Here is a 144,179-nt window from a genome sequence, read left to right as displayed (position 1 = left end):
GTCGCCGAGAGGAACTATGATGTGGGAGATAGAGAGTTGCTGGCTATAAAGTTGGCTTTTGAGGAATGGCGTCACTGGTTGGTGGGGGCTTCTCACCCCGTTACTGTTTATACAGATCATAAGAATTTGGCTTACCTGCAATCTGCCAAGCGTCTGAACCCTAGACAGGCCAGATGGTCACTGTTTTTTACCAGGTTCAATTTTGTTGTTACTTTTTGTCCGGGGGTCAAAAACATCAAGGCAGATGCGTTGTCTCGCAGTTTTCCTGGGGGAGGTGATTCAGAGGATCCTGCTCCGATTTTGGCTGACGGGGTTGTGGTTTCCGCTCTGTATCCCGAATTGGAGATGGAGGTGTTGGGAGTCCAGGAGGGGGCTCCTGGTTCCTGTCCCCCAGGGAGGTTGTTTGTTTCCGAAGAACTGCAATACAAGGTTTTCAAGGAACATCACGATACTGCCCTTGCCGGACATCCTGGTGGTAAATCCACCTGTGACCTTGTGTCCTGGAGGTTCTGGTGGCCCGGGTTACGTAGGAGCATTGAGGATTACGTGGCAGCTTGTGAAACCTGTGCACGATCTAAAGTTGCTCATACTCGACTGCCTGGTTCACTCCTTCCTTTATCTATTCGGTCTCGTCCTTGGACGCACTTGTCCATGGACTTTATTACGGATCTGCCGAGTTCCTCGGGGAAAACAGTAATTTTGGTGGTAGTTGATCGTTTTAGCAAGATGACTCATTTTATATTGTTAACTAGTCTGCCTAATGCCAAGACTCTTGCGCAAATTTTTGTTGACAATATCGTGAGATTGCATGGTATTCCTTCGGATGCGGTTTCTGATAGGGGCACGCAGTTTGTCTCCATGTTCTGGAGGGTGTTCTGCTCTCGGCTTGGCATTCAACTTTCGTTCTCTTCGGATTTCCATCCGCAGTCGAATGGACAGATGGAGCGTACTAATCAGAACCTGGAGACCTACATGAGGTGCTTTGTGGAGGAGAATCAGGAGGACTGGTCCTCATTCCTGCCCTTAGCGGAGTTTGCTTTGAATAACCGTAGGCAGGAATCCACGGGTAAGTCGCCATTTTTTGGCGCATATGGTTTTCATCCTCAGTTTGGTACCTTTTCTGGGACTAGTTCCTCTGGGATGCCAGAGGAGGAAAGGTTTTCTTCTACCTTATCCTCTATCTGGCGGAGGATACAAGTGAATTTGGAGACGATGGGTGAGAGATATAAGCGAATGGCTGACAGGAGACGTGTGACTGGTCCGGACCTGTGTGTGGGTGATCTGGTGTGGTTGTCCACTAAAAATATTAAATTGAGAGTGCCATCTTGGAAACTGGGTCCAAGATTTATCTGCCCGTACAAAATATCTGCGCTGATCAATCCAGTAGCGTTTCGGCTGGATCTTCCGCAGACTTGGAGGATCCATGATGTGTTGCATAGATCTTTATTGAAAAAATATGTGAGACCAGTGGAACCATCGCCATTGCCCCCTCCTCCTGTTCTGGTCGATGGAAATTTAGAGTTCGAGATCTCCAGCATTCTTGACTCTAGAGTTCTTCGGGGTTCCCTTCAGTACCTGGTACACTGGAGGGGATACGGCCCCGAGGAGAGGATGTAAGTTCCGGCACTGGAGGTCAACGCCAGCCGACTGGTTAGGGCTTTTCACAGAGCCCACCCGGATAAGGTTGGTCCGGGGTGCCCGGAGGTCACCCGTAGAAGGGGGGTACTGTCATGCCCTGCTCGGACGGTGTGCGGAGGTCTGTCAGATTGGCAGCACGTGTCTAACCTTTTGTTTGTTTTGGAATCATGCTGGATCCGCCTTCCTTCAGGTGCTCTGGGTGGGGTCATTGACTTAAATTGCCTCCACTCCCAGAGGGCCGTGCGGGTTATAGAATTCAGTCTGGCCTTGGATTCAAGGAAGGAAGGATTGTCTGTTCCAGCTCAGATAAGTTGGGTTTTTGTTTGTGTTGTTTGCGGTCTAGGCTATTTGTGTGTCTTCTGCCCCTTCTCCCCTTTCACCATCTCAGGGATTCTAGGGTGTTTGCAGTCCAGGCACGAGGACACATCATTCCTACCATCAAGGTCTGAATGTGGGCTTAGCAGCATAGGGAGAGAAGTCAGGGATGTGCTAGGAGGTGACCTTTCCCCAGCATCTAGCCTAGACACTTGTGTATTTGGTTGTCTGTGTATCTGAGATCCTGTCCGCCGTGACATGATGCAAGTGCGGTATCGGCTGCTCATTGAGCCAGATACTTTTGGGAGAACCTGCCTCGCATGAACAGGCCTCTAGTAGCTACAGACAATGAGAAGACAAAGCTTCAATATTGCTTGGAGCCAGGAAGAGTCGCGAAGTTCATCAAGATTTAAACCATAACTACCAGCCCCTGGTCTCTTCGTCAGGGAAAAAATCACAAGTTCCCAGTCATCATGTGGTGCATGGAGAGGGTATTCGGATTCCCCCCGCACTATACGGATGTCTCAGAAATGAGCCGCTGCTCCCAATAGAAGCTCCTGGAAAGGTCATGGAGTGTCTCGGTCATTTGGCATCTATTCGCCCCACTGAAGGACACTGCAGATTTATCATGAAGAAACCGGATTTTATAATATTACATTATTATATAAAGAGAAAAAAAAATGAAGCCCCTTCGTCACCCGGCTCCCAAGTGCGATCAGCTACATCATCATCATCGAGTACTGTCTGCACGTCACTGATGTCCTCCTCAACCGTCTCTGGGTCAGAAACCTGACTACTCACAACAGCAGCTCCCACGCCTCTCTCCTCATCACTACTTGCCCGCCTAGTGGAGGAAGCGGCGGATGTCTCCTCTACATCTTGACTGGCCAGTAGCTGCTAACTGTCGTCTAGTAGCTCGTGCTCACTGTATAGTGGAGCTGAGCCCACAGCGTGCAATACTTCTCTGACTCTAGGAACAGAAAAGGACAGAGGCAGGTTGAGGACAGGTGAGGGCACAGGGCCTGCTCCCGGGCCATGCCAACTAAGGGTTGTGTCTGATGAACCCACTGACTCTTGGCTGGGGGTGTCTGATGTCACTTGCGACGAAGTCGAAGATCGAGTCAACCACTCGAGAACCGCTGAGTTGCTGGTCACGACACAACCACTAGCTGACACTGGGAGCTCAGGCCTCTCGAAGTGACCCCTGCTGCCACGGCCCCTTACTCTGCTGCGACCTCTGCCTCCACCAGAAACATTTACGCCTCTGCCATTCCCCTGCGCAGGGCCTGACACTTCTCTGTCTGACATACTGTTAGATCAAATAAAAATAAAAAAAGGAAATTAAAACACCCCAAAAAAGTATGTAGTTTTCTCACTTCACCACACAATGGCTAATAAGCCTTTTTTTCCCACTAATACACGCCACAAAAGGCTTTACAACAGATAACTGTACCGCTGAGCGGCAAATATATTTTTTCTTTTTGCGCTAATACACGCCACAAAAGGCTTTACAACAGCTAACTGCACCGCTGAAGGGCAAATATATATTTTCTTTTTCCGCTAATACACGCCAGAAAAGGCTTTAGAACAGATAACTTCACCGCTGAGCGGCAAATATATTTAACTTTTGCCACTAATACACGACAAAAAGGGCTGTAATTTTCTCACTTCACCACACATAATAAGCCCTTTTTTCCCACTAATACAACCAAAAAAATGCTTTAGAACATATAACTGCACCGCACAAGGGCAAATAAAACGTAGAAATATTTTTGTGTAATAAACCCTCTTAATGCCTGTATCATTCAGCAATTGCACCCCAATAACCAGAACGGTTTGTTGGAATTACAGAGCTGTATAATGGCAATTTAGATCCCCAGTCAGTGCAGCAAGGTGTAATGGGATTGTTCCTATTTCCCAGGCTGTATTCTCCCCACTAAACCCTTTTCAACATAAATACTGTGGAATGTTTCCTCCCTATCCTTTCCCTACACAATTTAGTTTTTTCTAACACTGTCCCTAGCGCCTGCAGACATCTCTCCCTGCACTAAGTACACTGGTAAATGGCAGAATCCAAGATGGCTGCCACTATTTATAGGGCAGTGACATCACAGGGCTGGCTGGCTGCTGATTGGCTGCATGCAAGGCATTTTGGGTGATCCCGCCTTCCCAGAGTTCCTTGCTCCATGTCCTTACACGTGCAGCAGCTATTTTAGGAAAAAATATGATTCGTTACCACGAAGCGTGAGGAAATTCGGCTTCGGTGCGAATTTTTCCTGAAATTTGGATCGAATTCCACTTTGTCAACTTCGATTCGCTCATCTCTAGTACCTATAAAACTGGCTGATCTGTTACATGTGCACTTGGCAGCTGAAGGCATCTGTTTTGTTCCTATGGTCATATGTACCCACATTGCTGATAAAAATGGTTTAAATAGGTGCAAATGAACCTCTAGGAGTATACTTCCTGCCACGGCAGAATGCCACATATACAAAATATAGATATACAATTAATATAGCAATGAATTAATGAATACTAGAACGTTTCCTATTGTATCTATGCTGGTCTGTAATTCATTTTATTGTGCACATGTGTTTCATTGGATAAATTATACTCATATATCATATGTTATGAATTGATTGCAGAAATTGATTATTTAATTTAAGAAAATTATTATTGTTATGTACTCTGAATGTACTTTCAGTTTAAATGTATTACTATGCACATGGACAAATGTTTATGTATATGTCACAGGCAATGCGTGAAATAAGCATATTATGTCGAGTACCTAGGCATTTCATACAATACCTTCAGTTCACACATTGCCTACAACATACAGTTGCAAGAAAAAGTATGTGAACCCTTTGGAATGATATGGATTTCTGCACAAATTGGTCATAAAATGTGAACTGATCTTCATCTAAGTCACAACAATAGACAATCACAGTCTGCTTAAACTAATAACACACAAAGAATTAAATGTTACCATGTTTTTATTGAACACACCATGTAAACATTCACAGTGCAGGTGGAAAAGGTATGTGAACCCTTGGATTTAAAAACTGGTTGAACCTCCTTTGGCAGCAATAACTTCAACCAAATGTTTCCTGTAGTTGCAGATCAGACGTGAACAACGGTCAGGAGTAATTCTTGACCTTCCTCTTTACAGAACTGTTTCAGTTCAGCAATATTCTTGGGATGTCTGTTGTGAATCGCTTTCTTGAGGTCATGCCACAGCATCTCAATCGGGTTGAGGTCAGGACGCTGACTGGGCCACTCCAGAAGGCGTATTTTCTTCTGTTTAAGCCATTCTGTTGTTGATTTATTTCTATGCTTTGGGTCGTTGTCCTGTTGCAACACCCATCTTCTGTTGAGCTTCAGCTGGTGGACAGATGGCCTTAAGTTCTCCTGCAAAATGTCTTGATAAACTTGGGAATTAATTTTTCCTTCGATTATAGCAATCCGTCCAGGCCCTAACTCAGCAAAGCAGCCCCAAACCATAATGCCCCCACCACCATACTTCACAGTTGGGATGAGGTTTTGATGTTGGTGTGCTGTGCCTCTTTTTCTCCACACATAGTGTTGTGTGTTTCTTCCAAACAACTCAACTTTGGTTTCATCTGTCCACAGAATATTTTTTCAGTACTGCTGTGGAACATCCAGCTGCTCTTGTGCAAACTGTTTTTTTTGGACAGCAGTGGCTTCCTCTGTGGTATCCTCCCATGAAATCCATTCTTGTTTAGTGTTTTACGTATCGTAGATTCGCTAACAGGGATGTTAGCATATGCCAGAGACTTTTGTAAGTCTTTAGCTGACACTCTAGGCTTCTTCTTCACCTCATTGAGCAGTCTGCGCTGTGCTCTTGCAGTCATCTTTACAGGACGGCCACTCCTAGGGAGAGTAGCAGCAGTGCTGAACTTTCTCCATTTATAGACAATTTTTCTTACCGTGGACTGATGAACAGCAAGACTTTTGGAGATACTTTTATAACCCTTTCCAGCTTTATGCAAGTCAACAATTCATAATCGTAGGTCTTCTGAGAGCTCTTTTGTGCGAGGCATCATTCACATCAGACAATGCTTCTTGTGAAAAGCAAACCCAGAACTGGTGTGTTCTTTTTATAGGGCAGGGCAGCTGTTACCAACACCTCCAATCTCATCTCATTGATTGGACTCCAGTTGGCTGACACCTCACTCCAATTAGCTCTTGGAGATGTCATTAGTCTAGGGCTTCACATACTTTTTCCACCTGCACTGTGAATTTTTACATGGTGTGTTCAATAACAACATGGTAACATTTAATTCTTTGTGTGTTATTAGTTTAAGCAGACTGTGATTGTCTATTGTTGTGACTTAGATGAAGATCAGATCACATTTTATGACCAATTTGTGCAGAAATCCACATCATTCCAAAGGGTTCACATATTTTTTCTTGCAACTGTACAATTCCTTCCTTTCACATATTGCCTGTAACAGAAATTAATGTACACTTTCTGTAATATTTTCACTAATCAGAAGTAATTCAAGCAAATGGGCACTAGATGCTTTATATAACCACTTAAGCACACAATACTTTAGAAAGGCATCATGGAGTACAGCTAAAAGTTGCACATATGAGTGATCCATAATTACTGCATCAAGTATCAGGAGTGTTGCTGTTTTATAGATATTAGTGATGATCGAGCACCTTAGTGCTTGGGTGATCAGGTGCTCTGGCCGAACACATCGGGATGCTCAATGGAAGTCAATGGGAGGACCCGAGCATTAAACCAGGCACCCCCTGCTCTGAAAAGAGATGGGTGCCTGGTTCATATGAAAAGTTCAGAAATTGATGGAAACACCACTGAAACAGTTCGGGAACAGCATGGGGAGGATGTCTGCATGCATCTTGGACTCCCATGTCACTGCTGGGAGCGATGTTGTCCAAGTAGTACGCCACTTTTACAGACTGACAATAATACGCACAAAAGCAAAGATAAAATCAATTATAGAGTAAAAATTGTTAGGAAACATTCTTTCCTGTATATTTACTTGCATATAAAGTGCAAGTTCAGCCAAAAATTTTGTTGATTTTTGGAACTGGGACCATGATTAAGAGGGACGGCCGGTGGTATCCGTATTGTACCGCTAGAGGTGAAATTCTTGGACCGGCGCAAGACGAACCACAGCCAAAGCATTTGTTGCCAAGAATGTTTTCATTGATCAACAATGAAAGTCGGAGGTTCGAAGACGATCCCACAGGCGATCCGGCGGCGTTAATCCCATTACCTGCCGGGCATTTTCCGAGAAAACAAACTCTTTGGGTTCCGGGGGGAGTATGGTTGTAAAGCTGAAATTTTAACTAATTAACAGAAGGGCACCACCAGAAGTGGAGCTTGCGGCTTAATTTTACTATGCACGGGAAATCTCACCCGACTCGGACACGGAAAATATTGACAGATTGATACCTCTTTCTCAATTCTGTGGGTGGTGGTGCATGGCCGTTGTGAGCGGGATCGATACGATTTGTGTGGTTCATTCTGATAACCAACGATACTCCTCCGTGCTAAGTAGTTACGTGACCCCCGGTGGTGAGGATTGTGTTGACCAGACTCTTGGATAGTGAGGCTGGACTTGTAGGTGAGGGCCTGCTGGTGAGCTGACCCTGTAAAAGATTGTAGGTGAGGGCCTGCTGGTGAGCTGACCCTCTCAAGCATTATGTGCAAGGCCCTGCTGCTGCTTTGTTGACTCTAGATAACTTCTGGGTGATCGCACGTCCCTGTGAAGTCTACGATCCATTTTAATGTCTGCCCTATCAACTTTCAATGTTCTTTTATGCGCCTACCATGGTGACCACGGGTAACGGGGAATCAGGGTTCGCTTTCGGAGAGGGAGCCTGAGTAACGGCTACGGCTACCACTTCCAGGAAAGGCAGGCGGGGCACGCAAATTACCCACTCCCGACTGCCATATGTATTTAGGATGAGGAAACGTTATACAGGAGAGGTGCCACAGGTAATGACACTGTTCGCAGCGTCTATGGCAAAAGTACACTGTATCTCACAGATATATGAGGGCCTGCTGGTGAGCTGACCCTCAAAAAGATTTCAGCTGAGGGCCTGCTGGTGAGCTGACCCTCGAAAAGATTTCTGCTGAGGGCCTGCTGGTGAGCTGACCTTCTAAAAGATTTTAATTTTTATATCCGCACACTTTACACAGCAGATGTGGCGTGGATGATTAAACTGTCCGCAGCGGACGCCGTCTATGGAAAAAGTATGATTGATGGCCTGCTGGTGACCCTCAAAAACATTAGGGGTGAGGGCATGCTGGTGAGCTGACCCTCTAAAAGATTTTTGCTGAGGACCTGCGGGTGAGTTGACCCTGTAAAGATTTTTATGAGAGGGCATGCGGGTGAGCTGACCCTGTAAAAAATTATATGAGAGGGCCTGCGGGTGAGCTGACCCTGTAAAAAATGATATGAGAGGGCCTGCGGGTGAGCTGAACCTTTAAAGAATTATACGAGGGCATTATATGCGATGAATAAGCATGTTGATATGATGGAAGAGGAGGAGGAGGAGGAGGAGAAATGGAAGATTCAACCATATACCCGTTTTTGTGGTGGAAGGGGTGCATGGGAATACAGAATATTCAGTACATTATAAACAACACATTTAAAGTGCCTTTATGTTCATCCACTTTCCTCTGGTGAAGCCGAGAAGTCAGGGGCAATCCAGGCCTTGTTCATTTTCAACCTATCAGCATTTTCAGTTGACAGGCGGATACGCTTATCTGTTATAATGCCACCAGCAGCACTAAATACCCGCTCAGACAAAACGCTGGCAGCAGGGCATGAGGTTCTTTTCTTTTGTTTGGTCGAAGATGTTTTTTAGATCTTGTTTGAACTTCTCTGTTGGATTGTCTTTGAGTAGTTTATAGGTCTTAACATCCTTCAACAGGGCCATCACCATTTCTAGATAGTAATCTTTGTTGAGAATTACTATATTACCACCCTTGTCTGAGGGCTTAATTTCTACATTTTTTTCCATGGTCCAGAGCTTCTTTGTCTGGTTTAGTTAGGTTGGATCCAAGGGCTGTTTTCCTGGTTTTAATTTTTTGAAGGTCTCTTGTTACAAGATCTACAAATGACTCTATTTTCCCATACTTAGTGAATGGTGGGGTGAATTTTGATTGTGGAGTCAATGTACTATGAGGTGCACTAGGTGGTATTATTTCCCCTCTGTGTTCTCTTTGTAGCTCTTCTAGGATTTGTATTGCTAGATCTTCTTTTGCACTCTGTTTTCTTGGATCTCTTTCCAGATTTTTATGTTCTTTATGTAAAGCCAGTTTCCTTGCGAATAAATTTATATCCTTGACCCAACTAAAACAGTCAAAGTATGGTACCGGTGTGAATGATAGACCCTTACATAGTAAGGTTTCATATTCTGGTGTTAATGTGAGGTTAGTTAGATTAATGATCTGCGTCCCTATTTTGTGATACAGCAGCTATGTCCCCTGACGATATCCCCACTTGTCCCTGTCCCTGAGCTGTACCCCAGGCACCAAAAAATGTGGCATAAAGGTTTGAGTTGTTGTCCCTATTTGTCCCCCACTTGAAGTTTGTGGCAACTGCGAGCAGGAGGATGGCAGCACTGAAGGTGGCTGTCCATCTCCTCCACTTGGTCCTCCACTTGGAGTTGTTGGTACTGGGTTTGGACATTTGGTATTGTCAAATACCCTGTATCTGTTTTTCTCCTGTGTGGGATTGTATCTACCCTTCCCTCTGCGTTTATAGCCTGGTTTATATCCTGATTTATTTGTAGGGATGTTGCTCTCAGATTCTAATACTTCTGACTCTGATATGTCAGTGTATTCACTTCGATTTCTTGTATAGTTGTTCCGCTGGTTTGTTTGAGTGTTCTTTATGTAAACCTTTCCTGTCTCAAAGTCTTTTTTATCCCTATTATATTTTCGATGTTTTCTCTCTTTGACTTCACTTTGCAAGTATTTGATATTTCTCTGGAGCTTTCCTTCCAGGCTGGTAAATTCAGTATGGGAGCGAAAGGTCTGAATGTGATTAATTTCTTTTTCCAGCTGTACTGCAATCTTATCGAGTACCCTCTTCTCGTATTCCAGCAGATAAGCCTGCATGCGAAGAGAATTCTCGGTAAGTAGTGTCTTCCACCCCTTCAGGAACTCAGGGTCATCCTGATGGGAGTTGGGTGTAATGTGTATCCTTATACCTCTATAGACGATATTCTGTTGCAGATATGTCTCAAGACTTGTCACTTCCCATATAGATCTGATGTATTGCTTATAGGTCTTATTGATCTCTTTAAACGCAAAGTTAATGTCCAGCGTATTTACTGGAAGATTTTCAGTTGAAAACACCTTGCTCGCCTCTAACAGAAATGCTTGTGTAGTAGGTTGATTCGATAGAAAACTTGCCATCCTATCTATTTTACTGCTCCTATATTCGAGATTTCTATTACTCAAGGGTCACTCAATTGGGGTTTGCCCCCCCTATTACCACTTAACCTTTTTACCAATGGACTCATTAACATATGTTGGGACACAATACTACGATTATTTACAATAGGTCACTAGGACCATAGATTGTCCTTGGGTTTACATATGTTACTAATATATTTGTATAAAATGTAACGTTTATTACTTGTCTCTAAAATTTACTACCTATAACTGACACTTTAAAATTATCAGCTCTGTCTGCAATGCTGTTTGTACATGGCTATATTCAGCTGTGGTGCTGGTTGCGGGGCGCCCGCTTGTTCCTGTCTAGTATGCTCTTCATTAGTCACGCACTCCACTCGTGCTATATTGTATCCGCACTGTTAGTCTCACAGTACGCTACTGCTTGAGTGAGTAAGTGAGTTCCCTGCTCGCACCTAATCACTCAGTGCTGTTCTATAATCATTGCCCATGCCGACAAAAGCTGGTTAAAACACATCTAGTTCACACTCTGACCCCCGACATGTTTCGCCATGTCTTCAGGGGTTTGGGCAGTTTGCTCGTGAGAGGGGCGGGACCAGACCATTTAAAACCTCCCTCCCAGCGTCATAATGGTAGTGACTAATATGTATCGCTTTTATTGCTGAGTGAATTCCTTAGCCTATCGGTGATCGCTTTTTAGTGGTTAGTGCCTGATAGTACCTCCTACAGTACCTTTGTCCAATCACCATTAGGCTAGGCTTTGCGCATGTATCAGGACTTAGTTCCCGCCTGGCCTTTCAGATTCCGGTGCGCATGTCTGGGTACGTATATCTGCAGCCCGATCTTGCGCTAGGTATTAGAGTTCAAAATGATCATCCGCTCATACGAGCGTGCACCCTATCGGTACTCCTGCACGCGGCAGGATGACCTGACATGGTTTGCTGTTTCACGGTGCGCATGTCAGGGCTCTTATAAATTGATAGATGTTACATACTATTTTGCGCATGCGTGCAGTCTTCGGCATAATACCAGCCATCTCCTACTGCGCATGCGCCAGGACTTTGCAATTCTCGGGGCTTGCGACTTGATCTGCACATGTCCGGGGCCCTCATATGCGATGTAACTGTCCTGCGCTTGCGTGCTGTCTTAGAATTCAAAGCGGTCTCCCAGTACCGCCTCGCGCCTGCTAAGCATTGCTTGCGCCTGCGTCTAACTGTAGGATTCAGCCACATGCCTAGAACTAAGGCTCCATCAGGATTTCTACTGCTTTGCGCATGCGTGCAGTCTTACAACTATTTTCCAACTACCCACTGCGCATGCGCTGGGACTTAGACACCTTAGAGTCTACGGTTTGATATGCGCATGCCTTGGGCCTGTTTACATGATACTGTCTTGCCACTTTTCTACGCATGCGTGCCGTCTTAGGATTAGATCGGTCTCCTACTCCTGCGTTACGCGTGTTAAGCATTGATAGTGCTCCTGCTAAGTGATAGAATTTTAACCAGATGTCTGGATCTCCAGTACACATGCGCATAGGCTTGTGTGTCAGATACGACTCTGCTGTTGTTACTCGATATTAAGACAGGTTTAACCCTTTATCTTTCCTACCTAACATATCTGTGGAACTAGCCAATTTATTGGCTTTAGTCCTTATTGCGCATATATATGTAGTATTAGTACTTTATACCTTATTTTTCTGTTTAGCTCTCTAAGGGTTTTAAATTACACTGCCATTTGATAGCTGGACTAATTTACTTCCCAGCATTAACCCTATATGCTTTTATCTATTTTTCAGATTATCCTAGTGTCATCTATTCAGAATGCCCATCATCTCCCTATATTTCATGGGTAAGTATTCGTAGGGTGTCCAATTATTAAATTTTTTTGATTTCTTCTAACATTTATATTATTCATATATATTATTTTATTTTATTTATTCTCTTGTACTTTCCTCTACCCATTTTTTATGTACAGTCGTGGCCAAAAGTTTTGAGAATGACACAAATATTAGTTTTCACAAAGTTTGCTGCTAAACTGCTTTTAGATCTTTGTTTCAGTTGTTTCTGTGATGTAGTGAAATATAATTACACGCACTTCATACGTTTCAAAGGCTTTTATCGACAATTACATGACATTTATGCAAAGAGTCAGTATTTGCAGTGTTGGCCCTTCTTTTTCAGGACCTCTGCAATTCGACTGGGCATGCTCTCAATCAACTTCTGGGCCAATTCCTGACTGATAGCAACCCATTCTTTCAAAATCACTTCTTGGAGTTTGTCAGAATTAGTGGGTTTTTGTTTGTCCACCCGCCTCTTGAGGATTGACCACAAGTTCTCAATGGGATTAAGATCTGGGGAGTTTCCAGGCCATGGACCCAAAATGTCAACGTTTTGGTCCCCGAGCCACTTAGTTATCACTTTTGCATTATGGCACGGTGCTCCATTGTGCTGGAAAATGCATTGTTCTTCACCAAACTGCTGTTGGATTGTTGGAAGAAGTTGCTGTTGGAGGATGTTTTGGTACCATTCTTTATTCATGGCTATGTTTTTGGTCAAAATTGTGAGTGAGCCCACTCCCTTGGATGAGAAGCAACCCCACACATGAATGGTCTCAGGATGCTTTACTGTTGGCATGACACAGGACTGATGGTAGCGCTCACCTTTTCTTCTCCGGACAAGCCTTTTTCCAGATGCCCCAAACAATCGGAAAGAGGCTTCATCGGAGAATATGACTTTGCCCCAGTCCTCAGCAGTCCATTCACCATACTTTCTGCAGAAGATCAATCTGTCCCTGATGTTTTTTTTGGAGAGAAGTGGCTTCTTTGCTGCCCTTCTTGACACCAGGCCATCTTCCAAAAGTCTTCGCCTCACTGTGTGTGCAGATGCGCTCACACCTGCCTGCTGCCATTTCTGAGCAAGCTCTGCACTGGTGGCTTTCCGATCCCGCAGCTGAATCCTCTTTAGGAGACGATCCTGGCGCTTGCTGGACTTTCTTGGACGCACTGAAGCCTTCTTAAAAAGAATTGAACCTCTTTCCTTGAAGTTCTTGATGATCCTATAAATTGTTGATTGAGGTGCAATCTTAGTAGCCACAATATCCTTGCCTGTGAAGCCATTTTTATGCAACGCAATGATGGCTGCACGTGTTTCTTTGCAGGTTCACCATGGTTAACAATGGAAGAACAATGATTTCAAGCATCACCCTCCATTTAACATGTCAAGTCTGCCATTTTAACCCAATCAGCCTGACATAATGATCTCCAGCCTTGTGCTCGTCAACATTCTCACCTGAGTTAACAAGACTATTACTGAAATAATCTCAGCAGGTCCTTTAATGACAGCAATGAAATGCAGTGGAAAGTTTTTTTTGGGGATTAAGTTAATTTTCATGGCAAAGGAGGACTATGCAATTCATCTGATCACTCTTCATAACATTCTGGAGTATATGCAAATTGCTATTATAAAAACTTAAGCAGCAACTTTTCCAATTTCCAATATTTATTTCATTCTCAAAACTTTTGGCCACGACTGTATAAGCCTTGTATTTTTAGGGGTTACATCTTCCTTTAGATGTTGGCTCAGAATATTATAACAAGATTTGCCTCTAGGGATGTTACTGGGTTTGTAGCTGTTTTTCTAATTTAGCTGGTTTTAAAACTGGTATACCGCCCAATTGTTACTTAGTTTTATTATTCAGTATGATAGAATATTTCTCAAGAATCTATTATAACTTATTGTTTTATTTCAGAAATCTCTTTCAGAGGAACGATGCAAATCTGAAGCCTTCGTTTAGCCCATGTGGAGCCAGGCTGCCGAGACGGTATATCCATCTGGTTTCCTCTTGTTGTAGTCTTTTATCTAGATTGCCCATTCTCGGGCCAAGCTTCAATTTTTGAATGCCCCATACTTTTAGGGTCTGGGTATTCCCTTTGTATATGGTTTGTATATGTCGAGAGAGAGGTGTGTCACCTATTGTGTTTATAGTGCTAAGATGTTTAGAAATACGCCTCCTCAGTTCCTGTGTCGTTTTGCCCACGTATATTTTAGGGCAGTCACACTGAATGGCATATACTACTCCCATGGATTTGCAGTTTATATATTCTTTAATCTGATATTTTTTATTATCTACAGGATTCACAAATTCCTTTTTTGGTGTCATCTTTTCGCAGAATATACAGTCGCCACATGGATAGGACCCCTGAGTACTCAGCCAGGTGGGTTTGGATTGTTTATCAGCATATGTAAAGTGACTGTGCACTAACTTATCTTTTATGTTCTGTCCCCTCCTATATGTAATGGCAGGGTTCGGGGAAATGATCTCTTTCAACTCCGCATCCGCGAGTAGTATATGCCAGTGGCGTCTCAGTATTTTGCGTATCTTGTCGTGTTGCCCGTCAAAGTTTCCTATGCAACGTACTACTTTCTCATTTTCTGTTTGTTGTATATTGCTTGAGAGTAGGGTAATTCTATTGCTCTTTTTAGCCCGATTGTACGCTAGGTGCAACGTTTTTTTAGGGTACCCTCTAGAGAGGAACCTGTCGTATAGTAACTTGCACTCTTTTTCAAACCCTTCAATCGTGGAGGCGGAGCAATTCCTTTTTGCTCAGAGGTACTGTCCAATTGGGATACCCTTCTTCAGGGTAGTTGAATGATGACTTCCCCAATGGAGTAGGCTGTTTGTAGAAGTGGGTTTTCTGTAGATGGTTGTTTTAACACTGCCATCATCTTCCAGGACAATAGTGAGGTCTAAAAAGTTTATTACTCTTTTGTCTATTTCTGCAGTAGATTTGAGGCCTAGTAGATTATTATTAAGTTTCTTGACAAAATCAAGAAAATGTGTTGCTGTGCTATCCCATAATATTAGAATGTCGTCTATGAAACGACCCCAGTATAATATGTGCCTAGTGAATTGTTGATGTTCCTCAGTGAAAACTAATCGTTCCTCCCACCACCCTAAAAATAAATTAGCAAAACTTGGTGCACAAATAGTCCCCATTGCTGTCCCAGTGATCTGTAAATAATACTTCCCATCAAAAATAAAATAGTTATGTGTGAGTAAAAATTCCAATAGTGATAAAACAAACTCATTGTGCTCTTGATACTGTGTACCTTTTGTGTTTAAATAATATTTAATCGCTTCTAGGCCCAGATCGTGTCTAATGCTGGTGTAGAATGCTTCTACATCCAGACTCGCAATCATAGTGGTTTTATTGACCTCAATGTCCTGGAGTTTGGTCAATGTGTCTTTTGTATCTTTTAGATAAGACGATAGGCTGGAGACAAATGGGGATATCATCTAGTCCACATAGCTGCTGATCCTCTCACACAAGCTCTGATTCCCTGACACTATGGGTCTCCCAGGTATAGGGTCACGTTTTTTGTGTACCTTTGGGGTGGCATAGAAAGTGGCTATGGTGGGTTTGGGATTGTATAATACTCTGAACTCTTCCTTAGTGATGCGGTTCTTTTCTTTTGCTCGGTCGAAGATGTTTTTTAGATCTTGTTTCAACTTCTCTGTTGGATTGTCTTTGAGTAGTTTATAGGTCTTAACATCCTTCAACAGGGCCATCACCATTTCTAGATAGTAATCTTTGTTGAGAATTACTATATTACCACCCTTGTCTAAGGGCTTAATTTCTACATTTTTTTCCTTCATCAGATGGTCCAGAGCTTCTTTTTCTGGTTTAGTTAGGTTGGATCCAAGGGCTGTTTTCCTGGTTTTAATTTTTTGAAGGTCTCTTGTTACAAGATCTACAAATGACTCTATTTTCCCATACTTCGTGAATGGTGGGGTGAATTTTGATTGTGGAGTCAATGTACTATGAAGTGCACTAGGTGGTATTATTTCCCCTCTGTGTTCTCTTTGTAGCTCTTCTAGGATTTGTATTGCTAGATCTTCTTTTGCACTCTGTTTTCTTGGATCTCTTTCCAGATTTTTATGTTCTTTATGTAAAGCCAGTTTCCTTGCGAATAAATTTATATCCTTGACCCAACTAAAACAGTCAAAGTATGGTACCGGTGTGAATGATAGACCCTTACATAGTAAGGTTTCATATTCTGGTGTTAATGTGAGGTTAGTTAGATTAATGATCTGCGTCCCTCTATTTTCTGATACAGCAGCTATGTCCCCTGACGATATCCCCACTTGTCCCTGTCTCTGAGCTGTACCCCAGGCACCAAAAAATGTGGCATAAAGGTTTGAGTTGTTGTCCCTATTTGTCCCACACTGGAAGTTTGTGGCAACTGCGAGCAGGAGGATGGCAGCACTGAAGGTGGCTGTCCATCTCCTCCACTTGGTCCTCCACTTGGAGTTGTTGTTACTGGGTTTGGACATTTGGTATTGTCAAATACCCTGTATCTGTTTTTCCCTGTGTGGGATTGTATCTACCCTTCCCTCTGCGTTTATAGCCTGGTTTATATCCTGATTTATTTGTAGGGATGTTGCTCTCAGATTCTGATACTTCTGACTCTGTATTGGCTCAAGCGCACTGGGATGAGTGGTTCGTCTTGGGTATTCTAGACTATGTCCATGCGCAGCCGCACTGGGGCGGAGGAGCGCTCTCTAAGTCTAAGTGCTGGCGCATGCGCACTGGGACGATCGGTTCATCTTGGAGTCTAAGTGTTGGCGCATGCACACTGGGACGAGCGGCGCACTGGGACGAGCATGTGTACTGGGACAAGCATGCGTACTGGTACGAGCGGTTCGTCTTTGAGTTTAAGACTAAGTCCGTGCGCAGCTGCACTGGGGCGGAGAAGTGCGCCCTGAGTCCAAGTGTTGGCGCATGTGCACTGGGATGAGCGGCTCATCTTGGAGTCCCTGCACAGCCGCAGGTCAGTACAGCGATGCTGGCAGGAGGTAAGACTCTGTGCAGGTATCGGAGACGCAGCCTTATCATAAAGTCACACCCATCTAGGTGATGGTGGTGCAAGTCACTGTGACCTTTGGCCTCTCTATTGGCAGGAAAATTTAGGGAATGACCCTCCCTCCCTTACCCGATGTGTTTATTGGCTCTCCAGCCTGATGCTAGGGTGGAGACAGCCTTTATAAGGTTTAAGGATGGCGTCTTTATTCAATTCTGTCCGTTACCCCTGATGAAGCCAGGCTAGCTGGGGAAACATGTTGGGGGACAGTAATCAGTGTTTTTATCTTCCTATGTCCGAGTTAGTTCTGGCAACTAGTGCAGCAAATAACTAGTGAAGCTATCCTAGAGCAAACATTGTTTGCCATACAGCATTATCCTTTTCAAAACAAAACATATATAGGACGGTGCTGCACTGGTTTGCTAAAGTAAAGTTCAAGCATGTGTAGGCTTGGGTAGTGCACCCCCGACTGATATTGCAGATGCAGCAAATATGCTTCAGAACTGACAGGGCATAAGATATTTTTAACATAGTCTTTTGCTCACATTCATTTATATTCAGAAAATCTTTTTAAACTTATGCTAGTAAAAGTTAAGTTTAGGACAAGTGAGGTTATTAGCTTAAACAGGTTTTACTTTGGTGATTTATAGAAACCCTTCCCAGATAGGGTCGCGGTTGTTTATTGTGAGTTACACAGAAGGTATTGCACAGATGTCAGAAGTCACTGCAGACACCCTTCTATAGGAAAAGTAAGTAAAAGTATGTAAAAAATACTAGATTTCACTTATATTTTTTCTATCTATGGCCCTGACAGACAGAAGGTATTGCACATGTGTCAGAAGTCACTCCAAACACCCTTCTATAGGAAAAGTACAAGTATGGAAAAAAAGATACTAGTTTTCACTTATATTTTTTGTATCTCTGGCCCTGACACACAGAAATTTTTGCACAGATGTCAGAAGTCACTGCAGACACCCTTCTATAGGAAAAGTACGTAAAAGTATGGAAAAAATATACTAGATTTCACTTGTATTTTTTCTATCTCTGGTCCTGACACACAAAAGGTATTGCACAGATGGCACAAGTCACTTCAGACACCCTTCTATAGGAAAAGTACGTAAAAGTATGGAAAAAATATACTAGATTTCACTTATATTTTTTCTATCTCTGGCCTTGATACTCAGAAGGTATTGCACAGATGTCACAAGTCACTGCAGACACCCTCTATAGAAAAAGTATGGAAAAAAAATTTGATGGCTATATTATATTGCTGCAAAATAACTTTGGAGCCCCAGTTATGGGTCTTTAACACAGTGAAAGCCAGATATCCCTCAAAGGAAGGAAAACCGAGCAAAGGGGTATCCCCATTGCAGAGATCACCAAATCCACCATATTAAGTGGCCCCTATGTCAAGATCCCGCTCTTTTACAAGCTTTAAGGATGTGACGGGGAAGCCCTCAGCTGGCTATCCATCCACAGACAGCTGTTTCGGGGTGTTGCCCCTCATCAGTGTGGAGTAGGATTTTGGCCAACAGGGAGCAATGCCTTGGAGACTACTCAAACAAAACAAAAGCTGATCTTAGGGAGACCAGCTACAGAAAACACTGTGGAGCCTCATTTAAGAGTCTCAACACAACAATCCAAAGTGCAAAGCTCCCTGGGAAACAGTAATATGCAAAATAACTGTGGAGCCCCAGTTATGGGTCTTCAACACAGTGAAAGCCAGATATCCCTCAAAGCAAGGAAAACCGATCAAAGAGGTGTCCTCATTACAGAGATCACCAAATCCACCATATTAAGTGGCCCCTATGTCAAGATCCCGCTCTATATTATATTGCTGCCACCACACACTATAGTCCTTAAAAGGACTTTTGGGTCTTTGAAATGTTTTTCAACTAAATAGATCGCGATCGCACTCCCTACACTATCTGTCCCTTCCTAAGCGCAGCTCTCCCTGACTACTAATGAGCCAAACACGCGCCATCGGGTGCTATATAGCACCCGATCACGTGTTCCGGCCAGCCAATCACTGTAATGCCAGTAACCAACAAGGCTACGGCATCCGAGCATAGCGATGCTCGAGCCGAACAGCAGTTTGGCCGAGCATGCTCGCTCAACACTAATAGATAAACAGTACACTCATTGACAACAAAAAAAATGCACCATGAAGGAATTGTTGGAATGGAATAAAACTTTCTTTATGTGAATGTAGTGATGATATATGTAAGTGCTTACCATATTCTAGCAAAAGGATGACTTTATTAGTGAAAACTGCAATTGAAAGGAGACTCTAGTACCCTGTTAGGCCGCCTCTAGCCTAGATACAAGATGAGATACGGATGGGTATGGAAGCATACAGGTCCTGTTGGGAATTCTGCAGCACATTTTCCCACAGATGAGCAGCTGGGCCTGTAGATCCTGCATACTTGTAGGTTTCCTAAGCTGGCATCCCAGCTAGTCCCATAAATTCTTGCTTAGATTAAGTATTGTAATCTGGCGGAGACATATGTTGGGTTGGAATCCCTGCCATGAGAGAAAACACATGTGGCCGCATGATGTCCTGAGCTGTAAGTATCCCTTGTATCACTACTAGGGGTGACTGTCATATGCAACAGCTCCCCAGATCATTACAACAGCAGCTGGTGGTGTGTCTCTACCACAAAGACAGGATTGAAACACTCACCATGAGGCCTCCATACTCTAACCCAACCATCGTCGGATCCCAAACAGGATTCAATGCTAAAGATGATACAGTTCCACTCTGTAGCAGTCACCACTGCAAACAAAAGCAGTGGTGGCTGGCTGTAAATGGCAGGACACATAATGGGCACAAGAACACCAAATTTCCTTCTGCTAAGTGCATGACATGGAATGGTCTGGGTAGAGACAGAGATTTGCAATGAAGGCGCCATCTGTGTCATTGTGCCTGGATTATGGACAAGAAAATTGTTGGGGCTGCTTATGCTTGTTGGCAACTCAAACGATCCTCACTACCGGTGGTTTATCTGGGCCGTCCGAAGCCTGTTCGTCCTGTACCCTCACATAACCACTGCTCCCGACACCTCCTAACTGCTAGGTCAGAATGACCTAGATGGCAGGCAAATTGTCTAAATGACCATCCTGCATCACTAAATCCAATGATGCACCCTCTTTCAAAGTCTGTCAACTGGTCAAAATGTCTTGGCATTGCAGATGCATGTCTAGCATGCAACGATCTCTCACCAAGATGTACACTTCCCAAAAGTAGTCTCTGATAGCCTTTTTATAAGGCAGCAGAAAAAGCACTTTTGCACCCTTTTGTGGCAAGACTCAGTGTCTAATCAGATCACACCTGTAATCATTTACATATCTGCCTGAGACAGCATTTTTATCTGGGTGCATTATTTTTTTGCCAGTGAATGTATGTATCAGGTGCAAAACCTGTTTTATTTAAAGAGCAGGGATCAAAGCCTGATCTTCACAACATGTTTGTGGAAGTGCATCATGCAACAAACAAAGGAGGTTTGAGGAACTCTGGAAAAAGAGTTGTTGATGTTCACCGGGCTAGAAAAGGTTACCAAACCATCTGTAAAGAGTTTGGACTCCACCAATTCAGTCACACAGTTTACAAATGGAGGAAATTCAAGACCAGGATTACCCTCCCCAGCAGTTGTTGACCAAGAGTAAGGGTCTGCAAGGTCACAAACAAACCCAAAATAACCTCTACTTAACTTAGAAAAAGCTTTAGAAAATTCACGGCACTTTGACCGTGACTTTTCTAAAGCTTTTTCTACGTTTGGCGGGTCCCTGAGGCCGGGACCTGACGCCACGAGCACCACCGCCATATAATGAATTTTTTCAAGTAAGTGGTGCTGTCCTATTCCATTTTTCTTGCTCTACTTAACTTAATCATTTGCTCAAATTAGCTAATGTTAATGTTCATGAGTTCACCATCAAGATGACACTGAACAATAATAGTGTTCATGGCAGGATTCCAAGGAGAAAGCCGCTGCTCTCCAAAAAGAACATTGCTGCCTTCTACAGTTTGCTTAACATCACCTAGACAAGCCACAAGGCTATTTGAACAATGTTTTGTGGACGGATGAGGCCAAAATAGAACTTTTGGAAAAAGTAAAATACTACATTCCAGTAATAAACTCTCAACCTATTTGTGAAACACTGTGGTGGTAGTATCTTGGTTTGCGCCTGTTTTGCTGCATCTGGTCTAGGACAGCTTGCCATCATTGATGGCACAATTAATTCTGAATTATACCAGCAAATTATAAAGACAAATGTCAGGAAGTTTGTCCATGGACTGAATCTCAAGAGAACATGGGTCACACAGTAAGACAACGGCCCCGAGCACACAAGTTGTTTTACCAAACAATGGTTATAGAAAAGTAACATTAACATTTTGGAATGGCCAGGTCAAAGTCCTGATCTTAATCCAAAAGAAATGTTGTAGAAGAACTTAAAGCGAGCAGTTCATTGGTTGCAATTATGCACAAGGGAGAAGGAGGGGGGGGGGGGGGGGGTCACACCAGATACTAAAAATAAAGGTTCACATGCTTTTGCTACTCACATCAGAATCAGAATCAGCTTTATTCGCCAAACACGACACAGTCGATCGTGCTCGGAATTGGGTTAGGCACAGGTACAGGCATAGTACTAGGGGTGGGAGGGGGGGGGGGGGGAGGGTTATGCAATGGGCACATCAGGGGCGAGGGATTATGGGCGGGAGATGGGGTGTGGTGAGTTCAGCAGTCTGACGGCCGTTAGGAAGAAAGTGTTCAGCCTCCTCGATGTCCTTGCAGGGATGGCCTGATACCTGCGGCCGGACTTTAGATGTCTGAAGAGATGATGGCCCGGATGGGAGTGGTCATTGGATATTTTCAGAGCCCTGGAGCGCAGTCTGTTGGAGAAGATAGAGTCAAGGGGTAGTAGTGGCAGTCGAGTAGTTCTCTCCGCCGAGCTGATGACCATTTGTAGTTTGCGCTTGTCACTGGCTGATGAGCTGGCGTACCACACCAGAAGGGACGAGCACAGTACCGACTCGATGGTACAGGAGTAGAAGGACTTCAGTAGGTCCTGAGCCATGCCGAACTTCCTCAGTTGTCGAAGAAAATAGAGCCGCTGGTGAGCCTTCTTTATGATAGACGAGATGTTGGGACGCCAGGATAGGTCCTCAGAGATTGTCGTGCCTAGGAGGCGGGCACTGGGTACCCTTGCGACTTCAGATCCATCAATATACGTCGGGGGGGACTACCCTTCCCTTCCTGAAGTTGACGACCAGCTCAACTGTCTTTGTGGCGTTTACGACCAGATTGTGCGCGCCACACCAGTTGCTGACCCTGTCAATTTCCTTACGGTAGGCCTGCTCATCGCTGTCGCTAATCAGGCCCACGAGTGTGGTGTCATCTGCGAACTTGATGACTTTAACTGAGGCCTCCTCCGATCTGCACTCGTTCGTGTACAGAGAGAACAGGAACGGCGATAGTACACATCCCTGAGGGGGGCCAGTGTTGGTGACCCTCGGTTTGGAGGTCAGATTGCCTAATCTGACGACCTAGGACCTGTTAGTGAGAAAGTCCATGATCCAATGTCGTAGTGTTGGGTGGACATCAAGCGCTGTAAGGTTCCTCTGCAGGATGCTGGGGGAGATGGTATTAAAAGCCGAGCTGAAGTCTAGAAGGAGGATTCTCGCGTATGTGTTGGGTTTGTCGAGGTGTTCAGTGACGTATTCTAGGCACATGTTAATCGCATCGTCAGTGGATCTGTTTGCCCTGTAGGCGAATTGCAGAGGGTCCAGCCGGTCCAGAGTGGCGGTCTTCAGGATGGAGAGGACCACCTTCTCTAGGGTCTTCATGACCACCGAAGTCAGAGCCACGGGCCGGAAGTTGTTTAGATCAGAAACGCCCTGTTTCTTCGGCACAGGGATGATAGTTGAGTTCTTAAAGCAGACGGGGACATGTCCCTCCTTAAGGGATCTGTCAAAGATTGGGGTGAGGGCCGGGGCCAGTTGGACTGAGCAATATTTCAGGCACGCAGGAGTGACACCATCGGGACCAGGGGCTTTCCTCGCATTTAGCTTGGACAGCAGGGTGCGAACCATAGTCACATTCACTGTAGGTGGATCAGCGAAGTCAGCGAGCGGGCCAGATAATGTGGCAGCAGGGACTGGGGTGCCCACTCTGGGGGGCATTGTCCGAGTTACATCACCCTCGGTCGAGGTCTCGTATCTGCAGTAGAACCTGCCCAGCTTCTCTGCCAGTGCCTGAAGAGGGGTGGTGAGCGCCGGGGGGGGGTTTGTAGTTGGTCGCGGACCTAAGGCCCTTCCAGACCACCCTCCGGTCGTTTGAGCGTAGAGAATGGTGAATGCGTTCCGTGTATGCCCATTTCGCCGCACGCAGTTCCCGATTAAGGCAGTTTTTGGCCAGTCTGTATTCTAATTGATTACCGGATTTATGTGCGGTTTTCTTGCGCCTGCGTAGTTGTTTGAGCTTGTTCGTGAACCACGGTTTGTCATTTGGGTAAATAGTGTATGATCTTGAGGGGACGCAGGAGTCTTCGCAGAAACTGATGTACGAGGAGACAACATCCGCCCAGGTGTCCAGGTCATTCTCTTCTAGGGCTCCCCAGTCTGTGCAGTCAAAACAGGCCTGTAGTTGTAGCTTGGCCTCCTCGAACCACACTCTGGAAGTTCTACGGATCGGTTTCGATGACTCTAAGCGACGTCTGTAGGAGGGGACCAGATGGACAAGGCAGTGGTCGGATGAGCCTAATGCGGCTCTCGGGACGGCTTTGTACGCTTTCCTTAGAGGCGTGTAACAATGATCCAAGGTGTTCGAGAGTCTCGGGGGACAATCAATGTGCTGGGAGTAGCGTGGTAGGACACGACAGAGGTCCGCTTTATTAAAATCACCCAACATGATGAACAGTGAGCCAGGAAGGGCCGACTCCCAGTGTGCGATGGTATCGCTGAGGGCCTGTATGGCATTACTGGTGTCAGCGTCGGGGGGGATGTAAACACCCACCAGCACGTACGAAGAGAACTCCCTTGGCGAGTAGGCCGGCCTGCAGTTGATGAGGAGCGCCTCAAGGTTCGCAGTGCACATCCGTTCTAAGAGGGAGACATTAGGGCACCAGGTAGCACTGATGTAGAAGCAGATGCCGCCGCCTTTGGACTTCCCCGAAAGGGATGGTACACGGTCCGCACGAACAAAGTTAAATCCATGGAGATGGAGAGCGTTGTCCGGGATGTCATCATGCAGCCATGTTTCCGTGAGGCAGATGATCGGGGTGTGCTCGCCGTGACCATACTTGCGGACTATCAGACAGAGTTCGTCCAGCTTGTTGGGGAGGGATCGGACGTTCGCAAGGAGAATCGAGGGTACCGCTGACCTCAGACCTTTACTCCTTAGTCTGACGAGAACACCGGCGCGGCGACCTCTAGGCCGTCTGTAAGCATGGGCTGTCTGCGTGGCTTTGGAGATCATTGCTGCATGGCTCCACACCTCGTCGAACAGCAGCTTGCCTTCCAGGAGGGAGGTGCCGCCCGACTCCCAGCGGGTGGGATCCCACGAGGTGCCGCACGACTCCCAGCGGGTAAGATCCGATCTGGAGAGGGTGGGGGCCTTTAGGGCAAAGCAGGGAGCATCCATTGCAATTCTTCCCGGAGACACCGTTGTACCCTGATGAGGAGCTTGGCCGGAGGTGGGGGTTAACTTTTATGCAGGCACGGAGGAGCCGCAGCAGCTTGGAAGTCAGGGAGACGCAGGAGATCGGCGCAAACGCTGGTCTGAGAGAGGGGGGCCTAGCACAGGGGCCCGAGTAGGTGACTGTAGGACCGGAGCAGCAGGAGGGCGAGGAAAGTCAGGGAGACACAGGAGCAGCTTGGGAGTCAGGGGGCTTGAAAGTCAGGGGAGCCGGAAGTCAGGGGAGCTTGGAAGTCAGGGGAGCTTGGAAGTTAGGGGAGCTTGGAAGTCAGGGGAGCTTGGAAGTCAGGGGAGCGGGGAAGCCAGGGGGGGGGGGGGGAGACACAGGAGACCGGCGTAAAGCTAGCCTGAGTGGGGGGGCAGAGGTAGGTGACTGTAAAGCAGCAGGAGAGTGTGGGCCACCTGGGGGGGGGGGGGGGGCCGGGGGGACAGGCCTAGCCCGCTCCTACGGGCAAATAACGGCTGACAGGGTCCAGAGCTCTATCCCGTCTCGCATGAGTTTGAATTTCCTGCCTATGTTGAGCTGCTGGAGGAGCCGGTCATGTGACCTGTACCTGCGCCAGCGCTTCTGGTCTCTGCAGCTCCGGGACGGATTGACCCCTCAGCGGCCTTCACGTAGGACCGGAGCAGCAGGAGAGCGTGGGCCAGTCGGAGAGGGGCCGGGGAGGATGGGTGGACCTAGCCCGCGGTCGAGCGACCACCACGTCCCAGCCTAGAAAGTCGCGCTGGGTCCCCCTGGGAGTTCGCGACTTTCACCAGATGGCTGCGTCTCGGTTCCTGGTGTGAGACGGGGAGCGAGGGAGGAGAGGGTCGGCTCCGGTGGTGATGAAGAAAATCCGGACCGGGTGGAGTCCAGCGGTCACACACACACAGCATCCCGGTCCAGCGTCCCGGTCAGCGGACAATCTGCTGGAGAGGTGAGCAGAGAGACAAGAGGGGCAGTGGGGGGAGAAGGGGAATTCAGCTGTAGTGGCTGGAGGCAGAGGGGGGCAGAATTGGGGAGAATTAGAGAGAATTAGGGAGAGCGCTGTGCCGAGGCAGCCATCATAGTGATATTGGATAATTTTCCTCAATAAATAAATGGCCAAATCTAATATTTTTGACTCATTTGTTTGATTTGGTTATCTTTATCTACTTTTAAGACTCTATTTAGGATATATATATATATATATATATATATATATATATATATATACAGGGAGTGCAGAATTATTAGGCAAGTTGTATTTTTGAGGATTAATTTTATTATTGAACAACAACCATGTTCTCAATGAACCCAAAAAACTCATTAATATCAAAGCTGAATATTTTTGGAAGTAGTTTTTAGTTTGTTTTTAGTTTTAGCTATTTTAGGGGGATATCTGTGTGTGCAGGTGACTATTACTGTGCATAATTATTAGGCAACTTAACAAAAAACATATATATAACCATTTCAATTATTTATTTTTACCAGTGAAACCAATATAACATCTCAACATTCACAAATATACATTTCTGACATTCAAAAACAAAACAAAAACAAATCAGTGACCAATATAGCCACCTTTCTTTGCAAGGACACTCAAAAGCCTGCCATCCATGGATTCTGTCAGTGTTTTGATCTGTTCACCATCAACATTGCGTGCAGCAGCAACCACAGCCTCCCAGACACTGTTCAGAGAGGTGTACTGTTTTCCCTCCTTGTAAATCTCACATTTGATGATGGACCACAGGTTCTCAATGGGGTTCAGATCAGGTGAACAAGGAGGCCATGTCATTAGATTTTCTTCTTTTATACCCTTTCTTGCCAGCCACGCTGTGGAGTACTTGGACGCGTGTGATGGAGCATTGTTCTGCATGAAAATCATGTTTTTCTTGAAGGATGCAGACTTTTTCCTGTACCACTGCTTGAAGAAGGTGTCTTCCAGAAACTGGCAGTAGGACTGGGAGTTGAGCTTGACTCCATCCTCAACCCGAAAAGGCCCCACAAGCTCATCTTTGATGATACCAGCCCAAACCAGTACTCCACCTCCACCTTGCTGGCGTCTGAGTCGGACTGGAGCTCTCTGCCCTTTACCAATCCAGCCACGGGCCCATCCATCTGGCCCATAAAGACTCACTCTCATTTCATCAGTCCATAAAACCTTAGAAAAATCAGTCTTGAGATATTTCTTGGCCCAGTCTTGACGTTTCAGCTTGTGTGTCTTGTTCAGTGGTGGTCGTCTTTCAGCCTTTCTTACCTTGGCCATGTCTCTGAGTATTGCACACCTTGTGCTTTTGGGCACTCCAGTGATGTTGCAGCTCTGAAATATGGCCAAACTGGTGGCAAGTGGCATCTTGGCAGCTGCACGCTTGACTTTTCTCAGTTCATGGGCAGTTATTTTGCGCCTTGGTTTTTCCACACGCTTCTTGCGACCCTGTTGACTATTTTGAATGAAACGCTTGATTGTTCGATGATCACGCTTCAGAAGCTTTGCAATTTTAAGAGTGCTGCATCCCTCTGCAAGATATCTCACTATTTTTGACTTTTCTGAGCCTGTCAAGTCCTTCTTTTGACCCATTTTGCCAAAGGAAAGGAAGTTGCCTAATAATTATGCACACCTAATATAGGGTGTTGATGTCATTAGACCACACCCCTTCTCATTACAGAGATGCACATCACCTAATATGCTTAATTGGTAGTAGGCTTTCGAGCCTATACAGCTTGGAGTAAGACAACATGCATAAAGAGGATGATGTGGTCAAAATACTCATTTGCCTAATAATTCTGCACGCAGTGTATATACTGTATATATGTTACTCAACAACTCAATAACCTCTGCTGAGAGTGTAAAATATTGTTTAATCTTCCAGAGCCATATCAGCCTATTATAAATATCTGTAGTGTTGATTACTCCTGGGATGAACAGACTCAGCACTTCAGCAATTAGCCCAGAGCATTCAGTCTCTTTCCCACCTTAAAATGAAAGAGATGAACTGATAACAGAAATCCTTTAAATATATAGGTTTACTTATTTTATATTCGTCATGTATCATTACAAACATGCAAATAAAACATGGAAATTGGTGCCTGCTTCTCCCAAATGTCACAGTTGAGCATCATGATATGAGGCAGAGTGTTATGGATTCATCATCCTTAGGGCTCATTCACACGACCGTATGTCTTTTTCAGTGTTTTGTGGGCCGTTTTCCCGTATCCGGTTTTGCGGAACCATTGAAATGAATAGTTCCGTATACGGACCGTATACGGAAGGCAAAAACGGCCCGTATACGGAACGCAAAAAACTTTCGTTTGAACGAGCCCTTAGAGGTAATGTAGGATTCTCAGCTAGTAAATAGTAGAGGGATCAGGGTTCACCGAGGATTCTGACAAATCTCCTGGAAATTAACGGCAAGGTCATGAATTCTGTTTATTTAGAAGCAGATTTGATTCTCAAGATATTTACTGCGTATTGTGCTAATAGGCAAGTGGTTGTTCTTGCTGTGATCAGTGAGAGCTTGCAGGCTGATCAAATATTTCTTATTAGCTCTCAATTGGCTCTAACGGTTCATTGCTCAAAAGCAGACTCCAGCAGTTGTAGAAGTATTATAGTCAAGTGATTTAATATCATTGTATACGGTAAGTGATATTAAATTGTCTAATATCTCACAGAACTTTTGATGCTGAATTTCCATACATTTATCATATGTCCAGTGAGCATGCATAGACTGATTTCTTATCAGTGGTGGACAGCCATAGATCCTACAGGGAAATTTCCAGGTGGGCCAATGCCCAGGGGGCCGCCAGTCAGGTGCATAGCGATCTGTTGCTCTTAGCATCAATTAATGGTAGGAGCATCTGGTACTTATCCATCTGGCTGACAGCAGAAAGTGCCCTCCTGCATTCAACGTTATTACCATCCTCAGAACGTTGATAGAGTTGAATGCTGCTGTGGGGCTGGCAGTATTTTGTGCTGAACTGTGTAGTTGGCTCTGCTGGGGCAGTATTTTGCGCTGAACTGTGTAGTTGGCTCTGCTGGGGCAGTATTTTGTGCTGCACTGTGTAGTTGGCTCTGCTGGGGCAGTATTTTGTGCTGCACTGTGTAGTTGGCTCTGCTGGGGCAGTATTTTGTGCTGCACTGTGTAGTTGGCTCTGCTGGGGCAGTATTTTGTGCTGCACTGTGTAGTTGGCTCTGCTGGGGCAGTATTTTGTGCTGCACTGTGTAGTTGGCTCTGCTGGGGCAGTATTTTGTGCTGCAGTGTGTATTTGGCTCTGCTGGGGCAGTATTTTGTGCTGCACTGCAGTATTGCTGGCTCTGTCTACTTATGATGGTCCTGTCTTCTGTTAATTTGGACTCAACTACAAAATGGGGCCACTTTTAGGTTTTATTCTTTTCCAGGGCCAGTCCGCTGGTTTAAAAATTAATTCCGAAAGAGTTATAGCAGATTATCAGTGGTGAGAGCATGTAGTACCTACTAGTGGCTGAGCCTCCAGGATCCACCTTGATTTGCTCTAAGGCTCATTGATCCGGACTCAACCTTTAGGATTTTTAACATGAACATCATATAATGACAGTAAAGTGTGACTGAGAGAACATTGCTCTACTTCTTTATCTTAAAAGGTTAACATTCGCATTGTACCAATGAATCAGCACAATACCAAAGAGAATATTTTCTCAAAGATGGTAGATTTATGGCTCCAATTACAGAGTCTATAAAGCATACACTCTGATCGGCTGCATTGTGTGGAAAGGTGTTTTAAGAATTTCCTTGAACAATTTTCTTATATATAGCTTTCAGACGCTATTCCAAAATCTGAAATAATTTTGCAACTTGAAGGCAGAGCTTCATCACATGCAATTCTTCCTTTGCTCGGTCAAGGCTTTACATTTTACAGACACTTTCTACCCATAATGAGCCATTAGCTGTGCTGTTCCTTCTTGTAAGACATGTCCGGTCATCATATCTTTTAAGTGCAATGAAATTATTTCTAGCTAGAATTGAAAAGACAATATAATAAGACGCTAGACAGCGTTCTTGAAGGCACAATTTTTCTGTGTTCAGTAGCAAAATGTACTGAAGTTAACCATGACAATGAGAATGGAAACAAGTGGAGGCTGGTGGTTATCCCAGGCCTTTTTTCCCTGATCGCTGGATAACCAACATACCAACTCTTCTGAAGAAATATATAGATCCTACGCAAATAAAAAAAAATGTCTGTGTGAATCAGCTGCACTGCCACGAACAGGCAGCTGTTTAACATATAGCAGATCTGTCACTGTACTATACTGCGCTGTAAAACGGGAGCATAGAATAGGGATCAATACTGTATGTGCTACTACTAGACCAAATGGTATAAAAAATATATTGTCCATTGTATTCGTGAGGGACATGGTCTCCATGCCTCTCCTATTAATGATGGCTGCCATGTATACATTAAAGGGGTTTTCCAGGCTTTTAAAATTGATGGCCTATCCTCAGGATAGGTCATCAATATCAGATTGGCGGTGGTCCGACACCTGGCACCCCCGACAATCAACTGTATGATGATGAATGGCTCAAATGGCATAAAAAACGTGGCCACTGTATTCATGAGGGGAGCACTATCCATGCCTGTCTGGGGACTGGCAGCCGCCTTGTGTACATCAAGTCACTGGTGAGATGGATGGGCAGAGCTGCCCTCATCAATACAGAAAAACCAAAAAAGGGGTTCAGTCAGCACATACCAAACCGCAGAAGCACATTGCTATGGCAGGGAACAACATTGAAAGACAGAAACATGCAATGCGACAATTAACTGCAATATAGAGTACAAAATTGCATAATAATAACAAGTGCTACACAATAAGTGTGAGATACTTGGCAAATCGTTTTGTACAAAATTATTTGAGCCTGTCTGCCGAGCGTCAAGGCGATCTCTGTTAGACGGGTTCCTACGCTAAATTCTACCTGTTGGGTGCCATGACGGCTACCATACACTTCAGGGAGTGTAGGTTCCACATTCCTACGCTAAGTTTTACCTGTTAGGTGCCATAACGGCTACCATACACTTCAGGGAGTGTAGGTTACACAGCAGGCCCACTCCACGACATCACCGGCGCCAAATGGCTACCAAGGACTGCAGTGAGAGTCCACAAACTATCCCACTCCTGGTGCCATGGCTTCAGTGAGTGAAGGGGAGCAGGCCTGACTATGTACTAACACTAATTAAAATCAGCCTATAGGACAGACAGGGTGGTCAGGAGTGCATGACTGAGGAGGCAGCCACACCTCCAGTACAAACTGCAAAGAAAAACCAAAAAAGGGGGTCAGTCAGCACATCCCAAACCGCAGAAGCACATTGCTATGGCAGGGAACAACATTGAAAGACAGAAACATGCAATGCGACAATTAACTGCAATATAGAGTACAAAATTGCATAATAATAACAAGTGCTACACTATAAGTGCGAGATACTTGGCAAATCGTTTTGTACAAAATTATTTGAGCCCGTCTGCCGAGCGTCAAGGCGATCTCTGTTAGACGGGTTCCTACGCTAAATTCTACCTGTTAGGTGCCATGACGGCTACCATACACTTCAGGGAGTGTAGGTTCCACATTCCTACGCTAAGTTTTACCTGTTAGGTGCCATAACGGCTACCATACACTTCAGGGAGTGTAGGTTACACAGCAGGCCCACTCCACGACATCACCGGCACCAAATGGCTACCAAGGACTGCAGTGAGAGTCCACAAACTATCCCACTCCTGGTGCCATGGCTTCAGTGAGTGAAGGGGAGCAGGCCTGACTATGTACTAACACTAATTAAAATCAGCCTATAGGACAGACAGGGTGGTCAGGAGTGCATGACTGAGGAGGCAGCCACACCTCCAGTACAAACTGCAAAGAAAAACCAAAAAAGGGGGTCAGTCAGCACATCCCAAACCGCAGAAGCACATTGCTATGGCAGGGAACAACATTGAAAGACAGAAACATGCAATGCGACAATTAACTGCTATATAGAGTACAAAATTGCATAATAATAACAAGTGCTACACTATAAGTGCGAGATACTTGGCAAATCGTTTTGTACAAAATTATTTGAGCCCGTCTGCCGAGCGTCAAGGCGATCTCTGTTAGACGGGTTCCTACGCTAAATTCTACCTGTTAGGTGCCATGACGGCTACCATACACTTCAGGGAGTGTAGGTTCCACATTCCTACGCTAAGTTTTACCTGTTAGGTGCCATAACGGCTACCATACACTTCAGGAAGTGTAGGTTACACAGCAGGCCCACTCCACGAAACCACCGGCGCCAAATGGCTACCAAGGACTGCAGTGAGAGTCCACAAACTATCCCACTCCTGGTGCCATGGCTTCAGTGAGTGATGGGGAGCAGGCCTGACTATGTACTAACACTAATTAAAATCAGCCTATAGGACAGACAGGGTGGTCAGGAGTGCATGACTGAGGAGGCAGCCACACCTCCAGTACAAACTGCAAAGAAAAACCAAAAAAGGGGGTCAGTCAGCACATCCCAAACCGCAGAAGCACATTGCTATGGCAGGGAACAACATTGAAAGACAGAAACATGCAATGCGACAATTAGTTTTCCTTCCCTGGAGGGATATCTGGCTTTCACTGTGTTGAAGACCCATAACTGGGGCTCCGCAGTTATTTTGCATGTTACTGTTTCCCAGGGAGCTTTGCACTTTGGGTTGTTGTGTCGAGACTCTTAACTGAGGCTCCACAGTGTTTTCTGTAGCTGTCCTCCCCAAGATCAGCTATTGTTTTGTTTGATCACTGAAGAAAAGTCTTACTTCCTGTGCACATTGGGACGTTTATCAATTATATCCAAAAATTCTCCAGTACCTGATCCTCAGTTTTTGATAGGTAGACTGGTACAAGAAAATGTTTTATGAAGATGGCATTGTCATATTTGTTTTGTTAATAAGATATTACCACTACCCTAATCTTTCAGACAGCTACTGTAGACAGGAGCCTTTATGCTCTATAGTACCGTGCAATGTGCAATATTTAACAGGGGTATTCCATCATTTGGACAAGAAACCTGAAAGAAGGCTGCAGGAGCATTCCACACTGTAACAGTACAACACTAAAGCTATATTCTAAACCTGCAGAATTACCTTTACTTGTCACACTGTTGCCTTCTGTCTGCTTCTCCTTCAGCAGTTGCCCATGTGGGTAGCAGGCTACAGTTTCCATCATGTCACCCATTGCCTGTCATCTATTCCAGGATGTTCTTATTCCCCTGGTTGCTGAACGGCAAGTCTCCCCCTCTTGCACATTTCATATTGTGCTCCTCACTGCTGAACCCCTCACATTAGTTCCCAGTTAAAGCTTCCTACAACCTCTAGTGCTGGAACTGAGCATGCTTGAACAGCAGCTGAACTACAGGTCCTAACCCTAGACAACGAGCTATAAACATTACATTCTGGGCCAGTAATTTGTGATTGTGTAGGAAATTGCTGAAAGGATTTAAAAGGGTTATCCAAGACTAAACTTTTTTTAACAGACCTCTTCCGAGTGGGGGGTTCATACCTGGTTCCTGCTGCTGGATTCTGGCTGCATCGTTCCACGTCATCTCTGCAGGTCCTGGGACTTTCTAGAATTAACATGCTCTTCACAGGCATCATGCAGCCACTGCAACCAGGTATTGGGAGACTTGTCACCCATGCGTGACGTCACTGGGTCATGTGCCACAGGGGTGACAGGTCACTGCTGCAGCCAGTGATTGGCTTCTGCGGTCACCCAAAGCTCAAGGCGGCTGTGGAACGTTGCAGCCAAAATCCATTAGTGAGGACCAGGTAAGTATGAACCCCATTGCAGGTCCAGCCAGTCTGAAGAGGCCTGATAAAAAAAAAAATGTAGTCTTGGATAACCTTAATCACTATATATTGAGGATTTTTACTTCATACTGCAGACTCTCAATAGGAGTCAATCTTTTATACCAGAATACCCCTTAAATGCCAAGAACACAGTTCTACCTGAATAATGAAATCTCCTTTGCAGATACACTGTATATTGGTTCTGCAGTACAAGTAAAAAAAAACACAATATAAAGGAGAAATACATTAGTTCAAAGAATGATTGTAGAAAGTTCATACAAAGGCTGTCGGGAAAAAAGTATTCATCTTATTGGAAAGGATTATAATAACTCTATAAATGGAAAGTTCACCCTTCCACAGGCTAGTGCATTATACATTGACTGACCCTGAATGTACTTCTAAGCCTGTGTTTTCATATGTTAATAGAGATTTATCAAAATAAAAGCTAAATCCATTATTGTATGCCACTCAACAACTATTTTCAAAATACATAGCACTACAATGGGTTAAATATTTGATTTATTAACACCAATGATGCACAGCAAGACGTCAGACAGCTAAAATAAGGAGCATGCTGCTCTGTTATGGGGTGGGTAATGCACTTGTTTTAGGGGTCATTCAGAAGAGAAAATCACAGCATGCATTATTTTAGACCTTTTTTTGTGCTAGACTCGTCCATTAAAGCTAGTGGTTACATGAAAAAGAAAGCATGCAATGTGTTAATGGGAGGCCTGTGGCAGTCACAAATATGGGTTTACAGTGGAGTCAGCTGAGTTGTCAGAGCAGGCACAGCATGCTGCATCCCTCTTTCTTATACTCAAAGGCATACAATACCATATAGAAAGGAGGTACTATACTAAATATTCTAAACTATTAAGTTTACTGATATTACCCCCCCAAAAAAAAAAAAAAAATATATATATATATATATATACATTGCTCAACATTACATAGCAGTAGAAAGCGCAAATACAGGCCCCTGCACAATATATACAGACATAAATATAAATGACACAAAGATACATGGAGAAAAGAGAACCTGTCTAAAACAAGCATACAGGAGGTGAGGGAGCAAGAAAAAGCCCCCAGTAGATGAGGGGGAAGCGTGTTTACTGGAGGGAGTAGTTGTCGCACAGCAATTGACATAAAAGTCACATTTGTTCAGTGACTGCTTGTAACTTTACTTAGTATAATCTGCAGATGCTACAGCTAGGAAGCCACAGGTGACTTGTAAAGTCCCTTATCTCATATTGGTTTTAGCTAGGGTATTTGGGCAATCTATCCCTAACCATGGCAGTGCTGCATCCTCTCCATTCTCAGGATTGCTGGGGAGTGCACCATTTAAAGGGATATTCCACCACAAAACAAAAACATAGCCATGGCTTGCAAATGGTGAAAGAAATAAACCAGCTTATACTCACTGATCCCCTCTGTGCTCTACTTCATTCTCCTTTCTTGACACAGGAGGAAGTGGCTGGGAATGAGGCTCAGCCAATGAATAGTTGGAGCGATGACCCGCCTCAGCCAGCGATTGGTTGAGCAGCATCCCCAGCAGGGATTCAGTGACTATAAGCTACTTTATTTTGTTTCTTGCCATGTGCAGGCTGTAGGAGAACTTTTGTATTGTGCTGGAATACGCCTTTAAGGTAAAGGTTTTTTTCCCAATAAGATCAATAGTGAATAAGTGTTATTATGACAGCCCTAAGTCAACAAAGGTGATATATGAAGAACTGGTATCTATCACCAACCTAGCAGTTTTGTACACGTGGTAATAGAGGTAATATAGAGGTAATATTTCTTGAGTGTATTTCCAGAGCTTTGTATTATGTTGGGTTGAAAAAGCCTGTAACATCCTGTTCTTCTGTAACATCCTGTTATTGTGTAACATCCTGTTATTGTGTAACATCCTGTTATCCTGTAAAATCCTGTTCTTATGTAACATCCTGTTCTTCTGTAACATCCTGTTCTTCTGTAACATCCTGTTATTGTGTAACATCCTGTTATTGTGTAACATCCTGTTCTTCTGTAACATCTTGTTCTTCTGTTATATCCTGTTCTTCTGTAACATCCTGTTCTTCTGTAACATCTTGTTCTTCTGTTATATCCTGTTCTTCTGTAACATCCTGTTCTTCTGTAACATCTTGTTCTTCTGTTATATCCTGTTCTTCTGTAACATCCTGTTCTTCTGTAACATCTTGTTCTTCTGTTATATCCTGTTCTTCTGTAACATCCTGTTCTTCTGTAACATCCTGTTCTTCGATTGTTTCAGCTTATTATTCAGTTTTATTATTCTTCTCCGCCCCCCCTTTTCTATACGCTACTCCTCCTACACTTTTGGGGTTAGTGACTATAAGCTACTTTATTTTGTTTCTTGCCATGTGCAGGCTGTAGGAGAACTTTTGTATTGTGCTGGAATACGCCTTTAAGTTAAAGTTTCTGTTCTTCTGTAACATCCTGTTCTCCTGTACCATCCTGTTCTCTTGTAACATCCTGTTCTTCTGTAACATCCTGTTCTTCTGTAACATCCTGTTCTTTTGTAACATCCTGTTCTTCTGTAACATACTGTTATTCGATTGTTTCAGCTTATTATTTCGTTTTATTATTCTTCTCCGCCCCCCCCCCCCCTTTTCTATACGCTACTCCTCCTACAGTTTTGGGGTTACAAACACCAAACTTTCCACATATCCTCAAACCACATATTGTTGGTGTCAACCCGAATAAAAGGGTAAATTTTGAGGGGACACCCCAAAGTGGGCGGAGCTAGCAACGGCCAATGAAAATTTAGCTATTTTCTATACACTACTCCTCCCACAGTTTTAGGAGTACAATTACCAAACTTTGCACACTTGTTCGGCACATACCCGAATAGGTTGCTTGTGCTTTGTTAACCGATCCCACCCTCTGGGCCCCTGGGGCGGCCCCCAGAAGACCCCACTTTTTGTCATAGACTTTCATTGGAAAATTGCAAACTTTTGCCACTCGTACAGCTTTGAAGTTAAACTCACCAAGCTTGGGTCACTTAGTCATGGGGTCAACCTAAAAATTTCTGTCACATTTCGGGAACTGTAAAAAGTAGACGGAGCCACAAACAACCAATCAGATTTTCTCTATTGACTTCAATGAGAAAATTTTAATTGCTGTCCTTCTCACAGTATTTTAGCCAGAATACCTAAACTTGGCACCGTGGGTCACTGGGTGACAAGGGTTAAAATGTATTAAAAGTGGGCGGAGCCTACAACGGCCAATCAAATTTTAGCAATTTGTTTAAATGGGAAAATTTTAAACTGCCGCTGTTCTTAGACTGTTAATGGCAGGGTCCTTAAACTTGGCACAGTTGGTCACTGGAGGATTGGGATTAAAATTCAGAAAATTGGGCGGGGCCAAAAACAACCAATCAGATTTATTTGATTGATTTAAAAAAGGGAAAAACTAAAAATGCTGCCATTCTTACATTATTGATGTCATGGACCTCAAATATCACAAATGTGGTCATTGGGTGTTTCCACTTCAAAGTTAGAAAAACTGGGCGGAGCCACCAACAACCAAATTTCACTCATTGATTTTCAATAGAAAACAATAAAACTGCTGCCATTTTTACACGTTAAATGCCATAATTCCCAAACCTTAAAGTGTTAGTCACTGAGTGACTGTGGTTCACAATTAGGAAAAAAAAGGGGCGGGGCAACAACAGCCAATCAGATTTCAGCCTTTGACCTTAATGAAAAGCAGATAAACTGCTGCTATTATCACAGTTTAAATGCCAAATGTCCCAAACTTAGCACAATTACTCACTGGAGACTGCGGTAAAAATTTAGGGAAAGTGGATGGAGCCTAAAACAGCCAATCAGATTTCACCTATTGACTTCAATGTAAAACTTTCAAATACTGTCATTCTCACAGTTTTAAAGCCAAAGGCCCCAATCTTGGCACAGACCATGGCTGGGTGACTGGGCTTAAAATTCTGAAAACTGGGTGGAGCTTAAAACAGCCAATCAAATATTACCTAGTGCTATTCAATGGGAATATTTAAATTGCTGCCATTCTTACACTGTTAATGGCAGGGTCTTCAAACTTGGTACATTCGGTTACTGGGTCACGGGAATTCAAATTAAAAAGTGGGCGGAGCCACAAACAACCAATCAGATTTTCCCTAATGACTTCAATTAAAAAAGCTGTTATTCTTACAATATGAAATCCAGAGTCCCCAAACTGGCACCATCGGTCACTGGGTGAGTGTGGTTATAATTGAGGAAAAGTGGGTGGAGCCTTTAACAGCCAATAACATTTCAGCCATTCGTTTCACATTGGAAAATTTTAATTACTGCCGCTCTTTGACTGTTAATGGCAGGGTCCTCAAATTTGGCAAGGTCAGTCATTGGGTGAATTGAGTTCAAATTTTAAAAAGTGGTGGAGCCACAAACAGCCAATCAGATTTCAAGCCAACATCTTGTGGTTTCTTCAGAAACGACACCATCTAGTCAAATCTGTTTTTGTGAGTTAGGGTTCATGCACACGGCCGTTGCCCAGCCGTGGCCGTATTGCAGCCCGCATACAGTGGGCCCCAATACACGGTCACCGGCAGTGTGCACCTCGCATCACTGATACTGACCCATTCTCTTGAATGGGTCCGCAATCCAGGAGATGCAGTGCAGTGCAGTGCGGAACTACAGAGTGCTTCCGTGGGTTTTCTGTCCGTGCCTCTGCACTACTTTTTTGCGATGCGAATCGTGGACCCCATTCAAGTGAATGGGTCCGAAATCCGCATGCGGCTGCCCCACAGTCGGTGCCCCTGCATTGCGGACTGCAGCACAGAGTCATGTGCATGAGCCCTTAAAGGGAACCTGTCACCAGAATGGGCATATTGATCTATATTCACATCGTCACACTGCCAAGGTTGAGATATTGGTTTTCTTGAACTATCTAATATGTGTTTGTGTTAAAAAAAATAAACTTTGAAAAAATACCCTACGCCATGAACATGGTGCTACTGGAGTCACTGGGGCATGTCGATGCCTGAGCCGAGTGACATAAGTCATGCTGGCAATCCCACCTGCCTCATTGTTACAGAAGCCCCTTCTATCCTGCACATCAGCGCCTGGCCGTGTGAAGGAGTGCTTCTGCGCCCACTCAAGATTTAGCATGGCCAGGTGTAAGGTACTTTTTCAAAGTTTATTTTTTCTAGCACAAAAACACATTAGGTAATTCAAGAAAACCAGTTTCTGAACCTTAGCAATGTGACCAGGTCTGGTGACATGTTCCCTTTAATGCCTCAGGGTACCGGTTGTATGGGTTTCTATTGAATCCTTGAGTAGGGGAAGAAGCTAGTTACCTCTTCCTTCACTGATGTCGCACCAATGTGCACTCCCTTCTTTAATTTCCAGAGCAAACAAAACATTTGCTTGTCCATATGGTGTATTTCCTCATTAATATAATTCTATATCAAATTACTGCACTAGATATCCATTTCCTATGACAGCAGAGCTTGGCTTGTATTCTAGCTAGATTTCTTCTTTCGACTTGCATGGTAGTTTATCAATTGTGAAAGCAGTAAATTACTTCCTAGCCTTAATTACATTGCTTATTACAGTGCAGTGTACAACCAAAATGTTCTCATGACTTCGGACACAACAGGAAAGACTTTATTTCAATACTTTATTTCTTGTTGCTTGTGTAGGGCATTTTCCATAGTGTGCACAGAGGGTACCATCATCCACTGACACCAGTGGGGCTTACTATTTAATTTCCCTATCACACCCACAATAGGGCCAATAGTATAAGAAGTCAATTAACCCATGAGTATATTTCGGAGAAAACTGGAGTACCCGGAGAAAACCCACACAAACATGTGAAGAATATACAAACTCCATGCGGATGTTGACCTTGGTCAGATTTAAAACCGGAACTCCATAGCTACAAAGCAATGGAGTTAAGCATTGAGCCAGCATACTGCTCTTAGTCTTTAAATAATGGGCTTCTCCACTTTAGAGAATACACTGATCACAATGTGCCCCTGGCAATCACATGTTATGAGTGTGGAAACCTGGCAGTAAATGTTTAATTTCCCTGCAACACCAACACATGGGAAATTAAGGTTATGTACACCTTTGGGGGCATTTTTTTTGCATTGTACCCATTTGGAGCTAAAATAATTTTTAAATAGCTTTTTTATTACAAAGGAATCCTTTTTTCTGTACAGGGCTAAGATGCTCTATAAGCAGGATCTTAATTTTTTCTCTACTCCGTCAGTTGAGGAGCTGACAGGCTTCTTATCTCTGGTCTCTGACCTTATAAACAAACACTCATTATAGATCAGTTCTTATCTTACTGATAAAAAACCTCTTAGTAATTAGAGATAAGGTTTATTAGATGACCGGCACAAAGTGAAAGTACCAGTCACACAGCTAGAAAAACAGTTAACCCTTTGTGACAGAATCGCTCAATATTTTTTAATAAAGACCAATTGAAAAAATTATTTTTAGCCCAAAATGATAAAAATCCTATCATTAAAAAAAATTGCCTCCAAAAGGTCTACATAGCCTTTAACCACCTGCCGCCACGCTAACGCCGAAAGGCGTCATTGCGGCGGCTCTCCCAGGTCACACTAACGCCGATTGGCGTCATCTCGCGTGAGCCGAGATTTCCTGTGAACGCGTGCACACAGGCGCGTGAGTTCACAGGATCGGAAGGTAAGCGAGTGGATCTTCAGCCTGCCAGCGGCGATCGTTCGCTGGCAGGCTGGAGATGCGATTTTTTTTAACCCCTAACAGGTATATTAGACGCTGTTTTGATAACAGCATCTAATATACCTGCTACCTGGTCCTCTAGTGGTCCCTTTTGCTTGGATCGACCACCAGAGGACACAGGCAGCTCAGTAATAAGTAGCACCAAACACCACTACACTACACCCCCCCTGTCACTTATTAACCCCTGATCACTTCTGATCACCCCATATAGACTCCCTGATCACCCCCCTGTCATTGATCACCCCCTTGTAAGGCTCCATTCAGACGTCCGTATGATTTTTACGGATCCACTGATACATGGATCGGATCCACAAAACACATACGGACGTCTGAATGGAGCCTTACAGGGGGGTGATCAATGACGGGGGTGATCACCCCATATAGACTCCCTGATCACCCCCCTGTCATTGATCACCCCCCTGTAAGGCTCCATTCAGACGTCCGTATGATTTTTACGGATCCACTGATACATGGATCGGATCCGCAAAACACATACGGACATCTGAATGGAGCCTTACAGGGGGGTGATCAATGACGGGGGTGATCACCCCATATAGACTCCCTGATCACCCCCCTGTCATTGATCACCCCCCTGTCATTGATCACTCCCCTGTCATTGATCACCCCCCTGTAAGGCTCCATTCAGACGTCCGTATGATTTTTACGGATCCACTGATACATGGATCGGATCCGCAAAACACATACGGACATCTGAATGGAGCCTTACAGGGGGGTGATCAATGACAGGGGGGTGATCACCCCATATAGACTCCCTGATCACCCCCCTGTCATTGATAACCCCCCTGTCATTGATCACCCCCCTGTAAGGCTCCATTCAGATGTCCGTATGTGTTTTGCGGATCCGATCCATGTATCCGTGGATCCGTAAAAAACATACGGACGTCTGAATGGAGCCTTACAGGGGGGGTGATCACCCCATATAGACTCCCTGATCACCCCCCTGTCATTGATCACCCCCCTGTAAGGCTCCATTCAGATGTCCGTATGTGTTTTGAGGATCCGATCCATGTATCCGTGGATCCGTAAAAAACATACGGACGTCTGAATGGAGCCTTACAGGGGGATGATCAATGACAGGGGGGTGATCACCCCATATAGACTCCCTGATCAATGACAGGGGGGTGATCAGGGAGTCTATATGGGGTGATCACCCCCCTGTCATTGATCACCCCCCTGTAAGGCTCCATTCAGATGTCCGTATGTTTTTTACTTATCCACGGATACATGGATTGGATCCGCAAAACACATACGACATCTGAATGGAGCCTTACAGGGGGGTGATCAATGACAGGGGGGTGATCAATGACAGGGGGGTGATCAGGGAGTCTATATGGGGTGATCACCCCCCCTGTCATTGATCACCCCCCCTGTAAGGCTTCATTCAGACGTCCGTATGTTTTTTACGGATCCACGGATACATGGATCGGATCCGCAAAACACATACGGACATCTGAATGGAGCCTTACAGGGGGGTGATCACCCCATATAGACTCCCTGATCACCCCCCTGTCATTGATAACCCCCCTGTCATTGATCACCCCCCTGTAAGGCTCCATTCAGATGTCCGTATGTGTTTTGCGGATCCAATCCATGTATCCGTGGATCCGTAAAAAACATACGGACGTCTGAATGGAGCCTTACAGGGGGGGGTGATCAATGACAGGGGGGTGATCACCCTATATAGACTCCCTGATCACCCCCTTGTCATTGATCACCCCCCTGTCATTGATCACCCCCCTGTAAGGCTCCATTCAGATGTCCGTATGTGTTTTGCGGATCCGATCCATGTATCCGTGGATCCGTAAAAAACATACGGACGTCTGAATGGAGCCTTACAGGGGGGTGATCAATGACAGGGGGGTGATCACCCCATATAGACTCCCTGATCACCCCCCTGACATTGATCACCCCCCTGTAAGGCTCCATTCAGACCTTTTTTTGGCCCAAGTTAGTGTAAAAAAAAAAAATTTCTTACAAAGTCTCATATTCCACTAACTTGTGTCAAAAAATAAAATCTCACATGAACTCACCATACCCCTCACGGAATCCAAATGCGTAAAATTTTTTAGACATTTATATTCCAGACTTCTTCTCACGCTTTAGGGCCCCTAAAATGCCAGGGCAGTATAAATACCCCACATGTGACCCCATTTCGGAAAGTAGACACCCCAAGGTATTCGCTGAGGGGCATATTAAGTCCATGAAAGATTGAAATTTTTGTCCCAAGTTAGCGGAAAGGGAGACTTTGTGAGAAAAAACAAAAAAAAATCAATTTCCGCTAACTTGTGGCAAAAAAAATAATAATTCTATGAACTCGCCATGCACCTCATTGAATACCTTGGGGTGTCTTCTTTCCAAAATGGGGTCACATGTGGGGTATTTATACTGCCCTGGCATTTTAGGGGCCTTAAAGCGTGAGAAGAAGTCTGGGATCCAAATGTCTAAAAATGCCCTCCTAAAAGGAATGTGGGCCCCTTTGCGCATCTAGGCTGCAAAAAAGTGTCACACATCTGGTATCGCCGTACTCAGGAGAAGTTGGGGAATGTGTTTTGGGGCGTCATTTTACATATACCCATGCTGGGTGAGAGAAATATCTCGGTCAAATGCCAACTTTGTATAAAAAAATGGGAAAAGTTGTCTTTTGCCGAGATATTTATCTCACCCAGCATGGGTATATGTAAAATGACACCCCAAAACACATTGCCCAACTTCTCCTGAGTACGGCAATACCACGTGTGACACTTTTTTGCAGCCTAGGTGGGCAAAGGGGCCCACATTCCAAAGAGCACCTTTCGGATTTCACCGGCCATTTTTTACAGATTTTGATTTCAAACTACTTCGCACGCATTTTGGCCCCTAAAATGCCAGGGCAGTATAACTAGCCCACAAGTGACCCCATTTTGGAAAGAAGACACCCCAAGGTATTTCGTGATGGGCATAGTGAGTTCATGGAAGTTTTTATTTTTTGTCACAAGTTAGTGGAATATGAGACTTTGTAAGAAAAAAAAAAAATCATCATTTTCCGCTAACTTGTGACAAAAAATAAAAAGTTCTATGAACTCACTATGCCCATCAGCGAATACCTTAGGGTGTCTACTTTCCGAAATGGGTCATTTGTGGGGTTTTTCTACTGTCTGGGCATTGTAGAACCTCAGGAAACATGACAGGTGCTCAGAAAGTCAGAGCTGCTTCAAAAAGCGGAAATTCACATTTTTGTACCATAGTTTGTAAACGCTATAACTTTTACCCAAACCATTTTTTTTTTTTACCCAAACATTTTTTTTTTATCAAAGACATGTAGAACAATAAGTTTAGAGAAAAAATTATATATGGATGTCGGTTTTTTTGCAAAATTTTACAACTGAAAGTGAAAAATGACATTTTTTTGCAAAATAAAATCGGTAAATTTCGATTAATAACAAAAAAAGTAAAAATGTCAGCAGCAATGAAATACCACCAAATGAAAGCTCTATTAGTGAGAAGAAAAGGAGGTAAAATTCATTTGGGTGGTAAGTTGCCAAACAATAAACCGCTAAAGTTGTGAAATGCCGATTTGTAAAAAAGGGCCTGGTCACTAAGGGGGTATAAACCTGTGGTCCTTAAGTGGTTAAACATTAAACAGTGGCCATTCAAAGCAATGGGTTCTCTCTTCAATGCAGGACAGGTCTTCTAGTTTAGGAGATTCCCTTTGCAATGGCTCTCCGCTCTGGCCAAAGCCGGTGGTTCCTGAACAGAGGATTTCATCTTTTAGGCCACATGCACATGGTGCAGGTTACGTGTAGATTTTCATGTAGAAAATCTCCAGAGTAATGCAGTACCACCAAAATTTATGAGATTTTCCAAATCTCATGTTGATTGTGCTTCTGTTTTACACACTGAAATTCATCTGTGGTTTGGATTTTCAAATCTTCAGCATGTGAATTGTTTGTGTGGAATTTCAGGCAGATTAAACCCTTAGCAATGCAGAGGGTGAGATGTCAGGGCAAATCAAAATCTGAAAAAATAATAATAATACAAGTAACACATGCGGATCTTGGTGTGGATTTGGTGCTGAAGCCCAGCTAAATCAGCAAGAAAATCCACATAAAGTACACTGCTGTGTGCCTTACGGCGGATCCTCTACTTAAAAGTGGAAAAATTTGCATTTAGCAAATGCATAGTCAACATACTTGATGCCCATCTCATGAACACTCCTACCATTGTTTGTCCATTGTGGGTCCTGTTTGCATCATCAGAAAATGGTTGCCACAGTCTCAGTCTTGGATATTCAGAATGTTCTTAAGAAGCCTGAGATATACCCCCTAATCCACAGCCCTCTAATCACCACAGTGCAGGCAGTGTGGGAAGGGGAATGTTACACCTTAACCACCTCAGCCCCCAGTGCTTAAACACCCATAATGACCAGGCCACTTTTTACACTTCTGACCTACACTACTTTCACCGTTTATTGCTCGGTCATGCAACTTACCACCCAAATGAATTTTACCTCCTTTTCTTCTCACTAATAGAGCTTTCATTTGGTGGTATTTCATTGCTGCTGACATTTTTACTTTTTTTGTTATTAATCGAAATTTAACGATTTTTTTGCAAGAAAATGACATTTTTCACTTTCAGGTGTAAAATTTTGCAAAAAAAACGACATCCATATATAAATTTTTCTCTAAATTTATTGTTCTACATGTCTTTGATAAAAAAAAAAATGTTTGGGTAAAAAAAAAATGGTTTGGGTAAAAGTTATAGCGTTTCCAAACTATGGTACAAAAATGTGAATTTCCGCTTTTTGAAGCAGCTCTGACTTTCTGAGCACCTGTCATGTTTCCTGAGGTTCTACGATGGCCAGACAGTACAAACACCCCACAAATGACCCCATTTCGGAAAGTAGACACCCTAAGCCAGTGGTCGGCAAGCCGCGGCTCTTTTGATCCTTCACTGCGGCTCTTTGGTTCGGGCTGGCGCAGGGGCGTAGCGTGGGGGGGGGGGCCGTTGCCCCGGGCGCAAAATTGCAGGGGGCGCCAGGCGGCAAACACTTTAATGAGGGTCATGGGAGCCTATGGCTCCAGTCCCCTCCGTTCTTCCTCATAGGTTTCAGCCTGAAGCCTATGAGGCAGTAGAGCGAGCGTAGTGTAAGAGAATGTAGTTGATCCTGGGAGGTATGATGATGTCAAGGGAAGAGGCGGAGTCTCGTCATCCAAGGGGCGTGGCCTAATGATGTGCGGGAGATTCTACAGAGCAGGAGCAGAGTGTGAAGGTCAGTATGTGGAGGAGAATAGTGACTGTCATTTTTACTTGGGGGGCTTTTTGCAGGGGCTGAAGGGAGAAGGAATCGGGGGGGGGGGGATATTATTTACATGGGACTGTATGCTGGAGAGGCTGAAGGCAGGGGGGGGTGATATTTTACATGGGACTGTATGCTGGAGGGGCTAAGGCAGGGAAGGGATGTGTTTTACATGGGACTGTATGCTGGAGGGGCTGAAGGCAGAGGGGGGGTTGTATCTTACATGGGACTGTATGCTGGAGGGGCTAAGGCAGGGAAGTGATGTGTTTTACATGGGACTGTATGCTGGAGAGGCTGAAGGCAGGGGGGGGGTGATATTTTACATGGGACTGTATGCTGGAGGGGCTAAGGCAGGGAAGTGATGTGTTTTACATGGGACTGTATGCTGGAGGGGCTGAAGGCAGAGGGGGGGTTGTATCTTACATGGGACTGTATGCTGGAGGGGCTAAGGCAGGGAAGTGATGTGTTTTACATGGGACTGTATGCTGGAGAGGCTGAAGGCAGGGGGGGTGATATTTTACATGGGACTGTATGCTGGAGGGGCTAAGGCAGGGAAGTGATGTGTTTTACATGGGACTGTATGCTGGAGGGGCTGAAGGCAGAGGTGGGGCTGTATCTTACATGGGACTATATGCTGGAGGGGCTGAAGGCAGGGGGAGTGATGCATTTTATTAGGCTACTTTCACACTTGCGTTCAGAGCGGGTCCGTCTGATGTCTGCCCAGACGGATCCGCTCCTATAATGCAGACTTGGGATCCGTTCAGAACGGATCCGTCTGCATTATATTGTAGAAAAAATTGTAAGTGTGAAAGTAGCTTCAGACGGATCCGTCCAGACTTTACATTGAAAGTCAATGGGGGACGGATCCGTTTGAAAATTGAGCCATATAGTCTCATCTTCAAGCGGATCCGTCCCCATTGACTTACATTGTAAGTCTGGACGGATCCGTTTGCCTCCGCACGGCCAGGCGGACACCCGAACGCTGCAAGCAGCGTTCAGGGGTCCGCCTGCTGAGCGGAGCGGAGGCTGAACGCTGCCAGACTGATGCATTCTCAGCGGATTCGCGTCCACTCAGAATGCATTAGGGCTTGTGAGCCCCTTCAAACGGAATTAACAAGCGGAGCCCCGAACGCAAGTGTGAAAGTAGCTGGGACTGTGCAAGGAGCAGGGCCGGATTAACATAGGGGCTGATGGAGCTGCAGCTCCAGGCCCCTACCATAAAATAGGCCCACCCGCCAGCCAAAAGGCCGCTGGGAGCGGCCCGCGCTAAAAGTCCTCTGTTGTCAGCTGTCACACAGCACACAGACAATGCAGAGACGCTCACCTCACGCTGGCAGCAGGGAGCCTGAGGGAGGGACTCGGGAGGAGCGTAATATGATCCTAGAGTGGAAGCTGCTTCTGCCAGCCCCTCCCCTCGCCGCCCACCAACCAATCAGAGCTGAGGCAAGCACTAGCAGCTCTGAGTCGTCTGAGTAGTACAGGGAGTCTAAGAATAGAAAGGAATCGAATGAGTCACAAGTTAAAAGAATCTAAAAATCCGATTAGTTAGAGACTCATTCGATTCTTTGAGTTAAAAGAGCCGTGAGTCAGACTCTAGAACAGGTTACACTGAGGCTGATGCTTTTGTTGCAGCAGTGATAAGATTAAGGGACAGGAGCAGAGATAAGAGAAGTGACAGATGACACAGAGTTTAGATTACAGGTTGAATTAACCCTTTAGGATCAAATTGGCTTCTCAGGAGATATATATGTTAAAGGCATCTCATTCAGTAGCTATATAACTAAGGGTAAGTTCACATCTCCTTTATGGATTCCGTTAAGTGGGGACTATTTTATTATCAGCCAGTGACTGTGTTACTGTAATACTGTTATCAATTCAGCACATAGTTTTCCCTGTGCGTGCATTCACATTTCACTTCACTTGGTTCGTTGTACTACTGTCAGTGTCAGACTGTTGTCACTGTGGGTAACAATGCACAACAGACAACAATGCACACCACAGTGACTGCTCCTGACTCCTGTCCTGAGTCCTCCTGTCCTGCGTCAGCCTCAGCTTCCCTTCACTATCACTATAATCAATCCCTCTTCCTGATCCTGACTCACTCATTAGAGAGCTGAAGAGCCGACTGAGTCAGCAGCAGCAAGTGAATCGAATGGATAGCATCTGCGCATGCGCACCGGCACCTAGAGTCTTCGGTTCACTTGCGAGTCAGGTCAGCAGTCAGTGACTCAGCAAGTGAACCGAAGATCCGATTCATGAATCGGTTCATTTGAATGAGCTGATTCAAATGAACCGATTCATCTGAAAGATCCGAACTTCCCATCACTATTGTACACGGCGCAGCGTGCAGGAGGGATAACCGCGGGCGCACTGAGGTCATATCCGGTGGGCCGCGGCATTACAGGAACAGCACCAGCTGCTCTGACGTCCTGCCGCCGGATATACGTCACAAGATATCCAGCGGCAGGACGTCAGAGCAGCTGGTGCGGTTCCTGTAATGCCGGCCCGCCGGATATGACCTCAGTGCGCCCGCGGTTATCCCTCCTGCACGCTGCGCTGTGTACAACCTGCTCAGCAGTTTCGACCAGCACACGGCCCACAGCGCTCAGCCACACCAGCCCGCGAGACAGCAGGAGCTTCTGGAGCAGGGCAGGTATCAGATAAACTCATCCAGTTGGAAGGGAGGGCAATCATAGTGCTGTTATGATTTATGGACACAGCTCTCAGCATGCTTAGCCAGCCTTCTATCTGGCTTTGCATCTTGAGAGTCACAGTCCACAGGCTGTTTCTGAGCCTGTGGACTGTGACTCTCAAGAATTGCAGCCAGATAGAAGGCTGGCTAAGCATGCTGAGAGCTGTGTCCATAAATCATAACAGCACTATGAAAATTACTGACTGGCTAAGCATGCTGAGAGCTCAGTCTAAATAACATAACACATAAAGAAATTACTGTTTCCAGCTGCTAGTCCACAGCAGCTAGAAACAGTAATTTCTTTAAAGGGATTCCGTCACCAGGTTTCACCCCTGTCAGCTAAAAATATGCTGATGTTCAGGGCGTCTTCACGATTCCTAATGTGGGCTTATAAATGTCATCTGTGGGCTTATTTAGCTAAAAAACAGCTATTACTAACCTGTCAGTCAAACAAATAAGGTGCCCAAGGGGATGTTAATGGATGCAAGGTGCCGGCCGCACCCACCGCCGTTCGTGCCCAGCGCCGCCTTTCCGGACTTCTGCGCCGCCTCTCGCTCTCCCTCCCTCCCCCCTCCTTCTGCTGTAAGATCTCGCGCTTGCGCACAGGCCTCTGCCTGATGCGCCCGTGCGGACTTCTCTATTTGGCTTCTTACAGCGAAGTGCGCATGCGCCGGCACTTCGCTCAACCCCTGTATGCGCGAGATCTTACAGCAGGAGGAGGGGGGAGGGAGGGAGAGCGAGAGGCGGCACAGAGGATTAGGAGGCGGCGCAGAAGTCTGGAAAGGCGGCGCTGGGCACGAACGGCGGCGGGTGCGGCCGGCACCTTGCATCCATTAACATCCCCTTGGGCACCTTATTTGTTTGACTGACAGGTTAGTAAAAGCTGTTTTTTAGCTAAATAAGCCCACAGATGACATTTATAAGCCCACATTAGGAATCGTGAAGACGCCCTGAATATCAGCATATTTTTAGCTGACAGGGGTGAAACCTGGTGACAGAATCCCTTTAATGTGTTATGTTATTTAGACACAGCTCTCAGCATGCTTAGCCAGCCTTCTATCTGACTGGCTAAGCATGCTGAGTGCTGTGTCCATAAATCATAACACAGCTCTATGAAAATTACTGTTTCTAGCTGCTGTTGTCCACAGTCCACAGCAGCTAGAAAACAGTAATCTTCATAGTCATGTTAAATGATCACTATAGTGTCAGGAAAACAAAGCGGTTTTCCTGACACTATAGTGCCCTGAGGGTGCCCCCACCCTCAGGGTCCCCCTCCCGTGGTCCCCCTCCATGTTGCCAAGATAGACGCCAAATGAAGGGGTAGTTGCAGGAACAAAATACTTTAATGGTATCGATAAAATATATATGTAATTAAGACACTGAGTGCAGTTCCATAAAAAGGCCCAGCAAAATCCTCAGCACCAGGCCCATGATGCTCTTAATCCGGCCCTGGCAAGGAGGGCTGGAAGGCAGGGGTGTGATATTATTTACATAGGACTGTATGTTGGAGGGTCTGAAGGCGGGGAGTGATGTATTTTACATGAGACTGTATGCTGGAGGGGCTGAAGGCAGGAGAGTGATGTGTCTTACATGGGACTGTATGCTGGAGAGGCTGAAGGCAGGGGGAAGGTTGTATCTTACATGGGACTGTATGCTGAAGGGGGGCATAATTATTATTATAATACTACAGAGGGGGCCATTTTAATATTAATAATATTAATACAGAGGAGGAAATAATAATAATAATATAGAGGGGCCAGTATATATTATAATTATACAGAGGGCATTATAGTTATGGGCACTACGGGGGAGGGGAGGTCTGTTATCTGAGGATGATAGTAAAGTGAGAAATCCCCAAAATTTTCTGTGAAACTCTACAGAGATGAGACGCGGCTGAAAGAAGTTATCATGACGGTCCTATCTCCGAATGAAGATGCTGAGGAAAGTCTACATCACAGGAGAGGTCACTGGATGTAAGAGGTATGGTGCGGTCTTCTCCTGTATTTTTCATAGCAATGTATGTTATGTCCATACAAATATCCGTTTGGGAAGGGGGGGGTGGATATAGAATTTGGGCCACACTGCCGACGCCTGGCCCCAGACTTCAGGTCACACTGTGCGTGTCCTGAATTCTGGGGCTCACACCCATCTACTACATCATCTGTACTCAGAGTTATCCCTGTGTTACCTGTGGTGTTACATAAGACTGCAGATGACATCTACTGCATTATTTGTAAAAAGGGGTGTGGTCACAGCTTGGGGGTGCAATACTTGGCTTGCCCCGGGTGCTGGCAACCTACGCTACGCCACTGGGCTGGCGGGTGGGCTACGCCACTGGGCGCCGCTCAAGCTGCTTGTAAATTGTCCATCATGCGCCTGCTGCCCCGTCTGTCTGCTCCTTCCACTTTATGAATGAAGCAGGCAGGCGGGGCAGGAGGCATGACGGAGGGAGAGATGTCACGCTGCCCACAGCAGCAGAAGAGCGGGCAGCGCGGCTCTAGTTCGGCTGCCCACTGTGAGGAGGGGTGTAGTGGTGAAGAGGCCGCCGCTCAGGAGGAACGAAATGTCCTGCAGCAGAAAGGTAGGAGCTGCCCCCGGTGTGTGCACTGCACCGGCCCCGCCGCAAGTGTCCCTGCCCCCTTCCTTCCCCCCACTAATACATTACTTACTGGAAGGCACTTATGGGGGATATCTGTGGATGGCTCTTATGGGGGATATCTGTGGAGGGCACTTGTGGGGGATATCTGTGGAGGGCACTTGTGGGGGATATCTGTGGAGGGCACTTGTGGGGGATATCTGTGGAGGGCACTTGTGGGGGATATCTGTGGAGGGCACTTGTGGGGGATATCTGTGGATGACACATATATAGCATCTTATGCTATATATGTGTCATCCACAGATATCCCCCATAAGTGCGTCATCCACAGATATCCCCCATAAGTGCGTCATCCACAGATATCCCCCATAAGTGCGTCATCCACAGATATCCCCCATAAGTGCGTCATCCACAGATATCCCCCATAAGTGCGTCATCCACAGATATCCCCCATAAGTGCGTCATCCACAGATATCCCCCAGACAAGTTTAAGAAAAGTAAAAAATGATAAAGATAAAATGAAATAATAATCAAGATCCAAATAAAAGAAAGTACATATAAAAGTATTCAAAAACACACTCTGGGCTCATGCCCACGAATGTAAGGGCGCCGTGCCTGTGCTGCGGACCGCAAATAGCGGTCCGTAATGCACGGACACAGACCATGGGGCAGCTGCATGAGGATCGCGGACCCATTCACTTGAATGGGGTTCGCGATCCGCATCCGACTGCCCGCACCGCGAAAAAGTAGCACATGCAGAAGTGAATGGGTCCATGATGCGGGCTGCACACGGCCGTGTGCAGCCCGCATCATGGACCCATTCACTCCAATGGGTCCAGGATCGGGGATATGAGTGCTGCAGTGTGCTTCCGTGGTGCTTCTGGCTGTGCCTCCGCACCGCAAAAAAGTAGTGCATGCGCCCGGATCCTGGACCCATTGAAGTGAATGGGTCCTTGATGCTGGCTGCACACGGCCGTGTGCAGCACTGATCATAGACCCATTCACTTGAGCATGCGCTACTTTTTTGCGAGCACATGGTCGTGTGCATGAGCATAATAGTCCTCACTGGTACTGTTGATGCAATATTTTAGGTTTTAAAAATGTGGCTCTCGAAAGAAATTCCAATCGGGGTTTTGGCGATATTTGGCTCAGTTGACAAAAAAGGTTGCCCACCACTGCCCTAAGGTATTCGCTGATGGGCATAGTGAGTTCATAGAACTTTTTATTTTTTGTCACAAGCTAGTGGAAAATGATGATTTTTTATTTTATTTTTCTTACAAAGTCTCATATTCCACTAACTTGTGACAAAAAATAAAAACTTCCATGAACTCACTATGCCCATCAGCGAATACCTTGGGGTGTCTTCTTTCCAAAATGGGGTCACTTGTGGGGTAGTTATACTGCCCTGGCATTCTAGGGGCCCAAATGTGTGGTAAGTTGTTTGAAATCAAAATCTGTAAAAAATGGCCGGTGAAATCCGAAAGGTGCTCTTTGGAATATGGGCCCCTTTGCCCACCTAGGCTGCAAAAAAGTGTCACACATGTGGTATCTCCGTACTCAGGAGAAGTTGGGGAATGTGTTTTGGGGTGTCATTTTACATATACCCATGCTGGGTGAGATAAATATCTTGGTCGAATGCCAACTTTGTATAAAAAAATGGGAAAAGTTGTCTTTTGCCAACATATTTCTCTCACCCAGCATGGGTATATGTAAAATGACACCCCAAAACACATTCCCCAACTTCTCCTGAGTACGGAGATACCACATGTGTGACACTTTTTTGCAGCCTAGGTGGGCAAAGGGGCCCATATTCCAAAGAGCACCTTTCGGATTTCACCGATCATTTTTTTACACATTTTGATTTCAAACTTCTTACCACACATTTGGGCCCCTAGAATGCCAGGACAGTATAACTACCCCACAAGTGACCCCATTTTGGAAAGAAGACACCCCAAGGTATTTCGTGATGGGCATAGTGAGTTCATGGAAGTTTTTATTTTTTGTCACAAGTTAGTGGAATATGAGACTTTGTAAGAAAAAAAAAAGAAAAAAACATCATTTTCCACTAACTTGTGACAAAAAATAAAAAATTCTAGGAACTCGCCATGCCCCTCACGGAATACCTTAGGGTGTCTTCTTTCCAAAATGGGGTCACTTGTGGGGTAGTTATACTGCCCTGGCATTCAAGGGGCCCAAATGTGTGGTAAGTAGTTTGAAATCAAAATGTGTAAAAAATGACCGGTGAAATCCGAAAGGTGCTCTTTGGAATATGGGCCCCTTTGCCCACCTAGGCTGCAAAAAAGTGTCACACATGTGGTATCTCCGTACTCAGGAGAAGTTGGGGAATGTGTTTTGGGGTGTCATTTTACATATACCCATGCTGGGTGAGAGAAATATCTTGGCAAAAGACAACTTTTCCCATTTTTTTTATACAAAGTTGGCATTTGACCAAGATATTTATCTAACCCAGCATGGGTATATGTAAAATGACACCCCAAAACACATTCCCCAACTTCTCCTGAGTACGGAGATACCACATGTGTGACACTTTTTTGCAGCCTAGATGCGCAAAGGTGCCCAAATTCCTTTTAGGAAGGCATTTTTAGACATTTGGATACCAGACTTCTTCTCACGCTTTGGGGCCCCTAAAATGCCAGGGCAGTATAAATACCCCACATGTGACCCTATTTGGGAAAGAAGACACCCCAAGGTATTCAATTAGGGGCATGGCGAGTTCATAGAAAAAAAAATTTTGGCCACTGTGAGGAGGGGTGTAGTGGTGAAGAGGCCGCCGCTCAGGAGGAACGAAATGTCCTGCAGCAGAAAGGTAGGAGCTGCCCCCGGTGTGTGCACTGCACCGGCCCCGCCGCAAGTGTCCCTGCCCCCTTCCTTCCCCCCACTAATACGAAAAAATCTCTGCCAAAAAAAGAAAAAGGAGGGGAAAGGCGTCTGCCAGGACATAGGAGCTCCGCCCAACATCCATACCCACTTAGCTCGTATGCCCTGGCAAACCAGATTTCTCCATTCACATCAATCGATGTGAATGAATAAATCATTGCCGGGTTTTTTTTTTTATATATACAAAGTGTTTGCCAAAGCATATGAACACCGCCACCTCCTCAGCTCATATGCCTCGGCAAACGTATCTTTTACTGCAGAGGAGAAATCTCGTCTTGCAGCGCCGCATACACCGACTTGCGTGTAATCTGACAGCAGCGCAATGCTTCTGTCAGAATGCACATCAGTGCTGCAGCTAGTCGATCGGTTGGTCCACCTGGAAGGTAAAAAAAACAAAACAAAAAAGAAAAAACCAGGCCGCAACGCAATAAATTTATTAACTTTTGAACAGAACATATAAACTTTTTTTAACTTTTTTAACTGAACAATAACTTTTTTACTTACCGGTAAAAAAAAATTTGTTTCGTTTTTTTTACCTTTATAGAACAAACCTCTCCTTCCCCATGGGACAATGTGCAAAGCGCAAATCGCCCAAAGATGTGGCGAAGTACGTTATGCACTTTATCCCAGGTGAAAGGAGAGGTTTGCAGCAGCTGTGAGTAAAAGGGCCCTAATAGCCCTGTGTGCCTGTCCTGTGAGATGCAATCCCTATGCTAAGTGTACCTGTGTGTGGTACTTCCGGAAACACTCTCCATAGCATTGGGCAGGGTGGTCAGGACAGTCAGGACAGAAATAGCGGGTGTCACGCCTTATTCCACTCCTGCTACAGACACGACATCTTTTTCGGGGTGACGGTTGGGTTGAGGTACCAGGAACGACACTGGGGAAATGTCGCTCGTGTAGACGGCTAACTACACTGGTGGATGGGGCCACGGAACCTTCTGGATACAGGAGGTTCTCGATGATCTCTTCCTGGAATTTGAGGAAGGATCGTGTTCTCCCAGCCTTACTGTAGAGAACAAAACTATTGTACAGAGCCAATTGAATTAAATATACAGACACCTTCTTATACCAGCGTCTGGTGCGTCGGGAAACTAAATACGGAGACAACATCTGGTCATTGAAGTCCACCCCTCCCATGAGCAAATTATAGTCGTGGACTGAGAGGGGCTTTTCAATGACACGGGTTGCTCGCTCAATTTGTATTGTCGTGTCTGCGTAAATGGAGGAGAGCATGTAAACGTCACGCTTGTCTCTCCATTTCACCGCGAGCAGTTCTTCGTTACACAAGGCAGCCCTCTCCCCCCATGCAAGACGGGTGGTAATGAGCCGTTGGGGGAAGCCCACGCGACTAGTTCGCGCGGTGCCACAGGCGCAAATCTGTTCTAGAAACAAATGCCTAAAGAGGGCCACACTTGTGTAGAAATTGTCCACATAAAGATGGTACCCCTTGCCAAATAAGGGTGACACCAAGTCCCAGGCTGTCTTCCCACTGCTCCCCAGGTAGTCAGGGCAACCGACCGGCTCCAGGGTCTGATCTTTTCCCTCATAGATCCGAAATTTGTGGGTATAGCCTGTGGCCCTTTCACAGAGCTTATACAATTTGACCCCATACCGGGCACGCTTGCTTGGGATGTATTGTTTGAAGCCAAGGCGCCCGGTAAAATGTATTAGGGACTCGTCTACGCAGATGTTTTGCTCTGGGGTATACAAATCTGCAAATTTCTGGTTGAAGTGGTCTATGAGGGGCCGAATTTTGTGGAGCCGGTCAAAAGCTGGGTGGCCTCTGGGACGGGAGGTGGTGTTGTCGCTAAAATGCAGGAAACGGAGGATGGCCTCAAATCGTGCCCTGGACATAGCAGCAGAGAACATGGGCATGTGATGAATCGGGTTCGTGGACCAATATGACCGCATTTCATGCTTTTTAGTTAGACCCATGTTGAGGAGAAGGCCCAGAAAAATTTTAATTTCGGAAACTTGGACTGGTTTTCACCGGAAAGGCTGGGCATAAAAGCTTCCCGGGTTGGCGGATATAAATTGTGTGGCATACCGATTTGTTTCTGCCACGACTAAGTCCAAGAGCTCCGCAGTCAAGAACAGCTCAAAAAATCCCAGGGCCAAACCGATCTGAGCCGTCTCAACCCGAACTCCAGACTGGGCAGTGAAAGGGGGAACTAATGGTGAGGCTGAAGTTGGTGACTGCCAATCAGGATTTGCCAGCACCTCAGGGACTCTAAGGGGTCTACGGGCCTGTCTGTGCGGTGGCTGCGATGGGGTAACTACTGCACGTGCCACCGTACCAGCTTCAACTGCCCTTCTGGTGCTCGCCACGTCACCATGCTGTACGGCAGTGCTGGTACTAGGTCCAGGGAGGGCTGCGCTGCTGGTGTATGCCTCACCACGTGATCCGACAGCGCCAGCCCCACTCTGCTGCTCTTGAAGCGGATCCTGCGCAACCTGTGGTCTAGCGACACGGGGCCGGGTACGCCTGGTTCTATCAGGGACCTCCACCTCCTCGTCCGAACTTTGGGTCAGAGAGCCACTGCTTTCTACAGGTTCATATTCTGACCCGCTAGATTCGTCAGATGAGGGTTCCCATTCCTCATCCGACTGGGTCAGAATCCTGTAGGCCTCTTCAGAAGAATACCCCCTGTTTGACATTTGGACTACTAAATTTAGGGGTATTCCCTGAGACTACCCAAGAAAAAAAGCAAGCCTGTCTTACAAAGGGGAGGCTAGCGAAGTACCGGAGGCCGCTGCGGTTGATAAAAAATATCAAAACTGATTTTTTTTATCGCCGCAGTGCGTGTAAAATGAATGTGCAGTGATCAAAAAAATATATATTTTTTGTCACTGCGGCGGGGCGGGCGTGGGTGAACGCACGTGTGGGCGACCGATCAGGCCTGATCGGGCAAACACTGCGTTTTGGGTGAAGGGTGAGCTAAGGTGACACTAATACAATTATAGATCTGACTGTGATCAGTTCTGATCACTTACAGATACTATAAAAGTACCAATGCTGATTAGCGATACGCTAATCAGCGAATCAGTGACTGCGGTGCGGTGGGCTGGGCGCTAACCGATCGCTAACTACCTAACCAAGGGGCCTAAACTATCCTAAAACCTAACAGCCAATACTAGTGAGAAAAAAAAGTGACAGTTTACACTGATCACTTTTTGTCTTTCACTAAGTGATTGACAGGGGGCGATCAAGGGGTTAATTTGGATGATGGGGGTGATGGAAGGTGATCTGGGGCTAAGGGTAGTGTTTGGTGGGTACTCACAGTGATGTCTGCTCCTCTGCTGGAACCAACCGACGAAAAGGACCAGCAGAGGAGCAGAGAAGCCATTTAACACATCATATTTACTAATATGATGTGTTATGTGGCTTCTGATTCGTTTTTTTGAAAATCGCCAGCCTGCCAGCCAATGATCGTTGCTGGCAGGCTGGTGACGAACTTGTCCTCTAACTTTTGCCGGCCCGCGATGCGCGGGCCGGCTGGAGCGAAATCTCGCGTCTCGCGAGATGACGCGTATATGCGTGACTGTGCGCAGCGCTGCCGCCTCCGGAACGCGATCCTGCGTTAGGCGGTCCAGAGGCGGTTAATGGCAACAGCATTGTTCATGAGGAGGGCACTAGGTATGTGATCCATACATCTGCTATGTATAGTCAGTCTGGAAATTGGTATATAACCCCCTCTAAAACACTAATTTTTTTTTCTCATTCCCTAAATTTTTTTACGAATTATTTCATTCTTCCTCACCTGTCCCTTCGGTCTGGTACGTCACGTGTAAGTGTATCTACTTTTGTTGCTGTTGCCGCCGCAAACTGGTTATTGCTTGGCCGCAATTATCTGAAATTACCTCCTGACTAGTGGTGACAGAACACTATTAATTGCTTATGCACGGAGTACCGGAAAAGATTTGGATTCGATTCGGTGCCCAAAAAAACAAAACAAAAAAAAAACTGAGTTTTGGAACGAATCTCCGAAAATCTGTGCCTAGATTCACTCATCTCTAATAGTCATATTTACACATTTGTCTGGAAACTCACTTTGCATTAGAATTGCCTAATAGGACATACTTAGGAAAAAGGGTTTCCTAAGGTCTCTTTCACACTTGCGTTGTTGGGATCCGGCATGCACTTCCGTTGCCGGAGGTGCCCGCCGGATCCGGAAAAACGCAAGTGTACTGAAAGCATTTGAAGACGGAACCGTCTTCCAAATGCTTTCAGTGTTACTATGGCACCCAGGACGCTATTAAAGTCCTGGTTGCCATAGTAGTAGTGGGGAGCGGGGGAGCGGTATACTTACAGTCCGTGCGGCTCCCGGGGCGCTCCAGAATGACGTCAGAGCGCCCCATGCGCATGGATGACGTGATCCATGCGATCACATGATCCATGCGCTTGGGGCGCCCTGACATCACTCTGGAGCGCCCGGGGAGCCGCGCGGACGGTAAGTATGCTGCTCCCCCGCTCCCCGCTCCACTTTACCATGGCTGTCAGGACTTTAGCGTCCCGGCAGCCATGGTAACCACTCTGAAAAAGCTAAATGTCGGCTCCGGCAATGCGCCGAAACGATGTTTAGCTTAAGGCCGGATCCGGATCAATGCCTTCCAATGGGCATTAATTCCGGATCCGGCCTTGCGGCAAGTGTTCCGGATTTTTGGCCGGAGCAAAAAGCGCAGCATGCTGCGGTATTTTCTCCGGCCAACAAACGTTCCGTTCCGGAACTGAAGACATCCTGATGCCTCCTGAACGGATTTCTCTCCATTCAGAATGCATTAGTATAATCCTGATCAGGATTCTTCCGGCATAGAGCCCCGACGACGGAACTCTATGCCGGAAGACAATAACGCAAGTGTGAAAGAGCCCTAAGCTGACAACTCATTTAATGTGCAATGTACATCTGAAATATTAACCCTAATGAAATGACTATCCAGTCATGCACTCACAAATTATATGTAATTCAGCATCTATAGGTGAGGATCAGCTACTCTTTACTTTCCTCTGATCCTACTGCTTTGCTGACTTTAGCTTGGCTTCATTAGAGCAGAGTGATCCATGACTACAGCTATGATACAGTGCCTACAGCAAGCATGTCAAACTCAAAGGCTAACATGGGCCAAAAAAACAAAATGTAAGTTTATGTGGGCCGCATCAAAAAAAAAAAAAAATTGTACATTTTCATAGAACAACATTGTTGTTTCATGACTGCTGACCCCCAACATCCCGTTGCCCAATAACACAAGTGAGACCTATATATATATACAAATATTAAACTTCACTATAAGACGCACCTAGGTTTTTGAGGAGGAAAATAAGAAAAAAATATTTTTAACCAAAAGTTGTGCTTTTGGTGGGCTTTGAATTAATGGTGGTCTGTGCATGACACTATTATGGGGGATCTGTGGATGACGCACTGTCATGTGGGGGATCTGTGGATGGCACTGTTATGGGGGACCTGTGGATGGCACTGTTATGGGGGATCTGTGGATGGCACTGTTATGGGGGATCTGTGGATGGCGCTGTTATGGGGGATCTGTGGATGGCGCTGTTATGGGGGATCTGTGGATGGTGCTGTTATGGGGGATCTGTGGATGGCACTGTTATGGGGGATCTGTGGATGGCACTGTTATGGGGGATCTGTGGATGGCACTGTTATGGGGATCTGTGGATGGTGCTGTTATGGGGGATCTGTGGATGGCACTGTTATGGGGGATCTGTGGATGGCACTGTTATGGGGGATCTGTGGATGGCGCTGTTATGGGGATCTGTGGATGGCACTGTTATGGGGGATCTGTGGATGGCACTGTTATGGGGATCTGTGGATGGCACTGTTATGGGGGATCTGTGGATGGCACTGCTATGGGGTGGGATATCTGTGGATGGCATTGTTATGGGGTGGGGGGATCTGAGGATGGCATTGTTATGGGGTAGGGGATCTGTGGATGGTGCTGTTATGGGGGATCTGTGGATGGCATTGTTATGAGGTGGGGGATCTGTGGATGGAACTGTTATGGGGTGGGATATCTGTGGATGGTACTGCTATGGGGTGGGATATCTGTGGATGGCATTGTTATGAGGTGGGGGGATCTGTGGATGGAACTGTTATGGGGGGGATCTGTGGATGACACTGCTATATGTCATCCACAGATCCCCCTCATAACAGTGTCCCCCAATACACCGGGCCCCGCCGCTCACCGAAGTATTTATAAACGTGAATCCTTATCCTGTTATTAAGTTGAACTAACGCTGCGCTCTCCCATGTTCCCCTGTATCCCCACAGCACTTACTTAAGCTTCCATAGCAGGCAGAGCGGACGGCACCAGTAACGTCACTCACTGACGTTGCGCGTCTGCTCCGCCTGCTTCATTCATAAAGTGGGCGGAGCAGGCGCTCGACGTCAGTGAGTGACGTTACTGCTGCCGTCCGCTCTGCCTGCTATTGAAGCTTAAGTAAGTGCTATGGGGATACAGGGGAACATGGGAGAGGGCAGCGTTAGTTCAACTTAATAACAGGATAAGGATTCACGTTTATAAATACTTTGGTGAGCGGCGGGGCCCGGTGTAAGAGTACAGTGACTGCACCGGGCCCCGCCCCTAGTTACAGACTCCAGCCCCTCCTCTCTCCCGGCTCATACATAGCAGTGCATCTTTGCCGGGCCGCATGTTTGACACCCATGGCCTACAGGGAGTCTGAAGTAGTCTGCGACACACCTCCTGCCTGATCATTGGTTTAGGCTGCAGCTGTGCCTCCTCGGATTGGCTGGTGTGTATAAACAGTAGTTTAGCGCCAGCTCACCAGGAAGTCACTGTATTGAGAACTGATTTCTATTATGACAAGAGCAGAATAATTATGAAGTACAGATTACCAAACCACCAGTAGGGAAAAGCTGATAATTGTCTGGTAATTGCCACACACATACTGATAAGCTTACAGTATGTAATGGGTGTCTGGATGTCACCTTAATGGCATCAGTCGCTTTAGTGAAGGACATTTCAACAACTTCCTTCAGCAGAAACTAGCTATTTCTACAGTTTGCATCTGCCACCACAGGAACAATTTTCAACCAGACTGATTGCAGGACTGGGTGCTGTACACCAGGGTTTTTATGAATATGTTCTAGATCCCCAATCTTATGAGAAGATCATGGGAACACCACACACTAAATAATACTGTATAAACACGTACGAGCTCTAGGCCATAAATGTGCAGGTCATTGGGATAACTTACTGTCCATTTAGATAATCTGTACATCTACGGCAACAAATATTGTTTTCCAATAAATGGCCCTGTGCATTAACCCTCTGCATTGCTCCGCATAACCTCTTTCCTTTTCACAGGTGGCATCCCAGACACTAATCTAAAATAGGACAGACTGTGGTTTCCAGCTCAACTATTCCATATAGCAGATACTGTATAATAGACCTTCATAATTTCCTGGCCTTCTGTACACTCTCTACTACTAGCCACCTCAAAGCCGGCGTAACTGACTTTGGTAACCCTGTCATCAGATTCATTTCTCCTTGTCTACCTCATCTTTATGCTTCTTTTGTGATATACTGACCTGACTATTTTAGCCTGTTAGTACATGCCTCAGTAAACACCCAAAAGACTGAAGCTTTCTGCAGCTCTATTGTACTTTATGGCAATTCAGTTTGCAGGATGTTGAACGAAAGCTGTTAGCACCTCTTGACCTGATTCCATTCCTATTTTTTTTACCGTACTTTGAATTTTTTACCTTTTTTTTACCGTACTTTGAATTTTTTTCTCTAATAAAAGTAAACAGAAAAAAAGCTCTATGTTATTGCTACACAGGGTTTAAGAGATGTTGTAATCTATTGTATGCCTGCATGGCACTGCAGTGCAGAATGAGTATATTAGCCAGGAGACATAGTAAGGCTAGCTGCGGATTCCCATGCGGAAAAACGGCCGCATAATGCAGTACCAGCAAAGAATATGAGATTAGACAAATCTCATGTTTTGCCTCTTTCTTCTGTGCGGATTTAAAAATCTACAGCATGTCAATAAGTTTTGCAATTTTTGGTGCAAATTTTACCCTTTGTATTGAAAGGGTGAGATCTGTGGAAAATGCACACCAAAAACTGCAAATAATACATGCGGTTTTCGGTGCCGTTTGGGTATAGAAATCCATGCTGAACTGAAAGTCGATTTTTCGGGTGAAGCAAAATATTCAATTTTTCTGCTAGAGAACATAAAGCTTGTGAAGTATAGGATGTTGCTACAGAAATATTTGCAGAGTGTTACATGGCACAAAATTTTACCGTGGTCATGTAAGGTCGATTAGCAGGATTAGACACGTTATAGCTGCCCCCTTCCTCAATAAAGTGTTAAGTGACACAACATCTCTGACATTTCTCCCAGTACACTTGTCAGCTCATCTCCCACTCCTAGACAACATTTCACTCACTCCAGACTGCTTTACATCTCACTGCCCTTTAGAATAGGAGGATTCATTCTCGCAGTTTGACGAGTGCTTGTTCCAAACACAGCATCAGAGATGTCAGTGAAGGTTGTGCTCAGCTACATCCAGGCTATTACAGATGCAATTACTTCCTTCCCGCGTCCAAGCTGTCTGATTTCTGTCACCAGGATGGCAACCTGACATCTACGACGCCTTTGCCTATGTGTTTTGCAAAATTAAACATTTCCATCAAATGCTATTTATACATCATTGCAGATCTGAAACAGACAAACAAGCAGAGGAATGTAAGCGCACAGGGCTTTCACACCATTCTCCCAACAGACAACACAACTGTACGTACAAAGAGAAGGTAATAGAAAACACAGATGTCGACTCTTACCTTAAATTAAAAAAGGGAAGATTTAAAAGAATAAATCCAGTTGTAAACATTTTATTGATATAAAAATATATATTTACATAACAGTACACAAACCAATAAGAAAATGCACTGCTTTTCTTTACACCAGAGGTTGAGGAATGCTTCCTGCCTAATAAAACTACATATCCACAAGGAAAGCCTGCCACCTAGTGTTCCACCTAAAATAAGCAAAGAAAAAAAAAATGTCAAATGAAGCGTCTAAATTTTTTTTTTTTTGACAATTTCTATGCCTGGGCAAACACATCTCCTGAATCCTCATGTACAACTAAAGGATTTTACCAATCTACCTAGAAAATAACTGCAGCACTAGGTGAGCTGTACATCTCATCATGGTGGCTGGGAAGAATATTAAAGGCAGTAGAAAGAACACGGATCATTCAGATAGCCCATGGTATGGACGTTCTGCAGAACGAGTGCGGACCCGTTCATTCTCAACGGGGACGGAAAGGATGCGCATCTGCATTTCCGGTCCGCGGATCGCGAAAAAAATAGAATATGTCCGATTCTTGTCCGCAATAGCGGACAAGAATAGGCGTTTCTATAGGTGTGCCGGCCCAGTGTATTGCGGATCTGCAATACACTACGGACGTGTGAATGAACCCTTACCTCTCAAAGTTACAAGTATACTTCAAAATGGCATGCATTCAGATAATAAAAACATATGGAGAGTACATAGTGAATGGCTGAAAATGTCTGACATTTCTAGAAAAACAGCTTACATCATTGAGACGCAACACAAGGTGGGCTCTCCTAAGGCTACTTTCACATCTGCGTTTAGTGCAGATCTGTCTGGTATCTGCACAGACAGATCCGCACCTATAAAGCAAACGCTTGTAACCGTTCAGAACGATTCCGTTTGCATTACCATGAACAAAAAAAAAATATATATATATATATATATATTTTTTTTTTTTTATTTTTTTTTTGTTCATGATAATGGAAACGGATCCGTTTTGACTTACATTGAAAGTCAATGGGAGGCGGATCCGTTTTCAATTGCACCATATTGTGTCAGTGAAAACGGATCCGTCCCCATTGACTTACATTGTAAGTCAGGACGGATCCGTTTGGCTCAGTTTCGTCAGACGGACATCAAAACCCTGCAGGCAGCGTTTTGGTGTCCGCCTCCAGAGAGGAATGGAGGCTGAACGGAGGCAAACTGATGCATTCTGAGCAGATCCTTATCTATTCAGAATGTACTGAGGCTGAACTGATCCGTTTTGGGCCGCTTGTGAGAGCCCTGAAACAGATTTCACAAGCAGCCCCAGAAACGCCAGTGTGATAGTAGATTAAGAGGTCACTAGAATGAAGAGGACAGTAACAATCTTAAAAGGTTTTCCTATTGAATTGTGACCATGGGTCACTTCCTTCTAGTGATCAAAAGCTGTCCAAGCTCACATATCCCTGGCATAATCTCTGTGGGGTAAGTTTTCTAAGGAGAAGCAGTCATTTTAAAGGGGTTGTCCCATGAAAAGTATTAGTTTTCAAAACTAGTACCTGGATCTGAATACTTTCGAAATTGCATGTGATTAAAAATTTAGCATAGCCACTGAGTTATTCAATAAATTGTATCTGTATAGCGCCACTTTTCTTATTTCTTTGACCTGCTCACTGAGATGGCCGCACATGCTCAGTTTCATCCTTAAACTGCCTCCAGCAGCATTAACACTCCCCTTGAGCTGTGATAGGGAGAGGTGAGACACGCCCCCTTAGCTCCAGCAGCATTAACACTCCCCTTGAGCTGTGATAGGGAGAGCTGAGACACGCCCCCTTAGCTGCAGCAGCATTAACACGCCCCTTGAGCTGTCAGCTTGATATAAATCTAGCAGACCAATAATGGGGAGATCTCTGGATCCATGTGAGGTTCAGGGCTGGTTCTAGCTTTGTTAGAAAGAGATGGTCATGTACTGTATGATGTGTGATTTTCATTGTTTACATTTATCATGGGATAACCACTTTCAGTTACCTAATAACTACCCTCTAGAGAACACAAGCAATTACAAAGAATTATTCAGGAATATATTTTAAGTGTTTTTTAAAAAAAAAAATAATAATTTGCTCTATTTTTATTTATTTCCCAGAGAACCCTTTTAAATCTTTGAACTGTGTCCTTGTTATTCCTCCTTAAAAAGTATGAATAAACTGAAAACTGGGTGTTACCAAGGGGTGTATCTCTACACAGTCTGGTACTATCAGGACTGACTGGACAATAGCACAGTGTGTAGGGACCACCCCCCAACTGAAACAACAAGGGTGGCACAATGCAGAACTTTAAGATATAAATAAAAATTCTGCAAAATTGTTATTTCATGTGGCATATGAGCATTATCTAGACTGTCAGGAGAACCACAGGTTCTCTAGATCTTTCTGTGCTTCTGGAAAATAGATGTTAATACATATTTTTGGCATCCATGAGATGCAATGGTTACTCCTCTCTCACGCTAACCCCTGCCTGTAACTTCCCTCTCTATAGTGTCAATCACAGGCAGAAGTGGTGTGAGTGAGGAGTATCTGATACATCTCCTGAGTACACTGGACTCTAGTGATGATTGCCTGCACATAGTACAGAATGAAGAAACCTCGTTCTGACACAGGAAAGACTACAATGAACATCTCTAGAGCTATTAAACAACGACCTAGGCTCAGCACCATTTTCCCGCTGACAGGTTCCATTTAAAAAGTCTAAGGGCTCGTTCACACAACCGTATGGCTTTTTCAGTGTTTTGCGGGCCGTTTTTTAACGGATCAGTTTTTCCGTTTTTTGTTTCAGTAGTGTTTCCGGTTCCATTCCGTTTTTTCCTTATGGCATATACAGAAAAAAATTGGGCTGGGCATAACATTTTCAATAAATGGTTCCGCAAATACAGAACGGATATGGAAGACATATGGAGTACATTCCGTATGTGTTCCGTTTTTTTTGCAGACCCATTGACTTGAATGGAGCCACGGAACGTGATTTGCGGGCAATAATAGGACATGTTCTATCTTGGAACGGAAATACGTTCTATTTTTTTTGCAGAACCATTGAAATGAATTGAGTTCTGTATACAGAACCAAAAACGGCCCGTATACAGAACGCATAAAAACATTCTTGTGAACAAGCCCTAACCCTGACTTTCATCAGATCTCTTTTGCCTACACTATCGAATTGGCAGTCCATAGAGAACACAGGCCACTTCCGGGCTCAATATATTGTAATCAGACCGATTTACAGATGGGCACTACACAAAGCTAAATCATTAACCCAACAGAATATTGTACTGTGCAACTACTACTGCCTGGTATGAAACCCATGTCATTGTGTAGACCAAGTTAATACATAGTTATTATTTTTTTTTATTTACTAAAAGAATGCTGAGGTTCCCTGCAAAAATTGACAGTTTTATCATTGATTAACTGGTTTATACATAACCAAGATATCTGATTGGCCAGCACTCTTCTCCTCACCACATAAACCTCTGTGTTTCTTCGCTATCTGGCCAGTGAAAAGTTTTATTCAAAAACAGATAAAATGTTAATATGTTGACAGAGACATAGAGTGCCAGCTCTAGAAAAAGCTTATTTGTAGAGGGAATGGACGTATTTAGCCTGAAGATGAGATATGGCAGGATAAAGTATCGGAATTCCATTAATTTCTGAGGAACCGTCGCAAATAATATGCAAACAAAAAACATTAGGAGCCACAATGCAGACTTGGTCTTCAGAGCATCCACAAAGCTCCAAGCTGCAAAAACATATCCAGGAACAAGTGCGTATTTGACCAACTCGTGTTTCTGGAATATTTTTTTCCAGACGTAGAAAGGGTAGTGGCGGTTATCGGCAAGCAGATACTGGTGAACATATGTGAACTTCCAGATGAGGAACAGAGATAAGCAAGCCAAGCTTCCATACAGGAGCGGACGTCTCCATACTGATCGAATGAAGTCCTTTATTTTCTGAATGGAGGTGACAATAGGAGATGAAAAGACTAGAGTGAAAGCAAAGAAGTAAAACAACTGGGGGAAATGGAGACATACTTCATGATTACTTCTGTCTCCTACTACAATGCCACTATTAATTATTATAAAACCAAGAAAACACAGCACTAAGACGAGGTACGGCCATGTTAATAGGGTCAAGGTCAGCACGTTCCGGGAGCTCAGCAAATAGTGGATGAGAAATTTTACAGCCTCTACGGTCTCTAAAGAGGCTTTCTTAGCGGAAGGCTTCTGATCGTTCTTCTTCAACTGCGTCGTCCATGCTTCCATCACCTTTTCCGCAATAATGTTTCCAGCACAAAAGACTATCCATATAATGTTTGTTTGACGAAAGCACAAGGCACAAAACCCAAGAAGAGCCGAGCTTTTGTGATTTCCATACAAGCACATGAAATAAGTGAACAGGACAAAAAACGTTGAGCCAGGGTCGGTGTAGTAGAGAAATGTAAAGAAATAGAGAGTGGGGAATAAATACAAAGTGAGGGTGCACAAGATTCTTCTCAACGCTGAAACCTAGGGGATACAAGAACAGGAGTTAGCACTGCTGTCTCACCAGACTAGGTTATACTCCTAAGGCCTCATGCACACGGCAGTGCTGTTTTTTGCGGACCGCAAAAAACTGAAGCCGCCCGTGTTGCCTTCCGCAATTTGCGGAACAGAACGGGCGCCGGCAATATAAATGCCTATTCTTGTCCGCAAAGCGCGGACAAGAATAGGACATGTTATATTTTTTTTAGCGGGGCCGCGGAACGGAGCTACGGATGCGGACAGCACACGGAGTGCTGTCCGCATCTTTTGCGGCCCCATTGAAGTGAATGGGTCCGCATCCGAGCCGCCAAAACGGCGGCTCGGATGCGGACCCAAACAACGGTCGTGTGCATGAGGCCTAACACTCAGGTTCCCTTTAAGAATAATTATTCTTATTTGTTCACTAGATTGGGGTGTGTTTTAAGGCCCATGTCAAGGTAAAAGCAAATGATAGATTCACAGGGTACAAAAAGGACAATTCACAGTGGGGCAGGGCAGAACATTTTACATTCACCTAAAGAAGACTACAGGGTGGGCCATTTATATGGATACACCTTAATAAAATGGGAATGGTTGGTGATATTAACTTCATGTTTGTGGCACATTAGTATATGTGAGGGGGGAAACTTTTCAAGATGGGTGGTGACCATGGCGGACATTTTGAAGTCGGACATTTTGAATCCAACTTTTGTTTTTTTCAATAGGAAGAGGGTCATGTGACACATCAAACTTATTGGGAATTTCACAAGAAAAACAATGGTGTGCTTGGTTTTGATAAAAGTCTAAGGGGGTCAGATCAGGAGACCTTGGGGGCCATTCAACTGGCCCACGACGACCAATCCACTTTCCAGGAAACTGTTCATCTAGCTGGCACGTTCCCTGAGTTTTTCCAGCAAGATGGTGCACCACCACATTATGGGTGTCAGGTCCGAGCATTCCTAGATGAACAGTTTCCTGGAAAGTGGATTGGTCGTCGTGGGCCAGTTGAATGGCTCCCAAGGTCTCCCGATCTGACCCCCTTAGACTTTTATCTTTAGGGTCATCTGAAGGCATTGTCTATGCTGTGAAGATACGAGATGTGCAGCACCTGAAACTACGGATACTGGAAGCCTGTGCTAGCATTTCTCCTGCGGTGTTGCTATCAGTGTGTGAAGAGTGGGAGAAGAGGGTTGCATTGACAATCCAACACAATGGGCAGCACATTGAACACATTTTATAAGTGGTCATAAACTTGTAAATAACTCATGAAAGAATAAAGTTACGCTAAAACCAAGCACAGCATTGTTTTTCTTGTGAAATTCCCAATAAGTTTGATGTGTCGCATGACCCTTTTCCTATTGAAAAAACAAAAGTTGGATTCAAAATGGCCGACTTTAAAATGGCCGCCATGGTCACCACCCATCTTGAAAAGTTTCCCCCCTCACATATACTAATGTGCCACAAACAGGAAGTTAATATCACCAACCATTCCCATTTTATTAAGGTGTATCCATATAAATGGCCCACCCTGTATAACCAATATGAATGTACACAATGGGGCAGACTTACTAATACTGTCTAACAGTAGACAGTATAAACTTAAAAGTGAACCTGTCACCACGAAAATGCGATGCAATCTGCAGGTTATAGAGCAGGTGGAGCTGAGCAGATTGATATATAGTTTTATGGAGAAAGATTCAGTAAAATATGTAATTTATAAATTTTTCTTCCTGCTCATTCTGGACTTTGAAGTCGAGGATGTGGTCCTATCAGTGACTGACAGCCTTCCCTCTATGACTGTATACAGAGAGAGCTGTCAATCACTGATAGGACCGCCTCCTGGACTTCACAGCCCAGAATGAGCAGGAATTTAAATGTATAAAACATAAGTTGTAATGAATCTTTTCCCATAAAACTATATATCAATCTGCTCTGCTCCTCCTGCTCTATATCATGCTGCCCACAGCTCAGATTCCATATTTAATGTGACAGGACTAATATCAGGAACAAACACTCGTATGAAAGCTTGTTGTCGATAATTGTCCCATGTAAAGTTGCCGCTGATCACCTGATGAAAGAGGCGAAGCATTTCAGCTGGTAAACATATTGCTATAAACCCTCTGCATTGTTTGGTGGCTAGGAGAGCTCACATGCGGGAAGTAAAAACATATGCTGTATTGACTGTAGTTGAAAATTTAATGATAAGTGTCATTGGGGGGGGATGAACTGGACCTTGGAAAGGCAACCTCTGCACATAAGACGATACTGACTAAAAGCTTCAATCTGATTGCTTGGAATAACAACATTACAAAACACCAGAGTAGTTTGAATATGCATGCATAAAATAAAATCCGGCTTGAAAAATTAAATTAACATTTCAGAATAGGAGCATAACATCTGCTAGGTACCTTAGTGTGGATCCTGCAAAGAATTAAATAAAACATATACAGGTTGCCAAGACTAAAAAGGAGGTTAACGAATCTCAGCATTCCAGAAGAGCAAACCACAGTCTCACTCCATCCAAAGAGCCAGGCAGCAGGCTTCACCATGCCGACAGATGTCAGATATAGGCCAGGCGGGGTCGTGATCATCGGATCCCACTGGGAATGAGAAAAACAACAAGAACTTTAATTAGGAAGCAAATAAAAATCTCTAAAGGGCCATGTCAGACAGATTCATCCAGCTGTAAACTAACTGCCCAGATACTTCCAGGGAACATCTGAAGATTAAAGAGGTCCTGTCACATCGGTTTTAATAGCTCCATACATTCCTCGTGTAATAACAATTCTGGAACATCTATTCTTATGGCTCTATGTTGTACCATTCCTCTGTTATTTCTACTAGAAGTTATGAATGAACTGCTAGCAGCCTGCAGTAAGGGTACAGAGGGGCGTTAACCAGTTGGGGGTGTGTACCTGCACAGTCTGAAAATGGCAGCACTGATTGGATAGAGTCAGACTGTGCAGGTACACCCCCCCAACTGGTTACCACCTCTCTGTACCCTTACTGAAGGGTAATAGCAATTGATTCATAACTTCTAGTAGAAATAATAAAGGAATAGCACAACATAGAGCCATAAGAATAGATGTTCCAGAATTGTTATTACATGAAGAATGCATGTAGCTATTAAAACAGAAATGTCAGGAGTGGTGAAAGGTCCTCTTTAATTGTAACTTTAGGACCCTCAACCTTACTGTCCTTGTTATTAGTAGTGTTGTGCAGAGCACATTCCAATATATAAGGGTCCTCATGTCTCTACGGTCTTAAAACACATAGGCATCCTCAGGAAAAGTCAGCACTAGCCGATCGGCAGGGGTCCCACACCCACACAAAAGCGCAGGGGTTATTGCAGAAAAAAGTAGACAGATTATTGCTTCTGGTGCCAGAGCTATTGCCAAACCGCTGATGTGCAAGGTGTCAGAGGATGGGCCATCACTTCTGAGCATAGGCCATAAAAGCTGAGCAACACCTTGTGGTAAGAATAAGAATTAAATATTTTTAAAAAATTAAAATAAATAGTCTGCAGAGCTTTTAGCAGAGCGGAAACAACCAGGAGTCCTGCACAGCATATGGCTGCTCCTGTCGGTTCCCACTCTGCTAAAATCCATACACCACATGCATGTCAGTGGTGTATGGATTCCAGAGCGCTATAGACAGCAGAACTTTGTGCGTGCATTTTGTCTGTAAAACTGGAAAAAGGTTTCCACAATAAACGTATCCTTTCGCTCTAATATTTTTATCACTTACATATACTTTCAATTAAAAAAAAATTATAAATACCATATCAAGAAGGAGTTGTTGGAATGGAATGAAACTTTCTATGTGTGAATGTGATAATGATGTGTGGGTGACCATTCTCCTGCAGAAAAATGACAGCTGGAAGCCCTGCCATTAGCCATAATATATGCGGAGGATGTCCTGCACATGTCGCTGAGCTGTAAAAAAGTGTCCCTCATAGCACTACTAGTGGTGACCGACTGTCGTATGCAATGACTTCCCAGATCATCACACCAGCAGTTTGAGCAGAGTGCCGCCCCACATCAAACGCAGGATTGTAGCCCTCGCCACAAGGCTTTCATATTGGAACCTGTGGTGGCATCCAAAACAGTACCTGGATTCGTTGCTAAAGACAATACGGTTCCACTCTGTAGCAGTCCAGGTTTTTCGTTCATGACACCACTGCAAACGAAGGCAACGGTGGATGGCTGTCAAGGGCAGGACACGCACTGGGCACCATAACACAAAATTTACTTCTACAAAGAGTCTGGAAATGGTCCAGGCAGAGACAGGGGTGTGTAATGGAGATGCCACCTGTGTCTCGATGGTGGACAACGAACACTCTGGGAGCTGCTTGTCCATGTATCAGACTATTCTCTCTACTGGTGGTCCATCTACTGGTGAGGAGTGCCAGGCCTTCTCAAACAGCTGATCAGCGGGTTCCCAAGTGTCAGACCCCCCACCAATCAGATGCTAAGATAGGTCATCAGTTAGAAAATGTCAGATAACCCCTTCAAAAAATATATTATATATAAAAAAACTGTACTGACCTAGAGAATACAGTTATGCAGCAAAATGAACCTTCCAAAATTTTAAATTTAGTAGTCAATGGGGTAAGTGCTGTTCCTTTTTCATCTCGCCCAACCCAGAAAGAGTTAATAAAAGATAATCATTGAGTCATGTGCACCCCAAAATGGTTCTGTTAAAAACTGAAACTTATCCCACAAAAGACAAGCCCTCATCTGGCTATATTGGTGGAAAAATAAAAAATGTTATATAGCTCTTGGAATGCCACAATGAAAAAAATGTTTGGTCACCAAGAGGTCAAAAGGGTTTTCCAAGACTTAAGAACTGAAGACCTATCCTCTGGATAGATCATCAGTATCTGATCTGTTGGTGGCCGATACCTGGGACCCCTACCGATCAGCTGTTTGAGAAGGCAGCGGCTCCTGTGAGCGGCACGGTCTTTCTCCGTGCTTACCAGGCACAGTGCCGTACATTGTATAGCGGCTATGCTTGGTATCACAGCTCAGCCCCATTCACTTCTATAGGACTGAGCTGTGCCTAGGCCATATGGCTGATGCCTTTTAAAACTGTTTACTGGCAACGATTAGATAATGATGACCTATCCAGGGGATGGGTCATCAGTTCTAAAGTCTTGGAAAACCCCTTTAAGTAATTCTGAATTTACCAACCCAAATGTGCTGGGCTGTCAGGATTCTCTAGATCAGGAGTCAGGAACCTTCGGCACTCCAACTCCCACCAAGCTCCATTCACTTATATGAGAATTTCAGAGAAAGTGTGCATTGTGGGAATTGTAGTTTTACAACAGCTGGAGTGCTGAGGATTGCAGCGCTCTGTACTGATCGCAGTGTAGAGTATAGATCAATGCAAAAGCAAATTTAAACTGATCCTTCAGGGGTGGAAGGCAAGCTTTTGTTTCCAGCAGTAGCAGTGACACCTAAAGTGCTCCTGTGTCTCACGGCGCTCATCCTATTTCTTTCCTTTAGACAGCCTTTCCTTCCTGATGGGTCTTTAGAGATATTATAAGCTATAAAATAACACATACCAGTTGGGAGATCTAAACAATATAAACAGCACAAACCTGGAAGAACCAATGTTTGGGCAGAATAAAACCCCTCTACATTCATAAATATTCATATTACAGAGGAAAGCTTTACAAAAATCCACAAACAGAAACGGTCTACATTAATGTGTCTGAAGCGATTAAATCACAGTCACGTACTTAGCAGTCAGTGTATAAAACAGCATCTGTGTGGGTGCCGGGTGCTGCAGGCCTGAGTGTATGGTTTTTGTCATAACGGTGTATTACTCTTCACTCTACTGTCTATGCCATCAGCACACTCGCCATTGAAGCATCCGTCCTCTTGTCACAATGGCTCATTTCATATTAATTGACAGCCATTTATTATTTATACATACTTCTGAACTGTACAGGAGGCTGCTTTGTTCTTAACCCCTTAAGGACACATGACGTATGGGTACGGCATGTTTCCCGAGTCCTTAAGGACACATGACGTACCGGTACGTCATGTGTTGTTCCGATCACTGCCGCCCGGCCGGCTGTGATCGGAACAAGGTGCCTGCTCAAATCATTGAGCAGGCACCTCGGCTAAATGCGCGGGGGGGTCCCGTGACCCCCCCATGTCCGCGATCGCAACAAACCGCAGGTCAATTCAGACCTGCGGTTTGTTGCGCTTTCTGCTGTTTCTGATCGCTGCGGTCCCTGACCGCGGCGATCAGAAACTTTAGTGTGCCGAAAATATATTTTTATCACCCCCCCCTGCACCTCTGAATGATTTTAGCCCGGTGGGAGGTGCAGGGGGGGTGTTGCGGGCGGTGGGGGCGGTGCGGGAGGCGGGCGGTGCGGCAGGCGGGATCGCGATCCCCCGCCCGCCTCCCATTGAATAATCGTTGGTGTAGAGTGGGTATACCAGGGTGCCAGCACATTGCTGGCACCCTGGTATAAACGGCTGACATCGGTGATGCGATGTCAGCCGTTTAACCCTTTCCATACAGCGGTCCGTACGGACCGCTGTATGGAAAAAGTTAACAGTAAGAGGGAGCTCCCTCCCTCTCCGATCGGGGGGCTGCTGTGCCTTTGCACCCCCCCGATGGAGAGGGAGAGAGCTCCCAGACAGCCCCCCGCCAGATCCCATCCTTACCCTTCCCCGTCTGCGCAGTTCTGAGCAGACGGGGAAGGTTCCCATGGCAACAGGACGCCTCTCAGGCGTCCTGCTGTCCATGGTGCTGAACAGATCTGTGCTGAAAGCATAGATCTGTTCAGTGTAAGTAAAATACAGTACAGAACAATATATATTGTACTGTACTGTATTATACAGACATCAGACCCACTGGATCTTCAAGAACCAAGTGGATCTGGGTAAAAAAAAAAGTGAAAAAAAGTGAAAAAAAAGTAAAAATCAAAAAACACATTTATCACTGATTAAAAATTAAAAAAATAACATTCCCTACACATGTTTGGTATCGCCGCGTCCGTAACGACCTGATCTATAAAACGGTCATGTTACTTTACCCGAACGGTGAACGCCATAAAAATAAAAAATAAAAAACTATGATGAAATTGAAATTTTGCTCACCTTACTTCCCAAAAAAAGGTAATAAAAGTGATCAAAAAAGTCGCATGTACGCCAAAATTGTAGCAATCAAACCGTCATCTCATCCCGCAAAAAATGAGACCCTACTTAAGATAATCACCCAAAAACTGAAAAAACTATGGCTCTTAGACTATGGAGACACTAAAACATAATTTTTTTTGTTTCAAAAATGAAATCATTGTGTAAAACTTACATAAATAAAAAAAAAGTATACATATTAGGTATTGCCGCGTCCGTATCGACCGACTCTATAAAAATATCACATGACCTAACCTCTCAGGTGACCACCGTAAAAAAAAAAAAAAAAAAAACTGTGTAAAAAAAGCAATTTTTTGTCATCTTACATCACAAAAAGTGTAATAGCAAGCGATCAAAAAGTCATATGCACCCCAAAATAGTGCCAATCAAACCGTCATCTCCTCCCGCAAAAAATGAGACCCTACTTAAGATAATCGCCCAAAAACTGAAAAAACTATGACTCTTAGACTATGGAGACACTAAAACTTTTTTTTGTTTTAAAAATGAAATCATTGGGTAAAACTTACATAAATTAAAAAAATGTAATACATATTAGGTATCGCCGCGTCCGTGACAACCTGCTCTATGAAATTACCACATGATCTAACCTGTCAGATGAATGTTGTAAATAACAAAAAAAAAAAAACGGTGCCAAAAAAGCTAATTCTTGTTACCTTGCCGCACAAAAAGTGTAATATAGAGCAACCAAAAATCATATGTACCCTAAACTAGTACCAACAATACTGCCACCCTATCCCGTAGTTTCTAAAATGGGGTCACTTTTCTGGAGTTTCTACTCTAGGGGTGCATCAGGGGGGCTTCAAATGGGACATGGTGTCAAAAAAACAGTCCAGCAAAACCTGCCTTCCAAAAACCGTATGGCATTCCTTTCCTTCTGCGCCCTGCCGTGTGCCCGTACAGCGGTTTACGACCACATATGGGGTGTTTCTGTAAACTACAGAATCAGGGCCATAAATAATGAGTTTTGTTTGGCTGTTAACCCTTGCTTTGTAACTGGAAAAAAAATATTAAAATGGAAAATCTGCCAAAAATGTGAAATTTTGAAATTGTGTCTCTATTTTCCATTAAATCTTGTGCAACACCTAAAGGGTTAACAAAGTTTGTAAAATCAGTTTTGAATACCTTGAGGGGTGTAGTTTCTTAGATGGGGTCACTTTTATGGAGTTTCTACTCTAGGGGTGCATCAGGGGGGCTTCAAATGGGACATGGTGTCAAAAAAACAGTCGGCGCACCTTTCACTCTACGCCCCGCTGTGTGGCCGTACAGTAGTTTACGGCCACATATGGGGTGTTTCTGTGAACAGCAGAGTCAGGGCAATAAAGATACAGTTTTGTTTGGCTGTTAACCCTTGCTTTGTTAGTGAAAAAAATGGGTTAAAATTGAAAATTAGGCAAAAAAATGAAATTCTCAAATTTCATCTCCATTTGCCAATAACTCTTGTGCAACACCTAAAGTGTTAACGACGTATGTAAAATCAGTTTTGAATACCTTGAGGGGTGTAGTTTCTTAGATGGGGTCACTTTTAGTGAGTTTCTCCTCTAGGGGTGCATCAGGGGGCTTCAAATGGGACATGGTGTAAATAAACCAGTCCATAAAAATCAGCCTACCAAAAACCAAACGGCGCACCTTTCACTCTACGCCCCGCTGTGAGGCCGTACAGTAGTTTACGGCCACATATTGGGTGTTTCTGTAAACAGCAGAGTCAGGGCAATAAAGATACAGTCTTGTTTGGCTGTTAACCCTTGCTTTGTTAGTGGAAAAAATGGGTTAAAATGAAAAATTAGACAAAAAAATCAAATTCTCAAATTTCCTCCCCATTTGCCAATAACTCTTGTGCAACACCTAAAGGGTTAACAATGTATGCAAAATCAGTTTTGAATACCTTGAGGGGTGTAGTTTCTTAGATGGGGTCATTTTTGGGTGGTTTCTATTATGTAAGCCTCGCAAAGTGACTTCAAACCTGAACTGGTCCCTAAAAATTGAGTTTTTGTAAATTTCGGAAAAATTTCAAGATTTGCTTCTAAACTTCTAAGCCTTATAACATCCCCAAAAAATAAAATATCATTCCCAAAACAATTCAAGCATGAAGTAGACATATGGGGAATGTAAAGTCATCACAATTTTTTGGGGTATTACTATGTATTACAGAAGTAGAGAAACTGAAACTTTGAAATTTGCAAATTTTTCCAAATTTTTGGTAAATTAGGTATTTCTTTGTGCAAAAAAAATAATTTTTTTGACTTCATTTTACCAGTGTCATGAAGTACAATATGTGACGAAAAAACAATCTCAGAATGGCCTGGATAAGTCAAAGCGTTTTAAAGTTATTAGCACTTAAAGTGACACTGGTCAGATTTCCAAAAAATGGCCTGGTCCTTAAGGTGAAAATGAGCCCGGTCCTTAAGGGGTTAAAGGACTCACACAGCACACTGCAGCTCCATTTTGTACGGGGCCTCTCCCCCTAAATGCCTCTAATTCCATACATGTTCTATCTCACTGGGTCAGTTGCAAAAGAACAAGCTTTTGTCATAAGCCGTCCCCGCTGCCGAAACCCCGAGTGATGTATGTACCCCATGTAATGGCTGGATGCACTGGAGCCTCCACAGCAAGAACAGCATTTAGCTGCTCGTTGTTCTGGCTCATAGTTAGGGACCCAAACCACAGACCACCTTCTATTAATGAAAATACACCTAATAGTAGGTTTGAAATAAGTTGTAGAAACCAGACAATCCCTTAAAGAGGTTGACTGAGTTAAATTTTTTATGGGTCAACTGCTGGGTGTTAAAAAAAAAATCTTAAACTCACCTGCCTAAGCCCCGTTCATTCCAGTGCCAATGATCAGTTCCCTCCACCAGGATGCAGCAGTGATGTCCTGTATACTGCACATAACCACTGCAGGCAATCACTGACCTCAGTGGTCTCATGACGTGCACTGCTGAGGCCAGTGATTGGCTGCAGCAGTATATGATAGGTCACTGCTGCTGCTGAGTGGGAAGGACATAGTGGCAGCACTGGGCTGGAGAGGTAAGGTTTGAGTTTGCTATTATTGTAGCAAAGTCCCTGCAGTTGGCCAACAAGATTTATTATTCGGAACATTAAAAGGGATTGCAAAGTGGGTAAAAAAAAAATTCAAAAGAATCCAAATGGGTTAATAAATTAGCCAATTCTTACATCACTGCTCCTGCTCCAACACTTTCAAAAATCCACCGACTGTCAAGAGTGACCAAGTACACAAGGCAAATTACCTCTCAGCCAATCACTGGCTGAGGCAGGTCACCGTTGCTCAAGTGATTGGCTGGGAAGTCATTTCCTATGTGCCGAGAGGGACCAAAAATGGAAAGAGGAACCGGAGACCAGGGCACTGTTGGAACAGGAAAGGTGGAGGAATCGCTGACCTCTGGAAAAAAATAAAATATCTGGAATGACCAAGCATTTCAAGAGCCCCACCTTTTTTATTTTTTGGTGTATCAGGTTTGCAGAAAACGTATTTTTTTCGAATGCGACCATTTGGAGATGTACCATATTTTTCTCCCTATAAGACACACCTGCCCATAAGACGCACCTAGCTTTTAACGGTGGAAAATATTTTTCATCAGACTTCCAATGTTAATCAGACCTACACATTAATAAGTCCCCCAATCAGACCTTCATGTGAATGACCCCCAATCAGACCTCAATAAGTCCCCCAATCAGACCTCCATGTGAATGACCCCATGATCAGATCAGATAAAAGAAAAAAAAAAAAAAAAAACTTACCTTTCCTGCCCTGGATGCCGCAGCTCCCGTCATCCAGCGCTCTTTTTACTGCCGCGCGCCGACATCCTCATGCTGTGCGCAGTTCGCAGCACAGCGAGCGGCCGAGAAAGAGCAGGAAGTGGTGAGTACACAGCCTGGGGAGCTTTGCAATTATCGCTTCCCAGTCCTCCTGTACTAATGAGCACCTCCATAATGGAAGCAATCATTAGTATTTGCCCCCCACCATAAGACGCACTGACATTTTGCTTGGGTTCTGTAGAATAAGCACCCTTAATGAGTTACAATGTATTGTGAAGCCGAAAAAAATAAAAATTCAAAAGGGGTGGACCTAAAAAAATAAAAGCTATTCCACCAAATGGGTTTTGTTTTAACATTGTTTCTTTTCCCATATGGTAAAACTGATCTGTTACCTCTATTCTCTGGATCAATATGATTACAGTGATACCACATTTATACAGTTTTTATCATATTTTAATACTTAAATTTTTTTTTGCTTTCGATCACCATATTCTGAACCCCAATTTTTTATATTTATGTCTATGGAGCTGTGTAAAGGCTCACTTTTTCCAGGGCGATCCGTAGTTTTTATTGCTACCATTTTAGAGTGTATATGACTTTTTGATCACTTTTTATAAAAAAATTGGGGGGAGTTGAAGTGCCGAAAAAACTGTGAATCAGCCATTTATTTATTTTTTCCCCCATTATGGCATTTGTGTACTGGATAAATACTAAATATATTTTAATATTTCATTGGCAATGTGGGATGCGGCAATGCTAATTATCTTTTTTATTATCTATTTTTAATATGAAGAAAGAGGCGTTTGATTCGATTTTTTTATATATGCATTTTCACCACAAAATGCAATGCAATCTGAAAGCAGCATGGTATAGAGCAGGAGACGCTGAGCAGATGGATAGATATTTTTATGGGAAAAGATTCAATAAAACCTGTAATTTATACATTTATATCTTAGCTTTTTTTTTGCAGCCCTGTGAACAGCCATCAGTACAGGAGGGAGGCGCTAACAGTGACTGATAGCATTGTGTGTATGTGTGCATACAGAGATAACCCTCAGTCACTGGTAACACCTCCCTCCTGTACCAATAGTTTTTCACAGGGCTGCAAAAAAGCAGAGATATAAATGACAAATTTTACTGAATCTTTTGCAATAAAAATATACATATCAATCTGCTCGGCTTCTCCTGCCCTATACCATGCTGCTTTTTAAATTGCATTCAAAACTTCTTTTTTTTTCCCCCAATTATCTTAAGTCCCCCTGGGGGGCGTGGCCAGCAGCCGGCATGTGAGCACGCTTCTGTGAGTAGCTCCATTTACCCTCGATAATCCTTCACCATCCTGACAAACTGCCGACTCCAGGCACAGAGTGGACGGTGTGTAGGAGACCTCGCACACCGACTATGGGGCCCAGCAAAGCGCAAACGGCTGCGGAGAAGCTCAAAGAGTTCGCCAGGTCTGAGGCCCAAAGTGGAGCCACGACTCCTACACGTGCGGCTGTTACCCACGGGCAGGCTGCCCAACAGGCGGATGCAGAGGAAGGCGCTGAGCAGGAGTTTACCCTCAAGGCAGCTTATGAGCAGTTACTAGTGGCAATATCATCATGCCAAACATCACTCACCGGGAAGCTGGAGGAGGTGAGAGTGGATGTGGGCCTGCTCCGCCATGACATGCAGCAGCTCAGAGATTGGGTCAAAAACACAGAAGATCGCGTGTCTGCGCTGGAAGATCTGACCAGACCCATGGCAGGGAAGATGCAAGACCTGGAGCGATCCGTAGGTCAGTGGCAACAGAAATGTGACGACCTGGAAAATAGATCGCGCCGCAACAATGTGAGGATCTTGGGCCTACCAGAGAAAGCTGAGGGCAGAGATCCTGCGGCCTTCCTAGAGGCATGGTTTAAAGAGCAGTTCCCTGAGACACCCTTCTCTCCTGCATATACCGTGGAGAGGGCACATAGTGTCCCAGCCAGATACCCCCCACCAGGGGCTGCTCCTAGACCCCTCTTGGCGCGTCTGCTAAACTGGAGAGACCGGGATCTTATCCTTAGCCAGGCCAGAAGCAAGCAAGACATCAGGCATGAAAATGCAAAGATCTCCCTTTTTCCGGATTTCTCGGCAGATCTCCAGAAGAGGAGAGCCACATTTGTTGCAGTTAAACGTCGCCTACGGGATCTAAATCTTCAATATTCGATGGCTTATCCGGCCCGCCTTAGAGTCATAGACGGCGATAAAACCGTGTTTTTCAATAATCCTCGCGAGGCGGAGGACTGGGCCTCAAGAAAAGCTACGCGTCCCGGACCGCGCTGAACTTTTCGCTGTCTGTTCACAGCAAGTATTAAAACATCCTCATATGTCTGATTCTAGGGAGACTTGTTCTTGTTTGCCCTGAGCATGACATTAATTAAGATGCAGCACGGCTGATATTGGTCACTTTTTTCATGTTCTGGACTGCATTTGATAGTCTTATGTGTGTTCTCACTTAAATGCAGGGCGTTTCCCTATATTCAGCATCAGTCACTTTGTCAACATGTTCCATTGTCATGTATTAAGGCCTGCAGTTTTGCATATATTTGCTGAATGGGGGGTAGGAGCAATACCTGTATGGTTATAACACCTATTTGCACTATACAGGGAGTGCAGAATTATTAGGCAAGTTGTATTTTTGAGGATTAATTTTATTATTGAACAACAACCATGTTCTCAATGAACCCAAAAAACTCATTAATATCAAAGCTGAATATTTTTGGAAGTAGTTTTTAGTTTGTTTTTAGTTTTAGCTATTTTAGGGGGATATCTGTGTGTGCAGGTGACTATTACTGTGCATAATTATTAGGCAACTTAACAAAAAACAAATACCCATTTCAATTATTTATTTTTACCTGTGAAACCAATATAACATCTCAACATTCACAAATATACATTTCTGACATTCAAAAACAAAACAAAAACAAATAAGTGACCAATATAGCCACCTTTCTTTGCGAAGAACACTCAAAAGCTTGCCATCCATGGATTCTGTCAGTGTTTTGATCTGTTCACCATCAACATTGCGTGCAGCAGCAACCACAGCCTCCCAGACACTGTTCAGAGAGGTGTACTGTTTTCCCTCCTTGTAAATCTCACATTTGATGATGGACCACAGGTTCTCAATGGGGTTCAGATCAGGTGAACAAGGAGGCCATGTCATAAGATTTTCTTCTTTTATACCCTTTCTTGCCAGCCACGCTGTGGAGTACTTGGACGCGTGTGATGAAGCATTGTCCTGCATGAAAATCATGTTTTTCTTGAAGGATGCAGACTTCTTCCTGTACCACTGCTTGAAGAAGGTGTCTTCCAGAAACTGGCAGTAGGACTGGGAGTTGAGCTTGACTCCATCCTCAACCCGAAAAGGCCCCACAAGCTCATCTTTGATGATACCAGCCCAAACCAGTACTCCACCTCCACCTTGCTGGCGTCTGAGTCGGACTGGAGCTCTCTGCCCTTTACCAATCCAGCCACGGGCCCATCCATCTGGCCCATCAAGACTCACTCTCATTTCATCAGTCCATAAAACCTTAGAAAAATCAGTCTTGAGATATTTCTTGGCCCAGTCTTGACGTTTCAGCTTGTGTGTCTTGTTCAGTGGTGGTCGTCTTTCAGCCTTTCTTACCTTGGCCATGTCTCTGAGTATTGCACACATTGTGCTTTTGGGCACTCCAGTGATGTTGCAGCTCTGAAATATGGCCAAACTGGTGGCAAGTGGCATCTTGGCAGCTGCACGCTTGACTTTTCTCAGTTCATGGGCAGTTATTTTGCGCCTTGGTTTTTCCACACACTTCTTGCGACCCTGTTGACTATTTTGAATGAAACGCTTGATTGTTCGATGATCACGCTTCAGAAGCTTTGCAATTTTAAGAGTGCTGCATCCCTCTGCAAGATATCTCACTATTTTTGACTTTTCTGAGCCTGTCAAGTCCTTCTTTTGACCCATTTTGCCAAAGGAAAGGAAGTTGCCTAATAATTATGCACACCTAATATAGGGTGTTGATGTCATTAGACCACACCCCTTCTCATTACAGAGATGCACATTACCTAATATGCTTAATTGGTAGTAGGCTTTCGAGCCTATACAGCTTGGAGTAAGACAACATGCATAAAGAGGATGATGTGGTCAAAATACTCATTTGCCTAATAATTCTGCACGCAGTGTACAGGTACCCGAGTTAAGGGCCACCAAGTTAGTCGGATCAGGATTCGACACCTTCATGTTTATAATGTTATTGTTCTGTATTACGTTTTTGTATGCTCAAGCTTATATGTCTCAAGTATGGCCATCTCTCTTCATGATAGCAACAGGGGAGTCTCTGCTCTATGTTGATCAAATGCCTAAACTGTCAGTGTATGCAATGTGGATGTGGGTATTTGTCCTTGATTCAAACCTGGTGATTCCATGGCATCCATGAGAGTGATGTCATGAAACGTGAAGGGACTGGGAGACCCTAATAAGAGGATTGCGATTTTTTCTCAAATACGCTCCTTTAATTCTCATATTCTGGGCCTTCAAGAAACCCACCTCACCCCAGAAACAGGGAACAGGTTGAAGAAGCCCTGGGCGCAGCACTTATTCAACTCATATAGGAGCTCTCACTCCAGAGGAGTGGCCCTGCTGTTCCATAGAAGCCTCAGATGCGAGATTCACTACTCAGCTGTAGATCAGGGAGGGCAGTACATCTTCATACATGCTCATATTAACTGTGTCCCATATGTGATTGTTAATCTGTATAATTCCCCTCCTGCATCTTTATCCCTTCTACAAGCAGTCATGGGTTTTGTGGCTAACTATCCCAATGCCCGTTTCATATGTATGGGAGACTTTAATCAAGTAGTCAGTGAAGATTTAGACAGATTCCGCTGTAGGGCAGATAGAGGAGGGACGGGAGGGAACAGCACGGTTCTTGCCAGAATATCGAAGGAGATGGGATGGGTAGATATGTGGAGAGCCAGGAACCCACTAACGAGGGAATACTCTTGCTTTACCCCAGCCAGGGGAGCCCTGTCCAGATCTGACTACTTGTTTGGCAATGCCATAGTATATACTGACCTGGTGAATATTAGGCACGGACCACAGGGCCCTTCCGACCACGCCCATGTTGTTGGCGGAGTTGGCCCTGACTGATCATGCCGGCGCTGGCAGTAAGATGCGTAAACACCCTTTCTGGCTGTCCTTGTTTGGTTTAAATGACAGAATCCCTGATCAGTTGAGGATGTTCTTTGAGGTACAGGGCAAGTCTACAGACGCTCTATTGCTTTGGGAGACAATGAAAGCGTACCTTAGAGGTTGCATCAAATCCTCCATCTCATACGTTAAGAGAGAATCGCAACGTAAGGAAAATGATTTACATGCCAGCTGTAAGGAGGCAGAGAGGGCGTTCACTGAGTCCCCCTCTGAAGAGCGCAGATTAGAGTGGTTATCCAGAGGGAGAATGTACATGCTACATCTGGAGGAAAAGAGCAAAAGGAAGCTCTTCTTCCTCCTCAAGCAACAGGTGTTTGAAACAGGCAATCAGACAGGGAAGTTACTTGCGCATATAGCACGCGCTAATAATATGTCTCCCCCGGTACTCAGGATACAGGAGACTGACGGCCGCATAATGGAATCGGTGCAAGATATATTGAAATGCTTTCATAATTTTTACAGAGACCTATACAAATCAGCAGCTACTTACTCAGGGCTAGAATTAGAGTCCTATCTTAAGTCCCCTGAGTGGACTTTAAAATGTGATCATCTGATCGCTTTTCCAACAGTATGCAATGATTTAACATAGTGCTCAGTGCGGGGGAGCCGTTTAGGCCCCGGTAGCGCTGCCCTCCCAGACTTTTGCCGCTCAGATGATGTGGTCACAATTGACCACAGCATCGGAGGGGTTAAATGTCCAAGACTGGCACACTGTTCAGGTCCCTCTGGTATACAACATGCTGCCTGCAATGCATTTTCATTTTGACAGCGCTCCTTTAAAAAAAAGAACTATTTTCAAGCCCTACATTTTACTATACCATCAAAATCCAGAAGTTCTGATAAACCTGATATATCAGTCAATACATATGTATGGGTGGAGGCGTATTTTAAATTATTAGCTCATTGAAAGATTCTTATAATTAGTAATAATTCCAATAAAACAAGAATGCAGGTGAATTCTCTAGAAAGCTGGATGCTGAAAAAAGGTTTCCGGTGTTTAACCCCTTCAGCCACAGTGACAAACCTGTACATCATGGTGGCTGACGGAATGTATGGAGCAGGCTGCTGCAATGAGCCTGCTCCATATGTGGCGGGTGCCGGCTGTATCATACAGCAGGCATCCGGCTACAATGACCGGGATTGACAACAAAAACCAGTCATTTAACCCCTCAGATGCCACATACAAAATAGATTGCGACATCTGTGAGGTTCCGATCAGAGCTAGGGTTGAGAGAATTGATTTTGTTTTACTACTTTAAAACAATAAAACCTTTGCATCTCTATTTTCTGACAGCCATAACTTTTTATACTTCTGTCCACAGAGCTGTATGAGGGCTTGTTTTTTTGCGGGACGAACTGTAGTTTTTATTTGTACAATTTTTGGGGTACATACAACTTTTTGATCACTGTTGTTCGATTTTTTTTTGGGGGGAATGGTGACCAAAAAGATGTTGAATTGTTTGTTTTATTTATTTTTTCAGTTATGGCATACACCACGCAGGAAAAATATTTTATAGTACAGACCTTTTCAGACTCAGTGAAAGGGGGTTGATTTAAACTTTTAATGTTGTTGTTTTTTTTAACTTGTTAAACGATAACTTTTAGCCCCCTAAGGCGGCTAGAACCTGGCATCTTTTGATCTCTTGTCCCGATTACCATAATAGAAATCTATTATGGTGAATGGGATTCTGCCTCTCTACCTACCAAGCTGTGCCCCACTGCAGGGGCTCTGATTAGACTTGAGCAAATTGACCTTCGGATCATGGATCCGAAGTCGATTTGTTAAAATACTTCAATTTTAATGCTGTTTCCATCCATGGAGCCAATGTTCTTCTCGACGGAAGTCACGCGAGACTTCGTTGAATTCCTAATGTAAGAATATCTGTGTATTTAAAAATAATTTAAAATGACAATCAAAACTGGGCTTTTTGGTACAAGCCAATACCAAAGCCCAGTTCAGATTGCTATTTTAAATAGTTTTTCAATACACAGATAAGCATACAGTGGGAAGTCACCAAAGTCTTGTGCGACTTCAGGCGAAACAAACTTTGGCCAATACATTTTAATGCTGTACTGAAACAGTATAAAACGGTAAAAGTATTTGAATGAATTGACTTCCAATCTATGATCCGAAAAATAGAACTATACAAATTTGGTATCACTGTAATCCTATTGAGTCGCCATTTCATAAGGGGTTAAAAAGGGATTCCCTAAATAAAGGGGTTAACCCATGAAGAGCATTTATCACTTATCCACAGGATCGGTCCAGAGATTAAAGGGGTTCTGTAGTTTGTTTTAACTGATAATCTATCCTCTGGATAGATCATCAGCATCTGATCGGCGGGGGTCCGACACCCGGGACCCCCGCCGATCAGCTGTTTGAAAAGGCAGCGGCGCTCCAGCAGCCTTCTCACTGTTTACTGCTGGCCCAGTAACGTCATGACTAGTATCAACTGGCCTGGGTGGGGCTAAGCTACATTCAAGTGAACGAAGCTTAGCCGTGCCCAGGCCAGTTGAGACTAGTCGTGACATCACCGGGCCAGCGGCAAACAGTGAGAAGGCCACGGAGCTGCCTTCTCAAACAGCTGATCGGCGGGGGTCCCGGGTGTCGGACCCCTGCCGATCAGAGACTGATGATCTTTCCAGAGGATAGATCATCAGTTAAATCAAACTGTAGAACCCCTTTAAGGCATCCCCAAGTCCATTCTCTAAATAAGAGCGGCAGTCAGCATGTTCGTCATGCACTCCATTCACTTCTATGGGACTCATGTAGACAGCACTCCATTAGTCCCATAGAAATGAATGAAGTGGTGGACATGCGCACTACCACTCCAACTAGACCCAACAGACCCATCATTTTCGGGATCATAGGGGGTGTGAGGGGTTGAACTCCTGCTGGCCTGACATTCGTCACCTATCCTGTGGATTGGTGATCAATAATTTCTGTGTGATAACCCTTTAGGCCTCTTTCACACTACCGTTTTTTTTTTTCAGTTTTGCGGGCCGTTTTTTGCGTTCCGTATACGGAACCATTCATTTCAATGGTTCCGCAAAAAAAATGGAATGTACTCCGTATGCATTCCGTTTCCATTTTTCCGTTCCGTTGAAAGATAGAACATGTCCTATTATTGCCCGCAAATCACGTTCCGTGGCTCCATTCAAGTCAATGGGTCAGCAAAAAAAACTGAACATATACGGAAATGCATCCGTATGTCTTCTGTATCCGTTCCGTTTTTGCGGAACCATCTATTGAAAATGTTATGGCCAGCCCAATTTTTTCTATGTAATTACTGTATACTGTATATGCCATACGGAAAAACGGAACGGAAACAAAAAAACGGAACAACGGATCCATGAAAAACTGACCGCAAAACACTGAAATAGCCATACGGTTGTGTGAAAGAGGCCTTAAAATGTTTTTTTTTTTTTTTCTAGTTACTGTATTCTACTGAAAAGAAAAATGAATATGCTGGAATACAAACAACCACATGCCATGCTGACCTGTTTGAAGTGTCCTTGACAATACTGCTGAGCCTGCGGGATGTGGAAGATTTCATCCATATACGGGTCCCGCTGCTCTCGGGTCACTTTAGAAAATAGGAAGCTGGACAGCAGAAAACATCCACTGAACAGAGCAGAGAAGTAGTAACCTTCCAACTTGTCCATGTTTCCTTCAGTGCCAAATATCCTGCAAAAGAGAAAAAATAAGGGATAACTATTAGACTGGTGGGGTCAGATGGCTGGAGCCCCATGAGAACAGGGGTCCAATTCCCCAAAATAAATGGAATGGCTGTTGGAGCATGCACAGTGCTACTCCACAGCGCTCAGCTACTTCCAGCAGTCCCATACAGAATGAATGGAGCAGCACAGTGAATGCGCAACCAGCCGCTCTATTCATTTCAGGGTGCGGGCCCACATTCCCATGATCGAAGTTGTGGAAAAGGATAACAACTGGAATACCACTTTAATAGCCAGGAAGGAAGCCATTAATTCTAGTGCAAGGACAGTATCTCCTGTAAGCACTCTTTTTAGGACAATTACAAACATGTGGCAGGTATTATAAGAAGCTTGGGCTTGATAGATATGGCGTTCAGCAAATGTTATCACACCAGTAAAAGATGCAACTGCATTTGTAGCTGTTCCCCAAGACCAGTTAATGAAGGGAAGGGGGGGAAAAAGGAGGCAGTCCATGTCCACACCTGTGCTATAGGGTGCCCCCTAGACTTCACACTCTTCTGCTGAATACACAGGCTCCCCTGTATATATCTTTTTGAAATTACTAATGAGTCTGTGCTGAGAATCTGTCTAAAAAGTGGTTCAAATTGGCGCAATCAGGCTTCTTTAATTTTTAGCGATCCGCTAGAAAAGGAACTGTGAAGATTGATGGAGAAATCTGTGTGGCCTAAGATGTGCCAAAACCAACAGCTGGTATAGAGTGCCCAGTCAAACACCTCATTTATCATCCAGCCTGCGTCACTGTGAGAACTTTGGTGCATGGCTAGACACTCAGCCACTCAGTTCAACCCCATCCCAACCACAGCGGAAGTCAGGTCAGTAAAGATGGCGCCTGCTCCTAAGCAGAGTGGGTGCAAACATTTAAAAAAAAAAAATTATATATATATAATATATATATATATATATATATATATATATATATATATATTCAAATCACCCCATTAAAAAATAAATAAAGATCATTTGCACTGCTGCTCCCCAAAATGCCTGTACTATTAAAATATAAACATATTTATCCAGTACAGTGAATAGGGATGAGCAAATAGACTTTGGATGAAACAGCCAAAGTCGATTTGCATAAAACTGTAGGGAGCGAGCGCTCCGTACATAGAATGTATTGGCTCTTGCGAGACTTCGGGTAATAACTTCAGAAATTAATTTCTGTTAAAAACCTTTTACTGAACTCCGTTTCGGTTCCAAGTGGGAAACAAAAAAAAAAGTTATGGCTCCAGGTAGGCAGGGAGTAAAAAAAAGAAAATTTAAAAATGTAAATTGACCCGGTCTTTAACAGGTTAAAGGCTATGGGCACCTTTGTGCACTAAAAATCAATAAACTCATATCTTACCGTAATGCAGCACATAATAAAATTGCACTTGTTTGTTTACTGGTATCAGCTTTGCCTCACTTGCCCTCAGAAATGCTCTTCTATTAGTTTGCTCAGTGCTGTCATCTCCTGAAAGGCTATGTGGGCGTTACTGTGGATTTCACATGCACCAGCACAAGCTCTGCTGCCCAGCCCCCACATCCTGTTACACAGCACAGCTAGCAGCCACTTACATGTAGGCTGCTGGAACTTGCAAGTAACTTGGTAGTAAGATTTCATTCCAATTCACAACATGGTGAGTCTTAGGCTCCATTCACACCTCCGCAACGTGTTTTGCGGATCCACAAAACACTGACAGCGGCAATGTGCGTTCCTGATTTTGCGGACCGCACATTGCTGGCACTATAGAATATGCCTATTCTTGTCCGCAATTGCAGACAAGAATAGGACATTTGTAAAACTAAAATGATGGGCGAGCACACTTCATTTGTATCATAAAGTGCATAAAATTTAATTAAATCCAATATACGTGAACACGTGTGCATACATAAAATCAAGTCAATCTATAAAAATACCATAAAACCTAAATAGTTGCTTAAAATAATACACTTTAAATAATACCACGGTTAAGTGTATTATTTTAAGCAACTATTTAGGTTTTATGGTATTTTTATAGATTGACTTGATTTTATGTATGCACACGTGTTCACGTATATTGGATTTAATTCAATTTTATGCACTTTATGATACAAATGAAGTGTGCTCGCCCATCATTTTAGTTTTACAAATTTATTCTTCTGAGGGTGGGTGTCCCTCCAATTTGGGCTAGCAGCACCTGTTTCATAGTTCCGTCCAGAGTGAGCCACCGCCCCACTGTTTGTATAAGAATAGGACATGTTCTATTTTTTTCGGGAGCGGAATTGCAGACCCGGAAGTGCGGGTCCAAGTTGAATGGTCTGGATCAATCAAGGCGGCCGCACGGAGGTTGCAAATTACGGTCCCCAAAGAACGGAACGAATACGTTCGTGTGCAGGAGGCCTAATACAGAGAGAGTTATAATCTTAATCTCAATTTACATGACTGAAGTTTTATCAATAGAAAGCCCAGGGGGTTGATTTGTTGATTCACATACACCAGTCCATAATTTGTGACTTTTGAAGGGATTATCCCTAAAAAATTATTTGTAATTGCTAGTGTTTTCTAGAGGGTAGTTATTATTAAGTAACTGAAAGGGGTTATCCCATGATAAATGTAAAAAATTAAAATCAGACATCATATAGTACATGACAATTTCTTTCTACCAAAGCTAGAACCAGTCCTGTACCTCACATGGATCCAGAGATCTCCCCATTCATTGCTCTGCTAGATTTATATCAAGCTGAGAGCTCAAGGGGAGTGTCTTTTCTGCTGCAGCTAAGGGGGCGTGTCTCAGCTCTCCCTATCACAGCTCAAGGGGAGTGTCTTTTCTGCTGCAGCTAAGGGGGCGTGTCTCAGCTCTCCCTATCACAGCTCAAGGGGAGTGTCTTTTCTGCTGCAGCTAAGGGGGCGTGTCTCAGCTCTCCCTATCACAGCTCAAGGGGAGTGTCTTTTCTGCTGGAGCTAAGGGGGCGTGTCTCAGCTCTCCTTAACACAGCTCAAGGAGTGTGTCTTTTCTGCTGCAGCTAAGGGGGCGTGTCTCAGCTCTCCCTATCACAGCTCACTGGGAGTGTCTTTACTGCTGCTAAGGGGGCGTGTCTCAGCACTCCCCATCACAGCTCAGGAGGCGTGTCTTTTCTGCTGCAGCTAAGAGGGCGTGTCTCAGTTCTCCCTATCACAGCTCAGGAGGCAGCTGAAGGATGAAACTGAGCATGTGCGGCCTTCTCAGTGAGTAGGACAAAGAAATAAGAAATTAAGTGACACTATACAGAATCATTTTATTGAACTCAGTGGCTATACAAATTTTTTTATTACATACAATTACAGAAGTATTCAGATCCAGGTGCTGGATTGAAAACTGTAGAATATTTTTCGTGGGACAACCCCTTTAACCCCTTAAGGACACAGCCTTATTTCACCTTAACAACCTCCGGACCGCCTAACGCAGATTCGCGTTCCGGAGGTGGCAGCGCTGCGCACAATCACGCATCTACGCGTCATCTCGCGAGATTTCCTGTGAACGCGCGCACACAGGCGCGCGCGCTCACAGGAACGGAAGGTAAGAGAGTGGATCTCCAGCCTGCCAGCGGCGATCGTTCACTGGCAGGCTGGAGATGTGTTTTTTTTAACCCCTAACAGGTATATTAGACGCTGTTTTGATAACAGCGTCTAATATACCTGCTACCTGGTCCTCTGGTGGTCCCCTTTGTTTGGATCGACCACCAGAGGACACAGGTAGCTCAGTAAAGTAGCACCAAGCACCACTACACTACACTACACCCCCCCCCCCCCCCGTCACTTATTAACCCCTTATTAGCCCCTGATCACCCCATATAGACTCCCTGATCACCCCCCTGTCATTGATTACACCCCTGTCATTGATCAACCCCCTGTAAAGCTCCATTCAGATGTTCGCATGATTTTTACGGATCCACTGATAGATGGATCGGATCCGCAAAACGCATACGGACGTCTGAATGAAGCCTTACAGGGGCGTGATCAATGACTGTGGTGATCACCCCATATAGACTTCCTGATCACCCCCCTGTCATTGATTACACCCCTGTCATTGATCAACCCCCTGTAAAGCTCCATTCAGATGTCCGCATGATTTTTACGGATCCACTGATAGATGGATCAGATCCGCAAAACGCATACGGACGTCTGAATGAAGCCTTACAGGGGCGTGATCAATGACTGTGGTTATCACCCCATATAGACTCCCTGATCACCCCCCTGTCATTGATCAACCCCCTGTAAAGCTCAATTCAGATGTCCGCATGATTTTTACGGATCCACTGATAGATGGATCGGATCCGCAAAACGCATACGGACGTCTGAATGAAGCCTTACAGGGGCGTGATCAATGACTGTGGTGATCACCCCATATAGACTCCCTGATCACCCCCCTGTCATTGATCACCCCCCCCCCCCTTGTCATTGATCACCCCCCCCTGTAATGCTGCATTCAGATGTCCGTATGATTTTTACGGATCCATGGATCGGATCCGCAAAACACATACGGACATCTGAATGGAGCCTTACAGGGGGGTGATCAATGACAGGGGGGTGATCACCCCATATATACTCTCTGATCACCCCCCTGTCATTGATCACCACCCCTGTCATTGATCACCCTCTGTAAGGCTCCATTCAGACATTTTTTTGGCCCAAGTTAGCGGAATTATTATTTAACTTGTGTCAAAAAATAAAATCTCACATGAATTCACCATACCCCTCACGGAATCCAAATGCGTAAAATTTTTTAGACATTTATATTCCAGACTTCTTCTCACGCTTTAGGGCCCCTAGAATGCCAGGGCAGTATAAATACCCCACATGTGACCCCATTTCGGAAAGAAGACACCCCAACGTATTCCGTGAGGGGCATATTGAGTCCATGAAAGATTGAAATTTTTGTCCCAAGTTAGCGGAAAGGGAGACTTTGTGAGAAAAAAATAAAAAATATCAATTTCCGCTAACTTGTGCCAAAAAAAAAAAATTTCTATGAACTCGCCATGCCCCTCATTGAATACCTTGGGGTGTCTTCTTTCCAAAATGGGGTCACATGTGGGGTATTTATACTGCCCTGGCATTCTAGGGGCCCCAAAGCGTGAGAAGAAGTCTGGTATCCAAATGTCTAAAAATACCCTCCTAAAAGGAATTTGGGCACCTTTGCCCACCTAGGCTGCAAAAAAGTGTCACACATCTGGTATCGCCGTACTCAGGAGAAGTTGGGGAATGTGTTTTGGGGTGTCATTTTACATATACCCATGCTGGGTGAGATAAATATCTTGGTCAAATGCCAACTTTGTATAAAAAAAAAATGGGAAAAGTTGTCTTTTGCCAAGATATTTCTCTCACCCAGCATGGGTATATGTAAAATGACACCCCAAAACACATTCCCCAACTTCTCCTGAGTACGGAGATACCAGATGTGTGACACTTTTTTGCAGCCTAGGTGGGCAAAGGGGCCCATATTCCAAAGAGCACCTTTCGGATTTCACAGGTCATTTACCTACTTACCACACATTAGGGCCCCTGGAAAATGCCAGGGCAGTATAACTACCCCACAAGTGACCCCATTTTGGAAAGAAGACACCCCAAGGTATTCCGTGAGGGGCATGGCGAGTTCCTAGAATTTTTTATTTTTTGTCACAAGTTAGTGGAAAATGATGATTTTTTTTTTTTTTTTTTCATACAAAGTCTCATATTCCACTAACTTGTGACAAAAAATAAAAACTTCCATGAACTCACTATGCCCATCAGCGAATACCTTGGGGTCTCTTCTTTCCAAAATGGGGTCACTTGTGGGGTAGTTATACTGCCCTGGCATTCTAGGGGCCCAAATGTGTGGTAAGGAGTTTGAAATCAAATTCTGTAAAAAATGACCAGTGAAATCCGAAAGGTGCTCTTTGGAATATGGGCCCCTTTGCCCACCTAGGCTGCAAAAAAGTGTCACACATCTGGTATCTCCGTACTCAGGAGAAGTTGGGGAATGTGTTTTGGAGTGTCATTTTACATATACCCATGCTGGGTGAGAGAAATATTTTGGCAAAAGACAACTTTTCCCATTTTTTTATACAAAGTTGGCATTTGACCAAGATATTTATTTCACCCAGCATCGGTATATGTAAAATGACACCCCAAAACACATTCCTCAACTTCTCCTGAATACAGAGATACCAGATGTGTCCGTACGGACCGCGGTATGGAAAGGGTTAAACGGCTGACATCACAGCACAGATGTCAGCCGTTTATACTAGAGTGTCAATGTGCAGACACTCTGGTATACCCACTGGACGCCAATGAATATTCAAGAGGAGGAGGGCGGGGGATCGCACCTCCCCCCCTGCACCACCCGCCGGCATAAAATCATTCAGGGATGCATGGGGGGGGGGGGGGGGGGTGAAAAATCTATATTTTCGGCATATTAAAGTTTCTGATCCCTGCAGATCAGAAACTGCAGAAAGTGCAGCAAACCGCAGGTCTGAATTGACCTGCGGTTTGCTGCGATCGCCGACACGGGGGCATTTAGCCGAGGGGCCTGCTCTTGAATATTGCATACTCCATAAATAGTGGTCATTAGGAGCGCATGCACGCTAAGGACCCCACTTCCCCTGACGAAGCCACAGCAGTGGCGAAACATGTCGGGAGGGGGGCAATAGTGTAGCGTCTACTTTTAGACAGAGTACAGAGAAAGTTCAGCAGGTGAACATAGGTTTAGGTGTAGACCAGATAGCGGTAGTGCAAAGGCACCTTGTCATTATCCAGCTAGCTCTGGCAGAGCAGCAAAGCAACATAAGGCTTAGTTTAGAGTGAACTGTGTAATAGGAGTGACAACCAATATATTCAGCCACAGTGATACGAACCAACTGCCAGTACATAGTAACACTAATTTAGTAGAGAGATCTGCTGCCAACTGGTGGACAACATTGCCAATTATTGCAACAAGATACAATCTCCTCTAAGATAACAGGGGGTAGATAATACTGGTTTGTGACGGAACAGTTGATATAAACAGCCTGCCAAACAAGTGGCTACTGTCCAGTAACACGGTGTACTGTGTGATACAGTATAAATCACATCCAATAAACACAAATCCATTCAGAACTGGCCCATGACTGAGGGAATGACATATAGTGGAAGCCATTGCACGCCTGGTCTCACCGGACACACATGAGTATATTAAACTGATTCTCTGCACAGAGTACCTTCCTGGCTCAATTACCCAGAAGGGAATATATATGAATACATACTCTATGTAACTATCCTCCCAGCTGCTGCTAATCCAAAACAGCAGCGGGTAGTTTAATACAGGAGTACAATATATATCCACAAGCTCTACTGTACTCTGATAGTTTTAACATTAGATTATCCTTATAGAATTTATACACATACTTGCCAACTCTCCAGGTACATCCGGGCGGCTCCTGGAAAAAGGAGAGCCATCGTGGACTCCTAGAAGGGTTGGCAAAGTTCTCAGGTACAACACGGTGGAATGAATTCTCCAGAAAACAGCCCCTTATGTACATAAAGGAGGTCGAATGGATGCATCTGATGCATGTGCAGATACAGAGGATTCTGCTGCCTGTGTCTGTGCATGCGCCAGACACTGGCGGATCCGGGGGGGGGGGGGGGGGCAACGGGGCAATTGCCCCCCCCACCCACCCGAGCTGCTCAGAAGTGGGGTGGCGGCAACGGGGCACAGGGAGATGAGTGCTTCTATTGTGGAAGCGCTCATCTCCATAGTCATCTGTATCGCCGTCCTCAGGACAGCGGTACAGATGACTGTGCTGAGGCAGGGGAGGGAGAGGCGTGTCCCTTTCCCTTCCTCTGATAGGCTGCAGGCACTATGCTGGCAGCCTATCAGAGGCCGGCGCAGGCGGCGTGATGACGTCATCGCACCGCGTGAGCCATACAGCACGGGACACAGGCCGGAAGAGGCCTGCATCGCATCGCTGCCAAGGAGGTAAGTATAAGTGTTTTTTTGTTTTTTTTTTGGTGTACAATACTGGTGGCTACTGGCACATAATGGGGGTCTCTGGCTACTGGCACATAATGGGGGTCTCTGGCTACTGGCACATAATGGGGGTCTCTGGCTACTGGCACATAATGGGGGTCTCTGGCTACTGGCACATAATGGGGGTCTCTGGCTACTGGCACATGATGGGGGGGCTGTCATTACTGGCACATGATGGGGGGGCTGTCATTACTGGCACATGATGGGGGGGCTGTCATTACTGGCACATGATGGGGGGGCTGTCATTACTGGCACATGATGGGGGGGCTGTCATTACTGGCACATGATGGGGGGGCTGTCATTACTGGCACATGATGGGGGGGCTGTCATTACTGGCACATGATGGGGGGGCTGTCATTACTGGCACATGATGGGGGGGCTGTCATTACTGGCACATGATGGGGGGGCTGTCATTACTGGCACATGATGGGGGGGCTGTCATTACTGGCACATGATGGGGGGGCTGTCATTACTGGCACATGATGGGGGGGCTGTCATTACTGGCACATGATGGGGGGGCTGTCATTACTGGCACATGATGGGGGGGCTGTCATTACTGGCACATGATGGGGGGGCTGTCATTACTGGCACATGATGGGGGGGCTGTCATTACTGGCACATGATGGGGGGGCTGTCATTACTGGCACATGATGGGGGGGCTGTCATTACTGGCACATGATGGGGGGGCTGTCATTACTGGCACATGATGGGGGGGCTGTCATTACTGGCACATGATGGGGGGGCTGTCATTACTGGCACATGATGGGGGGGCTGTCATTACTGGCACATGATGGGGGGGCTGTCATTACTGGCACATGATGGGGGGGCTGTCATTACTGGCACATGATGGGGGGGCTGTCATTACTGGCACATGATGGGGGGGCTGTCATTACTGGCACATGATGGGGGGGCTGTCATTACTGGCACATGATGGGGGGGCTGTCATTACTGGCACATGATGGGGGGGCTGTCATTACTGGCACATGATGGGGGGGCTGTCATTACTGGCACATGATGGGGGGCTGTCATTACTGGCACATGATGGGGGGGCTGTCATTACTGGCACATTATGGGGGGGGCTGTCATTACTGGCACATTATGGGGGGGGCTGTCATTACTGGCACATTATGGGGGGCTATTACTAGCACATTATTGGGGGCACTATAGGGGCATCTACTGAGGCCACAAAGAAGGGGTGTTTTATATGGGGGGCTCTGTACAGTAGAATTTTATACTGGGACACATTATGGTGGGTACTATGAGGAAGGGGGGAGAGGAGTACTATGGGGTCATCTATGGGGGGCACTAAGAAGGGGTATTTTATACTTGCAAATTATAGGGGACACTGAGGGCATCTTATACTGGTAAATTATGGGGGGCACTAGGAGGAAGGGGAGAGAGGAGCACTATGGAGGCATTTACTTGGGGCACTATATAGGGGTATTTTATACTGGCACGTTATGGGGCACTATGGGGATATTAGCTCAACTGTGGGCATTACAAGGGGGTATTTTTTGCACTGTCACATTATAAGGAGAATTATTTCTACTGGGGGAGGGGGGGGATTATGGTGGGCTTTATTACTCCCCCATAGTATGACCCCCTAGTAGCAGCACCATCCTTTCTCTGCTCTGCTATCCCTCTGCCCCTTCTCCAAATCCTTATTATGAAATCTTTCTCCCCCGGCCAAAGTGTTGAAGTGGTGTCCGAGATCGCCAAGGGCCAAGCCCAGTAATTGTAAGTTTTCATGTGAAATATGTTTGTTATACACATATAGCATACACTGTGCCACACAATATACCTCTACACTGTGCCACACAATATACAGTATACCACTACACTGTGCCCCACAATATACAGTATACCTCTACTGTGCCCCACAATATACAGTATACCTCTACTGTGCCCCACAATATACAGTATACCTCTACACTGTGCCACACAATGTACAGTATACCTCTACACTGTGCCACACAATGTACAGTATACCTCTACACTGTGCCACACAATGTACAGTATACCACTACACTGTGTAGTCTGTTCTATTACCACCATTGTTTTGTGGCAGCGCACAGAAAACAATCTGGAAGTGCCCCTCCCGAGACCAGGCTCTGGATCCGCCACTGGCGCCAGATGTGTCCTTTTACCATTTAGCGACTGCACAGCACAGAGGATCCCCAGGAGCAGCCTGAGGAAGCGGTGGCCACCATCTTGCAGCCCATGGATGCTGAGGATGGCAGGTGAGTATACTCACTTCACTGACAATAGGGGGCAGTATACAGTCATTACTGCATATGGCATTTAGACTAATCACATTGCTATGTGATGCTGGTGTTCCACATGGTTAGCCCCAGCACACAAAGTGCATTGTGAGAAAAGCAGCCCAAATATGTGGCACTAATAATTCTCCTGCAAGCCAACCCAAGTATTGCCATACAGACAGCAGCCCGCGTCTGTCAGGATCGGCCAGAACTCGGGTCACAGCCGTTTAACCCATCCGACGCCATGGTCAATGGCATAGGTCCACCCAAGGGGTTTTCTGCCCATTACACCTCACTTCCAGGCATTGCTCGGGCGGGAGATACGTCAGACCAGGCAGTCACGTGACTACCGGAGCCGCGGCCCCTTCATGTAATAGAGGCGCTGTGTGCAGCGGCGGAACTATAGGAGACACAACTCACCCACACAAAGCCGTCACCGGACACGGCCGGAAGTGTGCACCAGTCACACAGCGCCGGGCGGAAACCTGAACCCACGATAAAAGTGCCCCTGCTAACGGTCTACCCCTCCTGCACAGTTCCGGAGCACTGAGAGCGTGGATGAAAGGTGGGGGCACCGTATGACACCACGGGTGACAGGGCCGCTGCCTTCTAGTTTTAGTACCTCTCCGTCACGCTGTCATATGGCGTCAGATTCTCAGTCATGGACATCACTGAGCGCTTCTGGCCGCGATTACTGATGACAACCAATCAGATTCCAGCTGTTATTTTTCTGGGGCAGGTTATAAAGTGTAAGAATTGTTCTGATTGGTTGTTATGGTAACCTGTTGTTTGCAGTAGTATTTGTGCATAAAGCCCAGTGGCTATGTTAGTGCTGAGGTTCCAGTATGTGGCCCCGGTAGAGTTTATGAAGTGGGAATCCATTGCTTCTTCCTTGTTCTGCACAGGAATACCACAGGACATCAGTCATACTAGATTGGAAGGACCTTTCCATCCATCTGGCCAAGGAAAAAATATATATAATTAAAATGTATGGAAATGGCCATTTCCGTATCTGTAATAGACGATAAAGGGGTTGTTGAGTTATTTCTTTAACTCTGTAAAGGTATTAAAATATACTGTTTCAAACCCAGTCTGCTCCATCCTGCCTGCCGTGCTTTGTTTTCTTGACTGCAGTGGTGACTTGCCATATGTTGCACCAGACTGCTGCAGCCAATCACTGGCCTCAGAGGGCTTGTGCCAGTTACCACTGAGGCCAGTGATTGGCTGCAGTGGTCATGTATGGTTTACAGGCATGTCATGGCTGCAGTGGCGGGGAGCAACAGTGGAGTTAGAAAGCTTACCACTCAGACTCTGACTGTTCTCTCTTTCTGCACTCCGACATAAAAATTTGTCCAAAAACAATATATTTCTTTAACAGTCATATACACAACTTTAAGGCCCCTTGCAGACGAGCGTGTGCGGATTAGGTCCGGATGCGTTGCAGATGTGTTCAGTGAAAACTGCGCGATTTGAAGTCATTCAGTTTTGACTGCGATCGCTTTCAGTTTTTATCTTGTGGGTGCAATGCGATTTAATGCGTTTTGCACGTGCGTGATAAAAAACTGAAGGTATACAAACAACAGCATTTGGCAACCATCCGTGAAAAATGCATTTTGCTTGCGGATGCGATGCGATTTTCACGCAGCTCTATTCACTTCTATGGGGCCAGCATTGCCTGAGAAACACAGAATATAGAACAAGTGCTGCGTAAAAACCAACGCACATGTACACAGCCCCATTGAAGTGAATGGGTCTGGATTCCATGCGGGCACAATGCGTTCGCATCACGCATTGCACCCGCGCAGAATACTCGCTCGTGTGAAAGGGGCCTTAAGGGGTTGTCTGGTTTTCTCATATTAATGACCTATCCTCAGGATAGTGCAACAATATCAGATCGGTGGGGGTCCAACTCCCAGCACTCCGGCGATCGTGCTTGCTTGCCCCCTATTCACATTGCGGCTTAAGCTGCTTCGTCATATTCAAGTGACCCCTTGCGATCTGAGGAAAGGTCATGAATATGAGAAAACCAGACAACCCCTTTAACACCATTAGCAGGACCCTGAACACAGAAACTGTCACATGCTTAAAGATATATTGCAGCCCACTAAAAAAAGCTGGCCCATGGCCTGCAAATAACAAGCTCATACTTACCTCATTGATCCCCCTGCTGCTGTTTCAGCGGGGCCCGTGACACAGCAGGAAATGGCTGGGAACGTCAGGTGGGGAACCAACCAGCGTTTGTTTGTTTTTTAACCATTTGCAGGCCATTCGTCTGTTTTGTATTGGGCTGAAATACCTTTAACATTTTTTAAATGTTTGTGAATTTGTCCTTCGAATAGTGCTGCTTCAGTCCCATCCTCCGTCATGGATGATACATTTATATAATTAAAGGGCTTGGACATGGCCACATGCGCCAATGACTGGCTTTCTAATTTCTAAACTTTTCTAAGTTCCCTTGAAAGTAAATATGCAACAAATTCTGCATTTAATAAATCAGTGATACAATATTCATAATATGTCATTTATTTATTTTATGTTGAGACTAGCGTTGGAATCAGTACATTTCTTCCACCTCCATAGCCTGGAACGGGGAATGATTTTTTATTTATTTTTTATGTTAAAAATTTTTAATACCTCTGCCTAATCCTAATACCTTTACTGCCTTTATAAAAAAAATCTAGCTTGGACAACCCCTTTTATGATGTTCAGGGGGGTAGCTAAAGGTTCATGGCCTGGACCCTGGTGCGAAAATTCAGCTGGGCCGCTCCTACTCACCATTTTATTAAAATGCCTCACAGTAGTCATGTTCCAAGCAGAAATTTAGCACTGCATGTTGAGATTGAGATGTTTGATCTGTAGGTATACCTTAAATGTCCTTTTAATATGTATCCGCAGGGGACTGACCAGGCAGAAATGGATGGAACATATACTCTTGAACTATTTCCTCAATGTAAAGTCACAATGCTTCTGTTTAAAAATGTGAAGAATGCATCTGCGCTAAGAAAAAAGGCAATGGATGGATCTATAGAGGGGGCTTTGCTGAACCCTGCAGTGGTAAGCATCTTTTCCAATGTCTTATGTATTTCTTTTTTTCGTTTGTAGCTATCAACGTAATTATTTTCATTTCACAAGTCTTCTACAAGTAGACAATATAGATCTCCCTGTATCTTGTGCCCCTACATAACACTTCAGCACCCACAGGAGCTTTCTTTATGCATTTCATTCTTTGACGGTGATGGACAAAGATTCGTGCATAAAGTCTAGTGCTTGCTTATTAGCTTTACTGTATAGATTGGAGCAGAATAATTCATCGCATTATCATTACAGGCAAAAGACAAAATAGTACCACTGTACACACAGATAAGGGTCCAGTCGTACTGCATGTATGTGTGTATATATATATATATATATATATATATATATACACTCACCTAAAGAATTATTAGGAACACCTGTTCTATTTCTCATTAATGCAATTATCTAGTCAACCAATCACATGGCAGTTGCTTCAATGCATTTAGGGGGGTGCTCCTGGTCAAGACAATCTCCTGAACTCCAAACTGAATGTCAGAATGGGAAAGAAAGGTGATTTAAGCAATTTTGAGCGTGGCATGGTTGTTGGTGCCAGACGGGCCGATCTGAGTATTTCACAATCTGCTCAGTTACTGGGATTTTCACGCACAACCATTTCTAGGGTTTACAAAGAATGGTGTGAAAAGGGAAAAACATCCAGTATGCGGCAGTCCTGTGGGCAAAAATGCCTTGTGGATGCTAGAGGTCAGAGGAGAATGGGCCGACTGATTCAAGCTGATAGAAGAGCAACGTTGACTGAAATAACCACTCGTTACAAGCGAGGTATGCAGCAAAGCATTTGTGAAGCCACAACACGCACAACCTTGAGGCGGATGGGCTACAACAGCAGAAGACCCCACCGGGTACCACTCATCTCCACTACAAATAGGAAAAAGAGGCTACAATTTGCACGAGCTCACCAAAATTGGACTGTTGAAGACTGGAAAAATGTTGCCTGGTCTGATGAGTCTCGATTTCTGTTGAGACATTCAAATGGTAGAGTCCGAATTTGGCGTGAACAGAATGAGAACATGTATCCATCCTCTGATGGCTACTTCCAGCAGGATAATGCACCATGTCACAAAGCTCAAATCATTTCAAATTGGGTTCTTGAACATGACAATGAGTTCACTGTACTAAAATGGCCCCACAGTCACCAGATCTCAACCCAATAGAGCATTTTTAGGATGTGGTGGAACAGGAGTTTCGTGCCCTGGATGTGCATCCCTCAAATGTCCATCAACTGCAAGATGCTATCCTATCAATATGGGCCAACATTTCTAAAGAATGCTATCAGCACCTTGTTGAATCAATGCCACGTAGAATTAAGGCAGTTCTGAAGGCAAAAGGGGGTCCAACACCGTATTAGTATGGTGTTCCTAATAATTCTTTAGGTGAGTGTGTGTGTGTGTATATATATATATATATATATATATATACAGGGCTTTTTTTCTCAGAGAAAAGGTGGTGGAACTCACCCCCCCTCCCCTGGCCACGCCCCCTAAAACCGCCCCTTTAGAGAACAGGGATGCAAGTAAAATTTGGGGGGGCTATAAAAGTCCAGCCCAGCAAAGAAACCCCCCAGATGGGGATGGCACTGTTAATGGGGGATCTGGGGATGGCACTGTTATGGGGTGGAGGATCTGTGGATGGCACAAAGCTCGAATCATTTCAAATTGGGTTCTTGAACATGACAATGAGTTCACTGTACTAAAATGGCCCCCACAGTCACCAGATCTCCACAGATCCCCTATCCTATAACAGTGCCATCCACAGACCCACCCCCCACCCCATAACAGTGCCATCATTGCAGAGGATGCGGGACTAGACCAGAAATACTTGAAAGTGTGGATGCCATGGATTTTGTTCAAGGGATCCCAGCGGTTTTCTGATTGGCTAGACCGGTCCAGTTCATCTCCGGTTATATCAGCATGATGATGTTTGCTTTTATGGAAGATACCTAGTAGTCTGTCTTTATCCTTATGTGTTGTGTTTATGTTGTCTATGTTTGTCTCCCCCGTATGTCTTGATTTCATGTTTATGCATAGGCTTCAGGAAACACTTTTTGTTGTGGGTTCTATAAGTGTAAGATCTCCTTGATCAGATTATGTAATCCTACTACTGTCACTATTATTTATGATGTGTTTTCCACATTGTACTGGTCCATGTTGTTACATTTTTTGCCTGAATAAAATGATTGAACAACATAACAGTGCCATCCACAGACACCCCCCCCCATAACAGTGCCATCCACAGACCTCCCCCTTAACAGTGCCATCCACAGACCCCCCTCCCCCCCACCCCATAACAGTGCCATCCACAGGCCCCCCATTGCCGCTCCAGTACAGTTATAAAATGTGTAATTCAATTAATAATGATTCATGCTGCCCCCTCTGTAGTATAACATTCAATATATCCTACTCACAGGGCTACTGTTATATCGTAATGCAGGCCGGCCGGGCAGACGAGCGTCACGTGCCTGCGCCGCCTGCTTCATTCATAAAGTAGGCCGGGCAGGCACGTGACGTCAGTCCTTACACTGGTTATTGCAGGGCTCCTATAACTGGGGGTAGGAGGAGGTAATAACCAATGAGCGCCATCCTCTGCAGTGAGGGAAAACGCTGATTTATGAATTATGAAATTTGTTTCGGCATGCTTGAGTGGGAGAGGTGAGTGGGAACATTTCTCCAAGTGGTGAAGACGGCCGCACGAAGGCCATCTACTGTCTGGAACTGTTGTCCATTTTTGTAAACTTCCCTTGCCATCCATCCCCAAAGGTTCTCAATTGGATTTAGATCAGGGGAACATGCAGGATGGGCCAAAAGAGTGATGTTATTCTCCTGGAAGAAGTCCCTTGTCCTGCGGGCATTGTGTACTGTAGCGTTGTCCTGTTGAAAAACGCAGTCGTTACCACACAGACGAGGGCCCTCAGTCATGAGGAATGCTCTCTGCAACATCTGGACATAGCCAGCGGCCGTATGACGCCCCTGCACTTCCTGAAACTCCATTGTTCCACTGAAGGAAAAAGCAGCCCAGACCATTATGGCGCCCCCTCCACTGTGGCGCGTAGAAAACATCTCAGGTGGGATCCGCTTGTCATGCCAGTAACGTTGGAAACCATCAGGACCATCAAGGTTAAATTTTTTATCATCAGAGAATAAAACTTTCTTCCACCTTTGAATGTCCCATGTTTGGTGCTCTCTTGCAAAGTCCAAACGAGCAGTTCTGTGGCGTTCAGGAGAGGTCTTTGAAGACGTTTTTTGTTTTTAAAGCCCTTCCGTCTCAGATGCCGTCTGATGGTTATGGGGCTGCAGTCAGCACCAGTAAGGGCCTTAATTTGGGTCGAGGATCGTCCAGTGTCTTGACGGACAGCCAATTGGATCCTCCGGCTCAGTGCTGATGAAATTTTTTTGGGTCTTTCACCATAACCCTCAGGATCATTTAAGAAATTCCAAATGACTGTCTTACTGCATCCCACCTCAGCAGCGATGGCGCGCTGTGAGAGACCCTGCTTATGCAGTTCAACAACCCGACCACGTTCAAAAAGGGAGAGTTTTTTTTCCTTTGCCATCACAACGTGTGACTACCTGACAGAAAATGACAATGAATCCACATCTTTGCACAGATTCGGCCTTTTAAAGGCATGTGGCCCTAAACTTTTGATCAGCTGAAAAACAGCCTGTTTCAGTTTATTCGTTGTTTTCATTAAATTGAATGCTCAAAAAATGTTTTGTCTCACTCTCATTTCTTCTTGTTGCATGTTGAAGCTCTACTTGGAACCTTGTTAAGATCCAGCCATGCTAAATATGATTTTTTTTGCCATTTTTCAAGTGGTCTTAAACTTTTGATCAGGACTGTACATTTCCGAGTTCTCCAATCCTGGTTACTGAAGACAAGGGACAGATGCCAGACGTCTCTAGATCGGAAGGTTCCTATTCCAGAACACGTAAAACATCCCTTTTCTGGTGGATGATTCCATCAAAACTCAGGAAGGGAGTAGTTTGGCAAAAGGCACCTTCAATCCTGGTCCAAACAGATGCAAGCGGGACAGGTTGGGGAGCGGAGGTAGCCGACAATTTCTATCAGGGTGTCTGACCAAACGGAATGTCCAGTCAATCGTCAAATTACCAAGAACTTCGTGCGGTATGGGAGACTTTGAAAGCAGCCTCCGAGATCTTGCAAGGTCAACATATAAAGATTCTTTCTGACATCGTGACAACAGTATCATACCTCAAACATCAGGGAGGAACGAAGTCAGGAAAATTAATAAATCTCTCTGAGAAAATATTCTACTGGGCAGAAAAAACTGTGAACTCCATTACAGCGGGACATCTAAAAGGGAATCAGTATTATGGGGCGGACTTTCTCAGCAGGAAAAAGCTAGATCAAGGAGAGTGGTTTCTAAATAATGATCTATTTGGAAAGATACAAAACAGATGGGGTTCTCCGTCGATAGACTTGTTTGCCTCAAAGGAAAATGCAAAAACCTAGATGTTCTGTTCACTAAACCCCAGGGACAGGCCCTGGGAAGTAGACACATTCTCCCAAAGCTGGAATTGGGATCTTGCCTATGCCTTTCCTCCGTTCCAATTAATCCTCTGAGTGATTCAAAAAAACCTTCAGGAAGGATCAACACTCATATTAATAACCTTTATTTTGGCCAAAGAGAAGTTGGTTCTCCATGCTAAAGAGACTATCCTTACAAGAACCTTGGATCCTTCCGAACAGGAAGGACATTCTATTTCAGGGTCCTATTGTTCATCCTCATCCAGAACTCTTCAAATTGACTGCATGGATCCTTAGTCTGACATTCTAAGGCATAAAGGTCTTTCGGATAAAGTAATATCTACATTGAAATCTAGCAGAAAGAAAATTACCTATCTGAAGATATGGAAGAAATTCTGCTCTTGGTCAGGGGAGACAGCTCCAAATCACACAAAGCCAAAAATCCAGAAAATCTTGGAGTTTCTTCAACAAAGTCCAGACTTGGGCCTTAGACCCTCCACCTTGGAAGTACAGATATTGACACTTAGCGTCTTTTTTTTATACAGATCTGACAGGCCATAGATAGATAAAAAGGTTTATCAGGGCATCCTCTAGATTAAGACATTTCATTAGGGCCCGTGTCCCATATTGGGACCTAAATGTTGTCCTTATGGGTCTTACAAAAAGTCAGTTTGAACTACTAAAAGACAGTTCAGTCAAGTCCCTTTCTTACAAGACCGCATTCTTGATAGTCATCTTGTCAGCAAGAAGATTAGGGGAGATCCAGGTCCTCTCAATCCGTGAACCTTACCTCACAGTCTTACATGACAGAATAGTTCTAAAACTAGACCCGGGATTTCTACCCAAGGTTGTGACAGATTTCCATAGGGACCAGGAGCTAATTCTTCTTTCCTTCTGCAATAACCCCAAAAATCCTAGAGAAGAAGAGTTCCATTCACTAGATATAAGAAGAACAGTCCTCAGATACCGAGAGGTTACCAAGAAATTTAGACCAGTTGATAATCTCTTAGTCCAGTTTGCAGGGAAGAACAGAGGTAAAACGGTTTGCTAGATGGATTAGACAGACTATTTATAACTGTTATAAAGTCCAAGGTCAGGATTGTCCTGTAAATGTTAGAGCCCATTCCACTAGGGATATGTCTTCCCCTTATGCAGAAAAAGCAGGTGTATCATTGGAACAGATCTGCAAAGCTGTGACCTGATCCAATAGGAACACTTTTGTCAAACATCATATATAGTGGAAGATATATCGACTCTTATCATGATAGGGTATGAAGAAATACAAAAAAATCATAATAAACTTAATATGTCTCTGGGGCACTGGTGGTGGGAGGGGGCAATTTAGCCTTTCTCTGTTTCCTGCCCCTACAGAGGTCAGGGGTCAATCTCCATTGTATGCCGTCATAGTGGATTCATGGAAACCAAATTACCGGTGAGACCAATTCTGTTGTGTGTGTGTGTTTTTTTTATTTTATAAAACTAAAATGAAATACATGAGAGATCCCCTTTAGAGTGTATGTCAGAGAAGCCAGGCAAACTCAGATTTTCCAGCAAAAGTCTACACCAATTGACTGGTCATGGTGTCTCAGGATGTATTAATGCAATATGTCTTCTTGTGTTTTATCTACCACTCTAGATTCTCGATCCTCTTCAGGTTCTCGTGGCAGTAAATAAAGCAATCCATCTACAGTTACTAGGAAAAATGAAAACTAGAAATCTCAACACAGAGTTTATATTCAATTTGTCCCCAACCAACAATGTAAGTCTACATTTAACCAAAGGGCAAGAAATTCCCAAACTGCTCCCCCTAACAACAGGAGCATTCTCTAGTGAGATATACACAACACTATAAAGAATTCCTTTTGTTTGCTATGATCCATAGTATTTTGCATAAATACCTGAGATATGCCATGAATGTGTATTGTAGGAATAAAGTTGTCAGTGTATGAAAACACAGTTTTTATCCAAAGGCTGAAAAACAGTCAAAAACAATCTGCCCCAGAGTATTATACTGTATAGTAGCGTCAATAATTTTGAATTACCTGGTTACTCATTTGATCTGAATTTAAACCAACAACATTAACAGGTTCCTCATTTTAATTTATTTTTATAACAATCGGATTAATAAACAATAAGATGTGACATTACAAGGTTGCCTGCAGTTTTCCCATTTACCGTTCAGCACAGTGCCAATCTAACATTTTACATGCTGTCATGGGTAATAACCACTCCGTTCTGTCTCTTAGGCCTCATGCATACAACAGTGTGTATTTTGTGGTCCTCAAAATTTGGATCCGCAAAATGTAGATACTGGCTGCAAACGGTCCGCAAAACAGACAAGAATAGGGCAGGTTCTGTAATTTGCTGGACTGAAACATGGATGCAGACAGCACACGGATGACATCTGTCTGCTGTCCACAATTTTTGAAGTCCCATAGAAATGAATAGATTCTCATCCGAACCGCAAAAAAATGCGGATCGGACTTAGATGAAAAATACGGTTGTGTACATGACTCCTTACAGTCGTATTAAAGGGGTTTTCCAGGATTTTACTACTCAGTATCTGGGATTTTACATTCCGTATCTGATCGTGGAGTCTGACACCCAGGACCCCCCGTCTGTCAGCTGTTTGAGAAGGCACCGGCTTCACTTTTAGGGGGCTGAGCACGATACCAAGCACAGCTTCTATACAATGTACGACACTGTGCTTGGTAAGCTGTGAGAAGGCTGCTGCACTCACAGGAGCACCGCTGCCTTCTCAAAACAGCTGATCAGCGGGGGTCCCGGATGTCGGACCCACACCAATCAGATACTGTAAAATAGTAAGATTCCAGAAAAACCCTTTAATTAGATTTCAGTAACATTAGTTTCAGAGTAAGAAATGTTGGGTTGTGATCACATCATGCTGTTGAAACATTTTGCTTATATAATAAATGGAGGCATAGCGCCCCACTGACCAAAAAAAAAGTAAACCACACAGTAAATACAGTATTTTTCGCCCTATAAGACACACCTAAGATTTAGAGGAGGAAACAAAAAATATAAATCTTTTTCATTATTCCACCAATCAGACGCCCATTGTTAATCAGACGTCAGCTTAGAGCCCCAATCAAACCCCCAATGTTAATCAGAACTCAGATCAGACCCAGAATGTTAATAAGATCCTCAGATCAAACGCCCATGTAAATCAGAGCAGACAAAAAAATTAAAATAAATCAACTTTCCTCTCCTGCGCCAAGTGCCGCCACTCCTGAGATCATATGTGGTTTGTTCTACTTGAGCTCTTGGAAGTTAATTGTTTTCCTTGTGGAGATCCAGTTGGTATAGAGAGTTACAGGCAATGCTTCCTGGGAAATGTATGCAAATGAACCTTTCTCCAGAAAAATGCAAACTCTCTAGTGCCCACTATGTGTAGCTACCCTGTAAATCGTTGTCTGACTCTTTGAAGAGCTGTGAAACGTGACTAGGCATGTCCTTGGTTTGGCTGTTATCCCTAGTTATGATTTCATTACTAGTCAATGTTTCCATTGACTTCCAGGGCAGCTACCTATAGGTGGCGCTAGGGAAACCGTTTTCTGCCTTCTGGATGAGAGACAATTTGTCCACTCTGCTTGAGGAAATGAATGTGTATAAACAAGAAATGTCTAAAAAAAAAGAAGCCTAACAAAATGAATTTCTTTTCCGTTTAGATTTCGGAAGCTTTTAAAACATTTGGCCTGTCAGACAGTGCTTCTGGAGTTCTTGTTGTTTTGACTGACGATGGGACTAGAGCTTTGAATTCTCAAGAAATAATCTCTCACGTTGAAGGCCAGCAGGTCCCACTAGCAGATCTGTCACAGTTGACAGACTTCACAAAAGTGAAAAAGGTACCCAAAGCCATGAAATCAATACTGTATGCCAATCTTTTCTTCAAATAATTGCCTTATTGCATCCTACCCAGGGGAAGCAGGGAAAGCGGATGCTTTGGGGCCCTGACCCAGAAGGTGCCCATCCAGGAGGATGCGGACTAAAATATTTTGTCAGGGCCCCCTCAACAGTATTACACAATGAAATTATATATAGTGACAGTATAGTCAATGTAGAAAACGGATGGAACAGCTGCCGGGTCTGGTCTGAGAGAGCGATCTTTACTAGCCACAGGAATGGGGGCGGCAGGAAAGGAAGGGGTTGCGAAAAAATTACTGGGGGGGGGTGGCATTCAAAAATTTGCTGTGGGGCCCAGTCATTTCTAGCTACGCCACTGATCCTACCCCTTATCATAGATTATAGCAAGTTGCCTTGCCAGAAAATTCCAGTGTAGCTCAAAAGAAATCAGACGTATATACTGTACAAACCGGATTCCAAAAAAGTTGGGACACTATACAAATCGTGAATAAAAACTGAATGCAATGATGTGGAGGTGCCAACTTCTAATATTTTATTCAGAATAGAACATAAATCACGGAACAAAAGTTTAAACTGAGAAAATGTACCATTTTAAGGGAAAAATATGTTGAATCAGAATTTCATGGTGTCAACAAATCCCCAAAAAGTTGGGACAAGGCCATTTTCACCACTGTGTGGCATCTCCCCTTCTTACAACACTCAACAGACGTCTGGGGACCGAGGAGACCAGTTTCTCAAGTTTAGAAATAGGAATGCTCTCCCATTCTTGTCTAATACAGGCCTCTAACTGTTCAATCGTCTTGGGCCTTCTTTGTTGCACCTTCCTCTTTATGATGCGCCAAATGTTCTCTATAGGTGAAAGATCTGGACTGCAGACTGGCCATTTCAGTCCCCGGATCCTTCTCCAACGCAGCCATGATGTTGTGATTGATGCAGAATGTGGTCTGGCATTATCTTGCTGAAAAATGCAGGGTCTTCCCTGAAAGAGATGACGTCTGGATGGGAGCATATGTTGTTCTAGAACCTGAGTATATTTTTCTGCATTGATGGTGCCTTTCCAGACATGCAAGCTGCCCATGCCACACGCACTCATGCAACCCCATACCATCAGAGATGCAGGCTTCTGAACTGACCGTTGATAACAACTTGGGTTGTCCTTGTCCTCTTTGGTCCGGATGACATGGCGTCCCAGATATCCAAAAAGAACTTTGAATCGTGACTCGTCTGACCACTGAACAGTCTTCCATTTTGCCACACTCCATTTTAAATGATCCCTGGCCCAGTGAAAACGCCTGAGCTTGTGGATCTTGCTTAGAAATGGCTTCATCTTTGCACTGTAGAGTTTCAGCTGGCAACGGCGGATGGCACGGTGGATTGTGTTCACTGACAATGGTTTCTGGAAGTATTCCTGAGCCCATTCTGTGATTTCCTTTACAGTAGCATTCCTGTTTGTGGTGCAGTGTCGTTTAAGGGCCCGGAGATCACGGGCATCCAGTATGGTTTTATGGCCTTGACCCTTACGCACAGAGATTGTTCCAGATTCTCTGAATCTTCGGATGATGTTATGCACAGTTGATGATGATAGATGCAAAGTCTTTGCAATTTTTCGCTGGGTAACACCTTTCTGATATTGCTCCACTATCTTTCTGCACAACATTGTGGGAATTGGTGATCCTCTACCCATCTTGGCTTCTGAGAGACACTGCCACTCTGAGAAGCTCTTTTTATACCCAATCATGTTGCCAATTGACCTAATTAGTGTTAATTGGTCTTCCAGCTCTTCGTTATGCTCAAATTTACTTTTTCCAGCCTCTTATTGCTACTTGTCCCAACTTTTTGGGGATTTGTTGACACTGTGAAAATTGGAATCAACGTATTTTTCCTTTAAAATGATACATTTACTCGGATTAAACGTTTGATCTGTCATCTACGTTCTATTACAAATAAAATATTGACATTTGCCATCCCCACATCATTGCATTCAGTTTTTATTCACAATTTGTTTAGTGTCCCAAATTTTTGGAACCCGGTTTGTATACCCTTTCGCTGCCAGAGGTTTTGACATGCACAAATAAAACCTAAATTATGATATAAAAAAATCATACTAACTCTCATGCCCATATATTTTCGGAAATTAGACACAGACCCAGCACATTGACACCTTCATGCAATTTTGTGTCAAAATTGAATCATAAAAAATTGCGTAAAAGTTATATGCACCACATCACCTAAAACAAAAATGTTATACATGCAACTTAGGCTACTTTCGCACTCGTGTTTTGGCTTTCTGTTTGTGAGATCCGTCATGGGCTCTCACAAGCGGTCCAAAACGGATCAGTTTTGCCCTAATGCAATCTGAATGGAAAAGGATCCGCTCAGAATGCATCAGTTTGCCTCCGATCAGTCTCTATTCCGCTCTGTAGGCGGACACCAAAACGCTGTCTGCAGCATTTTGCTGTCCGCTTGACGAAACAGCCAAACGGATCCGTCCTGGAACACAATGTAAGTCAATGGGGACGGATCCGTCTCTCATTGACTTTTTCAATAGAGTTCATGACGGATCCGTCTTGGCAATGATACAGATAATACAAACGGATCAGTTTATGACTGATGCATGCAGTTGTATTAGGCCTCATGCACACGACCGTTGTGTGCATCCGTGGCCGTTGTGCCGTTTTCAGTTTTTTTTCGCGGACCCATTGACTTTCAATGGGTCCGTGGAAAAATCGGAAAATGCACCGTTTTGCAGCCGAGACCGTGATCCGTGTATCCTGTCCATCAAAAAAATATGACCTGTCCTATTTTTTTGACGGACAACGGTTCACGGACCCATTCAAGTCAATGGGTCCGTGAAAGAACACGGATGCACACAAGATTGGCATCCGTGTCCGTGATCCGTGGCCGTAGGTTACTTTAATACAGACGGATCCGAAGATCCGTCTGCATAAAAGCTTTTTCAGAGCTGAGTTTTCACGACAGTATATTCTAACACAGAGGCGTTCCCATGGTGATGGGGACGCTTCAGGTTAGAATATACTAAAAGAACTGTGTACATGACTGCCCCCTGCTGCCTGGCAGGTGCTGCCAAGCAGCAGGGGGCAGCCCCTCCCCCCCCCCCTGTAGTTAACACATTGGTGGCCAGTGCGGCCGGCCCCCCTCCCTCCCCTGTAGTTAACTCGTTGGTGGCCAGTGGGCCCTCTCCCCTCCCTCCTAATTAAAATCTCCCCCCCCCTATCATTGGTGGCAGCGGAGAGTACCGATTGGAGTCCCAGTTTAATCGCTGGGGCTCCGATCCGTAACCATGGCAACCAGGATGCTACTGCTGTCCCGGTTGCCATGGTTACTTAGCAATTTGTAGCAGCATTATACTTACCTGTGAGCTGCGATGTCTGCGTCCGGCCGGGAGCTCCTCCTTCTGGTAAGTGACGCATTGCTTAATGACCTGTCACTTACCAGTAGGAGGAGCTCCCGGCCGGACGCAGACATCGCAGCTCGCAGGTAAGTATAATGCTGCTACAAATTGCTAAGTAACCATGGCAACCGGAACAGCAGTAGCGTCCTGGTTGCCATGGTTACCGATCGGAGCCGCAGCGATTAAACTGGGACTCCGATCGGTACTCCGCTGCCACCAATGATATGGGGGGAGATTTTAATTAGGAGGGGAGAGGGCCAACTGGCCACCAATGAGTTAACTACAGGGGAGGGAGGGGGGGCCCACTGGCCACCAACGAGTTAACTACAGGGGAGGGAGGGGGGCCCACTGGCCACCAATGAGTTAACTACAGGGGACGGAGGGGGGACCACTGGCCACCAATGAGTTAACTACGAGGGAGGGGGGGCCACTGGCCACCAACGAGTTAACTACAGGGGAGGGAGGGGGGCCCACTGGCCACCAATGAGTTAACTACAGGGGGGGGGGCGGCCGCACTGGCCACCAATGTGTGAATTACGGGCGGGGCGGGGCGGGGGGGGGGGGGGGGGCTGCACCTGCCAGGCAGCAGGGGGCAGTCATGTACACAGTTCTTTTAGTATATTCTAACATGAAGCGTCCCCATCACCATGGGAACGCCTCTGTGTTAGAATATACTGTCGGATTTGAGTTTCACGATGTAACTCAAATCCGACGGTATATTCTAACATAGAGGCGTTCCCATGGTGATGGGGACGCTTCAAGTTAAAATATACCATCGGATTGGAGAAAACTCCGATCCTATGGTATATTAACTCCTGACTTCACATTGAAAGTCAATGGGGGACGGATCCGTTTGAAATTGCACCATATTGTGTCAATGTCAAACGGATCCGTCCCCATTGACTTGCATTGTAATTCAGGACGGATCCGTTTGGCTCCGCACGGCCAGGCGGACACCAAAACGACTTTTTTTTCATGTCCGTGGATCCTCCAAAAATCAAGGAAGACCCACGGACGAAAAAAACGGTCACGGAAAAACGGAACCCGTTTTTGCGGACCGCAAAAAGATACGGTCGTGTGCATGAGGCCTCATTGTAACGAATCAGTTTTTGCAGATCCATGATGGATCCGCCCAAAACGCGAGTGTGAAAATAGACTTACATGTACATATCTTTATAAAATCACCAGAACTGGAAAGACCAAAAAATTTGGTTTTAAGCTAGAAACTTTAAAAAAGTAACAGCCTATAAAATACGGTGATTACAGTTCTTAAAGTAAGTGAACCACCAAAACCTGTATATTTCCTGGAAACAGGCAACTTGATGATTGCAGCAGTCCTGATGGACTGTTCACAACCATGTCCAACTTCAGGTAACTTTGTGACAAACATGAATTATAAAAAATAAAAAAAATGCATCAAAACAAACATTTGCACCTGAAAGTCACATCCAGAAGTTTACGCAAATAAAAACAAAAACTTTAAAATAATGTATTTAGGTGTGCAGATCTCATATATTCCACAAGTGTATACATCAGCAAGGGCTTGTGCTCTTAAAAACACCAAAACAGAGGACACATGATATTTGAAAGTCATCTAAAAATGCATTAAAAATATATATGATACACTGCGAACAGCTGGCATGTTACCAAAATCTATTTTCTGAGTGTGCACATACCATGTATAAAATTATAACCTAATAATACAACCACCTCCATGCAACTTTTCAGCACGTAGTGGTTATATAAAAAAAATTGGAAGAAAGTTCAAATTTGCAACTAAAATGCGTACTCCAGCAGAGTGTTTGAGGTAAATAATATATAGTCTGCAAAAAAAACTGTAAGATGTCAGGAGGTCATACATACCACACATCTCTACATTTAATGCAGCATGTCTTAAATAAATGCAAAAACCACAGTAATGCACTAACCAGCTTTTGCATGCCAGTATTGGGACTTATACAGATGGGTATAATAAGGGGGCTTCATTGCTCCATTATTATGGACCCAACACCTGAACCTCCTGTAGTTCAACAGAAAATGAGTTAGCGCGCCATACCTCTGGTTCTGATAAACCACAGGAGGTCTGGGTGTTGCATTCATAATATGTGCACAAAAAAGCCCCTGTATCACATGCAACTAAAAAGCAGTTGAACGCTCTCTGAGTAATGGGTGAGGGGAGATTGATATCACGCACAGAAATCCATGTTATCTTCCCCCTGGGAACATGTACAGCTAGACAAGGAGAGAGGAGGCTGTGTTTCTCTTCTTCCCTCCTGCAGCTTTTAATCACATCACACACTGCCCCCCCTCCTCCTCCTCCTCCTCCACGCTGGCTGACACCTCAGAGCAGGCTTCCCCCTTTAGCCAGCAATCAGGAAATAACCCAGGCTGTGCAGCAGCTCCAGACATTCAAGACCAAGATCGCAGTGCCAGATGCACTACATCGGGAAACCTTTAGAAATTGGGTTGGGAGTCAGAGCTGCATAGAGCTGTAACTCCCTATGTATCAGGCCTAGCGCTGCTTAGATTTTAAGATTTAAAACCAGCCCTGGCTGGTATCTCTAGCTGCTATACAGCCTGAGATCCAGCCATCAATATCAAAGATGTATGAGATACATCCTTGGCTACTGAAGTGCCGCTCTGCAAGGATGTATGATATACTTCCTTGGAAGGGAAAGGTTTAAAGAAACTGTCGTCAGAAAATGATCTATTATTTATTTCAAGTTTTTATGTTACACATTTTTGAAAGGATTTTTTGGTGATTTCTCTCTATCAATATCTTGTCACTATATTAAGAAAAAACTTGGTCTTGCATTTTTCACTCTGACCAAGGACTCATAATAGACTGACGTTACCTGCTGTGTACAGATCACTTTTTATTATTCGCCTCATTGTCATCACAGGCAGGCTTACAATAAATGGTGACACTTCTATTAGAAAGATGACCATACACATATGAATGTTGGCTGAACCCACCGATTTTTGCCTGGACTAGCTGATCATCTAATGTGCATTGAGGAGCCCTGCCTGGCCCCTGATGCAAGATGCTGGGGGGAGGCAGAATCAGGCATGTTGGAATTTAACTTGCCTAAGGGTACTTTCACATTAGCAGCAGGGGTGAACAGCCTGTCGGATCCATCCTGCTGCTAGTTCACGTGTGCCCCCGGACTTCCGCTTCGTCCCCATTGACTATGATGGGGGCGGGGGTGGAGTTCCGGCAGCGCACGGCGAGAGGCAGCCGGACTAAAAGTACTGCATGCACTTGCCGGAACAGCCTGCCGGAGTCCCCTGCCGCTAGTGTGAATCTAGCCTTATCTGTTTGCTCTCAAGGTAAATAAGCCACTGCTGTGAGTGTGGGACAGTAGACTTGCAGATGGACTGCAACTGGCAGCATTATAAATCACTATCCTGTATACTGCTGAATATATTGTCAGGGGTTGCTCTTTCAAGCAAGGTGGCGATGACAGATTCTTGCGCAGACTATTAAACACATTTCACACTGAGCATCAGGCTTTTCTTAGTCAGGACAGCAGCCAGCCTCCTGGAGTTGTCTCCAGACATCACTCCCCAGACTGACAGCCTGGGACGAGTTTTATTTCCCCTTAACGATTCCAGATGACTACAGCTGGAGATCCCTCAGGCTAGGGAAAAATACGCCCTGGAATGGGGTGGACTGGGGAGGTCCCACTACCAAACCTACCTTTCCCAGTCCAATAAAATCCAGCCCATGAATTACTAAATTAGGTCACTGTTAAGGGAGCGGGGTACAGTGAAGGTCACTGTTAAGGGATCTGGGTACTGTGGCAGTCACTGTTAAAGGGGCAGTCGCTGGGGAGGTCTCTGTTGAGGGGGCCAGGAATGGTGGAGGTCAATTAAGGGGACTGTAACCTATGGTCCGTGTTAAGAGGCGGGTGCTGTAGAGGTCACTGTTAAGGGGGCGGGCCTGTCTGAGAGTGAGCTGTTCAAAAGGACATCCCTGTGTCCGTCCAGGCCCTGTGCCAGACGGAGGACAGAGAGTCTGCAAGCCGGACTGTCCGGCCTAAAACCGGACCTCTGGCCACCCTATGGGAGGTCACAGTTAAGGGGACAGTCCGCTATTGAGCTCAGTGTTATGGGGCAGATTGCTGTAGAGGCCACTGTTAAGGGGATGGGGTGTTGTGGAAATCACTGTTAAGGAGATGGGGTACTGTAGAAGTCAATAATAAAGGGGTAGCCGCTGTGGAGGTCACTGTTAAAGGGGCGGGCTGCTGTGGAGGTCACTGTTAAGGGGGCGGCATACTGTGGAGGTCACTGTTAAAGGGACGGTCACTGTAGAGATCTCTTTTAAGGGGGCAGGGAATGGTGGCGGTCACAGTTAAGGGGACGGTCAGTGTTAAGGGGCAGTGTGCTGTAGAGGTCACATTTTAAGGGAACAGGGCTCTCTGGAGATCACTGTTGAGGGGCGGGTTATTGTGGAAATCACTGTTAACGAGACGGGGTACTGTGGAGGTCACTGATAAAGGGGCGACCGCTGTGGAGGTCACTGTTAAAGAGGAGGGCGCTGTGGATGTTACTGTTAAGGGGACAGGCCGCTGTGGAGGTCACTGTAAAAGGGGCGGAGAACTGTAGATGTCAGTTATAGTGGATACTGTTGATATCTTTTAACACACACAAACATTAAATGAAATAGATGAAATATACCTGTGTGAAGCCGGGTCCTTCTGCTAGTTGTTAATATAAATTGGTTGTCTTTTATAACACAACTGCTTTAACACTATTTAAATTATATAAAGTATGTTTCCATTTGCATCACAGTTCCATCTCTGCCAAATCAATCATTAAAATTTTTCCAAGAAATTAGCTGTTTTTCTTTACCATGTTAATTATATTGAAAAATGCCAATGTGAAGAGAGCCTTGTTCTTGTTGTAGTTTGCCAGATACAATAATGTTCCAGGAAAAATCGAGGACAAGTCAGCAAAAATGGTAAAGTACAAGGAAAAAGTTTAGCCACTTATAGCAAGTTCATTGTTACCTGGTATGAGGCATTACATTTTTTTTTATATTTTGCTGATTTTTCATTGTCATTTTTCTTTTCATTTTCAGGTGTATAAAATTACAACAGAAGAAGAAAAAATTGGTTCTGTTTTGGATGCCGTCATTTGTAGAATGTCTGTCAAATAAAGAGCCTTTATTGTAATAATTATGCTTATTAGACAGTATGTGAGCCTAAGGCCTCATGCACACGACCGTTGTTGTGTTCCGTGTCCGTTGTTCCGTTTTCCGTGATTTTCTGCGGACGCATTGACTTTCAATGGGCCCGTGGAAAACTCGGATAATGCACAGTTTGTCGTCCGTGATCCGTGTTTCCAGTCCGTCCAAAAAATATGATCTGTCCTATTTTTTTCACGGACAACGGTTCGCGGACCCATTCAAGTCAATGGGTCAGTGAAAAAACACGGAGGCACACAAGATTGTCATCCGCGTCCGTTTTTTTCCTATCATTTGCATGGCAAACTTGACTTAGATTTCTTTTTCACTTTTCATGTCTGGTGATCCTCCAAGAATCAAGGAAGACACACGGAAACGGATCACGGAACAACGGAACCCCGTTTTGCGGACCGTGAAAAAATACTGTCGTGTGCATGAGGCCTAAAGGGGAGGGTTGAAATTTTTTGTAAACAGGCTCGGATCACTATAAAATAAATGATACTGATCCCCTCACCATTCCTATTGCAACACTTCCTCACCGGTCTCTGCATCCTGGTCAGTCACAACACACAGGAAACAACCACTTGGCAAATCGCTGGCCAAAGCAGGACACCACTGCGACCAGTGACTGGCTGAGTGATCCTTTCCTGATTGTCAAAAAGGACCAGAAGGCAGAGAGTGGTGACATAGCTGGAAAGTCTTGGAGCAATAGGGCAGGGATGGCCAACCTGCGGCTCTCCAGCTGTTGTAAAACTACAACTCCCACCATGCCCTGCTGTAGGCTGATAGCGACAGTCAATCTGGGCATGCTGGGAGTTGTAGTTTTGCAACAGCTGGAGAGCCGCAGGTTGGCCATCCTTGCAAAAGGAGATCTGCAAGATGAGTATTGCTTGTTTTATTATTTTGATCTTGAATGTAGCCTGTTTTAACCCCTTCAGCCACAACGATTTTCCATTTTTATGTTTTTGTTATTCACTCCCATCCTTCCCAGAGCCATCTTTTTTTTTTTTTTTTTTCTATTCACATATGCCCTCGCAATTGCACCACAGTTTTATGAGGTTTTTTTTTTGGTTTTTTTTGGGGGGGGGGTTACGACGTTCCCTTTGTGCTAAAACTCACTTGTCAACTTCATTCTACAGGTCAGTACGATTACGGTGATACCATATTTTTATAGTTTTTCTTGTGTTTTAATACTAATAAAAATAAAAACTTAAATTTATATTTCTTTGCATTTCCATATTCTGACCCCCTAATTTCAAATCACCATTTAGGGCTTTCACCATATAGGATAAATGCATTTATATTTTAATAGTACTGACTATTGATGAGTAAGAGATCCTAGATCTCTTGTTCCGCTCAAAACTTTGGATTAATGCTGTACGGAGATCCGTGTTCGTACAGCATTAAAATGTACGGCTTCCAATGAGGCGAAGTTAGTTATTCGCAAAGCCGCCTGAGACTAACTTCGCCTCATAAAAGGCTGTACGGAGACAGATCTACGTACAGCATTAATCCAAAGTTTTAAAAGAAGCGCCTTCGGATCTAGGTTTCGAAGTACTGGCATTTTGGGATACAGAGGTTCAAATTATCATAATATTTTTGTTTATTTTTAATATGGGGAAAGGAGGTAATTAGAATTTTTCTTAATTGATGTTTTTAAAAACTTTTTTCACTTAAAAAAAAAAAGGGGGAACCTTTCATGGTGAACATGATGTCTGAGCTGAAAGCAGCATGTTATAGAGCAGGAGCAGATTGATAGATTGATATATACACTGCTCAAAAAAATAAAGGGAACACTTAAACAACACAATGTAACTCCAAGTCAATCACACTTCCGTGAAATCAAACTGTCCACTTAGGAAGCAACACTGAGTGACAATCAATTTCACATGCTGTTGTGCAAATGGGATAGACAACAGGTGGAAATTATAGGCAATTAGCAAGACACCCCCAATAAAGGAGTGGTTCTGCAGGTGGTAACCACAGTCCACTTCTCAGTTCGTATGCTTCCTGGCTGATGTTTTGGTCACTTTTGAATGCTGGCAGTGCTTTCACTCTAGTGGTAGCATTAGATGGAGTCTACAACCCACACAAGTGGCTCAGGTAGTGCAGCTTATCCAGGATGGCATATCAATGCGAGCTGTGGCAAGAAGGTTTGCTGTGTCTGTCAGCATAGTGTCAAGAGCATGGAGGTGCTACCAGGAGACAGGCCAGTACATCAGGAGACGTGGAGGAGGCCGTAGGAGGGCAACAACCCAGCAGCAGGACCGCTACCTCCGCCTTTGTGCAAGGAGGAACAGGAGGAGCACTGCCAGAGCCCTGCAAAATGACCTCCAGCAGACCACAAATGTGCATGTGTCTGCTTAAACGGTCAGAAACAGACACCATGAGGGTGATATGAGGGCCCGATGTCCACAGGTGGGGGTTGTGCTTACAGCCCAACACCGTGCAGGACGTTTGGCATTTGCCAGAAAACACCAAGATTGGCAAATTCGCCACTGGCGCCCTGTGCTCTTCACAGATGAAAGCAGGTTCACACTGAGCACATGTGACAGACGTGACAGAGTCTGGAGACGCCGTGGAGAACGTTCTGCTGCCTGCAACATCCTCCAGCATGACCGGTTTGGCATTAGGTCAGTAATGGTGTGGGGTGGCATTTCTTTGGAGGGCCGCACAGCCCTCCATGTGCTCGCCAGAGGTAGCCTGACTGCCATTAGGTACCGAGAGGAGATCCTCCGACCCCTTGTGAGACCATATGCTGGTGCGGTTGGCCCTGGGTTCCTCCTAAAGCAAGACAATGCTAGACCTCATGTGGCTGGAGTGTGTCAGCAGTTCCTGCAAGACGAAGGCATTGATGCTATGGACTGGCCCGCCCTTTCCCCAGACCTGAATCCAATTGAGCACATCTGGGACATCATGTCTCGCTCTATCCACCAACGTCACGTTGCACCACAGACTGTTCAGGAGTTGGCAGATGCTTTAGTCCAGGTCTGGGAGGAGATCCCTCAGGAGACCGTCCTCCACCTCATAAGGAGCATGCACAGGCATTGTAGGGAGGTCATACAGGCACGTGGAGGCCACACACACTACTGAGCCTCATTTTGACTTGTTTTAAGGACATTACATCAAAGTTGGATCAGCCTGTAGTGTGTTTTTCCACTTTTATTTTGAGTGTGACTCCAAATCCAGACCTCTGTGGGTTAAAAAATTTGATTTCCATTTTTTTCTTTTGTGTGATTTTGTTGTCAGCACATTCAACTATGTAAAGAACAAAGTATTTCAGAAGAATATTTAATTAATTCAGATCTAGGATGTGTTATTTTTGTGTTCCCATTTTTTTGAGCAGTGTGTATATATATATATATATATTAGTTTTGTGGGTAAAGATTCAGTACAACCTGTAATTTAATTAATTAAAGTTCCTGCTAATTCTGGGCTTTGAAGTCAAAGAGGCGGTCCTATCGGTGATTGATTGTCATAGAGTGAAGTCTGTCCATCACTGATAGGACCTCCTCCTTGACTTCAAAGCCCAGAATGAACAGGAATTTTGATGTTTAAATTACAAAATTTACTGAATCTTGTCCCATAAAACTACAATATTTTTCGCTTTATAAGACACACTTTTTAGCGAGAAAAAAATCTTGCTAAAAAGTGTCTGCGTCTTATAATCTGCAGTCAGGGAGACCCAGCATGGCCAGACTCCCTAGCTGCTGTCTTAATGATCCGGCAGAGCACAAATACAGCTCTTTACCCGATCAGTGAGCAAGATATGCATCTGCACACCCCTCTCCCTGCTGACACCGATCTGTGTGATCAGCAGCAGGCAGGAGAGCACATGGGGAGGAAGGTCCTATAGCTGCGCTGAAAGATACCAATGACCAACAAAACTGGAATACGGTTGTACAGCACTCAGCATACACACAAATATAATACAAAAAAAAATGTCTTTATTGAAATCGATAAAATAAATAGATTAATAAATTGGCAAAGACAAACACAACCACATGGAGAGTGCACAAAACATGTCGGGACATGAAGTTATAGCATTGCAAGTAGTGGAAAAGGTAGGATGAAAAAACAAGTATAAATAAATACAAAATCAAACCATGTGGCTCCCCCACCTAGATAAAAAAAACATGATTCACAACATATACACAATACAGACCTGGGTAGTGGCACCTCCTAGAGACCCCGACGTTTTCATTTCCTAGGAAATTAAAACTGTAAGTACAGCTTAAGAAGCCGGAACAGAAGAACTATACAGCCGGCACTAGTGCAGGGAAATGTGAGTTTTTATTAAAGATAAGTGTGTGTGTGTGTGTGTGTGTGTGTGTAGCAGAGATGTACAGTATCTCACAAAAGTGAGTACACCCCTCACATTTTTATATTTTATAATATCTTTTCACGGGACAACACTGAAGATAAGACACTTTGATACAATGTGAAGTAGTCGGTGTAGAGCTTGTATATCAGGTGTGCCCTCAAAATAACTCAACACACAGCCATTAATGTCTAAACCACTGGCAACAAAAGTGAGTACACCCCTAAGTGAAAATGGCCAAATTGTGCCAACTAGCCATTTTCCCTCCCCAGTGTCATGTGACTCGTTAGTGTTACAAGGTCTAAGGTGTGAATGGGAAGCAGGTGTGTTAAATTTGGTGTTATTGCTCTCACACTCTCTCATACTAGTCACTGGAAGTTCAACATGGCACCTCATGGCAAATAACTCTCTGAGGATCTGAAAAAAAGAATTATTGCTCTACATAAACATGGCCTAGGTTATAAGAAGATTGCCAACACCCTAAAACTGAGCTGCAGCACGGTGGCCAAGACCATATAGCGGTTTAACAAGACAGGTTCTACTCAGAACAGGCCTCGCCATTGTCAACCAAAGAAGTTGAGTGCACATGCTCAGCATCATATTCAGAGGTTGTCTTTTCAAAATAGACATATGAGTGCTGCAGAGGTTAAAGGGGTGGGCGGTCAGATTGTCAGTGCTCGGATCATATGCCGCACACTGCATCAAATTGGGAGTCTCATCTAAAGATTATGCACAAGAAAGCCCACAAACAGTTTGCTGAAGACAAGCAGATTACTGGAATCATATTCTGTGGTCTGATGAGACCAAGATAAACTTATTTGGTTCAGATGGGGTCAAGCGTGTGTGGTGGCAACCAGGTAGGAGTACAAAGACAAGTGTGTCTTGCCTACAGTCAAGCATGGTGGTGGGAGTGTCATGGTTTGAGGCTGCATGAGTGCTGCCTGCTGTGGGGAGCTACAGGTCATTGAGGTAACCATGAATGCCAACAAGTACTGTGACATACTGAAGCAGAGCATGATCCCCCTTACCTCGGAAACTGGGCCGCAGGGCGGTATTCCAACATGATAACGACCCCAAACACACCTCAAAGACGACCACTGCCTTGCTAAAGAAACTGAAGGTAAAGGTGCTGGACTGGCCAAGCATCTCTCCAGACCAAAACCCTATTGAACGTCTGTGGAGCATCCTCAAATGGAAGATGGAGGAGCACAAAGTCTCTAACACACACCAGCTCTGTGATGTGGTCATGGTGGAGTGGAAGAGGATACCAGTGGCAATCTGTGAAGCTCCAATGAACTTCATGCCCAAGAAAGTTAAGGCAGTGCTGGAAAATAATGGTGGCCACACAAAATATTGACACTTTGGGCAAAACTTGGCCATTTTCACTTAGGGGTGTACTCATTTTTGTTGCATGCGATTTAGGCATTAATGTCAATTGTGTGTTGAGTTATTTTGAGGGCACACCAAATTTACACTGTTTACACTGTTATACAAGCTGTACACTGACTACTTTACATTGTATCAGTGTCATATCTTCAGTGTGGTCCCATGAAAAGATAGAATCAAATATTTACAAAAATGTGAGCAGTGTACTCACTTTTGTGAGATACTGTATGTGTGTAGCAGAGATGTATGTGTGTAACAAAACTGTATGTGTGTATGTCGCAGAGCTGTGTGTGTGTGTGTGTAATAGGGCTATATGTGTATAGCAGAGCTATATCTATGTGTAGCAGACTGTATGTGTGTATACCTAAAAATAATCTAGCAGAACAAGAAGCATGGCAGAACACAACAGAGCAATGACAAGAGACACATTTAGGCTCCATTCACACATCCGCAATTCCATTCTGCATTTTGCGTAACGGAATCGCGGACCCATTCATTTTTTATGGGGCTGCACGACGTGCGGCCCCGATCTGGAATTGCGGACCCGCACTTCTGGGTCCGCAATTCCGATCCTGAAAAAAATAGAGCATGTCCTATTCTTGTCCGCAATAGCGGACAAGAATAGGCATATTCTCTTAGTGCCGGCAATGTGCGGTCCGCAAAATGCGGAGCGCACATTGCCGCTGTCCATGTTTTGTGGATCCGCAAAACACACACGGATGTGTGAATGAACCCTTATTTGGATAGGTACATTTAATGAGGTGACCACATGCACCATTGCTGGTTGTTACAATGGTCAGCAGATGACACAGTAAGGCTCCTTTCACACGGGCGTCAGATTTTGTCCGGATGCATTGCGGTAAACCTGCGCGAGTGCACACACAATTTTAGTCAATTTTGTCTGCGATTGCATTGCGTTGTTCAGTTTTTTCCACGCGAGTGCAAAGCGTTTTAATGCGTTTTGCATCCACGTGATAAAAAACTGAATGTACCCAGACCCGAACCTGGACTTCTTCACTGAAGTTTGGGTTCGGGTCCGGTGTTCTGTTGATTTTATTATTTTCTATTAAAACATGGTTATAATGGAAAATAATAGCATTCTTTAATACAGAATGCAAAGTAAAATGTCCCTTGAGGGTTAAAAAATAATTACAAAAATTACTCACCTCATCCACTTGATTGCGCAGCCGTTATCGTCTTCTTTTTTCTTCTTCCAGGACCTGCAAAAGGACCTGCGCTGACGTCACCGCGCTCACCATGCGGTGAGCGTGATGACATCAGCGCAGGTCCTGCATGTGGCAGGCGAAGCACTATGAAGTGTCTTTTACACTGTGGCATTAGAAGAATTTTGGTATCTCTGACTTCTAGTCTAACCAGACTGTCTATTACTCTGTAATTCCTCTAGCGCCGTTCTATGGAAACAGTAGGTTTAACCCCTTAAGGACCGGGCTCATTTTCACCTTAAGGACCAGGCAATTTTTAGAAAATCTGACCAGTGTCACTTTATGTGTGAATAACTTTAAAACGCTTTTACTTATCCAGACCATTCTGAGATTGTTTCTTCGTCACATATTGTACTTCATGACACTGGTAAAGTGGAGTCAAAAAAATGCATTTTTATTTATTAAAGAAATACAAAATTTACCAAAAATTGTGAAAATTTTTCACATTTCCAAGTTTCAATTTCTCTACTTCTATAATACATAGTAATACCTCCAAAATAGTTATTAATTTACATTCCCCATATGTCTACTTCATGTTTGGATCATTTTGTGAATGCTATTTTATTTGGGGACGTTACAAGGCTTAGAAGTTTAGAAGCAAATCTTGAAATTTTTCAGAAATTTTCCAAAACCCACTTTTTAAGGACCAGTTCAGGTCTTAAGTCACTTTGTGAGGCCTACATAATAGAAACCACCCAAAAATGACCCCATTCTAGAAACTACACCCCTCAAGGTATTCAAAACTGATTTTACAAACTTTGTTAACCCTTTAGGTGTTCCACAAGAGTTAATGGCAAATGAAGATAACATTTCAGAATTTAAATTTTTGAGCAATTTTTCCATTTTAGTCCATTTTTTCCAGTAACAAAGCAAGGGTTAACAGCCAAACAAAACTCAATATTTATTGCCCTGATTCTGTAGTTTGCAGAAACACCCCATATGTGGTCGTAAACTGCTGTACGGGCACACGGCAGGGCACAGAAGGAAGGGAACGCCATATGGTTTTTGGAAGGCAGATTTTGCTGGACTGGTTTATTTACACCATGTCCCATTTGAAGCCCCCCTGATGCACCCCTACAGTAGAAACTCCAAAAAAGTGACACCATTTTGGAAACTATGGGATAAGGTGGCAGTTTTGTTGGTACTATTTTAGGGTAGATATGATTTTTAGTTGCTCTATATTACACATTTTTTGAGGCAAGGTAACAAAAAATAGAAATTCTGAAATTTCATCTCCATTTGCCAATAACTCTTGTGGAACACCTAAAGGGTTAAAAAAGTTTGTAAAATCAGTTTTGAATACCTTGAGGGGTGTAGTTTCTTAGATGGAGTTTTTTAGGAGTTTCTACTCTAGGGGTACATCAGGGGGGCTTCAAATGGGACATGGTGTTAAAAAAATAGTCCAGCAAAATCTGCCTTCCAAAAACTGCCGAAAGCGCTGCAAACCGCAGGTCTGAATTGACCTGCGGTTTGCAGCGATCGCCGATACAGGGGGGTCACAGGACCCCCCTCGGCTTTGTCACAGAGTGCCTGCTGAATGATTTCAGCAAGGACTCTGTTCCGATCACTGCCCGCTGCGCAGCAGTGATCGAAAATACACAGGACGTACCTGTACACCCTGTGTCCTTAAGTACCGGGACATCAGGGCATACCTGTACACCCTGTGTCCACAAGAGGTTAAAGAGCACACCAAATGCTTCAAATAACGTCTTTATTAACTTCAACTTTTCTTCATATATAACACTGCCGCCTCCGCAGCAGATAATCCATGTACAAAACACGTTTTAAAAAGATATCGCAAAATGGCGGTATGCATAAGATGGTGGTTCAACTGTTCAATCTTGTCATTCAACATAAAATGGTGGATTTATTTCTCTCTTCAGTATCTGTACTCTCACTTTAAGTTATTTAAGCACTATATGATCTCTCTGAGAGGTATATCTGGGGTCTAACTATGCAGTATGCAGTTAGCAGTGACTATGTCACGGGGCGCCGACGGCAGGTTCCCCCTATTCATCGCCGTCAGAGCTCTGTAGTTCATACGGAGCAAGGATGTGCGCTACGCCCTCGTCTCCACAGCAACGAGGGACGGGGAGGATCTGGCCGGGCGTATTCCCTTGGTGCGGTTAGCGTCCTTCGCATCCATGGCAACTGCTGTAAGCCTGACCGCCAAGCTGATCACTCGGTGCTCGGCTGCATTCAGGAGAATGATTCATGCTGGCCACGTCACATGACTCCTCTTCTCCACTATTTAACAGGCAGCCCGCTGGCCACAGGTTGCCTGTGAATTCAGTCTCTTCCTGAACTTGTTCTGTGTGACATGCGGCTAGATTCCCGGCTCTGTTCCCGACTTTATCTCCGGTTGCTCCCTGTATTTATTGGCTTCTCCTGGTTTGACCTTTGGCGTGGACTTGACTTCTCTTTGATTATCCTTTTGTACTTTAGCGACATCCTGGTTCTGACTCGGCTTGCTGACATATCTGTTGTTTGTCTTGTATGTCCCACCGCACTTACCCAGGCTAGGGAACGTCGTCCAGTTGTACCTCATTGCCTAGGACGAGTGGTGCAAGTAGGCAGGGACAGGGGTGTGTGTGGAGCCAGTGGTTACTACCCTCTACCCCTCTTTGTGACAGATTCACAGGCCCATGCTACCACTATGGATCCGCTACAACACCTGAAGGATCATGTCCAGAACTTGGCCCAGATAGTTCAGGAATTAGGGCAAAGGTTAAAAGTCCAAGAAGCGGGCTGTAACCTCACGGTTCCCCCCCGTCCGTCCGTCATGCAGACAGAACCTTTTGTTAAACTTCCCGAGAGGTTTTCAGGAGACCGCAAGAGCTTCCAGACCTTTAAAGAAAGCTGCAAATTATATTTCAGGCTACGACCTCTTTCTTCTGGCCTAGGGCCATAGCGAGTGGGAATTATAATTTCTCTGTTACAAGGTGACCCCCAAGAGTGGGCGTTTTCATTACCTCCCGACTCGTTGTGTCTTGGGTCAGTTGATGCTTTCTTTCAGGCCCTAGGTGCTCTGTATGATGAACCAGACAGAGCCTCTGTAGCAGAGACGCAGTTAAAGGCTTTGGTACAGGGCAACCGACCAGTAGAGGAGTACTGTACTCAATTTAGGAAATGGTGTGTTCCCTCCGACTGGAATGAACCTGCACTCAAGTGTCAGTTCAGGTCAGGCTTGTCCGATAGACTTAAAGATATGCTTATAGGTTACCCCCTTCCCGAGACTTTAGAGCAGATCATGACACTTGCTGTAAGACTAGACAGACGCATTAGGGAGAGACAGCAGGAGGTTTTGCTTTCTTCCCAGGTGACGTCTAAATCTAAGGTCAGTCTCGTGGGTATCCAATCTGAACCTGGTGCCAAAGAACCCATGCAGATTGGTATGACCAGAAGGGAACAACGACGCTATCAGGGGACATGTTTCTATTGTGGTGGTTCTGACCATTGGATTCGACAATGTCCCAAGAAGCCTCCTCCCAGTAAATCACTCAAACCTGGGACATCTAATGACAAGGTACTCCCGGATATTGTTAAAGGTAAATTCTTGGTGCCTGTTACTGTTTCAGCAGGGCTCAATAAGGGTTCAGGTAAAGCTTTTATTGATTCTGGATCAGCTGCTAGCTTTATTGATCTCAAATTTGCCCGCCAGGTGGGAATTCCTATCCTAACCCTTCCTGATCTTGTATACATTGTTGCTATTGATTCTACCCCATTATTAGGAGGTACCGTGAGGTTTTCTACTCCCGAGATTACGCTAACGGTGGGGGGGGGTGTCATACTGAAACTTGTGCCCTATTAATTTTGGAGAATTTACCTGTTGATGTGGTGCTAGGTATGCCATGGGTCCAATTACACAACCCTGTGATTGATTAAAACAGAGGTGAACTAGTCAAATGGGGCCCTAAATGTGATTCATGTTTGTCTATTGTCCATGCGGAGTCTCAGCAGAATCCAAAATATTAAATCCATTCATAGAGGATAATGTGGATGTACTCTCCTCATCTGACCCCGAGGGGTTGCCCCCCCCCCCCCCCCATAGACCTTATGACTGCGCTATTGAATTGGTGGAAGGTGCCAGGTTTCCCAAGGGGCGTATATAAAATCTATCTGGTCCAGAACGTGATTGCATGAGAGAATATGTCAAGGAAAGTTTGCTTAAAGGACATATTAGGCCCTCTGTATCTCCTATGGGGGCATGGTTCTTTTTTATCAAGAAAAAGGACGGAGGGCTTAGGCCTTGTATTGACTATCGGGAATTGAACAAAATTTCTGTTAAAAATCAATACGCTCTTCCTTTGATTCCCGATCTGTTCAATCAAGTTCTAGGGGCTTCATGGTTCTCCAAACTTGACCTGAGGGGAGCTTACAACCTAGTTCGTATTAAAGAAGGGGACGAATTGAAAACTGCTTTTAATACTCCGGAGGGGCATTTCGAATACCTGGTCATGCTTTTTGGGCTTAGTAATGCTCCTGCAGTTTTTCAAAATTTCATGAACGACATCTTCAGGGAACTTATTGGCAAATTTATGATTGTATATCTCGATGACATTTAGATTTTTTCTTCGAGTTGGGAATCTCATGTTGTGCATACCAGACAAGTTCTGGAGATTCTCAGAAAAAATCAACTGTCTGTTAAATTGGAAAAATGTGTCTTTGGGGTTCAGGAAATCTTGTATCTTGGTTATGTTCTCACTCCTCACGCTTTTAAAATGGATCCTGGTAAGGTATAGGCCATTTTAGATTGGGTAAGACCATCATCCCTGAAAGCCTTACAACGCTTTTTAGGATTTTCTAACTATTGCTGTAAATTTATCAAAATAATTTCGGTAGTTGCCAAACCTTTGACCGACCTCACTAAGAAGGGGGCGGATCTGGAGAACTGGTCTGTAGAGGCTATTGAGGCCTTCGAGACCCTTAAAAGGTATTTTAGGAACGCCCCAGTTTTGGTTCAGCCTGATCAAGAGAGACCTTTCATTGTAGAGGTTGACGCTTCTGAGGATGAGATGGGGGCGGTGCTTTCGCAGGGACCCTCTAATCTTACCAATTTAAGACCCTGTGCTTTTTTTTCACGGAAATTCTCTCATTCACTGAGAGGAATTATGACATTGGTAATCGAGAATTGTTAGCCATCAAATGGGCGTTTGAGGAATGGAGAAATTTTTGGGAGGGGGCTAAACATTGTATCACTGTGCTCACTGACCATAAAAATGTATTGTTCCTCGAATCTGCTAAACGCCTGAATCCACGTCAAGCCAGATGGGCTTTGTTCTTCACGTGTTTTAGCTTCTTGATTACTTTTAGACCAGGAAGTAAGAACGTAAAGGCTGATGCCTTGTCTCGAAGTTTCTGTGCATTTCAACCCCCTGACTGTCACGGTGAGGAGTGGGGGAAACCCCCCACGGAGCGATGTTAAAAGCATAAGGAAGCTGCTAGGCCAGGACGACAGGATCAGGGAGCAGGTCACCTCCTAAAACCTCCCTAATACTGACCCTGACTCCTAACTGTATGAGCCAACCCAGATGGTAGGAGAGCTCATACTCTGGAACGTCGGGTCCATACTAGCCCTCAGGAAATCCCTGCACTAGGAGCAGGGTAAGACGACCTGTTCCTCCACATCACGGACGAACAAAAGTCTCAACTGACAAAGCTGCAAGGAGAAGGGAGCATATACAGCATATGGATATGGCAGGTAAGTGAAACCAGTTCCACACCTACCTGCCACAGTCACACTGACTGGAACCCGTGCACAAGTGCTGATATCCACACCAACATAAAAGGACAGAGCACACCTCACAAATCACACAGGAAACCAGAACACCATAGCTGCAATAAGGTGAGACAGCACAAGAACATAAACTTAGGCTCCATTCACACGTTCGCAATGTGTTTTGCGGATACACGGAGACACGGATCCGCAAAACACGGAAAGCGGCAATGTGCGTTCCGCATTTTGCGGACCGCACATTGCCGACATAATAGAATATGCCTGTTCTTGTCCGCAATTGCGGACAAGAATAGGACGCTTTCTCTTTTTTTGCGGAAACGGAAGCACGGATGCGGAAGTACGGATCCGCAAATGTGGATGCGGACAGCACATTCCGTCCCCATAGAGAATGAATGGGTCCGCACCCTTTCCGCAAAATTGCGGAAAGGATGCGGACACATTTTGCGGACGTGTGAATGGAGCCTTAACACCATGACATTTACTTATGACCACAAGGGTGGCCCTCACTGGAGAAATGGCATAAGAAGACCAGGAGGATGACTCCAGCATACAGCATGGTTGGAGTACCCCTCAGCTTCAGGCATCCAGTGGAAGCTAAATAGCCCAAGCAGCCACACCCACTCACACACACCAGGATGGGAGTTAACCCTTCCAACACCAGACAGGGAAATGCACACACAACAAAACCCCGTGCACACCAAACACGGAAAGTGCACACATACACTACACAGGTTGCCAGAGGCAACCGCACGCATAGACAGTGAGCAGCCCAGCAGTCAGCTCAGGCTGCTACACTGCCAACAATATCATGTTGCCAGCGGCAACCACACGTGGGGCAAACAACTCACAGCCCTCACCTGCGGTGAACAACCAAACTGACCGCTGGAAACTGCATGCGGGTCTAAGAGTCACAACCATGAACATAGTATAGTCGTGACACTGACATTCCTCCTGAACCCATCGTACCAGCTAACATTATTGTGGCAGCTTTATCCAAGGAACTGTCTTCTCTCATTGAAGCGCAGCAACATCTAGCACCGCCACAAACACCTACTGATAAGTTCTTTGTTTCTGAGCAGTTTTGTCTCCGTTTGCTTAGTGAGTGCCACGAGTGTCTTCTCTCATTGAAGCGCAGCAACATCTAGCACCGCCACAAACACCTACTGATAAGTTCTTTGTTTCTGAGCAGTTTCGTCTCCGTTTGCTGAGTGAGTGCCACGACTCAGTCTTGTGCGGACATCCCGGTATTGAGGACACCAAGGAAATGGTGTCCAGGTCTTTTTGGTGGCCCATACTATCCAGGGATGTCAAATCTTATGTCTCTGAATGCGAGGTATGTGCCAGGTCCAAAACGCCCAGATCATGTCCTGCTGGTGAACTACGAACACTACCCATTCCGAGTAAACCCTGGTCACATATTTTGATGGATTTCATCACTGACTGACCTCCTTTGGAAGGGAAGTCGGTGGTTTGGGTAGTGGTCGACAGATTCAGTAAGATGGTAGACTTCGTTCCGTTAGCCAAACTTCCTGAGGCCAAGACTCTGGCTTCTATGTTTATTGAACAGGTGGTACGTTTACATGGTATTCTTGAAAATATTGTGTCCGACAGAGGTGTTCAGTTTGTCTCCAAGTTCTGGAGAGCGTTTTGTCAGAGATGTGATATATCTTTGTCATTCTCTTCAGCCTTTCATCCTGAGTCGAATGGACAAACCGAACGCCTTAATCAAGCCGTTGTGCAGTTTTTAAGATCTTACATCTCTGATAACCAGCAACTATGGGTGAAATATCTCCCTTTGGCGGAGTTTGCCATCAACAACCGGGTGAACTCCTCCACAGGGGTTTCTCCGTTTTTCTGCAATTTTGGGTTTCACCTGAGATTTAGTTCTGTTTCATCTGTTCCATTACCTAATCCTGAGGCTGACAGTGTAACTTCTGAACTGTGCACAGTTTGGGCTCGGGTTCAGCAGAACCTAGAGAAAGCTCAAGAGAGTCAGAAAATCTATGCTAATAGAAAACGTTCCAAAGGAGGGGACTTTAAGGTCGGAGAAAAAGTTTGGCTGTCCACTAAGAATTTGTCTCTGAGAGTGTCCTCTAGGAAGTTTGCACCACGTTTTGTTGGTCCATATGAAATCCTCGAAATTATTAATCCCGTCTTTCAGGTTGAAGTTGCCAGATTCCTTCCGCATTCATAATGTGTTTCATAAATCTTTGCTTAAAAAGTATGTTTCATCCGTGGTTCCGTCGCAAAGTACTCCTCCCCCAGTGCTGGTGAATGAGCAAGAGGAGTATGTCATTTCCAAGATCATTGACGTTAGGAAGGTTCGAAATTCCTTTCAATACTTAGTTCATTGGAAAGGTTATGGACCTGAGGAAAGATCATGGGTACCAATGAATAAGATTCACGCTAATAGGCTGATTCAAAGGTTTCATCGTGATCATCCTCACAAGCCTGCTCCATCGGCTTTGGGTCCGGTGGCCCCACGTAGAAGTGGGGGTACTGTCACGGGGCGCCGACGGCAGGTTCCCCCTATTCACCGCCGTCAGCGCTCTGTGGTTTATATGGAGCGAAGACGTGCGCTACGTCCTCGTCTCCACAGCAACGAGGGATGGGGAGGGTCTGGCCGCGCGTATTCCCTTGTCACGATCAGCGTCCTTCGCGTCCATGGCAACTGCGGTAAGCCTGAGCGCCGAGCTGATCACTCGGTGCTCAGCTGCATTCAGGAGAATGAGTCATGTGACGCTGGCCACATCACATGACTCCTCTTCTCCACTATTTAACAGGCAGCCTGCTGGCCACAGGTTGCCTGTGAATTCAGTCTCTTCCTGAACTTGTTCTGTGTGACATGCGGCTAGATTCCTGGCTCCGTTTCCGACTTCGTCCTCCGTTGCTCCCTGTATTTATTGGCTTCTCCTGGTTTGACCTTTGGCGTGGACTTGACTTCTCTTTGATTATCCTTTTGTACTTTAGCGACATCCTGGTTCTGACTCGGCTTGCTGACATATCTGTTGTTTGTCTTGTATGTCCCTCCGCACTTACCCAGGCTAGAGAACGTCGTCCAGTTGTACCTCGTTGCCTAGGACGAGTGGTGCAAGTAGGCAGGGACAGGGGTGTGGGTGGAGCCAGTGGTCACTACCCTCTACCCCTCTTTGTGACAGACTATTTGCAGATTGGTTGAGTATGATCTGGTTGTATGCAATTTGGATTGCAAAATGGAATCTGAATGCTTGCAATTTGTATTTGCAATTTGTATGGTTGCAATTGAACTTGTATTTGCAATTGGTGGAACTGTAAGTAAACACATATATATCTAGTTCAGTATACAGTTCTAAACACAATACTAACAATAGGAACATTATATAACTGTTCTAAATACGTATTTTTGGCCTCTTGTTCCCATAAAACTCAGCTCTCAATGGAGTGAATGTCTCTTCAGCCCCTGTCTCTGGTGAAAAATGATTCTAGCGGCAGGAGCTGGGGGAATTCCCAGACAGGCTGTGTGTGAGGCTGGCTGTGATTGGTGAAAACTCTTGCTGTATGAGAAGCTGGCTGTGATTGGTCTAGACTTCTGCCCAGAAACAACAGATTAACACTATACTTTCTCTTGTTTCTGCTGTGTCACTGAGTTTACCTTTTATTACAAAATGAATCTTAAAGGCATATTATCTTTTTCTGCGTCTGTGAACACAAAATATAACAGTTATATGACATCCAAAACATGATGTCACAGTAAATAACTCTGCTTTTGTCTCTAACACATAAACATATGAACTGTATTAAGGTTATTGGCAGGTCCAGCTGCATAAACATGCAAGCTATATTAGCAAACTAGGACAAGTCTTAGCTGGCCAGCTACATTGCAAGAAGAAGAAAGAAGACGATAACGGCTGCGCGATTAAGTGGATGAGGTGAGTAATTTTTTTATTATTTTTTTAACTCTCAAGGGACATTTTACTTAGCATTCTGTATTAAAGAATGCTATTATTTTCCATTATAACAATGTTATAATGGAAAATAATAAAGTGAATGGACCTCCACATCATCTCCTTAGCAACCAAACCATCCGTGAAAATCGCTGCTAAATACGGACGTAAAAATATTGGCAAAGGTTTTGGCGGGTAGGCTTTCTAAGGTGATTAAAGATATAATTCACGAACATCAGACAGGTTTTATACCCGGAAGAACGATATATTCAAATATAAGAAGGCTGTACCTTAATATCGAAGCCAATAAAACAGAAACTGTTGAGAAAGCCATACTGTCATTGGATGCCCAAAAGGCATTTGACTGTATCGAGTGGGAGTATCTATGGGCAGTTCTGAAAAGGGTTGGCATAGGGGAGGGATTTATAAGATGGATTCAACTTATATTCTCCAATCCGAGGGCTAGGGTGATGGTGGATGGGAGCTTGTCCCTGCCTTTTGCCCTTTACAGGGGCACCAGGCAGGGATGCCCTCTCTCCCCATTATTATTTGCTATCGCAATAGAACCCTTGGCATGTATAATAAGAAACAATAGGGAGATTAAGGGATTTAAATATGGGGAAGGAAATGAAAAATTATCAATGTATGCCGATGATATTTTATTATTTATGCACAACACTGGGGATGAGTTTAATAGAGTGATATAATAGATACATTTTTTTTTTTTTCAGGCTTAAACATTAATTGGGGGAAATCCCATATGATGTTATTAGGGAAGGGGCAATTACAGAATGGTTTAAGGGTGCACGTGCTTGAAAAACACAAGAGTTTTAAATATTTAGGTATACAAATTCCCAGAAATATAGAAGAATATAAAAAGTTAAACGTACTCCCCTTAATAAAAGAACTTAGAACTAAAATACATATTTGGAAAAGATTACCGTTGTCAATTCAGGGTCGGGTGAATTTAATAAAAATGATTTTTCTTCCAAAAATACTGTATGTTTTACAAAACGCCCCAATGAGGTTGCCGAAGAAAATATTTAGGCTATTAGATAGTTTAATGGGGGATTTTATTTGGAAAGGTGCTATTCCTAGGTTAAAGAGAGAAGTGCTTCAGCTCCCAGTAAGTGTCACTACCAGAGCTTTGGGACGTTCTCACAGCTCTGTTTCTCCACCCCTGTGATGATGTCACTACTAGAGCGGGAAGGAGTTCTCACTGCTCTGTTTACTTTTGGTTTCCTTCCTCCCAGCTGTTCCTCATGCGTTTGATTTCCCTCTTTTTATATCACCCCTCCTCCTATTGTAGGGCGTGGATTATAGTTCTCATTTCAGTTGTAGCTCTTGCTTTAGTATCTTCACTTGTAGCTATCAGTTCACTGGACCTGTGTTCTGCTGCAGCAAGCACTCCGGATATTGCCAGCTGTCCTTGGATCCGTCTTCTCTGCGGCTGCAACACCTTCAGCTAAGTGTACAGACATTGTTGTGTACCTGATTATTTTCTGACTGGATCTGAGGTGGCCACGGTTCCCTCCATATACTGAGTAGGGCACCGGTGGCCGTGCCCCTTCCACTATTGTAGGGGTTACAGTGGTCATCAGTCTTAGGCACGTGGGCATGCCTCGTTCCGCCATTGGGATCCGGGCATGTGTTTAGCAGAATAGGGAGAGATTTGAGGGTCTGACAGGGGTCACCCTTTATCCTCCCTAGTTTGGGTCCGGTCAGTAGCTCTTTTACTGTGTATACTATTGTTGCTCACATACAGCCGTGACATTATAATCCACCAAAACCGTCCTTTTTTGACATGGATCCGCTTTCTGGCCTGGTTGACCGCATGCAGGGTCTTTCTTTGGAAGTAGCGGATCTCCGTCAATCTATGACTCAGCTTCAAGCATTGGGCTCTGCTCCGGCTCATGGAGTCTGTTGCGAGCCAAAGGTCTCGCTTCCGGAAACGTTCTCCGGGGGCAGTGAGAATTTTGTTCGCTTCAGAGAGGCATGCAAACTCCATTTTTGCTTGTGTCCCCACTCCTCTGGTAAGGAAGAGCAGAGGGTGAGGATTGTCATCTCCCTGCTCAGGGGTAATGCTCAGACTTGGGCTTTTTCGCTGCCATCAGGGGATCCCTCCCTTCGATCCGTGGAAAGATTTTTTGTGGCCCTGGGGCAGATTTATGATGACCCGGATCGTGTTGCTCTGGCCGAATCTAACTTACATGTTTTATGCCAGAACAAACTGTCTGCGGAGCTTTATTGTTCTGAATTTTGGAGATGGGCAGCTGATTCGGGTTGGAATGATGCTGCACTCCGGAGTCAGTTCTGTCATGGTCTCTCAGAGAGATTGAAAGATGCGTTTGCTTTCCATGAGAGACCAACGTCCTTAGAGTCTGCCATGTCATTGGCGGTACGCCTTGACAGGCGTCTAAGAGAAAGAAACGAGACCTCTCTGTCCAGCCATTGTCAGTCTAGGGGCAGTGGTGCGGACTCATTCAGTGTGCAGGGGCCTCATCCTGTCTCGCTCCCCTCTGAGGAGGAGCCCATGCAGCTAGGTCGACTTGCCCCTGATAAAAGAGGATTTAGTCCTCAGAGTATGGTGTGTTTTTGTGGGGGCATAGGTCATTTGGCAAATGTTTGTCCCTCTAGGAGATTCTTGAACTGTACTAAGAGCGATAATAAGAGAAAAACCTCAAAAGGTAAATCATCAAATTCTGCTTCATCTGCTACTTTGGGCAAAGTTGATGTAGGAATTGATGCTTTTCCTCTGACCTGCAGTTCCCGTTTTCTCCTGTCTGCCAGGGTGGCGCTAGAGAGCAAAGTCATTTCTTGTGAGATTTTTGTCGATAGTGGAGCGGCCGTCAATCTTATTGACACTCAATTTGTAGCCATGCATGGTTTTCAGGTTTGCACATTAGAAAAGGATATACCTGTTTTTGCTATTGACTCTGCTCCACTCTCACAGAGATCTCTGAAGGGCATTGTTCACAATATCCGGCTAGCTGTAGGTGACACTCATGTGGAGGATATATCTTGTTTTGTCCTTAACGGATTGCCTTCTCCTCTAGTTTTGGGGTTACCCTGGCTCACTAGACATAACCCCACTATTGATTGGCAAGGAAGGCAAATAAATGAGTGGAGTGACTTTTGTAGAGAGAATTGTCTCACAGCGACTTTTGCAGAGGTGTCTACTAAAACTGTGCCATCATTTCTCTCTGATTTCTCGGACGTGTTTTCCGAGAGCGGTGTTCAGGAGCTACCTCCTCACCGGGAGTTTGACTGTCTCATTAACCTCATTCCCGGCGCCAAGCTGCCAAAAGCACGCCTCTACAATCTCTCACAACCGGAAAGAATCGCAATGCGAACTTATATCTCCGAGAGTCTCAAGAAGGGGCATATTCGTCCCTCAAAGTCACCTGTGGCCGCGGGGTTTTTTTTTGTTAAAAAAAAAGATGGCTCTCTGAGACCTTGCCTAGATTTTAGGGAGCTGAACCGTATCACGATTCGCGATCCCTATCCCCTTCCTCTGATCCCGGACCTCTTCAACCAAATTGTTGGGGCCAAGGTGTTTTCCAAATTGGATTTGAGAGGCGCGTACAACCTGGTCAGGGTCAGAGAGGGGGATGAATGGAAAACGGCCTTTAATACCCCTAACGGGCATTTCGAGAATCTCGTTATGCCTTTCGGCCTGATGAATGCTCCGGCCGTCTTTCAGCATTTTGTTAATAGTATTTTCTACCATTTAATGGGGAAATTTGTATTGGTGTATCTTGATGATATTTTGATTTTTTCCCCTGATGTTCAGACCCATCAGGATCATCTTTTTCAGGTTCTGCAGATTCTGCGGGAAAATAAATTGTACGCCAAGCTGGAGAAATGTCTTTTTATGGTATCGGAGATTAAATTTCTGGGTTTTCTCCTCTCTGCTTCTGGTTTTCGCATGGATCCGGAGAAGGTCCGTGCTGTACTTGAGTGGGAGCTTCCTGAGAATCAGAAGGCATTGATGCGCTTTCTGGGTTTTGCGAACTATTACAGAAAGTTCATTTTGAATTATTCCTCTGTTGTCAAACCCCTCACTGACATGACAAAAAAGGGGGCAGATTTTCCTCTTGGTCGGAGGAGGCGCTTGCAGCCTTTTCTAAGATTAAAGAGAGTTTTGCGTCTGCTCCCGTCTTGGTGCATCCCGATGTTTCCTTACCTTTTATTGTTGAGGTGGATGCTTCCGAGGTGGGTGTGGGTGCGGTTTTGTCCCAGGGCCCTTCTCCTGCCAAATGGCGACCCTGTGCCTTTTTCTCTAAAAAACTCTCCCCGGCAGAGAGAAACTATGATGTGGGAGATAGGGAGTTGTTGGCCATCAAGTTGGCTTTCGAGGAATGGCGCCATTGGTTGGAGGGGGCCAGGCACCCTATCACCGTTTTTACCGACCATAAGAATCTGGCATACTTGGAGTCGGCCAGGCGTATGAATCCGAGACAGGCCAGATGGTCTCTGTTCTTCTCCAGATTCAATTTTGTTGTTACATTCCGACCTGGGATAAAAAATGTGAAGGCTGATGCTCTCTCTCGCTGTTTTCCGGGAGGAGGAAACTCCGAGGACCCGGGTCCCATTTTGGCGGAGGGGGTAGTTGTTTCTGCTCTATATTCCGATTTGGAGGCCGAGGTCCAGGCTGCCCAAACTGAGGCACCTGCCCGTTGTCCTTCTGGGAAGTCATTCGTGCCTCCTGAGCTACGTCACAAACTCTTTAAGGAGCATCATGATACGGTTCTTGCTGGTCACCCTGGGAGTAGAGCCACGGTAGATCTCATTGCTCGGAGATTTTGGTGGCCGGCTCTTCATAAGTCGGTGGAGGGTTTTGTGGCTGCTTGTGAGACGTGCGCTCGCGCTAAGGTCCCTCGTTCACGGCCTTCAGGTTCCCTTCTCCCGTTACCCATACCTTCCCGTCCTTGGACACACCTGTCCATGGACTTTATCACGGATCTTCCTCGTTCCTCGGGGAAGTCGGTGATCCTGGTGGTGGTGGACTGTTTTAGCAAGATGGCTCATTTCGTACCTTTCCCTGGTTTACCCAATGCTAAAACGTTGGCGCAAGCTTTTGTCGACCATATTGTTAAATTGCACGGCATTCCCTCTGATATTGTTTCCAATAGAGGCACGCAGTTTGTGTCCAGGTTCTGGAAGGCTTTCTGTTCTCGCCTGGGGGTTCGGCTGTCCTTCTCTTCTGCTTTTCACCCGCAGTCGAATGGTCAGACTGAGCGCCTTAATCAGAATCTGGAGACATATTTGCGCTGTTTTGTGGCAGAGAACCAGGAGGATTGGTGTTCATTTCTCCCTCTTGCTGAGTTTGCTCTGAACAACCGTCGTCAGGAATCTTCTGATAAGTCACCATTCTTTGGTGCATATGGGTTCCATCCGCAGTTTGGGACATTCTCGGGAGGGGCTCTTTCTGGTTTACCTGAGGAGGAGAGATTTTGCTCGTCTTTGTCTACCATTTGGCAAAAGATTCAGAGTAATCTTAAAAAGATGAGTGAGAGGTATAGGCGTGTGGCTGATAAGAGACGTGTGCCTGGTCCGGACCTGAATGTGGGTGATCTGGTGTGGTTGTCTACAAGAAATATTAAACTGAAGGTTCCCTCCTGGAAATTGGGTCCCAAGTTTATTGGGCCTTATAAAATCTTGTCAGTCATCAATCCTGTTGCCTTCCGTCTTGATCTTCCACGGGTTTGGAAGATACATAATGTATTTCACAGATCTCTCTTAAAACCATATGTCCAGCCCACGGTACCCTCCTCTTTGCCTCCTCCTCCGATTTTGGTTGATGGCAATCTGGAGTTTGAGGTTTCCAGAATTGTGGACTCTCGCATTGTCCGCGGTTCTCTTCAGTACCTCGTTCATTGGAAGGGTTATGGTCCTGAGGAGAGGATGTGGGTTCCGGTGTCGGACATTAAAGCCACTCGCCTCATCAGGGCATTTCATAGGGCTCATCCTGAGAAGGTGGGTCCTGGGTGTCCGGAGTCCACCCGTAGAGGGGGGGGGTACTGTCACTACCAGAGCTTTGGGACGTTCTCACAGCTCTGTTTCTCCACCCCTGTGATGATGTCACTACTAGAGCGGGGAGGAGTTCTCACTGCTCTGTTTACTTTTGGTTTCCTTCCTCCCAGCTGTTCCTCATGCGTTTGATTTCCCTCTCTTTATATCACCCCTCCTCCTATTGTAGGGCGTGGATTATAGTTCTCATTTCAGTTGTAGCTCTTGCTTTAGTATCTTCACTTGTAGCTATCAGTTCACTGGACCTGTGTTCTGCTGCAGCAAGCACTCCGGATATTGCCAGCTGTCCTTGGATCCGTCTTCTCTGCGGCTGCAACACCTTCAGCTAAGTGTACAGACATTGTTGTGTACCTGATTATTTTCTGACTGGATCTGAGGTGGCCACGGTTCCCTCCATATACTGAGTAGGGCACCGGTGGCCGTGCCCCTTCCACTATTGTAGGGGTTACAGTGGTCATCAGTCTTAGGCACGTGGGTATGCCTCGTTCCGCCATTGGGATCCGGGCATGTGCTTTAGCAGAATAGGGAGAGCTTTGAGGGTCTGACAGGGGTCACCCTTTATCCTCCCTAGTTTGGGTCCGGTCAGTAGCTCTTTTACTGTGTATACTATTGTTGCTCACATACAGCCGTGACAGTAAGAGAGGGTGGAACAGCAGTTCCTAATTATTTTTTTTAAATTATTTAATAACACAATATAGTCAGATAAAGGGAAGTTTAAATGGTTTAGCGGGTAGGGAGGAATTAATGAAAACGGGTTGGAGAGGGGAAATGAATCACCTAGAGGTTTTGGAGTCAGGAATGTTGGGGAAAAATATCACAGAAAATAGAATATTGAATTCAATGGAATATATATGGGTGGAAGTTAAAAAAAAAATTAGATATTAAAGGTTATTTGCAGTATACACCTATTTGGAAAAATATTAATTTAAAGGAATTGCAAATGATTAGGTCTTACATAGATTGGGATAAAAAGGGGGTGAAATATCTAGGTCAAGTATTTGAGGAAGATAAACTGAAGGATTTTGGTACCTTGGTAAGGGAGTTTGGGATCCCCAAAAGGATATTTATAAATATTTTCAGCTCAAAAATGAGGACATCAATGAAGTTAGATAAATATAGAAAGGAACAATCAGATAGAATAGATAAATTCACTAATGGAAGAGAAAAAAGAGGAATAACGGCAAAAAGATATGGGCTCTTGATGGAAGGGGAAAAAAAACGGATTACAATACTTGCCAGAGGAAAATGGGAAAAAGAGCTCCCGTCTCTTACGGAAGAAAAATGGAATGATGCTCTTAGAAGTTATATCATGGTGTCGGAAAAGGCCTCACATAAGATGTCTCAGTTTTTTATAGTCCATAGGCTACACCGATCTCCCTGGCCGTTAAAGAGAATGGGCTTGAGAACTTCTGATAAGTGCCCAAAATGTAGAGAAGAGAAGGCGGATCTTACACATTGTTTTTGAAGATGTCCTAAACTTTTTAGGTATTGGAAAGAAATTGCAGAAATTGTATTAGAATTCCTGGGTGTTCAAGTCTTTGAAGATCCAGTAGTTTGTATATTAGGAGCTACAGAACATTTTAAACTAAATAAAGAGATACGATTGGTTTTAGGTAAAGTACTATTCCAAGCTAGACTTCTCATACTTCGGAAATTGGGTAAATGTAGATCCTCCTACAGTGGGACAGTGGCAAGAAGCAGTTGCTAATTTGATTAAATTGGAAGGGGTGTCCGAGAGACACAGTGAGAGAGCAGAAAAAATTGATAAAATATGGAAAAAATGGTTGAACTAGGGCCGGATGTGGTGTTTTTTTTGTTTTTTTTCTTCTCTCTCTCCTTCTCCAAAGTGGTGGTGGGTGGGTATAGGGGTAAAATGTTATTGTATTATTGATCTATGTAATATGGATCTTTGGATTTTTCTGATTTTGTATGTTTGTTATATATAAAAAAAAAAAAATACAACCGCATGCATCCGTTCAGAACAGATCCGTTTGTATTATCTATAACATAGACAAAACGGATCCTTCTTGAACACCATTGAAAGTCAATGAGGGACGGATCCGTTTTCTATTCTGCCATATTGTGTCAGTGAAAACGGATCCGTCCCCATTGACTTACATTGTGTGTCAGGACGGATCCGTTTGCCTCCGCAAGCTGCGTTTTGGTGTCCGTCTCCAGAGCGAAATAGAGGTGGAACGGAGGCAAACTGATGCATTCTGAACTGATCCTTATGCATTCAGAATGCATTAGGGCAAAACTGATCCGTTTTGGACCGCCTGTTGAGTTAAGAACAAACATTTTTTTACGGCGTTCACCATGAAAGGCTTTTTTTCATAGGAAAAAGATGTATTTTTTAACTTGGAGATTTTTTTTATTTTATAAAACTTTAACTTTTACTCTACTACTTACTAGTCCCATAAGGGGACTTTAACAGGCGATCTTTTGATAACTTCTATAATACTATGCACTGCTTATGCAGTACAGAGTATAATACTGTCAAGTTTACACTGACAGTCACCAGCAGGCTGGGACAGAGAGGAGCAGCTTAATACAGATATACTCCAGGCAGACCTGGGGCATTAATTAGAACCCAGGCTGCCATGTGAATACATCATCTGGGTGCAATGAGAGACAGAGGGAGCTCCCTTCCTCTAAACCACTTAGATGACACGATCACTATTGACTGTGGCATCTAAGGGGTTAAATTAAATGACCGCTAAAGTAGGAGTAAAAAGGCATCAGCCATTCTGTGCATTAGGGACCGCCATTTGCAGTCCACAATGCAGGGCAACATCCCCGCGGATTCCGCAGACAGATTCAGACCCATTCAACTTGAATGGGCCTGTGGTCCGTCAGCACCGCAAAAAAGTAGTGCATGCATCCGGATTGCAGACCCATTCACTTGATGTGGGCCGCAATACGGGCATGGCCGGGCAACAGCCGTGTCCATAAGCCCTAAGGCTGATGACCGCTATAAAAAGGCATATAGGGGGTGACTAAGGGGTTACATTTGAAAATGGAAACTATAGAACTATAATACAATGTGAAATTCACAATACCTGAAAGAAACTAATAAGTTAGGATAATCAATTAGGAAGTTCATTTGGACTGTAGAAACTTTGGATTCACTGTGATTCACATGTTGATAGTCATCGCAGCTACAACAGAATGTCATCTACTTCTGAGACTGGCATATTCCCATATGCCCTTTCAGCAAACACAACGTACCATCTTTGTAAACAGCAGTAGTCTTTTGTGTGTCTGGCTGAGATCGCTTTGTGTATGCATTCATAATTCATCTGCTGCGAAAGCTAAACAGGTGTCACAATGATTCACATCTGGGCATTCACACGACAGCTGGCCTGAGTGTTCTACATCAGTACTGGAATACATCCAGTGTCTTCTGTTTAGTGGGTAATTGACCTTCATCGTATTTCTATGTGGAGATCTGTATTAAGACTTGCAGAAGTACAATGCTATTGAGCAGTATTCGAAAATCATAACCCCTTGAAGAAGTTACTCAAATTCTTTCTGTTCAGCAACCTTATAGTCATCATGTATGTACTGTATATTTCTAACATTGAAAGGTTGCCTTCTATTTTAAATTCCGGACCTGTGAAGGGAAACATACTTACCTGCTCTGCACCGCTTGGTTCAAGCTTCCTGGGCTCACCACTGTCTTCACTGCACTAAATTCTCTGCCTGTACACTTCTGGCATGGACAAGGTCACTTGCCCCTCTATAACCAATGACTAACCGCAGCAGTGAAGTGTCCCAAGCGGCATATCACTGCAGTCACGTACTGCCAGGGGGACACATCACCACTGTGGTCAGTAATCAACTGCAGCACCACACACAACCCTGTCCATGCCGGAAGTTTTCAGTCGTGGACTGAAAACAGTGGTGGACCCAGAACCAAGCAGCGGGGAGCTGGTAAGCATGAAAGCATTCCCTTTAGGCTACATTCACACGTACGTATTTTGTTTTCGTGTCCTTTCCGTATTTTTTGCGGATTGGATGAGGACCTCTTCATTTAAATGGGTCCGCAAAAAATTTGGA

At 44.7% G+C, this 144,179-nt stretch overlaps 2 protein-coding genes across 4 annotated transcripts; one reads left to right on the top strand and one right to left on the bottom strand.

The window, feature by feature from the left end:
- Positions 1–65,801: 65,801 nt before the first annotated feature.
- LOC120982280 (dol-P-Glc:Glc(2)Man(9)GlcNAc(2)-PP-Dol alpha-1,2-glucosyltransferase-like) lies at positions 65,802–98,103 on the bottom strand. Of its 2 annotated transcripts, none has more exons than XM_040412323.1 (4): positions 98,057–98,103; positions 86,958–87,144; positions 69,701–69,892; positions 65,802–67,298 (listed from the first exon to the last, which is right to left on the bottom strand). In XM_040412323.1, exons 1-4 carry the CDS (start codon positions 98,101–98,103, stop codon positions 66,252–66,254), a joined length of 1,473 nt encoding a protein of 490 aa, XP_040268257.1. In that variant the 3' UTR covers positions 65,802–66,251. The 2 variants fall into 2 exon arrangements, with proteins under 2 accessions (XP_040268257.1, XP_040268265.1); XM_040412331.1 differs by lacking the exon at positions 98,057–98,103 and adding an exon at positions 97,855–97,970.
- On the top strand, positions 97,854–118,703 carry TPRKB (TP53RK binding protein). Of its 2 annotated transcripts, none has more exons than XM_040412345.1 (6): positions 97,854–97,999; positions 100,330–100,488; positions 106,649–106,771; positions 108,702–108,878; positions 117,393–117,513; positions 117,937–118,703. In XM_040412345.1, the coding sequence occupies exons 2-5, from the start codon at positions 100,348–100,350 to the stop codon at positions 117,468–117,470; spliced, it is 519 nt and encodes a 172-aa protein (XP_040268279.1). In that variant the 5' UTR covers positions 97,854–97,999; positions 100,330–100,347; the 3' UTR covers positions 117,471–117,513; positions 117,937–118,703. The 2 variants fall into 2 exon arrangements, with proteins under 2 accessions (XP_040268279.1, XP_040268288.1); XM_040412354.1 differs by lacking the exon at positions 97,854–97,999 and adding an exon at positions 98,063–98,183.
- Positions 118,704–144,179: the final 25,476 nt, after the last annotated feature.

The sequence above is a fragment of the Bufo bufo genome, chromosome 1 (assembly GCF_905171765.1).
Source record: "Bufo bufo chromosome 1, aBufBuf1.1, whole genome shotgun sequence".
NCBI lineage: Eukaryota > Metazoa > Chordata > Amphibia > Anura > Bufonidae > Bufo > Bufo bufo.
The sequence above is the reverse complement of the archived record's forward strand: the minus strand, read 5'-3'. Positions and strand labels throughout refer to the sequence as shown.

What these genes read in the sequence shown, in the direction of transcription:
- TPRKB (XM_040412345.1), top strand. Translation starts at nt 100,348, where the DNA reads ATGGATGGAACATATACTCTTGAACTATTTCCTCAATGTAAAGTCACA. An exon ending in CTTTGCTGAACCCTGCAGTG is followed by an intron (nt 100,489 to 106,648) that starts GTAAGCATCTTT and finishes CTACCACTCTAG; the next exon opens with ATTCTCGATCCTCTTCAGGT. An exon ending in ACTTCACAAAAGTGAAAAAG is followed by an intron (nt 108,879 to 117,392) that starts GTACCCAAAGCC and finishes TTTCATTTTCAG; the next exon opens with GTGTATAAAATTACAACAGA.
- LOC120982280 (XM_040412323.1), bottom strand. Translation starts at nt 98,103, where the DNA reads ATGTCCATGACTGAGAATCTGACGCCATATGACAGCGTGACGGAGAG. An exon ending in TATGACAGCGTGACGGAGAG is followed by an intron (nt 87,145 to 98,056) that starts GTACTAAAACTA and finishes TCTCTTTTGCAG; the next exon opens with GATATTTGGCACTGAAGGAA. An exon ending in GTCAAGGACACTTCAAACAG is followed by an intron (nt 69,893 to 86,957) that starts GTCAGCATGGCA and finishes TCTCATTCCCAG; the next exon opens with TGGGATCCGATGATCACGAC.